The 144,179-nt window shown below is 39.6% G+C and overlaps 1 protein-coding gene across 1 annotated transcript; it reads left to right on the top strand.

The window, feature by feature from the left end:
- The first annotated feature begins 32,073 nt into the window (after positions 1-32,073).
- On the top strand, positions 32,074-124,011 carry LOC146004077 (cell adhesion molecule 2-like). The gene is made up of 6 exons (XM_083142703.1): positions 32,074-32,264; positions 88,380-88,585; positions 94,162-94,297; positions 114,069-114,202; positions 122,382-122,619; positions 123,628-124,011. Exons 1-6 carry the CDS (start codon positions 32,207-32,209, stop codon positions 123,711-123,713), a joined length of 858 nt encoding a protein of 285 aa, XP_082998829.1. The 5' UTR covers positions 32,074-32,206; the 3' UTR covers positions 123,714-124,011.
- The last annotated feature ends 20,168 nt before the right edge of the window (positions 124,012-144,179 follow it).

Below are 144,179 nucleotides of genomic sequence, written 5' to 3'. Positions count from 1 at the left end.
GAACTAATAAAAATCTGGTTTCATCCTAACCTGTTGCATAAGTAAAGAAGTTGTGTCATTATTCTGCAATAATGCTTAGAACAACACTCGATCTTCCTTCAGCGTTCCTGCAATAATAGCCTTGTAGATTAGACCTTGTACGCAATGCCATCTGTTAGCTCGCTCAGTTACTACATTATTCAGGCTCCTGTACAGGTAAAAACCAGCTGTCTTCGGAGCCACTGCGTAGCTATTACGTATTGAAACGAGGGTTATACTCGGCGTTGCATATTGTAGGGAACGTCTACTTGGGGTCGCAGCCGGAAAGATATATGCTGATAGCGTCACTGTAAATATTTCAGCTCCCGCTCGCGTCTGCGTCTCAATACTTAGCATTGCCTGATAAGTATTTCAAGAGGATTAATCGTTCGGGGACACATTATGGTTCCGAAGCACGACCTCTTGCAGTCGGTTGCCACGCATAGCCGTTTCTTACCGACTCCCCGCTCCGGAGGAAGAAGTGCATTCACCGTGCGCGGATGCGACGAACAAAAGAAATTTGATTGAAAAATTTAAGTCCGTCCGATGCGGGAATCGAATCATATTGTGGCTGGATGCGATGCAAGGGCAATCGCCTGCATTATTAAGGATCCAATATCGACGGCCTCCAAGCCCCGGACGATTGGGAAGAAACGGGATAAAGCAAGGGGATGAACGGAAGGCAGGGAACAAAGAGATCAAGATGGGCATGGGGAGACGAAATGGTGAGGCCAAGTGGATCTGCAACGAGGCTGAAGTCTGGTAATTCCTTCTCGAGTGCGCACATCGTAAATGGTGGATGCAGCTCAAGTGTTATGGAAATCTCCCTTTTGGAAGTAGGTAGGGAAGCAGTTTCTCGGTGATGAACAGGTGTCGACTTGTTCAATCTACAATATCTATCCGGCCAGTAGCGAAGCGTAGTCTTACGAAGGAGGCAAGCAATGTTTCAGTACAACAAAACATGTAGTACAACGACATGCAGAGGGGAAAGATTCAAGGTTTATAGCCTCATTTACCCAGTCGCTGGATTTGTCAAAATATCGTAATAAAGTGACTGTACTAAAAATAAACCATATGATCCGCAAACGTCACATTTACTTTTTTTAAAAAATCCAGGTAACGTTATTCATATGATATTAAACGTTTTGCATATGCGAACTTTCCGCATACGACTAAAGGGAGACGGAATTTCTTACTTACTTATTAGTACCTTTATTTGTTCATTATTATTTAATATGGTCAAACGGTGACCAAACCGATTTAGATTTTAAAAAAATGGGAATCATTTGTTTATTTTACGCTGCATGATGTAATTTAGTATTTTTGGGCACCCTAAAAACCGCATTGGACTAACTTAAACACTAAATAAAAAGTTAAACACAAACAATAAAAAATTCATTTCAAAGCAAAGAAACACATGCATAGACGATGTACTCACCACAATAAATTTCAAACTCTTGATGTTGGTCGACCCCCTTCCACGATTTTCATTTTAACACTTATCTCTCTCGAGCTAAACGAAGCAATTTTCAATTGCTCAATAATACACCCGCACTTCACATCAACCGTTCCTAAATACGCGTTCATTCCGATAAAGTCACAACACAAAACACGAAGCAACAAACACTCACACTATCCCACGCGCTTTCCACAACTGCAAATGCAAGCATCCACACAAGATCACTTTGAAAATCTCTGAAACAACAGAAAGTGATACCAACCTATTTCCTTAATTTTATCCGTCACAAAGGAAAGATATATCAGTTTGGAGATAAAAATTACGCGGAGGAATCAGAATAATTTCAGCAGAACGAGTATGTACATTAATATTTAAGTAATAAAGTGTCATTCAATGGCGTGCCCGGGGCGAAGGGGGGGGGGGTGGATGGTAGACATAACCCCCTTTTGGCCCAGTATATCTAAGAAAAAACGTCAAAGGAAGGAAAAGATGACAAAATGGGGACCGTAAAAAGACCCTGGGAACACCACTTGCGTCATAATAATAGAACTTAAAACATATTCGGGCCTCCCCGATGGCGCAGTGGTGGTGTCGTCGCCTTGTAATCAAGGGGTTCCGGGTTCGATACCCGGTGGAGGCACAAGTGTTTCAGATCCCATTTTAAACTGTAGGTCCAGTCCCGATTAGCCTTACTGTGCATAAAGTGGACTTAAAACAACAAATCAATCAATCAATCATTAAAACATATTCTTGTGCTCATAATATGCAGAATGTATACGATTTACTTCTATGCCATGTACAAATATCAGTAGATAGTTCTTTCTCAGATAGCTTTATTTTCACCCCAAGTTTTATTCAAAAGCAGTCAATTTATTGATTGTAAAATTTGTGAAAGAGCTCACTTGAATTACTGCGTAAATAATTTGGCAGTTGCAAACACTGGTAGCGGTCAACACTTCTGGCGTAATTTGAGCTGGTCCGACCAGGAAGCAGGGTGCAGGACCAAGGTCCGTCCAATCTTCCCTCCCTCCCTGAGAAAACTCTTCACGGGGGTGCAGAAATTCCACTGCCCCAACTCCCAATGTCAACTTTTTTTACGCGTTTTACATTTCGCGAAATCTAAAGTAATTTGTAATATAACATGATATATATGGAATTTAGAACAGTGATAATAACTTCTTTTAGTTATTTTATGACTAACAATTATTATTATATTTGCGATCTTGTTTATGTGTTCATGAAGACAAATATTCGTTACTAGTTTTTGCTGGCAACATACCCATAGATGAATCCTTCTGCTTTCGGTCGAACTCGGCTATTTTCGGGAATCACGCAAGCTAGGAAAGCACAGCTTTTTGTAGAAGCTTTGTGGACGGGTTCCACCAGAATTTCACGCTTCGCCATGTGACTCCTTCGGAGGCCTTATTTTCCCGCAGAACGGCTGCAAGCATTGAGGCTGGTGCTTGCTACAGAGCTGCTGGGGGAGTTTGCGGCCGCATTTTTTCGCGAAATCGAGTGCGATGGAAATTAAATACGGTTAGAACATTAAGTACATTAAATGATATTCGAATTATGCAAGCAGTGCTTGCATTGCTTGTACTATATCTTCGCCTCTGTATCCGGCCATTCGTGATTCTATACGCCAGCTGGAATGGAAAAACTTATGTTGAAACGTCTGTTTCAAGATGATGCGAATTACTTAATGAGTACAGTCATTCTGCAACTCCTGTATCTGAATTTGGTTATTAGCGCATTCTCCAAAGAGAAATACAACTGTGGATACATCGTAGTGCCATCTAAGCCGTGGACTACACACACATACACACAGAGAGAGAGAGAGAAAGAGAGAGAGAGAGATGTATGGATAAAGTCGTAATTAGCTAAAAGTGACAGAAAAACAAAGTGAAATTGAAAATTATAAATATGGTGTCATTAAAATGGCGCTCGTGGACCAAAACAAACGTCGAAAAGTAAAACAATTGTGTCTAAACGTACCGCACTACTGCAACAAAATAAGACTTTTGCCGTCTGTGTGTTTGCAACCCAACAAAACACTTGATCGCATTTGTGACGTTTCATCCTGTCGTGAAACGGCGTGTGCCAGTGTTGCATGGAACGCAACACTCTGCGAAATAACAAACAACCAACAACATTATGTGTTACTGTGTTACAAAACGAAGCGAGGAACGAGTCCGGTAACCCAACAGAAAGTAAACCACGTGGGACTTGGAAAATTCGTTAAAATAAGAAGTTTACGGCGAAGCCTGTATCTTGAGTCGTTTGATGACGTTGCTAATAGCATAAGAGTGGATTTCCAGAAAAACATACTGATGCCATTCGTAAGCTTAATTGACTGGAAGATCCTGTGTGTTGGGAGAAGAGGTGGCTGGAGGCTCCAGAGCCGCTCAGCCCGGAGACTCCAGATCAGTCTTCAATCGGCTTTCTTTGGTCCCAACGGAGGGAAAGTTACGGGAAAAAGGAGACCCTTTCTTCTCACGGTTGCCATTTTCATCTTAGCAAACACAGTGAATTATTTTCCAAAACTTTCTGCCGTTTTAGGTGCAGGACAAGCCATTTCAATTACACTGTTATGAACTCAGTTTCCAATAATATTTTCGTGCACTGTAAAACTTGATTGAAACATGACAGTTTCCGCTGCCGTTTTTGAAGGATTAACGTTTATTACAGGCTTTCCCTAATTAATGCACTTTTAGTGATTCAGTTTTACTTACTTATTTACTCCGATTATTTTCTACCGATTGGTGCCGAGGTTTTCCAGAGAGCCCGCCACCTGTCATGCTCTTCTGCCAACTCCACGAGATGTTCCTCCCGTTCAGGATATCAGGATATGAGGGATTCAGGTTTAACAACTGTATTTATGATGCGTGTAACTGTAATTTATAATCATAATTCATTAGGAAACGGATTTTAAGGCTATCAAAACTTATTTCATACCGATCGTTTGAGATATGTATTTCAGGACATGAAATCAAGAAAAATGAACACACTTATCCATTTTTTACCCCCTCTTTGATGCTTCAGCACATTTTCCCTTCCTTTTCTTTCATGTTTTGTTAAAAAACTGGACAGAAAAATAAATGATTTTCACTCTTCTTGAGCAGCTGAATAAAATCCTATAGTCTCACTTTGTAGAGCAGAATAAGAGCTAGAAAATTGAAAATGATTTTATCTTTCTTAATTATTATGCATCTCAAAACTTTCGTAGTGGCCCTCGTAACACATTTTTTTCCAAAGACTTCTGCGCTTTTCTTTGCTCGGTGAAACAACATAATAAATACGACAAGTAGAAACATGAAAATAGGAATGATTTGTCACACATTCATCAAGGGAAACACGACAGACCTTGTCCTTCACACGTGAAGCAAGCCTTACGAAGACTTCCCTAAGGAAATTCTCCTCCAAAAGAAAAAAATTCCAATTTCCCCCTCGAAATCCCATTTTTCCAGAGGTCACGAGTCCCGGTCATTATTTTCGTCCGGATAAAATGTATGGATGTAGCTCTTTCACTGCTTTGACAGGAAGAAATACAGAGGGCCATTCCTGCCCCCTTCCCGCGTCCCAGTTCTTGACGCCGGGCCTGGAAGAAAGGCAGCCTGAAGGGCGACGCGTTGAAAAATCGCCACCTAGTGACTGGAGCGCCACCTGTTCAATCTCACAGGAAGGGCACGTGGAGTGGGACAGATCAATACAAAGTTGCATATATCAACTTCCACTTAGTTACGGAAACTTTTCTCGGCTTCGGTGCAGAATGATAAATAGCTGCCAAAAAAAGTAAAGTAGAGAAAGGAGAAGTAGAAGATCAGCCTTTGTTGACTTTTCGGGCCCTGCCGCTGTGGCGCTCGCATCGCTGTAAATGGAAGGCAATATTTATGCCGTGGAGAAGGGAGTACCTGGTTAGCAAGTTCGTATTCGTTCGTGCAGAAAAGAAAGCTACATGTTTAGAAAGAAACTAAGTATTTATCTTTCTACGAGTCTTGTCTGAGGTATCCGAAAGGCACAAAGTGCAGACTTGACTTGAAGTATGGTCTTCACGGAAGTGACGTCACATAGTACAGTTCGAAAGCGCCAAGTACATAGCTTGCAGCAAGGATCGTTGCTGACTAGGTCACGTGATATCCGCACTCGTTGTTCACTTGTTTAGAATCACGGAGGTAGAAAGCCAGCAACGTAGGTTAAATATACATTATAGGACAGCAACTTGTTGGTTAAAGTTCTTCTAATGTGTAAAAATGTATGTGTACGAACATTTGAAAATGTTTAAAACGTGGGGAAAACAGTTTTATCTACTGATCGTATTTCGCGCTGCAGTCGAAGTGCAATTCGAAAGACTTTCACTTCCAGTCCACGACTTGGAGACCGCACTGCAAGACCACCGTACTCGGAGGATGCTCGCTTGAAGCACAGTCTTGCGCTTTCGGACACGGCCGAGATTAAGAATATGCGAGTCCCTACCCTCACGCCCTCTAAATGTGCCTTCATGGCACGTTGCTATATGAACGGGGAACTTTACCTTTCAACTTTAGATAAAACTGAGGACACGACGTTTTCCCCGCGTTATAGACACTTTTTTACCATAGAAATTATGTGACACTTTGAAAAGCTCTACTTCAATTTCCACGCAATGGAACAAACTACAGCCAACATCTGGCCTACTTTCGACTTCCCTGATTTCAAACAAGCGAGTGACAAGCACACGACTGAAGTAAACAAGCCTGTATTGTCGAGTCCTGCGTGCTCGAATGCTTGTTTAATTGGCACTTTGGAACTGCACGGGGTGACGTCACTTTCGATAAGACCGTACTGTATGGGGCTCGCCGATGGCGCAGTGCTAACATCGTGTCCTTGTAATCAAGGGGTCCAGGGTTTGATACCCGGTGGTGGCACATTGCACAGTGGTTCGGATCCCACTTTAAACTGTAGGCCCAGCCACGATTGGCCTGTATGTGCACAAAGTGGACAATTCGACAAAGCACAAGGCCATACTTCAAGCCTGATTTATGGACACCGCCTAAGTGTGACATGACACGTAGGTAAGTAATTCAATTGTAGTTTTAGTCCACTTGCACAGAAAGACTAATCGGGACTGGACCTACAGTTTAAACTGGGATCTGAACCACTGTGTGTCTGCACCGGGTATCGAACCCGGGAGGCCTTGATTACAAGGAGAAGACGTTAAAACTGCGCCATCTGGGAGGCCTGTGACTTGACACGTGTTCGGCCCTCGAGGCACCAACGTAGTAGTCCGTGGATCATTTCCTCTGATTCTACACAAATGTTCCAACTGCAGTGATTTATGGTATTAGGAACAAACGCGTATTCAATACTTTCCAAGGAAAATGCAGTATCGACAAGAGTATCTGGGTAGTCTTAAGTAATGTGGCCGACCTCCGTGTGGAAGTGGTTTACACAGCGCAATTACGACGGTTAGACGAGAAAAATCATTAAACGTTTGGAGCAGTTACGAAGATAATCTTTCAAAGTTAATGGCTGTACATGAGTAGTTACGTTGGGGTAGTCGTCGTCTTGCAATCAAGGAGTCCCAACATTGCATAATAGTGGCAAATTGGAAAAAATACACGATATACTAGTAAAAGAGGTAAGAAAAATTGTTGGTAAGAATGAAACACCAACGGTTGGAGTAATTGATTGTCAATCTGTGAAAACGACTCAAAAAGGGGGTCTAGAGGATATGATGCTGGCAAGAAAATAAAAGGGAGAAAACGCCAAGTGGTTCGGATCCCACTTCAAACTGTATGTCCAGTCCCGATTAGCCTGTATGTGCATAAAGTTGACATGAAACAACAAATCAATCAAGCTCAATGTGTACTTCCGCATAATGATCATCTGTGGCAGTAACTGTGTTACGATGTTAAAGCTAGTAAACGTGAGGAACATACAAATAAAACAGAGCTTATTAATTTGTTGTTTTTTTTTACTTCGCTCTTCTGCCAACTTTTGCTAATGGGATCGCAGCGCAAGGAGCTCGGGACATAAATAAAACAGCCTGTCCCCTGATGACCAATACAGGGTGACCGCAAAAAATTAAATGGAAGTAAACTGAAACGGAAATAGAGAAACGGCATTCGGACCACACACGCATTTGCTTTACTTTCTACACCATATTCGCAGAGTCCCCTGGTGCTCGTTAGGACACATAACAAGCCGACCACAAAATGGAGAACTTGTGAAAATTTCCAAGCATGTAACGTGATGTTAACTGATCGAAAGGTTCCCCTTTTCCCCCGACGCGACGATTGAGAGTAACAAGCGCAGTTCAACAAGCATGAAATTTGGAGTAATTAGTCGAAGCAGGTGAGTTTTCGTTGCTTCCTTTCCAACCGACACGTCCCTCAATTAAAAATAAACCGGTTGTTTGTGCAATATTGCTCGTTCGCCCACGCACCAAACATATATCCGGTGGAGGGGGAGGGAAGGTAACTGCTGCAACCGCACACATATGTTAATTAGAGCGAGGTTTGTGTTCCGATGCCACAAAACCAGACGCAAGCGGGAAAAAATATCAACTAACCACACCTGGATTTAATAAAGTGGATATGCTCTACAGAGCTGAGTTTTTATTCGAAATATGCCGCACGCTTTGTGGTATTTATCATAAACCTGTCGCATCTGGGTTCATTCTGTGTTCATTGGGTGCAATCACAAAATGAGAAGATCGATATTTCGATGGTTGCATATTCTTCAAAGAGGTGGGCCAATCAGGCTCATTTATATCGTGGTAGATCAACCAACGTTTGGCTGGAACGTTACCGAGTAATCAATTCATTTGATTTGACACTGACGGACAAATAAAATGTTCAAACATAATCTACGAATTTAATAATTTATATGAACAAATTGCGTACTAGGAGCTTTGTTACTTTCGAGGTGTGAACGTTAAATATATATCACTTGTATACTACTACTTAGCTCCTTCTCATTTTGTTTTTTGATATACCAACGTGTCAGTCAGTCCCCACTAAAACTGAACGATATCGCAAATTTGATATCGCGATATATCGTCAAAAAATATCGTCTGGACGATATATCGCCTAACATTAGACCCCAGCAGACGAGCAGAAACGTTCATCTCAGTGATAAAGAACAAACTCACTCTTCTATCTGAAATACGTCATATTTTCAGGATCATTTCTAGTAAGGCAAGAATCACACTCACGAAAGAGGATTAAAGAAAGAGAGAAGGAGAGACAGAGAGGAAGATGTAAGCGACACAAATAAAGAAACAAAACCGAGAAAGAAATAAAGGTTAAGGTAGAGACACGGAGGAAGAAAAAGTGAGGAAGAAAATAGCCGAAGGTTAAAAGGTTGAGATGAAGAAGAAAAAGAAAGAAAGGAAAAAACGAAAGAAGCAAAGACGAAGAGAGAGAAATGGAGATGAGAAAGAGAGAAACAGAATAGGCTAATAAACAGGGAGCCGATTTATGTATGAAGCTAAAATCAGTTATACTTTGTATTATCCTTGCACATCATGGCATGTACACTCGAAAAACTCAGTTTTTATTTTCCATATTTGTACATATATTATGTTTCGGCTCATATTTTACATATTCTAGTTATTTTTACATATTATTTCCATATCTTAGAATATTTCTCAACATAGATTCCATATATATTTTTGCGAATATCTGACAAATTTGAAATACACTCCCATTACTTCTTGCGATATTGAACACAGTTCTAGTCAACAGAAGGAATTTCACGTCCGAACACTTACAACAAAAGTTTGTTGTTTATTGTTTTAAAAACAGAAAATGAAAACACATTTTGTGTTGATTTACAATTAATGTCAATGTAAGCGTAGTACTGTATTTTATGTAGTTCGTGTAGTGTCTTATACAGTGCTCAAAAAAAGTTTTGCATATTATGACTGCATGCGGTTTGAGTCGCGATATCCCCAAAAGGTATACAATGTTCATTACGTGAGCAATGCTCAAGACAGAAACCGACATAATGCCCCAAGTGAGTTCGATATTCAGCAGATAGAGGGCAGTAATTGCCACATGATCCTGAGCAGATTTGAAAACAGCCCGATGGGATGCATTGTCCATGTCTTATCCGCACTTGTGAGTTGGAAACTGCACAGAGAGCGGGTGGAAAACGAAGGGCAACATGCCTCAAGCAACCGTTTCTGCTACGGACCGGATTCGAATTGTAACGGTGCTGCAAGAGGGATATGGCCACGTAGACGTCGCTGCCCGTGTTGGAGTGAGCCAAGGTGATGTCTCTCGAGTGTGGAAGAAGACCAGGTAGACACAATCAATTGCTGATCGACCAAGGACAAGGCGGCCACGCAAAACAAAACGCAGGGAAGCTCGGTACGTGGTGTTTTCGGCACGTCGTAGACCCACTGCAACTGCTAACAGTTTGTCCCAGGATCTGTGGAGCGAATGTTTCCAATCAGACAGTGCGGAATCGACTTCATGAGGAAGGATTAACGTCAGGAAGACCCATACCCAAGGTTCCTCTTAATCCACACCATAAGATAGACCGTGTAAGGTGGGTAACAATGCACAGTGAATGGAGTTAGGAACTGTGGGAGCACACGCTCTTTACAGACGAGGTCACCATCAGTTTGCACCCGTTAAGCAAAAGCATATGGGTTTGGATACGATCAGATGAGAGATTGAAGGAGCCCTTCATCCAGGAACGTCACCAGCAGCAGGGGGGGCTCCATCATGTTTTGGGGTGGAATCATGTTTGCTCGACGTACGCCTCTAATTCCCCTCCAGGGTCACATGATTGGTCTGATGTACAGAAACGCTATTCTCGAACCTGTGGTAGCAGGTTTCTCTACAACTGTGGGGGATGGCTTCACGCTGGTGGATGATAACGCTCGACCACATCGAACCAGAGTGGTTCAAGAGTTCCTTGATATGCATGGCATTCGACGCATGGTGTGGCCGGCGTATTCTCCAGACATGAACTGCGTGGAACATGCATGGGGTCACCTGAAGCGAGCAATTGTCAGCCGCGAAAATCCTCCTGTGAACAAGGTGCAATTGCGGGAGGCTGCCATTCAAGAGTGGGACAGTCTTCGTCAGGAGAAGTTGAATGCTCTTATCCTTAGCATGCCCCGTCGTGTTCAAGCATGCCTTCGGGCTCGAGGTGGATATACACGGTACTGAACTCCCATCTGTTGATCCCAAGCATGCCTGCGAGGCGTAGGTACACAGTATTGCACTGCCTTTCTTTTGTGTTTCGCATCCCACATTTTCAATCTTGTGCTTCTGGTGTGATTTTGTTTCTTCTGCTTGCCTGCACTGTTTTCTTTCTGTTTGTATGTCCAACCTGTACTCTTGAATATGATTCCATGTATCTAGTACAATAAAATGATCACAAACCCTGCATATGCAAAACTTTTTTTGAGCACTGTATTATTAAAAAGGTAATTTTTTACAATTTTAAGTCCATATTTAACTCCTTTTTGGTGACAATAAGTAAATATGTATTTAGCACATTTTTACTACGTTCCCTGATAATAAATAAGCAATATAGTGTACAGGAAGAGGAAGAGAGAGAGAGAGAGAGAGAGGAAGGCAGAAAGAATGAGAGAAACAGTAATATACACAGAGAGGAAGAGTGACAAGAAAATAAAGAAGAAGTAGAATAAGCAAAGAAAGAGTAATATACAGAAAAAAGGAGGGAATGAAAGAAATATAGAAACTGCAGAAGGAAAGAATAATGTAGAGAGAGAAAGGGAGAAGCTGGATGACAAAATTGAATAATATAGTAAAAGGGGCAGAGAATAAAGATAAATAAGAAGGAAACAAATAGTAATATAAAGGTCAGAAGAAAATAGAGGGTAACATAGAGAGAGGAAGAGTGAGACAGATAAAAGGGAAGAGTAGGGAGAGGAAGATTGAGAGAGAAGTTGAATTAGCAAAGATAGAGTAATACATATAGAAAGTGGAATCAACTGTAGAAGGAAAGAGTAACATAGAGGAAGAGAGAGAAAAAGGGAACATGTAAGTAATTGAACCAGAGCCCACCTTCGACCCACCCAAGGCAGCAGTCGGGATGCGACGGGAGCGAAAAGCAACAGAAGCGAGTCTGTTGCAAGGATCTCCCCGCAATTACCCTTTGACGCAATTTCATTCGATTACGCCGAAAGAGAATTTTGCCTCGGAGCGTGGCGAGAGACGGTGCAGCGAAGTCTATGCTGACGTCCCAAACGCTTTGGAAAACTGCGCGAAAACCTTTTTGCACTTTCCGCCATAATTTATGCTCGGGGCTGCGAATGTTCCTTTGGTTTCCTTCGTTCCCGCTCTTCCCGAGGGAACACCCTTAAGTAGCTTCCGGGGCTGTTGACGCGTGCGGTAATGCACTCGGAAGTCTTGTCTAAGACAAAAGACTGCAAAGAGACGCATTGTGACTGCACGGCTGCAGTTTCCCGAAGATTTTCAGGGAAGATAATAACAATAGCAAAGGTGGTGTATCAAATTTCGGTTCCGCAATACATTCCTTCCTGTTACCGCCTACCAACTGCAATCTCACTTATCGCACGCTTCACAAACACCTTTTTGGTCGAACGCCTCCCTTTGCCTTCTGACGTAAGTGCAGATATTTCGGGGGGATCCGAACCAAATGTCTCAATATAATAATAATAATAATAATAATAATAAAAATGTTAAAATAATATAATTATAATTACATTAAATTTATTAAAATAGTACTAATTAAAATATAAAACCACCCGGTGGAGGCATACTGCTTACGATCCCACTTGAAAACTAGGTCCAGTCCCGATTAGCCTTACTGTACATAAATTGGAATAAAAACACCAAAGCAATCAATCATTATCTAGCTTGCGTATAGTTAAGATCGAAAAAAAGCACCTGCCCTGTGAAGAAAATTAAGGTTAAATAGATAAATAATTGAATATTAATTGAATATCAAGAAAGGATATTAGATCCAGTTGACGAAATTTAAGGTTCCTGGTAATATTTAGTGCATATTATTATAAGTAGTTATAGATCTTGCATAAATCTTCTTTGCTACTGTCATTCAAAGCCAGGTGACCCTTGCCTTCCAATAACCCTCTATTAAACAAGCATATTTTCATTATTTAATTTTAGTTATTTCATTACTTTCGTTATTTATTTTTTGTACTCAATAAGTCTTTCGGGGGCCCCTGAACCCCCCTCCCTAAATACTGCCTTGGTTGTTAGGTTAGATTCAGGGCTCTTAGCATAAATAGACTGTAATTCCTCTGGGCTTGAGCAAAAAGGCATTATTTATGCTAAGAGACCTATCTGCACGTAACGAAAGCTATCTGCGCTTACGTCATTAGACGAAGGGCGAGGCTTGATCAAAAAGGTGTTTCACGAGTGTGCTGTAATTTGAACCCGGGACCCCTGGCGTAGTAGCGCGATATGCTAACCACTCCGCCACGGGGCCGGCTAGTGTGCAATCACAAACTGCAGGAAGGACCTCGCCAATGGAGTCGTGGTATAGCCTTGTAATCATGGGGTTCCGAGTTAGATCATCCGTGGAGGCACACAGTGGTTCAGATCCCACTTTAAACTGTAGACCCAGTCCCGATTAGCCTATCAGTGCAAAATATGGACTCAAAATAAATGTGGATCCATTCCCAGAAACAAAAGAAGGCAGTCGACTTTACGTTATACTGGTACCGTACGAAATTATATGTTAAACGCGGTGGTCTAGATATCAGAGTTCGATTATTTCAGGGGGGAATCTTTCCTGTCTGCTCTTGGTTTCACTCAGACCCTCGAAATGGGTACCTGGGAGAGGAGAGGCGACTGGAACGTGGTGATGATCACATCACATGCACAAGGGCCATAACTGTCTGAGGCCCTATACCTTTTCCCACACTGCCATAATGGCATCTTGCAAGGAAGGGTACACCCGATACCGTAGTAATGACGTCGTCGCCTTGTAAACAAGGTGTCCCGGGTTCGATACCGACCTACCTATTGGTTCAGTGCCAGTCAAGTCCCGATTTGCTTATATGCGCATAAAGTCCACTTTAAACAGAAACAAGCACTATTCAAGTACACAAAGTACGTTCATTTATTTTGTACAAACTTTACATTTACTATTATGCATGTTCTTTATCTGGAGGACAATAAAGATGCAATTATGGCGAATCTATGGCTACGCTGAAGTCGAGTACCGCCACAATCTATTTTTGTCTTGTTTCATAACTTCTCTGATAAGCTATCAGTTGCTTGAATTCTGTGAAAACTTAACAATATAAAACATTTAGCATCCAGCGCCATCTCTTATCCTTCAGGTGAATTATTTGCCCTCTGCGTCTGTGTTTCGTAATTCGCTTTATCAGAGTTAGTAGAGGAAACGAACGGAAAAAATGGCCTAATCCGGAAATAATTGCAACACAAATTTTTTTGTGTCCGATTGTGCGGAATGGTATAGTGAAATAATAAACTGCTCACAAAAAGTTTTGCATCACCCAAGAAATTATAGAAAGAACAATCGCAACATGTCCCACTGGGCCAGCTGTGAGAAAGCACACTGTGCTGTGCAAGATACCCATTCAACCCCGCATAACTCGCTCTTCAGACGACAGCCACAACCAGCTGAGCATATTTGTGTGTTCGAACATCTAAGTATTGTGGGTGGTAATGGTCAAGGCTATATCTCCCACTTACGTAGAGAGACTCAAGTAGTGAAGGTGCATTGTAGACATGCCCAGGCGTACAATATCGCAGTTCGATCGGGCAAGGGTTATCGCCTTCGTGCAGAGTGGGATGTCACAACGGGCGGTAGCCGCGACGATGGGAATCGCACAGAGCGATGTCAGCAGAACATGGAGAAGGTACGTAGACAGTGGGACAGTAGCATATCGCCACCGTTGAGGTCGACCACGGGTAACAACACCAGCCCAGGACCGTTTGCTAGGAATCACAGCCCTGCGGCAAAATACCAGGACCGCAAATGAGTTGCGAAATGACCTCCAACAAGCCTCAGGCGTACGTGTTTCGACCCAGACTGTTCGCAATAGACTGCGAGCAAGAGGCTTACGTTGCCGAAGACCCATGCGTCGGCAACCTCTAAGTGCAAACCAACAGCGTGATCGTTTGGTGTGGGCACGCAAACATGTGCATTGGGGACCTGCAGAATGGTCATGTGTACTCTTTACAGATGAATGTAGGCTTTGTCTGAGGCCTGATTCGAGACGTGAGAGTGTGTGGAGAGGCGTAGGACCGCGGGAGAGACTTCGTCGTGTGCAACCTGTTCATCCATTCCAAGGAAGTGGCATTATGGTTTGGGCAGGGATTATGCACGGCCGCCGAACGCCCCTATTTGCAATTCAAGGGACACTGACAGGACCGCGTTACATCAGAGACATCCTACAAACAACTGTGGAACCATACCGTCGGAACATTGGTCCAACTCTTGTGTTCATGGATGATAATCCCCGGCCACATCGTGCAGGGGTGGTGCAAGATTATCTGCAGCAGGCCCAAATTAACAGAATGCCCTGGCTGCCAGGAAGCCCAGACATGAATTGTATCAAGCATGCTTGGGCCATGTTGAGGAATGCAATGGCACACCGTCCTGTGCTCCCAGACTCTCCACGTGAGCTTCTTTTGGCAGCACAGGAGGAATGGGATCGTTTACCACAGGATGACCTTGATCATCTCATTGCGAGCATGCCCCGGCGTGTTGAAGACCTCATTGCAGCTCGAGGGGGACATACCAGGTGGTAAACATCCTGTCTGACATAACAAATAGGCAGATAGCATTGTTGTGCCATTTGTTTCCCTTTGCTACTTCAGCAGTGTGTCATTTTTTGTTTTTTTGGATTAGTGTGAACGGTCTTTTTCATGCCATTCCCATGTTTTCTTCTTTCTTGTACTGATTGAGCAATTGTATGTTTATTTTCTTCCCAGGAATACAGTTTTTGTTGGTGATGCAAAACTTTTTGTGAGCAGTTTATATTAAAAATCCTCCATCATCAATTTAGTCTCTTAATGCTAAGCCTTGTCTACCAGTGGATTCGACCCAATATCATCTGCCCGAATTCCATTTTCAATACGATTCTTTCTAATTGCAGTAAGTAACTGACCTTGCCCCGCTCCCCTCCCCCTCAGGAAAGACACCTACTCGCCGCTACTGTGTGCATACATTTTATACCAACAAAAACAACACGTAACAAACGTAAGTGAACGAAACACTGCAGAAAAAAATATATTACGTTCTCACCAATATTATGGAACACGTAAATTTAGGGGAACACATGACTCTGCATTAAACTATATAGGGCTATCTCCTCAACCCCTGATTCTAAAGGCACAAAGCAAAAACCATTCTATGGAGGAAATAATAAGCTTTGAATTTGGTTCAGTGACTTTAGAACGTAAATTACATAGTTTCTAACATATTTGCTGTTATTTGCGTCGGTAACCAACTTTTACGCTAATTCTAAAATTTTAAGAAAATATTTGAATCTTTCTAATTCAATTAAGACTTATGGTAGCTCTATCAAACGAAAAAACATAATTTAGAAAATTTTCCGCTCTTTCATTTTGGTTATCTTCACTTTTTATATACAATGCACCGTTTTCGAGATATTTTTAATTTTGGTGATTTTTGCCGCCATTTTCCAAGATGGCGGATTTTCCCAAAACATTTTAATGGCAGGTTTTTAATATATTATTCACTATACCATTCCGCACAATCTGGCACTAAACACATTTGTGTTGCAATTATTTCCGGGTTATATCGTTTATTTCCTGTACTAAATTCACAAGCTTAGGCACCGACATTGTGAGTTAAACGCTGCTTGGTTACTAAGTGATTAAGTGATAACTGCTGTGCACTTTACAGTTAAGAGTGGCACTTCGTTCAACATTAAGACGCGATTGTCACCTCTAGTATTTGTTTTTAGAAAATACCACTGGCAATCCTGGATCTGTCATGACAGGCAACACTGAATTTGATCGTTGGGTTGCACACGTCCAGGATAGAAGTATTTCTGGTATTATATTGATAAGCGCAACCCGTTCTTACGGTACAAAGGACGATCCGCTTATATGCAGGCATAGATATTGCCTCGCCGTGACCACGTAGCCGTCCACAATATTGTAAGGTTGGTACGACTGAGGGTTATTTCGTTCCATCAACTTCCGGTATTTCTTTTCCAAAGGATCTCTTTTCCCGTTGACAGTTTTCGAAAATCCTCCTTCAGAAAACGCTGAATCCATAGCTCTCCTTTCCTCCAATCTTCTCGGGCCCCTCTTCTACAGATAAGCCCCCTTTATCTCATGCCAAGTTCCAAAGTGGGTTTTGGAGAAGTTCTGACCCCCCTCCCCCAGAACAAGCGCAAGGTTCTTTTTCTACTTCTTCCGCCCCCCCTATTCCTCCTCGTGACAAATGAAAATCGCGTATCGAATTGTCACCAAGAGAGCGTGCTGTTTCGTATACACCACCTCGGCGCGTTGTTCTTTTGTTTTTCTTCTTCCTCCTCTTCTGTTTCGTTTTCTTTTTTCTTACGACATACTGTGATGAAACGCATTAAGCCCTGATCTGCTGGGTTAAGCTCTTGACAAAGTTTGAAGCTCTCCAAAGAGTTCTTGTACCAAAAAGAAAAGGGGACGAAAATAGCCGAAAAGAAAGCAAGAAAATGAAAGGGGGAGAGTGTGTAGGGTTAAGTAGATATAACGTACAGCGCCACCACCCGCTCTCCTACTAAAGTTTCTGCAACGACGTCCCAATGCAGATATTGGGTGTTTGGAAACGAAAAGGCACCTTTTGTTTACACCTCTACAATCCCAACTTTCATAATACAGAGTTTTCTTCCTTCCCTTAGCAAGGATTAACTCCTTATCATGTCTTTGTAATAGCTAGGCATTAAGGTGGTAGGATGGAGAAAAATGAGGAAGCCTTATTGTAGAAGTTATTAAGAAATGAAAGATGAAAAGAATTATCAACTTTGCTCAGATAAAGTTCATCCTCTGAAGCCTAAATAACAAAGGCAGAAAAGAAAACATTATCACGCCTACGTATAATTGAGGAGTTGAATATTGAAAATGCTACAAGAATATAATAACATAATACTCTTCTTGTGTTATGACGGCAGATGTAATTTCTCAAAGTGGTTATGGACTAACCTGTAGATTTTCGGCTGTTCCTTGCACGTTAGTAAGTTCACATTGGTTACATCAGGAAAATCGCCAGAGTGCTGTTCGAGTTTGCTGTAGAGAATGTATGTAAATGTTAATCTTGGTAGTATTTGTGCATATTTCATTAATAACCAAAAAATGTATTTAGTGATATGTAATATTCTTGTAATTTTAAGCCACAGTTCACTGTTTTACTGTGGCAATTCTTGATTGATGTAAGCATTACCGAAGCTTCTGGAATCCAATCCCTTCATCATTTCTTCACATCATCACTCATCCTCATCACCGCGATTAACCAATTGTGGTACAAAGGCGACGCTAAATAATGGAAATACAAATAGATTGATTTGTCTTAATTTTTTACGTTCGTAAACCAAATCAGTAGCCTTTCTTGTTCGCCACTATAGGTGCTTCACCTACGTCACAAACTGTTGCATTGTGGTAAAGTTTGCCGCAAACATGGCGGCTGTGCGCATCGTGACGTCACATGAAACCCACCTATAGATGTGTTTCACCTACGTCACAAACTGTTGCATTGTGGTAAACATGGCGGCTGTGCGCATCGTGACGTCACTAGAAACCCACAATGTCATCCAAATAATGCAAGACGTATGACGAATTTGGCCGGAAAAATAAAAACACGAAGATTTGGTTTCATTTGATGGTCGGTGTTGTTTGTCACTTTGATCGTTACCATGGAAACCGGGGAAAATCAACCACGCAGACTTCATAGAAATGTCCGAAAAGTCGTCTCAGTGTAGAAATAAATCATCTCATCAAACAGAAATAGCGACAAGAAATAGTACAGAATAGTTGGAGACAATCACAGGTCCCGAAGGATCGAACCCAGAGGCACATGCACCAAAGAGAAGAGCATTAATTATGAATCAATAAAACGCACCGCGTCTTTTTTTAGTGTTAAATGGCTTATGATCATTTTCTGGATGTTCCCTAAATCCCGTTGATCTGAAAATCAGGGTTGCATTTCCCGTGGTCCTTTGCGACTCTGGAATTCTTCCAACTTGTTCCCGTTTTCTATTCCGAAACACGGATTCCCGGAGTCCCGAGGGAGGAAAAAACAGGAATCGATCTTCAGCGCACAATTCCCACAGGCTACGAAACTAGGATATCCAATTCCGCTAGTTTAACCTCCTACAGGATGCAGCGTGTTTTGCAGGAGAAGCAACGATAAGGGGGAGAGCTTTGCCCCGCTTGGAATTTCGGCAGATATTTTGGGTTACAATGCCAAATTATTTCTCTGCTAGTTGTGTATTTATGTGTTTGATTACCTCCGTGGAGGAGTGGTTAGCGCTGCGACGCCAGGGGTCCCGGGTTCGAATCCCGGGTAAGACATGGATATTTGTGTTTGTCCAAATGAGAAAAACTGAAAATTGAAACCGAGAAATGTAAAAAATTGAGAAGGAATTGAAGAACGGGGGGTACTCCCGCTTATGAGTATTTCTTTATATTAAAAAAAAAAGTCGCTAAGGAGTCTGACTGTCACGAGGGAGACCCGAGTTCGATTCCCTGCATGCGTGATTTCATGACGGAATTGTTCCAGCAATGTTTTTGCATAAATCGGCTTTGGGGCTCACCCAGCCTCTAATAAAAATGTACCTGGGAGCAACCCTTGTGGATAAAGACGGTATGACAGTGGTATATACAAATGACAGACAATGAGAATGCATGCCCCACATGTTGCAATACACGGGAGTAGTTTTAATTTTAATAACATGTTTTAGCATATTCTTTAGTGCCATGGGAATTACGACTGTGTTTTGTCTTTAGTTCGGGCTTTGAGTTTTAAAAGAGTGGCCAAGCTGAATTGTAATATGCTGTTACTTCTTTGAAATTCCAATGGAACTTGGATTGATTTGTTGTTTTAAGTCCACTTTATTCACAGTAAGGCTAATCGGGTCTGGACCTACAGTTTAAAGTGGGATCCGAACCACTTGTGCCTCCACCGGGTGTCGAACCCGGGACCCCTTGATAACAAGGCGACGACACTACCACTGCGCCATCGGGGAGGCCTCCAATGGAACTACGCACATAATTATTTTTATTTTGCTAAGAAGTAAAATATACTTATTTTTCTTTGTGAAAACTTGACTTTGATTTTCTTTGACCAACGAACGAACAGAGATATTACCCATGCCCTGAGAGGCATCAAGTGAATGCTGCGAGTCTTCATGTCATTATTTGTGTGTGTCAGTAGCGAAGCGTAGTCTTACGAAGGAGGCAAGCAATGTTTCAGTACAACAAAACATGTAGTACAACGACATGCCGAGGGGAAAGATTCAAGGTTTATAGCCTCATTTACCCAGTCGCTGGATTTGTCAAAATATCGTAATAAAGTGACTGTACTAAAAATAAACCATATGATCCGCAAACGTCGCATTTACTTTTTTAAAAAAAATCCAGGTAACGTTATTCATATGATATTAAACGTTTTGCATATGCGAACTTTCCGCATACGACTAAAGGGAGACGGAATTTCTTACTTACTTATTAGTACCTTTATTTGTTCATTATTATTTAATATGGTCAAACGGTGACCAAACCGATTTAGATAAAAAAAATGGGAATCATTTGTTCATTTTACGCTGCATGATGTAATTTAGTATTTTTGGGCACCCTAAAAACCGCATTGGAGTAACTTAAACACTAAATAAAAAGTTAAACACAAACAATAAAAAAATCATTTCAAAGCAAAGAAACACATGCATAGACGATGTACTCACCACAATAAATTTCAAACTCTTGATGTTGGTCGACCCCCTTCCACGATTTTCATTTTAACACTTATCTCTCTCGAGCTAAACTAAGCAATTTTCAATTGCTCAATAATACACTTCACATCAACCGTTCCTAAATACGCGTTCATTCCGATAAATTCACAGCACAAAACACGAAGCAACAAACACTCACACTATCTCACGCGCTTTCCACAACTGCAAATGCAAGCATCCACACAAGATCACTTTGAAAATCTCTGAAACAACAGAAAGTGATACCAACCTATTTCCTTAATTTTATCCGTCACAAAGGAAAGATATATCAGTTTGGAGATAAAAATTACGCGGAGGAATCAGAATCATTTCAGCAGAACGAGTATGTACATTAATATTTAAGTAATAAAGTGTCATTCAATGGCGTGCCCGGGGTGAAGGGGGGGTGGATGGTAGACATAACCCCCTTTTGGCCCAGTATATCTAAGAAAAAACGTCAAAGGAAGGAAAAGATGACAAAATGGGGACCGTAAAAAGACCCTGGGAACACCACTTGCGTCATAATAGTAGAACTTAAAACATAGTCGGGCCTTCCCGATGGCGCAGTGGTAGTGTCGTCGCCTTGTAATCAAGGGGTTCCGCGTTCGATACCCGGTGGAGGCACAAGTGTTTCAGATCCCATTTTAAACTGTAAGTCCAGTCCCGATTAGCCTTACTGTGCATAAAGTGGACTTAAAACAACAAATCAATCAATCAATCATTAAAACATATTCTTGTGCTCATAATATGCAGAATGTATACGATTTACTTCTATGCCATGTACAAATATCAGTAGATAGTTCTTTCTCAGATAGCTTTATTTTCACCCCAAGTTTTATTCAAAAGCAGTCAATTTATTGATTGTAAAATTTGTGAAAGAGCTCACTTGAATTACTTCGTAAATAATTTGGCAGTTGCAAACACTGGTAGCGGTCAACACTTCTGGCGTAATTTGAGCTGGACCGACCAGGAAGCAGGGTGCAGGACCAAGGTGCGTCCAATCTTCCCTCCCTCCCTGAGCAAACTCTTCACGGGATTGCAGAAATTCCACTGCCCCAACTCCCAATGTCAACTTTTTTTACGCGTTTTACATTTCGCGAAATCTAAAATAATTTGTAATATAATATGATATATATGGAATTTAGAACAGTGATAATAACTTCTTTTAGTTATTTTATGACTAACAATTATTATTATATTTGCGATCTTGTTTACGTGTTCATGAAGACAAATATTCGTTACTAGTTTTTGCTGGCAACGTACCCATAGATGAATCCTTCTGCTTTCGGTTGAACTCGGCTATTTTCGGGAATCACGCAAGCTCGGAAAGCACAGCTTTTTGTAGAAGCTTTGTGGACGGGTTCCACCAGAATTTCACGCTTCGCCATGTGACTCCTTCGGAGATCTTATTTTCCCGCAGAACGGCTGCAAGCATTGAGGCTGGTGCTTTCTACAGAGCTGCTGGGGGAGTTTGCGGCTGCATTTTTTCGCGAAATCGAGTGCGATGGAAACTAAATACGGTTAGAACATTAAGTACATTAAATGATATTCGAATTATGCAAGCAGTGCTTGCATTGCTTGTACTATATCTTCGCCTCTGGTGTGTGTGTGTTTTAGTTAAGCCATGTTCTTTAGACCAAAAGAACGTGTCAACCGTACGTGGCGTAGCGTTTCGTCCGAATTCCAGGAACAGGCAGCTTACGGTTACCTGACCGAGTAGCGTTTCGTCCGATGTCTACCATCCTAATAGTGTTTAATGAAGCTTTGAAACCTATTGTTCATTGCTTAGGTTTACAGTGCGATAAGGTCCATTGTTAGCGCCAACCAGGACTGCGTGCCCTCTTTAATTGGCACCTTTATGAAAATAGAGGGGGCCTGCCGTATAGCCTCGCACTGGATATTTTAAGTTATTTTTAGAATGTTTAAAATGCTTAACAGCTCCATAGAATTACCGCACTCGGCAGCTGTCGCTTTGTCAGTTAGTTGATATAAATATAGATAACATCTTAATAATAAACTATAATCGCATGGTATTTTAATCCATCTGGATAAAGAGAGAGACATTTCTTAAAAAGTCTCCTGACTGCTCCATTGCTTCAGTGGCTCTTAAAATTCTTTTGTCCATCGAGACATATTCTTCTTTCTCCCCCCCCCCTTCTAAATTCAGCTCAATTCTTACAATCTTAGCATCTGAATGTTCTGCTTCTTTCTTCAAATACATCATAATCAAATCTTTCACTCGGGGGGGGGGGGGGGGGGGGGTTACCCACGACTGAGTTCAATCGGTGGTTTCATCCTTGAACCGCGTTGTTTGTCCTGTCTCCTTTGGTGGCAGTTCCACATGCCAATTGCAACCTGTGGATTTTCCAACCACTGGTTCATAAAGTAGTCGAAAAATTCAGTCAATTTTTCATTTTCTTCTGCCTGACTGTTGATATGAATCCATCCTTCCTCCACTTCCGTTGGCTTTAAGAATGCCAAGGCAGCACACATCCTGATGGAGTTCCGAACTTTCTGATTGGATTTGTACATACTCGTAAGCCCAATGTTCTGTACCTTCCTCCACAGACTTTGTGAAAAATGGAAAAAACAACCTTGTATTTTAGCTCTTGGAAATACATGTTTGATTGCTTCAATAGCTCCTGCCTCGAAATCAACGTTCACTGTTTCAGAAGTCCATTCCGGTACTACTTTAAGGATAGCTTCAAATAGGCGAATGTAGGTAACCTTTTTCTTGTCAGGAAGCGACGCAAAAACTGCAGGCGTAACATTTGTCTCTTCTCTAGTGCTTCCTAAATCTACGTGAACTGTGTACAACTGAGCAAACTGCTTGGTAACACTCTTAAATGTTCCATCCAAGAAAAAAAATATTTTTTTGTTTTAATATTTCTTTCCCTCTGGTACTTCCAAATATTAATAACCTCTTACCTTCACAGTCGTCAGCTACTAAGAAAGTGTTGCCATCTGCCATGACTAAAATTTCTGGATCCAAGCTCGGACGAAACGCAACTCATTAAACCGTCGCGGACGAACTGTAGCATTTTTCTACGAATTTCGCTTTGTTATGTTATGGGAGTGGGGGGATCAAAATTACCCCGGGAGAATGAACAATTACTTTTGTTGCAGGAGATACTTGAGGGCGACAACAATCGTTACTTCGCACCTAGTCAATAAATATATTTCAGTTGAACACATACATGATGTACAACATGTGATACTTGTGGCTATAATGTTACAAACTCCAAGCTATTTGTAGGCACGAGGACGTTTGCGCCGTTCTGCCTTTAAGGAAAACTTTAAAACGGAGGAGAAACACGGACAGGCTATCTCCCTGTGCCCTTTCCTTTGCGTGACTTCTGGATAATTGGAAATGTCAAAACTCTCCTAAACAGATTTCCATCCTGATCGGTGGTTAATTGATCGATTGGCTCGCGAAACAGAAGGAAGATTCCTTATTTGTGCTTCTCTCGAAGGAAGCAGCCAATCGCCACAATGCAACATCTTTCCTGTTGGCAGATTCTGTCAGGTGACGCACGAAATCGACAGCGAAAGACTTCTTTTCGCATGGCTCAGTCGAGTGCGAGCGTGAAACGAGTACGTCGTCGATGACGTGGACGCCAGTGGAAAATTTTCCATCAACATTTTGAGTCCGCTGAAAAACGTGTGATGTCATGTTTACTGGTCTTCATAAAATGCACATGTTTTAAGAGAAGCAGAGTGACAGAGAAGTAAATAGATGAAGGAAAAAGAAAGAAACTCGACAAAGAGAGAGATGGAAAGAAAGAGAGAAAGAATTAAACTTGAAAAAGGGAGACGAAAGAAAAAGAGGAAATAAACTCGAGAATGAAGAGGAGAGAAAGAGGGGAAATAAAAGAAAGTCGAGAATGGAAAAAGGAGAAATAGTGAAGAAAAGAAACTCGAGAGAGAGAGATGGGGTGGAAGAATAAAAAGAAACAGAAAATAAACTTGAGAAACAATTGTCAATAGACCCCGATTTTTTATGTAACATCAAAGTACAAAATATGTAACAATAATTGATAAAATATGTAACAATAATTGATAAAATATGTAACAATAATTGATAAAATGTGTACCTAAATATGTATTATCAAAAGGATATGTAGCTAAATAGTTGTATGTAGTGTCAAAGAATATGTAATATTATTGAATTTGAAGAATAACGCTAATTATGTATTTTATTTGAACATATTCAAAGTAATTTTAGACATAAGTTGTTCAAATTAAAATTTGTATAACATTTATAAACTCAAAAAAGCACAGCAACGTGCACATATTTAAGAAACCAATTCTGTCAATTATTAATTACTTTTCACATCGCAAATTATTGTTGACTATGTAAATATGTACGACAGCTCTTCGTAACATTCGAAACAAATTGTAAAAAAAGCATCTACAGAAAAAACAATCGAATGAAAATACATAGCTACTTTCGTACTTTTTTGTACAAGTGAAGGAAACATATTGTGTAACTCGCTACGTACAGGAAAGTAGCTTTCTTGTCCACCGATTCCAATTTTCTAGATGCTTTGCCTAAACCTAAAAGAGAAACGAAAATATGTAACCAGAAAGGGGAGGGGAGAGAAATTCCAGCATCTTTCGATAAATAACGGTTCCAGTGTTTCTTTCTGGTCTTCAGCTTGTCTTTCGACTTGGCAGTCAATTTTAGGTGACCGTAAGCACCATGCATCTCATTGATGAGAAAATATGACATCACATGACCTACACATATTCTTCATCATGTTTTAGAGATGAAAAATATAGGAAAAAGGATCAAGATAGGGAAAAATTACTGAAATATGTTGTTTTATGTAAAGTAAATTATCAATATGTAATATCGTGGCAAATATGTAACATAAAACTTATGCGAAATATCATGTCAGTTATATAATTCGTTAACATTTTCCTGTTCAAGGTATGTATCTAGAATGGAATATGTAATTACTAGGACCCGGGTCTTTATGTTATAACATTTTTTCAATTGGCTTCGGATCTATTATTTGGGTGAGATATTTACATATCTGATGAAAATCACCCGAAATAGACAAACTTGACAAAGCATATTTTGACATATTTCACCAATTTCGCGTTTTTACAACATATTTCTTCAATTTTGTTGTAATAAGACATATTTCTGTATAATTTCGTAATTCTCTCGCACATAATCGGTTATTTCATAATTTTTTCATCGTAGCTTTAGCACAACGGATAGTTCATATTGTCGATGGCAGGATATGGAAATTACGGAGGAAGAAAGGTGCCGTCTTTTCTTAGTACAGAACAATAATACCCCACTTTTTTTATCCCGTCGACAATTGATAGCCATGCAAACATTATTGAGGAAAAATGTTCTCTCTCATTGTTGCACGGGAAGTGAAGAAGTTTCGTTCTCATTTCTTTGCCTTTTTCGCTTTTCACAAACATCAGTCAAAAGTAAAAATAACATTCGGTACATTACAGCCCCTACTCTACTCTATCGGGTATGGGAGAAATTCGAGAGTACTGTTGTGCATATTTTCCGCTTTACTGGGAATATTTCTGCATTTTTCCTACATATTTGTAATTTTTCATGCCATATTTTCCAATTTATATGACATAATTACATACATATTTTACAGTTTTATAGGACATAAAGTCCAGGGCCCTAGTAATGAAATACACATCTGGGCTCTACTCAACAACTGCACTAAAGGATAGGAACAAGTGGCGAGAAAACAAATGAAAAGACATAAGGTAAATGAAAGTAAAGAGAAATGTTGAATAGAAATGGGTTCATTGCTGATCTACCACCTAACCCGAAAAAGTGCACATTAGTAATGATAACGATTCCAAAAAGTTAACGCACAAGGCAATTCAATAAGAATAACATTGTAAGACGATAGAAAAACAATACGAGCAGTAGGGCCTCCGCGATGGTGTAGTGGTAACGTCGTCGCCTTGTGATGAAGGGATCCCGGGTTCCATACAGGGAGTGGTTTGGATCCCACTCCAGGTCCAGTCACGATTAGCCTATCTGTGCATAAAGTGGACTTAAAACATTAATTCATACTCACGACCAGTACATTAGAAAAGAAAAGTACTTAAGCTTAATAAATCTAAAAGATGCGTAATAAATTTTTGACAAGATTTTTAGGTAGATTCTAACTGTTTTGCTTCCGACTCTTGAGGGTGCCGCCTAACGGAATAAGTATATTTATGAATATTAAGCAGAAATTCAACATTGTCAATGAGAAATGAGTGTTTCGTTTACCATTAAGAACAAATTCACCACTTTACGCAAAATAAGTTTTTAATTTACCATTATTGAGCAAAACTTGAGTAAATACTTGGGTTTTTAGGGCAAAGATAATTCGGTCCTTTGTGATCGGTGCCCTAAGACAGAAGAAGCGAAATCCTCCCATCTGACGACGGGTCCAGAGAAAAGCCTTAGGAGTTCGGAGACCTCGTTCGGCCAATGAGAATCTCGGCTTCTTACACCAGTCTTAAATATTCCTTTATCCAAGTTTTGGAAATGAGCCAGCGCCCCCGACGTGAGAAATGGCGCTGAAAAGATCCCGAAGACCAAATCCACGCATTAATCCCCTCAAGATGCGGCATTTGCTGCTTGGAACGAATATCATAAAACTTATGTTATGGCTCTCTCTAGGCTTTTAGTTTATTTCCGAAGCTATTCCCCGCCGTATGATGCGTGTTTCAGCGGACAAACGCAAGGAAAACTCTCTCGCTGGGAGATTTATATGTCGCGAGTGCACTTAGATCAAATGGAGGAAGCGTTTGTTGTTTTCTTGTAAAGATGGTACCGAGGCGATACAAGTGTATGTCTCGGCTAAGAAGGAGAATGTACAACCAACGGCGAAAGAAACAGTAGGCGAATTGTCCACCAACATTTTCATTCGGTCTGTATTACACAATGTGATGGCAATGAATTGAAATAATGACGTCAATAAGAAGAGAACAATTCTTGCTTCGAACCAACCTAGTTTCATTCCTTAAAACAACACAGAATGTACCGGTAGAATAAAAAAGTAATTGAAGTAGAGGTGGACAATTTGCCTACAATTATCTTTGCCGTTGACTGTACAGGGCGGCGCATAGTGTATCTATACTCTGTTCCGGCTAACTCTGGAGTAAGCGAACGAAAACAAGTCTCTGCGCAAGTAGCGACGCGAGACGGCTCCACCAATGAACACGTGAGAGGGAATGGGATTGCGTGGAGGGGGAAGGCGACTGCAATTGCCAGCCTTCGCAGCAGCTTGGACTGTATCGCTCCGCCCACTCGATTGCCTCCCTCCACAGATTTCGGGGATAGACTATACTGTCCGAATGGGGTCTGGTGCCGGATTCATCCAGCTGCTAACAGTCACTAAAACTAATTTCTGAGAGCTCTAAAAATTGCCCTCCTAAGCTCATCACATAGACGTATATGCATTATCAGAACTAAGCGGAATTGTAGGTTCGGAACTGTTAGGTTAGGAGCTCTAGGTTTAGAGCTCGTCCCCGCACCATTCCCGTCCGAACGCATGAGCGCATGCGCAGGAATCTCCCCATGCTTGGGCAGCCGAACCATGAACCTAAGCCTGACTGCCTCCATGGTGGAGAATAACACTGTAAGCGCATTGTACGTGCGTGCATCTCCCATACGTACGTATTCCAAAGTACTACAACTTGCTGGTGTTTATTCCTTGCCACGCTGCTGCATGAGACCTTCCGTCGAAATTCCAAGCAGTGGAACGAAGCATCTTGGCCTCACCTCATCTTACACAAAAGCGTTTATTTCCTGCAGACGTTACCTTTGGCAACTCTCCTTCGTCGCGTCTCAGACCCAGGGAAACAATGGGTGGGCTTTCTTGGCTGCAACAATCCGAAATCCAATAATGCATTGTTCCATTGTTCGTTTCAATTCAGCGCTACCTAATTACAACCGGTTTCGAAACTCAGCGGTTACAACAACCAGAATGTAATCAAGAAACACGCTCGCAGTAAGCGTGTACTTAGAAACAGTTCCCTCTAAGATGAGCTCCGTACTTCATTGAAAGGTTGAATAACTTACAAGTTGTGTTGTAGTCACGTAGAGACCTTTTTAGAACTTCCACCTGCCACAGGAGTTTCTTACACACTGTATAGTTGCTACACTTTCAGCGATATTGTTAGGGAACTTACCAAAGGCTAAGAATGTCTAGGAATCTCAATATGTAAAAGAGCTTGTCCTCACTCGCTGCCTCATCAACGCACACCCCAAATGCATGGACGTAAGCACCCACTGAGAAGGATTCTCGGAAATTCAACCCCTAACAGGAGGTAGAGGGTATTAAACTTTCATATTTCAATACATGTGTTTACATGTTTACAACCCAAACCGCTGGACCTAGAATTCTGACAATTTAGAGGCGTATTTCTCGTATGACATGAACCTAAGCTCCAACTAAGAAGCAGGTTTCCGAAATTCGACCCCTAGGGCAGAAATGAACATATAAACATGATAATGCTTCTATTATAAACAAAAGTCCTGAACAGACGGCACTGTATGTATTGACATGCCGATTTCGTTGTGCTTCACGGAGATCTATATAACCGTACTAATGAACACCAACTGATATTGTCCTCAACTAATGCTTCATAATTATGTGCTATTCATTCATTTTTTCTTGTTAACGTAGTTTCAATTTCACGATTTAATCTTGGCTTGGATTATTGATTTTGACATTTTCTCAGTTGGTAGGTTTATTCTGGTATTTGCCCCACCTACCCCAAACAAAAATTTGTGGTTGCGCCTCTGCCTGCTTGTTGTAAGTCTATGGGACTTGCACTTCCTGAGGATTCAACAGATCACGTCGTGGTGTGAGTACCAGAGGAACGTAAAACAAAAAATCCGGATTTCAGTTATGTTTAAATAAACTCCTCTGAAGAACTGTATTTGGAGTCAGATCGACGTATCTCCACTTGTAATCCTTAGCAGTAAGTAAGTGGAGTCACGTGTCTCTAATTCACGGACTCTTTCTTTAAGAGTCAGACATATTCCTAAGCATACGTTATTTCCTCTCTCCTGCAAATTTGACGGAACGTGCACGACGACATGAAAGAAATTGATGTAAATAAAGTTAAGGCTTATCATAATTTCAAGTCATTTCTAGACCTTTGAGAAGGCTCAGAGTAATCTGGTTGGCTCCTCTTGCTCGTTGGAAGGGCATCTGTAAGTGACGTCAAGAACGTAAAACGTTTTCTTCATGCAATCGCTCCGTTACAGAAAAGACAGAAGAGGTATGACGCTTAAGCCTTCTTTCAGCCCAGCCAAGCCTTAACCTAACATTGCGAACATCTGGTGACCTATCCTTGTTGCGAATTTCAGGAGACAGTTCCATTCCTGCTATATATGGAACTCCTCAAACCTCTCTGCATAGGTTACGTCTCTGGCTCCCGCATATTTAACAGTGTGCAATATAGTGTAAAGAATTAGACTGGCTTTAGTCACTAAAAACTTATCATGCGTACAATTACCTACTTAATGAGTTTAATTATGAAGGTCTTATTAATAGAAGGGAAATAACACAACAAATATTTCTGTACAAAACAATGACTGGCATCATAGATAACCCTACTTTTCTCCAAAATATATGTTTCAAAGCAAGGAAATGTGGCTTAACGCTACGGCAATTCATGTCTTATGATATTAAAAAAAAAAAAATTCAAGAATTCGCCATTATTTAGAATGTCCTTTGCGTACAACAAAATATCTATATTGCAATCTAATCTTGATTTTAGTATCTCAATCAATGAGAACAAAATAATATTAAGACAAGTGTTTACAACATAAATTATCAGATTCAGTGTTAGCTATACTTAGCAATATATCACTGAATATGAATAAAAATGACATCTGGTTTGTTTTTTGGTCTTGTTTTGTATTGTTTTGGGTGAAGCGCTTCTAAATTGCTAATTTGGGTGTTATATTATTCTATAGTATAGTTTAGTAATTTATATTACATTATATTTGTGTATGTGTTCTACCTGTGTTATGTCTCACTGTATTATATTAGTGTTTCTTTTGTTTTTTGTTTTTTTATTGGCAACCTTCTGTAAAAGGAGATAATTTCTCTGTTGAAGGAAATAAATAAATAAATAAAATAAATTCCTCCAAGGCTATTAAGGTTATTTCGGTCACAACATCGGTTCGACATTGGTGTAAGTTAGAGTAGAGAATAGAGTAATGCCTTGTAGAATAGTAGTAGGTTCTATTCCCACCAACAGGATGAAAGGATTTCGCCTTCGTTTCCTTGAAATGGAGAAAAAACAGACAACGTATGACATCCGTAATATACTTTCCGACGAGCGTTGAAGTATTTGAGATATTGGTTGCATATAACGGCAGTGTAATTGATGTCACATTTACTGTTCACTTTCGTAATAAACATAAATTGTCCCCATAAGCAAAATTAACTTTCACAATAAAAACAGTTCTTCAAAAGTGGGGCGTGCGGTAAAAGTATGGTAGCAGGTTGACACCTTTAAAATTTGTTTTAAATCCACTTCATACACTGATAGCCTAATCGGGACTGGACATACAGATTAAGGTTCGATCCGAATCACTGCGTGTATAGAACCCGAGACCCCTTGATTACATGTTGACGACGTTACCACACGCCACCTCTTTGTTAGAATGAAAAAATATTTGGAAGCCTATATTTCCCAGTTTTTGAACAAATAAAACAATAGTTAGATGTTATTAAAATAATTATTCTTGTAGTCTCCGTTTTGAGGGAATACGTTAGCCACGAAAAGGAACGTATAATTCCAGTCCTTCATTAAATAATTTCTATTCTATAATGAATCGATAAATATGGTATCATATTGGTTTACAAGATACACTTTTAATCTCAAGGGTCTTGTCTCATGATCTTAAACATATGCTGTAAGTTTTGATCTGCAATTTTGTTTAGTGGAACTTTGTTTTCGCACGGACTCCTTTCTTTTGTGTCCAATGATTCATCCAACCGGGCGCCTAATGCTCTTTAAGTGCCCCACCACTACATCAACTGTTGCACACTCTGGTCAGAACCACGCTCTGCGCTGCATCAGGAAAACCCCGCGTTTCACTTTTGCGTGAAGCCATCGATCGGGCGGCGGGAGAGCTCGGCGAGAGACGGGGCCCGAGTCAGAATTCGGGGAGAGCGCGGTCAGGGAACATCGCGGAACTTCTCCGCTGAGCCGAGCCGCTACGATCGACTCGACAACATTTTCGACACGTTACAAAATCTTCCCCGCGAGTTTGTTGGATGGACAATTGGGCTACGTTTGACTAGACAACGCCAAAAATCTTACAGGAACGTTCTTAAGAGACCTTACGTGAGATACACGAGCGTGCAAGGGTACAACGAACTCAATACAATCAGTACATAATTTGCACGTTTCCTCAACGGGACTGCACACGCTGAACAGAAAAAAGTAAAAACAAATAGTGAAATTAGGAGCAAATCAACACTGCATTAACTTAAGGAAACTTTGCCTCACGCCACGTCGTGTTGTAAATACAGAATCGAAAGCTCATGTAAGATCTTTCCTGTACTTCTTAGGGAGGACCCTTCGCGCTCCTTCTAGTTTCTGCTGCTCACATTACGTGCACCAGTAGCGCCGAAATGAACACTATAAGGCGTATCGTTTGCCGAAAGCTTGACTATATCGTGTGGCAGATGTGGTCGGTTAATCGCGTCTCATTAAGAGATCTGATTAATGTCTAAGCCTGCTCTTTTGGAGTGTCATTGAGAAGCGTGTTATTGTGGTCTTCAGTGAATACATACAAAATGCAACACGGTGCCAAAGTTTTGCTGTGGTGTGAGGTCTTTTTTCTTATATGTACAGGTAAGTGCTTTTGCTCTGTTTTCCCAGCGTTATGATGTAACTCTTCATCCCGATGAAACAAAAAGTAGGCTTGCTACAGGGTGTTAAATAAGCAAAGTCAAGAAATGGGTTCGGCGGTTCATCGCAATACACAAACATTCAACGGAGTTTGTAGGCAAACGGAAAAGGAGAACGTTACAATAAGAGAAAGAAAATGTTGGATATGTCGGACGACAACAATGGAAAGTAAGTATTGCGAACAGCTGTAGATCCACATTGAGTACGGTAGGGACGACTGCTCCTTCCAACTGCTAGTTTTTTTGATACATTATTATGCCTAATACTTTTGAAGACTCAAATGTCCTTTTATCACGAACTTTAACAGATTCGAGAATATTTTTCTCCAGTTAGATTTAAGCCCGCTTTATTTTCATGATAACTTAAACGGAACTGGACCTACAGTTTAAATTTAGATCCGAACCACCGTGCAATATGCCTCCAAAGGGAATCGAACCAGAGACACTTTGACAGAAGTGTTTTCTGTCTTCGTTCCCTTTATTCCTCACATCTGATCGTTCATTTTACAGTAGCAATGGGAGGAATTATGATACCAACATACAAAAATAACCATCTATTCCAGCCCTAGACCTCTATTTTGGCAAAACAATTACCTCCAGAACATGAAAGTCCACTTTGTTCCTGTTCACAGTACCATATAGTGTGTATACCAGCGGTTCTCAAAGAGTGCGCCGAGGGGCCCTGGAGAGCCGCGAAATGTTCCAATATTTTCACTGAAATGACGCTTATTAGTTAGTCAATTATATGATTGTTCCAAATGTGTGCGTATTTAGTACTTTTTACACATACAATTTTATCCTGAATTTGAAATATGTGTTTATTTTTTAACTTAAGGCAAGCAACCTATCCATATTAACAGAGCGTTGCAAGTGTTAGACAGGCCTAAATTCTGACTTGGGCGCCGCTGAAAGATCTTGAAGCACCAAGGGCGCCGTGAAACGAAAAAGTTTGGGAACATCTGGTTTATACAATGAATGATGACATGTATATATTATATTTTACACATCCAAGAGCATTTTTATATCCATTTTATTCACAGATAGGTTAATCAAGACGGCCTTCAATTTACGATTTGATATAGCGTATCGTGTAGCCATTACTCTAAATAATATGAAAGTGAGCACAAAATACTCCTTTTGGTGTTAATGCAGAATTGGCGTTGTTTAAAATCATTTTTGGTGTCCTGTTAAACCATTCGCTGCCACACCACACCAAGTATGGAGGGCTTTAACACCCGATTAGGTGTTGTACAGTCAGCGGCAAAGATAATGGTAGGCAAATTGACCATCACTATTTTCATTACTTTTTATTCTGCATCCTCAGTTGTTTAAAGGAGTCAAATTATGTTTGTTCAAAGCACGTTTTGCACTCGGCTTATTGACGTCTTTATCTCAAATCATTGTCACCACAATGTGTAATACAGACCGAATGAAAATGGCGATGGACAATTCGCCTACTGTTTCTTTCGCCGTTGGGTGTACTACACCAATTACGGTGTTATGATACACCAATTAGGGTGTTACACCACTTTTGGTGGCAACTGAGTTGTATATTTATTAGATTGCAGGGTTCCTCGCATCCTGGACGTAAATTCCTAACATGCACAAAAATTTAAAACATCAATTATTTGCCACCATTTTGGTTGTTTCTTCGCTACATAAGAACGACAAAAGTTCCACAAATTAACATCTAAAAATGAAGATAATTATTGCCCCATCTACATAACAAATGCGACCACGACGTTTTAATAAGAATCTCAACTTATAATTCAAAGTATTGTTGGGAGGAAGATAGTTCTTCAAGCCTTAATCGGAAGTGTATGTGAAGTAGCAAATCTTGTCATCCAAACAACAGACTCATTCCTAAAGAGGGAACAAAGAGCCCTTACGTGTACGTTTCCATTAGAACAGGCTACTTAAAGCATGTCAACATACTCGAATAATGTATTCTGTTTGTGGTAAAGTGGAAGCTAAGTGTCACATATTCTGTGTCTAGCCGTAAGAGAATGAAATATGATCTGCACCCTCATCTCAACACCCGGGTAAACCCGTTCCCTTGTCATCAAGGAGTCATGGATTCCATTTTTGGTTGAGGTACACAGAACAGTGTATCACGTTCCAACTTGAACTGTAGGTCCAATCCAGATTAGCATCTCTGAGTACAAAGTGGAACTTCACCTTAAGATTTATCGGAGGATTGGTCCACTTATGCACAGATAGAGTAATCGCGACTGGAACTACAGTTTTAAAGTTGGATCCGAACCACTGTGGAATGTGTCTCCACCGGGTATCGAACCCGAGACCCCTTGATTAACAGGCGAAGGATGGGTATGAACCAGTGTAACTTGAAGTAGTTTAAAATTGTAATGAAGCCTTAATTATTGAAAAACAGACATTTCTTTTATAAGGAGATAACGATGACAGTTTTTTCCATAGGCGTAGAATAGATATTCCTTGTAGAAAAATTCAATTTCGCAACAAGGTAAATTAATACTCACCTTGATCAGCACCCTATCTTCACTGGACAGGAGCCATTAGTACAGTAAAATCAGAGTCCTTCGTCCCTCACCACAGGAGTAAAGGGAATTTGTTCACCTGAAGACGAGAGAGGAGATGCTAGAGAGAAACATAGTGATACAGTGTTAAACGTTACCGTACAACATTCCACCTTTTATTTATTTATTTATTTATTTTAATTAAAAACACAACAGGCGCATGCCCAATTACAGTGTTCAATATGGGATGACACCATTACATAAACAAGAACATAACTAAGAAAATTAACAAGAAATATGAATGATGCAATATACATTTTACTTTTAAGAATAATTGTGAGAAATTAACTATTAGATTATAGAAGCAAAGGGAACACAGAGACAAAACAACAATAAATGACGCTAAACTATTGGATATAACCTTACAAGCTGAATGAAAACCAAAATTCCATGAACAAAACAAAACAAAACATACAGAAATTCAGCAAAAAGATCTAATGTTACAATTACATTTAAATAGGTCTACGCTTGGATTATTCTTAGAAACTGAATTAAATAACTTACACATTCTCCTCATGGGTTCAGCTTCGGTCATTTTGGTTCTTCCAAGGGGGATTTGAAAGAGTACAGTTCTGGGCCTTAACATACAGTTTGGCACATAAAAATTTAAATTCGACAACAGATTAAAATAATCTATTTTACCATTGATAAGCTTGGAGAGAAAAGTTATTTGACTTGTTTGCCTCCTTTCGTCGAGTGACGGAATATTAAAGATTTCGCGTAATATGTTGCTAGGAGTGAGTTTTGGATATGTACCATCAAGTTTAAATAGTAGATAGCTGAGAAATTTATTTTGAAGCTTTTCTAAAGTTTTTAAAGTTTAACTGCCTGCTAACTCATAGAAACGGGACACAACAAGTTTTTATTATTATTATTATTTAAATTTGAATTAGAGTCCTGCAGTGATAGAATTTCGCTCGAGCGCCAAATAGTTCGTACGGACAACGCTAGACAGCGTACGCAATCGAGAGCTCCTTCGCTCGAGCGAATAACGCTCGAGCAGGCGAAACAAAGGGTATACGCTCGAAGCCCAGTAGTACACGTGTAACCGTAATTTGCCTGTGGTAGTGGACCCTCAAATATGGATCGTGAAGTGAAAGACCCAGTGAAATTGAAGCTGAAGTGAACATCGTCATCATCTCCATGTTAAAATGTAGCTTACTCTATCTTACCAATACATAACGACATGAAAATTAAAGAGATTATTGTGGGCTGAAACTGCCAGGATGGATATTTTACATACGATTATTGTCACATTAAAATGATATTCCATTCGAACGAGTCCCATACAGGACTCTAATTTGAATAGTTATTATGTACAACGAAAGATAATCTTTATACATTAAAGTTGTTAGCAACTATTAAAAATTGAATGATTAAAGTTATATTAATAAGGTTAACTAGTATATGCTGGCCGTTACTGCTTTAGAAGCGATTATGGGGCCTCCCCCATGGCGCAGTGGTAGCGTCATTGCCTTGTAATCAAGGGGTCCCGGGTTCGATACCCGGTGGAGGCACAAGTGGTTCGGATCCCACTTTAAACTGTAGGTCCAGTCCCGATTAGCCTTACTGTGCACAAAGTGGGCTTAAAACAGCAACTTAAACTTAAACCAAAGAAGCGATTATGGTAATTTTTACGGTCGTTGGATGGCAACGGAAATTGACGGTCTCGGACCGTTATTTCTCAAGTCAGCTTTTAATAGTGTACTCAATGGCGATTGTAGGCTAATGATACAGTGCGAGAAGTAGTACAAATAAAATATAAACATACGTAAGAGAGATGTGTGGACAAATTAGGCACTGCAAAGATGGAGAACAAAATATGAATATGGAATTAGAGGAAGTCGAGAGAAGAGGAAGGAAAGTTGGAAGAAAAAGGAACTGAACAAAAGAACAATTCCAATAAATAAAAAAGGTAGATGAGGCTTTCGATGGGTGGATGTTGATGAGAATTTGATTTGATTGGGTTGTTGTTATTTACCGTCGCTTTTCTTCCTCTTTTGGCTAATCGCGACGATGATGGTGATGTGATGGAATTGATGCAGGGACACACACAAAGAACGCCCATGCCCACGGCGGGATTGAACCCGGTACCACTGGCGTCGTGGAGCGCTGTGCTAACCACTGCGCCACGGAGGGTTGTAAAAAGGTAAGAGTTTGGTCGTACGTTGCACCTTGCCATGAAGGCACATAAGAAGTAAAGAAGTAGGACCCCAGAAGCTGGATGAACTCCAGAGCTGTCTGGGGTAGACCCAAGTCATTCTCTCTTCCAAATACTACAATCTCGAAAACATAACCGCAAGTCACGTCTGGGCCGACAGCCAGCTTTATTCCCTGTAGGCTTGTATGCTGTATTGTCCTGTATGCTTACAGCTTCAGCTTTTAAGAAGGGAATGGATATTTTAGTCCTCGTACGGAAGTGTAGTTACAGTATTTATCTCAGTAATAGTTTTAGAAATTGAGTCAGTATTAAAATGAAGATTTATTTTTCAGTGATTCCCTGTTCTCGGCTTCATTTTCGTGATAGATGCCAATTCAATCAAATAGATTTATGTCCCCAGAGGCTCACTTTCATAAGCTGTACGTTTAGAGCAGTAAAATACGGAAGAAACAATGAGGACAGCCAACCTTCCTTGCGGAGTGGTTAGCATGGCGCGCTACGACGCCAGTGGTCCACGTTAGAATCCCGGGCTGGTCGCGGGTGTTCTTTGAGTGTCTCTTCACAATTTCATCATATCGTCACCCAATCTCATCGCTGCGATTAGCCAAAAGTGGCAGGAAAACGACGCAAATTAACCTAATTCGTTCAATCATTATTTCAACCATCACCACTTTTACCTAATCATCGCTCATCCATATCATCGCGATTAGCCAAGAAGGACAGAAAATCGACGTTAAATCACAAAGATACCGATCCGAAACCAAGAGACTGAGTAATGAAACGGTCACCGCTGAAAATTCATTAATTGCAGTTCTCTGATAGCAATGCATCTGGAAGATAAGAGAATGGCTTGTAGAGTTATTGCCTGTTCGTGCTTGGGAAACAATCGAAAGTGACAAAAAACTGAACAGAAGAGGAAAAAACCTGACTCGTATGACACTGTGGGTTTTTCAATACCAGCATTTTAAAAATTTCGTTCCGATAGTCCGGCATCTGCAAGTGACAGCTCACATTAATATGAAGAATGTGGCACGCATTAATATTCGGGGGCAGCCTCTTATGCAATTAGGCAAATCTCGGCTTTGTTGGCGATGCTTTTTTTTCCCTTTGAGTATGAGAGAACCTCTGCGGACGTGATGGACATAATGAGCGTGTGGACTCTCCTGCATGTAAAGATGTCCGAGTAGAAAATTCAATTAAGGCGGACTGCCGCAAAGGCATGACGAAGGAATCTGCATTTTTTTAGACCCATTTTTTTCTCTTTTTGTTTACATTAAGTTTGCAGAAAGTCTGTGGGAGATTATATTTTCAGAGTGAATTTTGTTTACTTTCTTATTATTGAGTGAATGAGTGAGTTTGTATTTTAGGTCCACCGGGTATTGAACACGGGACCCCTTGATTACAAGGCGACGACGCCATCGGGGAGGCCCTGCTTTCTTATTATTTTTATTCTTCAACGGGCAATGACGCTAACAGAAAAGAAATATTGGGGAGGCAGATGGACGAACATATTTTGCTTGTGTTCCACTCGGTAGGGTGTTTGACTGCTACGAGGGAGACCCGGATTCGGCTCCCAGCGTGGGTGATCTCCATCGGCTCTGGAGATCACCCAGCCTCTAACAAAATGGGTACATGGGGGCCAGACCTGGAGATTCGAATCGGCCGAAGCGTGGTGATGTTCAAAACACTTGCACGAAGTACGACATTGTTGATTTGGTTTATTTTACTTCGCTTTTCTGCCACTTTCGACTAATCGCGAAGGAACTGAACAAATGAACAATTCCACAAAACAAAGAAAGGTACATGAGGCCTTACACTCTATCCCGCCAATCTTTGGAGCGAGTGAACGGAAACAAGTCTGCGCAAGGAGTAACTCGGGAGGCCCTGGGCCATGAACGCGAGAGAGGAGAAGTGAGTGCGGTAACCAGCCATTTGCAGTAGCGTGTACTGCCTCGCTTTCTCCCCTTATCTTCCGCTATGCGCAGCTCCGGAGATGAGTGCATAGCGCAGATGGGTGGATGCTGATGAGAATTTGATTTGATCGGATTTTTGTTATTTACCGACGCTTTTCTTCCACTTTTGGCTAATCGCGACGATGAGGATGATGATTATATGGTGAAACTGATGAAAGGGCACTCACAAGGAACACACCTGCACAGGCTGGATTCGAACCAGAACCCATGACGTCGTGCTAACCACTCCACCACGGAGGCCACTCCGAGATTGTGAATGTGTGGATCACGTACCTCTACATGCTTTTCTCCTCCGAGTATTCATGTCTTATTGCAATGCGTAGGGAAAAGCTTTCAGTCATATTTAGTTTTCACCTACGTATTCACGCTGCAGTACTGGCCCTTGCATTGATTGGTGACACAGTCTGTCCGTAGAGTACTAATTCTATTTCGTTTTTCGACAGGAAACGTATGTGTCGAATGCGAATCCGTCTCTCGTGGTTGCATACACACAGGACAAAACGTATTCTTTTTCTAGGAACGAGACCTTTGAGTCATGTATGCGCGGTGAAAATGTGTCTGTCCTGTACGCATAACGTTTGTAAAATGGACATTCTGAAAAAGTTACTAATTCAAGCAAATGTATTTGTTTACACATTGCTTGCGCGCTCAAAGCAGAAATTAATGCACTTTTTGTCCTCCGCCTATTGCGCAATATGTCCACGTCATAGAGCATGCAAAATGTTTTACGGCAGAGTTCATTCTAGTTTACTTTCTAACAGGGAACAACCGCTAAAATGCGCAGCGAATTTTTCTGCATGACAAAGCACCGCCGCATACGCCGCAAATTGAAAGGGAATAAGGGTGACAACGAGGAGGCAACAGAGGATTAGAATTAAGTTTCCGTACGCAGGGACACGGCGTGGAAAGCGATTCTCAAATAATTTGCACGGTATATCACGATTTTGACACAGAAATTATGGAGCCGCAATATTTTCTCTGTGGTAATACAATGCTTTTGTTCTAGGTAATTAATATTAATTTTCTAAACATGCGGTACAATTTTTCAGCGCACAAGTGAATATTTAAAGCAGTGGCGGCTTGTAGAATTGCGTTCAAATATTCGTGTACAGTAGGGAGCAAAAGTATGCTGAAACGTGATGCTGATATTCAGCACAGCTATTGTACGTATATTGGGATCCGTGAGTATTACCGTGTAAATTGTCCATCACCATGTTCGTGCACTTTATTTGACCCAATAAGAGCTTCAAGGATTAAAATAAATTTCAAAACAAGCTGTTGATAATTTCTGCACCAGCATGAATCCCCTCCAATCGGGATTCCGGCGCAACCATAGCACCTGCACAGCGCTCATCAACGTGACGGACGACATAAGACACGCCATGGACATTAAAGAAGTAACTATTCTTGTACTTCTGGACTTTAGTAAAGCTTTTCAGTCTATTGACCACGACATCCTGCTATCCAAGCTATCCTTCCTGTACAACTTCTCTGACCCAACCGTAGCTTGGTTCCGTTCGTATATTAATGAACGCCAACAATGCGTCTTCAACTCTGGTGAGAAATCGTCGTGGCGATCAATCAGCGCCGGTGTTTCCCCAGGGAACCGTCCTCGGTCCACTCCTCTTCTCTCTGTACATTAACCATATTCCTGACGCACTCGAACACTGTAAATATCACATCTATGCAGATGATGTTCAGCTGTATTTGTCATTTCCTCCAAAGAATATTGAAAATTCAATTCGCGATATAAATTATGATCTGAACAAAATCAGTACTTGGTCAGCTAATCATGGGCTACTAATTAATCCTTCGAAAACCCAAACTATTATTATAGGTTCACAAAAAATGCTTTCAGCATTTGAAATTTCTTCCCTCCCGCCCATAATGGTCTTAGGGAAAGCTATTAAATTAAGTAAAACAGCCAAAAATCTGGGCGTAATGTTTAATCAGCATCTCTCATGGTCAGATCACGTAAATTTAACTAGTAAAAGAGCCTTCGCTGCATTACACGCTCTTGTTCGGCTTAAACATTTTCTACCCGTTAGCATTAAAATCAAACTGGTGCAAGCACTTGTTTTTCCACACTTCGATTACTGCGATTCTGTCTATTCCGAATTACCAGATGATCTCGCTCAACGTCTTCAACGAGTACAAAACACCTGCGTCCGCTTTATTTTCGATCTGAAATATAGGGACCATTTATCCGTTTTCTTTACAAAGCTAAATTGGCTCAAATTAATTAATCGGCGAAAGGTACACAACCTCACCCTTCTCTATAGGGCAATCAGTTCAAAGGAACCGGCTTATCTCTCGAGCAGATTCTCAATGCTTTCCGAATCACACAGCCTTCACACCAGATCGCGAGGGAGAACTCAACTACTCATCCCCCTTCATAACTCAAATTTTTATTCAAAATCCTTCACCGTTTCTACTTCTCGTCTTTGGAACTCACTGCCCCTCGAAATCCGAAACTCATCTTCAGTATATGTCTTTAAGACGCAATTAAAACATTTTTTATTGGGCACAAATAGTTAGCACATTATATTTTAGTGATAAATTGCATACAGTTAAGCGCAGAACAACACTGAAAATCCTTATTCACCTTAATATTTCAAATCCCTGACTACTGTCATGAATATCTGATTGTGTGTGTGTGTGTGTGTATGTGTGTGTTTTGTTGTATGTTCGTGTGTATAGGTTAGGATTTTATTCCCATATGTATTTTTTTCTTATCATTTTTTTCTGTAATTTTTTCTTTGTAATTTTATATTTCTCTTTTTATATTTTAATATTTACCTTTCTATGTAATGGTTTAAATGTTGTTGTAAACATGGTTAAGTGGTAGAAAAGGCTACAAAGCCTTAACTTCGCCATGATAAACAAGACGCAATAAATAAATAAATAAATAAATATAAAAATCCATCGCTTAAAAACACACAGGATGAAAGATAAAGACGGGTGATCAGCCCGACGAACCCCAGCCGTTGTTGTAGGTCTTCTTGACCGGGTTCGCTCACTCACTCGGAGCTTCCCAATTTCCTCACGATGGTGGGTTGCCACCGGCCCTACGGAGGAGGACATAAAGTGGACTTAAAACACTAAATCAACCAACCAAACAGTGGCGGCGATTGGGTTTCAGAACTGGGGGGGGGGGGCACGGACAGTTTATTTCCCCTTGGCACATAAGGTTCAGCATAGTGCGCCGCCACTGCAACCAACCATAAACGTTAAGAAAAATGCTAAAGTCGGCTTAAGTAATCTTCCATTGGCAAAAATCCTAATGATGGCCCAAGTCAATACCACGTTGCGTGAAGATATCGTTCAATATGAGAGAAGCAAATCCAGTAAACACATTTACTCCCTTTTCAGAGCGTCGATGCAATATTTCACGAAAGTTAACCGTTGGGGGACGATGGACGACCATCATCCGGTTAGCACTCGGAGCCTTTCGACGTAAACACTCGCGAAACCAAATTAGATCCTCCGACCGTAGATTTCTCCTCTTGAGATATTTATTAATTAGGGATAGAGAAGGCGGAGCTCCAAATTAGAAATCATTTATTGGGGCCAGGACTCTCGCGTCGAAGTCTCTCCTGATCGCTTCTTAAGACCTCCACATCTTGGAGAGCTTACGGGAACTTCATTACGAGGAAAACACTCGAGTAAGTCAAGAGGGGGGGGGGGGAGGAAATGTAACAACTTGAAAAAAACAAAAAAACAGCAGAGCACCGGCGAAGTTTGTGTTAGGATTTAACGGAGATTTATGTTCGGAGGCTGATCAACGCTTATGAAGAAGTTTGTAATCGCGGAAGTCCTAGATTTAATCCAAATGGGAAAGTTACGTTTAAGAGGACGAGAGTGGAGGGTATTAAACCTTGCCTTGTTACGTAAGAGTCTTAAAGACTGTTAGGAACGAAGGCGGATTCAAAATTTAATAAAATCCTCGAACAGGATAGAGTCTGCACGCATGCTACGGCTGCTTCTGCGCATTGTGCGAGGTGTTCGTGCTACAAGGTCAGAAACTTTTGTCAGTCTTCGTTCCAGAACCACTTTATACTCAGATAAACTAATCAGTACTGGACTTATACAGTCAAGTGATTGATTGATTGATTTCGTACATTTTCCTTCGCTTTTCTGCCACTTTTGGCTAATCGCGAAGATGAGCATGAGTGATGATATGATGAAATTGAAGAAGGGTCACTCGCAAAGAACGGCCATGCCTATGCCGATATTCTAACCCTGGACCACTTTATTACAATGCAACCGCGTTAACACTATCTGGGGGGGGGGGGCATTCCTGTCATATTACTAAATAGTTATCGTATGTATTTTTTTTCTTGGTGCTCAAATATGTTAATATTTTAAGTTTGTTTGACACAAACTTATATATCCAGGACACAATGAAGATTGTTATGTTCATAATCTCACCCTAAATTAGACATTATCTACATTTTTTACCTATTGTTATAAATTCTGCTTCAATTTCAATGTCGTATGTTTATCTCTGTGTCTTTATGCGCAATTTATTACTCTATCTCTATTACGCTGCTATTTACATGTAAAGGGTCATTCATTAAGAGTGATACTTTTTAAAATTTGAAAGAAAAATAAACCACTCAACGTATCAAAGTAAATTGTGCTTTATTTTGAAGCTTAGACATTGCAGTTATGTTCTGAACAAAATACCGTTCAAATGTCCACCACGGCTTTGAACACACCGATGCACACGATGGCTCCACTGATCCTGATTTCAGTGGAAAAATCGTCTTCTCAGACGAGGCGCATTGTTGGCTTAGTGGATTCGTCAATACACAAAATTGTAGTTATTGGATCGAGAAGAACCCACAAGTGGTCCATGAGGTGCCATTGCATTCAGAAAAACTTACTGTGTGGTGCGGTTTATGGCATGGCGGCGTCATTGGACCTTATTTCTCTCGAGATGATGACATAATAACCGTTACCGTCAATGGCAACCGCTACAGATCCATGTTACGCGAATTTCTGTGGCCAGAACTTGACACCATAGATATTGAAAACATGTGGTTCCAGCAGGATGGCGCTAAGTGCCACACAGCTAAATGCTACGCTCGATTTGCTGAGGGAGAAGTTTGGCAACCGGATCATCTCAAGATGTGGATGTGTGAATTGGCCGCCACGGTCGTGTGATTTAACACCCATGGATTTTTTCTTTGGGGCTACATCAAAGACCAGGTCTATGCTGACAAGCCATGAACTTTGGAACATTGGAGGCGAACATTCGTCAGGCTATCGCAGACATAACGCCACTAATGTTGGCCAGAGTGATTAACAATTGGAGCTTCGTGTTCGTCAGTGTGTTCAAAGCCGTGGTGGACATTTGAACGATATTTTGTTCTGAACATAACTGCAATGTCTAAGCTTCAAAATAAAGCACAATTTACTTTGATACGTTGAGTGGTTTACTTTTTAAAAAAAAATTAAAAAGTATCACTCTTAATGAAAGACCCTATATATAAGCTTATTACCTCTGTATAACTTATATTCAAATATAACTTTAAACTCTATTAATTCAAGCAATATATGAAATCAGTCATGTTCATAAGTATGTTGTAGATTGAAATGTCGTATTTCTCACTTCATTTAATTTTGTTTATGTAGTACTTTCCTGTTTACATAATGCTGTGTGAACGCTGTAATTGGGCATGTTCCTGTGTGTTCCAAATAAATAAATAACTTCTACTACCTCGGTTAGTACTTTAGTGAGTTCCTGGGAAGAAAAGGTTATCCCTCAAGATGCCTAAAGCTAAGAGCAAGACGACAATTAAATACTAAATTTCATCACCTCTTCCTTTCACGTGTAAAAAAAGACGATTTATTCTTTCCCTAGATGTCTAAAAATACGCGAGCACGCATTAACGTCAAAATGTATGCAATCAGCTCTTGACGACTGAAAATATCCCATCACGTAGTCACGTCTAAAAATATGCTATGACCTCTTCACGTCTATAAGTATGTGATGGTCCCTTGTCATCTAAAAGTATGCAATTACCTCTTGATATCTACAATGGAGCTTTCGTTCTAAGCCTACCGTATGTTATGAACATATAGGATAGTACTATGTGCCTCTACCGGGTATCACACCGTGGATTGCTTGATTACAAGCCGATGACGTTACCACTACGCCATCGGTGAGGCTCGTGAATAAATATATGACCGCCCCTTGACATGTAACAATGTGGGATCATCCAAATACGTGTGAAACAATGCGATCGCCTATGAAATCACCCCAAGGTGTCTAAAAATAATAAATCGGTAATTAATATTACGTAAAATAAATTGTAAACATCACCGACATGCCTAGAACCAAAGTGGAATGATTTAAATCAGGTAGATATTTTTTTAAATTACTGATTTAAATCACTTTAAATAAATAATTTATAGAATAATGTACGTAAGGATTTTGTAGATGTCAAAATCAATTTTTGCGAAAGTACATTTTGTGCAGAGAAATTTACAAAATACTAATGATGTTAAACGGTAAATAGTTTCATTATCATTAAATTTAATATACATGGCAGCTCATATCTTGCGAACTATCACTAAAAAATGCCAAAATTGAGCTACATAAACTGTAATAAAATATTAATTACAATTATAGAGTACATCCAGAATGTTTTATTTCAACTGGAAGAAAAGTTACTGAAATTATTATAGTTTCATTAACATACTCAACAAATTTTCCATAATAAGTTCATGTACATAGTATCGGAAAAAAGAAAAATGTATATTTACTTTTATTTTTTATTTTCTTAATCAAACTATTATTTTTTTAAAGGGACATTTACTAGAAAAAGCATTTCTATAAAAAATATATATCTGTATGTGTGGTACCAAAAACCATACAAGCAATTTTAAGTATGTTTTTAAAATGATTAAAAAATCGATTTAAATAAAAATGGATTTATATTTAACAATCATCAAAAATGATTTTTTAAAATAAAAATCATGATTTTTATCCACCCTGCCGAGAACGTGCAACTATATATAACTATATATATATAAAGAAGCTTAATTAATACGGAAACATATATTTGGGAAATGTATTTGAAACTTTTCCAAGCAATGTACAAAGAAATAAACTTCCTCTTGTTGGTGTTCAAAACCATTAATTCACTCGAACTTTTATGTGTATTTCATATTAGAATTCAACCGACTGGCACTCTAGCACATTGGAAACTACAGTTAAAGCTACGCATAACAGACAGGCTAATAATTTATAGTTTAAGTAACGATTACAAATTTGCTTGTCGAATTGTTTTGTGAAACTTCAGCGACCAAGTTGAATGCTCTTATGAAATACATATATAAATTTAGATCAGTTAATTTATTTTTGTTTAATTGAACTGGATTAAAAAATAATTACATCATTTTGCAAACAAGGCAGAATTGTTGATCGACTCATGTTTTTTTTTTCATTCTTTATAATAATTTTCATTGAAGTAAACAAAACTTGTTTGTTCGGTGATCACATTTTTCATTCCAATTATGAACAGGTGTGTATAGCTCGACCACAAGGAAAAAAACCTTCCTTCAAAAGCGTTCGCGCATCTTCCCTGCTGTTGTCGGTGCTCGGGGCAGTGTTGCCAGGTCAGACTTGAAAAAATCGGGAGATTGTTCCTTGAGAAAACAGATCTGCCACAAAATCCAATGATCTAATAGTAGCGGATAAACGACGTTTTGGGGGGGCATAGACGTGCGTACTTGGGGGCAAGGGAACGTCCGCAGTTTTTTTTCCAGAGGGGAAAATAATGTTTTTTATTGATTTTTTTTTATCAGGCGGGTAAACTAAGGTCTAAATCACCATCCCTGAGACCTGTAAACAAACGGTCTCACCGATTCGATGTATCACTCCGCGTCAGCTGATCCATGACCGCAATCATCTGCTGTTACACTCATAGTTCGATGCACCTATTCATTTTATATAAGAGCCTCTGAATGTGAGAACCCGCTCTCAAAACATCAGACGAATATGCAGCCGCACACATTGTTACTCTCCCGGTCATTCTCTCTTTCATAACCCTTAAAACTGCAGACACTGACACACCACTGCACTGGGATACCAACTTAACCACTTCATTAACTGGTTTCTCAGGATACTACTGACAGAACGTTACATAAATATTGAGTAGAATCTGTTTCTCACCCCTTTGCAAAGGCTTTCCTTGCTGGTGTTTTGAAAACAAGCTCTGAGAACACGGAGACCTTCCCGCACGCATTGAAATCGGCATGTTATTTTTCTAAGGCTAAGTCAGGCAATATTACTAAGTTGCACTACTTCCTTGCTGTTCACATGATTATTTTTAGAAAATAACCAATGTTATAAAATATCATTATGTACACAAATCTCTAAGCTCATTGAAAGTTATATTACTACAAAATGTTCACACTTATCTTGCCTTGCCATGTCACCAAGTTATTTTACGAAGTGCACTATATTTGGCGGAACAAAAATCGTTATTAGGATGCTTGTCAAAGTTTCCAACCGCAATAAATTTACGAACTTTTTGTCTTGTTTTGATCATCATCAATATATTTATTGGACTTACAGCAATGCATATAGCTGTTTATGCCCATTACATATTTTATTTATATAAGATACAATTTACATAAAATGTACAAATTTCAAATACACTCCTATCTATATCATCCTTAGAAATATACGTTACAATGTTATATCATTTTGTCTAAAAAATGCAAGTAAAATATATTCAAAGAAAGAAGCCAAATTTATGGGAAAATGATTACTGGTGCAAAGAGTTAACCATAAAGGTGAAGCAATAAGTAAAAAAAGAAAGAGCATTGGATTTAAAGTGAGTCGTCATTTGCAGCAGTGTATCCCATACTACAAATTTGCCATTGTTTTACTTTACGTAATGAATCCTGTAACAACGCTGGATTTTCGTGTGGATTATTTTACTTCTATGAGTTTGCAATGCTTTCTGCATGCAGGTGGTTTTGTTTACAGAAGGTGTCAGGGTTTGTGATTTGACATATAGGCATATTAACCCGTAATAGCGTTGCCCTCTCAGAAAACACCACTTGAGTTTGAAATTACCACTTTCCTATTATATGGATGTAAATAACTTTGACTGAAATCGACTCATAGGTGTGAAATAATAGATACTTTTATGTCAACATTCATTTTCCAGAAGGGAAGGGAACGATATAGGTTGTGAATAACCTAGAGTCGCCAAGCAAAGGGTCACAATAAAAGCCCCCTGGTGCAGTGGCGCTTTGTTTACGGTGTAAAAGTCACAAATACTTTTGTAACAATGGGGCTAAACCCAGCACCCTGTGTTTGGCGAAAATAAACCGAACATCTCCATTTCAGGAGTGGATGTGTTTCAAACAAAAGAAAGTAAACGTTCCGAGGGACCCAACCAATGTCTTTCATCTCTTCCGCATCTTCCGGTGGTAAAATCTAAGAGGGTGCACGGAAAACACCCTCAAGTTTGCCCTTTCTCAGCATGCCATGCCTCTATTTTCGGACAGTAGATCGTAGAAAGTTGTGTCCACAAATGAAGATAACGTGCCGCCCTTCGTTGTCGGGGATTTTCCACAATCTTTCAAGTCGAATGCCAACAATAACAAATTAATTTGCCTCCTGCTGGTGTTCGGTGTACAGGTATCGTTAGGGTTTGGCACGCGTCCTGCACCATAATGAGAAAATGAATTACGTATGAGAAATACATTGGTGAATTATACAGCACGTCTTCCTCAATAATTGAAGATATCAACGCTTATGCTAGGGTTCACCTATCCTCCCCATGTGCTAGAAATAAACACACACACACACACATTATATATATATATATATATAGTATTATATACATGTATACAATAATTTGCCCACGCTACGAAGTCAGAGGTTCTACCTAGCAAGGCATGGGCGTTTCACTGTGTTTGTGTCACTTCATCCATGTCATCACTTCTTCATTCATCCATGTTGTCGTACTTACCCGTAGAGGCACAAAAGCGAAGTAAAAAAAAAAAAAAAAAAGGTAAAGTGTTCCCCTGTGCATAGCACCACGCCATGAAGGCGTATAGGGGGTGTGGGGGCCCCACACTTTCTTGATCCGGTCGTGAGTGGGGGTGATGTGATCAGCATCACGCCCCTGACCGCCTTTACCCCCCAGGGTTTCCCCCCAGGTACCCATGTTATTCGACGCTGGGTGTGCGCCGGGGCCGCTTCCACCGTTAGAAAAGTTCCCGGATTTGAACCGGTCGGGGATCGAACCCGGGACCTTGAGCATGGTAGTCAGACACGTTACCGACTGAGCCACCGCGGCCACACAAAAGCGAAGTAAAATAACTAAAATAGAAATAGAGTTTGGGGTGGGATAAAATACAGCCATCTAAAAATAGTAATGTAGTAAAAGTAATAAAATAATGTCCTAGCACAATTGAGTAGCGATTGACATAATTTCACAGTTCAAACAGCACTTTTCACGGCTGAGTGGAGTTCCACTCCACCTCTCCCCTCCATATTCAAGTAAAATGAGCAGGAAACGTGTTTTTGAGCTGGCCGTTGGAGGTTCCATAGTAATAGTTCATTAAGGAATTCTCCCGAGAAATCAATGGGCCTGGCAACGCTGACGTGAGCCGCACTGAATGTTACTTCCCCCTGCCCTTTCCCGCACCCGCCGGCGCGATGTGCTTCTGCGCAGGTTTTTTTGCTTGTGGTTCCACTATAGCTATGTGTAACGTCTGGGTTATGAATGCCGACATTTACTCAAATACATGAGTAGACAAAAAAAATAAGCACCCTGCACATTAAATCACAAACCGAGGTATAATGACACAAATATGGCGTACAAGGGGGCCAAAATTGACTCTATTACAATAATATGCAACAGCCTACTCGACATATTTGCTCTTCACATCATGATTGTATGTCATATTAACGAATCCCAACCATAACAGTACAGCCGGCCCCCGTAGCGGAGTGGTTAGCACATCGCGCTACGATACCAGGAGTCCCAGCCTGGGGATGGATGTTTGTGAGTGTCCATTCATCAATTTCATCATATCATCACTCATCCTCATCTTCGCAAATTAGCCAAAAGTGGCACAAAAAGCGATGTTAAATAAAGCAAATCAATCAATCAAACCATAACAGTATTGTAAGCAATATATTTCATGCCAGAAAATCCTTTCAAAGGCATGGACATATTTTCATTATTACTCTAATGGAGAATTGTTTGTGCAGTTAACACTCACGTAGGGGTCCCGGGTTCGATACCGGTGGAAGCACATAGTGGTTCGGATTCCACTGTAGGTCCAGTCCCGATTAGCCTTACTGTGCATAAAGTGGACTTAAAACACCAAATCAATCAATCAACACTCACGTATTTAAAAAGTATGAAATATAATTTCATAGAGCCTAATAGAAGAATGAAGGATTATGCTTGATGTTCTCATAACTGTTTTTGTTTTTTAGGAACATTTAATAGTGTAAATATGTGAAGAAAATATATTACTGTTGTACAGTGGGATCCACGAGTATTACCGTGCAAATTGTCCACGACTATTTTCATTATTTTCTCTTTTACATCCTGTGTGTTTTAAAGCGATGGATTTTTATGTATGCTGGTGCAGAAGTTGTCTACAGCTTGTTTTGAGTTTTCTTTTAATTCTTGAAGCTGTGCCTCCACCGGATACCGCACAAGCGGCCAGGCCACGATGCCATCAGGAGGCCTGCTTCGTTTTTCTGCCATTTTTGGCTAATCGCAAAGATAGGGATGAGTGGTGATAGAATGGAGTTGACGAGGAGACGCTCAGCCCTTTCATCGTAGCACCACTGCCGCTGACAACGGCAATATTAAGAGTGAAAGGAAGAATGGAGAAATCGCATTGTTTTTCAAATTTCTATGTGAAAAATGGCCGCGGAAACAAATAGGAACATGATAAGGGTTGCAACAGAAGATACCGGTTCTCCAAATAAAACCAAAATAGCTCTTTGGTTGGGAGCGGATGAATTCTACGCGGAAGGAGAACATATTTACTCATTAGATTTTGGGAGAACGTATAGCCTGGGCCCCGCCCATTAATCCATCATATGGTTGTCAGAGCGAAAGAAGCTATATTGCAAATACGGATCAATGCTGTCTCCCCACACTGGAGAAACTCCAACAGAGTTGAGAATGAAAATATACAGGCGAGGTTTGTATGCTTAAAAACAGCTCCCCTTTTAGAATTTTAATAACGTTTACGCGGTGCAGATCTTAATGGAAAACCGATGTCCAACGATTCCACGTGCTTTATAATTGATGTTCTCTTTCAGGGCTGGTAGTCGTAACAAATTTGCACACTCAATAGCTTCGAAGCTATAAAACTAATTTAGGTAAACTGAGTGCCGTCGTTTTATAGAGAATGGGACAGAAAAATTGAGGAAAAAGCTGAAAGAAGCAGACCAGAGTACTACGAATGATGGCAACTGAAAATATTAAATATTAACAGAGTTGTTGCTGTCTCAGATTACACTTAGACAAAAATGACGAGAAATACACCACATTTCCTTTAGTGTTTCTAATATACATTTTCCTTTCAGAATAAAAAAAATATCTTTGTTGCGGCTAATCTATTTATTTCTCTTTCTCGCAATACATACAAACTACCATCTTCCGGCAAAATGTGTAATTATTCTCAAGGTTTTATTGCGTACGGAGTGCAGTTTCAGATTTTTCAAGATTTCCAAAATAAAGTGATTCAACGACTTTCAATTTCCCGATTTGTTGGATCACGAATGCTCTGTTTCATGATAATTGAATCGTCCTAACAGTGTATAAGAAAAGTATAGATGATTATATGGTAAAATAAACAGCAAAAGCAATTTCGTAAATAATATAAGCAACTAAAGGTATTTTCCACTCTTACGGCGGCCGGTCCTAGTTCTGGCAAGGGAAGTGGGGAGCGGGGATTACGCCGCAGACCAACAGACAACAGCAGTGGCGCCGAGAGACACGTCGCGGCTGAAAAAAGTACTACGTGAACCTCGTTCTACTGGCTGCTGCGTTTCTTATCGCACTGGATTGGTCGCTTCCCCGTTCCCCACTTCCCTTGCCAGCATATAAAGCGCCCGCCGTAAGACAGGGAGAAAGCTATAACTACATAGAACATTGAGAAATACTGAAGTTACTGCTTTGAAATCGATTAGACGGGCACTCTCTGGCACTTTTTGTCCCTGCATGAATACTAAGCCTTGTAAACTCCTTGTCTCCAGTTTTGGCACCAAATCTTGGCTACTGTTCATAATAATTAAAAATAAAAATAGTTATATTACGCAGAAGTTAATGGAGGCTGGAATGTATGTAGCCGCCGCAATTGCAGGGGTAAATTACTTCATTCTCAAAATGTACTATAATGATCTTCATTCACATATACTCATTTAAAACGTTTGCCGTTAGTATAGAGCCACTACAAGCAAAAGAACCTTTGGCCATAAGCCTTCGCGCATCTTCCCCTCCATCCGTTCAGCTCGGGCCACGGGAACGCCTGCTCCACTCTGCCCTTCCCCTACAGGCGCGTGTACGATGCACAGGACATCGGTTCTTTTGATGCTGGTCACAGGATACTATTGAGACTAAACTGGGGGTGCGGAAGCTGTGCTGATCCGAGGAAGAGGGGAACACAAGCCCCTTCTCACCACCCCCCCTTTGGTGCCGCTCATATTCTAACCTAGAACTTCGTAGCACGTACCCTGACCACGGTCACGGACGGTGGTATATTATATTTTCTCATCAATTGTTCATTTAACTATCTTCACTGCAGTACCTTAGTAACTTTACCCCTTGCTATCAAAGTTTGCAACACTGCTTTCGAATAAGAGACCGCAGTATATCACAATGCGCTGTTTCGTTCTCGGGAAACGAATAACCTTATTTCCGTTCCTTTGTAGCCGGTTTTCCCACCAACGGAGCTCTTTCGGAACAAAAGAGCATCTGGGGTGGAGGGAACACGAACCAAGGTCTTGAGGTGGGGCGGACATGTAAGCTCTGAAAGTAAACAAAAGATGATCTCGAAAAAGAGATCCCGCAAAAATGCTTGATGCCTGCTGGCAAGTATCTGCGAGTAAACACGGTTTTCTTAACTCAATCTCAAATTACCGCAGATCAGTCACACATACATGAGCAGTTCAGAGCGCAAGTGGAAATGGAGTTACATGTATAAGTTAGAACTGTGAAGTATCAACATTTCAGTGCTAGAAGTAAGTATCTCCTAAGTTTCAAATTCTTGCCCACAGAGGCGCCACTATGTTTGTGCTCCAGCAGCTAAACATAGTACTAAGCAACATGGATTGATTTAAATCAGGTTGATGTCTTATAAATCACGATTTAATTCAAGATTTAAATCAGGTGATTTTTTAAAAAAAAATCACTGATTTAAACCACTTTAAATAAATAATTTATAGATTAATGCACATAAGAATATTGTAGATGTCAGAATCACTCTTGGTGAAAGTACATTACTCTTGTAATCATTTGATGTTGTTTATTAGGCTCTAAGAAAGGAAAATAAAGGAAATAAAATACGAGGTGTGGTAAGAAAAAACCGGACTGTTGCTACAAAATCTTTTATTGGTTATTTTGTACAATACGAACATTATCCCCTTCAAAGTACTCCCCTGAACTATCGATACACCGCTGCATACGAATCTTCCATTGCTGGAGGCAGTGCTGGAAATCATTTCCTGAAACCATGTTCATGACTTCCGTCGCTTTTGTTTTCTCAGATTCTACGGTCGTAAATCTGGTTCCTTTCAGTGTGACTTGACCTTTGGGAATAAAAAGAAGTCGCACGGAGCAAGATCCGGCCAAAAAAGCCTTGACTTACAATGCCGTGTGGACAGGAGCATTGTCCTGATGAAGAATCCATGATTTGCTTTTCCACAAATCAGGTCGTCTTCTTCTAAGTCGCTCACGAAGGCTCGTCAGTTCAGTAATGAAATAATGTTGGTTGACAGTTTGACCTTCGGGTACACAATTCGAATCAATTCACCGACATTTGCATTGGTTGATTCCATTTTTGACGTGCAAGGCCGTCAAGGACGCGAGTCGCCCGCGATTACTTCTCGTCCGCCTTTAAACCTTTGAAACCACTGAAACACTTGAGTGCGTGATAAACACTCATCTCCGTACACTTCCTTCAACAACCATAAGTCTCTGTGGCAGATTTTCCGAGTTTCATAAGAAACTTCACATTGATACGCTGTTCCACTTTCACACTTAACTTTTTTTTTCCGACGGAGCACAGATGTACGGTTTACTTCGTCCACAAGCTACAGCGGAACTGAGCGCCGCGCACCCTGGGCAATCACACAGTCGATAGGCAGGATATTACGTTATGCGCTCATGCACCGCTTGACCTTGACGTGCTTGCCGTTTGTCGACAGCAGCATCAATCCGGTTTCTTTCTAGCCACACCTCGTATATGTTTCTCTTGTTTTAAAATTAAATTTTTTATAGGTAGAAATAGCAAATATTTTGTGTAGAAAAATATAATAAATACTAATCATGTTAAACCATAAATAGTGTCATTATCATTAAACTGTAAATAAACATAGCAGCTGATATTTTGCAAACTAATTATCATAAAAATCACCAAAATTCATCTTCAAAGACTAAAAATATTTAAGTTAATATTTTAAGTTACAATTATGGAGTACATCCAGAATTTTTAATTTCACTGGTACAGTATCGAAACAGAGAATGTATATTTTCATATTTTTTATTTGGTTTAATCAAACTGTTCAAATATTTTACAGGGACTTTTAATAGAAAAATACTTTCCATAAAACATATATCTGTATGTATGGTGCCAAAAACCATGCAAGCAATTTTAAGCGTTTTTTTTTTAAAAAAATCAAGAAAGTCGATTTAAATAAAAAAAATCAACATAAATATTTTTTTAAATAAAAATTCATCATTTTTATCCACTCTGGTACTAAGTTATCTAAATGTGCCTTTTTCTCAAAATAGTCTTGAATGGAGATACGCCACTTGTGCTGTGAACTCCTCAGATATGTAGGCTTTCGACTGACACCATTACGAGACAACCCCCCTCCATGTTTTACCACATTTCAAATAGCTCAGTTTTTCATTTAAAGATTCCTTTTAAAGACATTTTCCACTAGTCAGTGGCGTGCCCAGGATTTTCGAAAGGGAGGGGTTACGTACACTTTTTCTGGTAGTCAGTTCTCATTTTGCCATCTTTTCCTACATTTGATGTTCTTTTTTTTAGGAATACTGGACCAAAAGGGGGGTTATAACTCCCACCAATCCCCCTTGGGCACGCCACTGCCACTAGTACATTTGCCAGTACAGTTAATGGATCGTTTTGATTGTTTCCAAAATACTATACTGTAAAATGTGGGAAGGAAGTGTTTCAAATTTCATGCTTTCACTTGACTCTTCAGTTCATGTCCATTGTACACAGAAGCTAATCGGGACTGAACCTACAGTTTAAAGTAGGATCCGAACCACTATGCAATGTGCCTCCATCGGGTATCGAACCCGGCACCCCTTCATTACAATGCGATGACGTTACCGGGCAGGCCCGGTTTCTCATTATTACTTGAATTGCTCGCTATGATGAACGTACATAATGCATCAATTATTCCAAGCTTGCCATGTTTGTTGTTGACCATGGAAATGAACGTTGCTAGAGAACAAATAAAGGTTATTTTCACCCAGAAAACTACTTGAATTTTCGTATTTCAAACTATGCGTGTCAGAATTCATTACAGAAGCAACGTTGGAATTTGCAAGGATTGAAGGAAAATAATTATTTTTCAATTGTGTTTTGAAATGTAAAAATAACAAAAAGAAGTAGGCTACTCGTTGCTTTTGCAATTTGGTGTCGTAGGTATACGATGAGAAAACAAAAATTATGAATTTATATTGTCCTTAGGTCATATGTTTAATATTTTATGGCATATTAATGGAAAAGGGTATGCCATGTTTGAAATTTTGGCATTTTATGGTTAATTTTGGGATAAAAATAAATCTTAACCCCAATTACTAGTAATTAGTTGGCAACACTTATCCGTTGCTTCTAATCTAGGGATGGACGATATCGGAAATTTTGTTATCGCGATATATCGTCACAGACGATACGATACGATTTTTTTCCGTATCGTAATATCGGCGATATATCGCCTCCACGGTATATATCGCGCCAAATATCGTGACGATATATCGCCAACACGATATATATCGCGAAAACATCGTGACGATATATCGACTAGTTGATATCGCCCAACACTATTCTAATCCTGGAAGTGATATGAACGGATCACGCTGTATGAAGAGACGTGGCCAATCGCTGCGTCCTCCCCACTTAGTAACCGTGTTGTATTAAGAGTTGAAATGAATTGGCCATGTATATATTTGTCCACGAGCGCAGAGCCAAGCTCACAATTGACAGCCCGAAAAACAATATCCAGAAAACCCGGCGATTTGGTCGCGACAAGCTAAACCACGTTAGGCCGCGTACACGCAGCTATCAATTTCCATTGGTTAGTCGCTGACAGAACAGTTTTTGAAGGGCGGCGCTTCGAACATAATCCACCAATTAAGCTCCTTTAATTGAACCTTGTTTGGGATACGTCTGCTAGTGGACGTATTGATTTACACAGAGAGCAACTATTATCCAGTTATGGTCATTTCGCTAATGCGTTCTCGGCCTCATCGACGTGGAGTGGGGTTACACGAAGGCATTTGATCCTGAGGATAAGCGTGCGAAATGATATACGAGGTTTGTTTCGGAGGACATTAAACTATTGTCGTCATAGTGCACTGAATATTGTTATTGAGTAGAGTGTTTGGAACTAATACATCACACTTCAAGCACCTCTATTCGACTAATGCAGTGATTGTCAAGCAAGGATGCGTGTTGGAATATAATTTAGTAACGCATCTAATAGTTTAGTCACTGCGCTCTCAAGCACAATATTAAAGTTTCAGATTGACTATGCTTTGGTAGCCTTCTCCAGGGTGATCCTTTCATTTCCTCTTTCTGTCTTTTTTACCTCAGTGCCCATTTTCCTCTCGTTTTCTTTCCGTACCTCATTATATCTAACTCTCGATCTCCTTCTATCTCTTCTACTCTTTCATTGTGCCTTTTTCTCTTGCCGTCTCTCTCTTTCTTTCTCGCTATCTCTTTCATTTCACTCTCTTTATTTCTTTATCTCCCGGTGTTTTCCTGTCTCTCTTCATCCCTCTCCCATTACCCTCTCTTTCTTAGAGTATTTCCATCCTCTAAGCTCTCTTTCTATTTTCTCCCTGTGCCCACTCTTTTTTATTTTCTCTTTCTCTATGTACCTCTACGCTCCACTACTTCTCCTCTGTCGACATTTCTTTTTTATTTCCCTATCTTTCTTTCTCTCCCGATCCATCTCCCACTATCTACCACTATCTATTTCTTCCTTTCCCTCTCTCTTGCTCGTTTTCATTCTATCTCCGTCCCCCTCTGTACTCTTCGCTCTCACCCTCACCCCTCCTCTATTGTGAATAATTGTTGTGTTATAATTTCAATTGACACTTTTTCAATATTGTATTTAGGTGTTTATTTATTTTCCACATCTCCTAAAATATTTGGACCTAAAAGGGATGAGGAGACAGGTGAGTGGAGAAGGTTACATAATTTAGAACTACATAATTTGTATTCATGTCCAGATATTATTAGAATGATTAAATCAAGAAGACTTAGGTGGGCAGGCCATGTGGCACGAATGGGAGAGGAAAGAGGAGTTTACAGGATTCTTGTTGGGAAACCTGATGGTAAGAGACCTTTAGGAAGGCCAAGACGAAGATGGACGGACAACGTTGAGGTGGACCTAAAGGAAATCGGTAGGGATGGAAAAGAGTACATAGGTCTTGCTCAAGATAGGGACAGATGGAAGGTCTGTGTTCCTGCAGCCATGAACCTTCGGGTTTAGGAAGGCTAGAGAGTTAGTTAATTAGTTAGTATTTAGGTGTCGAGAAATGTTCTTTAACACAATTTCACGGTGGGCTGGAGCCCTCTCTCGCTCATCCAGTGTCAAAAGAGGACATGGACATGTGGATTGTGTGTGATCCACTCAAACATCACGTACGGAAATGAAGCTATCCACTGTGAATGATGAATTCAGATGATGAATAAAGCATTTAGACGGAAGCATTTCCTGTAACATTCCATTTAGCATTTGCTATTTCGATGCAAAGAGTGCAGAGAACGTTAGATAATATATACAGCACGAAAGCCACACGAGATGAGCCAGTGTCCGGTGTTTACAATTGAAACAACTAATTTATTCTTCCATATGTGTGTTGCATGCGCTATAAAGTATGTATTTAAGCAGCGCCATTGATTTTTACTTAACACCTCTTTATAGGGAACGTTATTCCTCTTGGTTGAATAGTTTTTGTCTTTTAAAAGTGCGAAGTGATACATTGTTTACATCTCACGCGGTCGCCATTACATCTGCACTCGTGACCTAGAGGTCGCTTCTGATTGGTTACGCTACGAAAAATGCTACGGAAATATGAACGACTATATCCTTGAGAAATGCCATAAGAGAATTCACTTTCGTCTAAAGCAGGCCTAAGGATTGCAAGGCAAGCAGCTGAATGCATCACGCAGCACGCTTATTGTCAAAAACTCGAAGAGACCGGCAGAGGGGGTTTCTCCTCTTGGTCGACCTGCAGCAAAATGAATTAAATAAACGATTACCCATTGTTCGCGTTTCCTTTAACCGACAGAAATAATGCACCCCTCCTGCCTGATCATTCAGTGGATCCGAAAAGAAAAATTGGCGAAGGAGAAAAAGGACGATCCCTGTTTTATGGCGAATCAATCTCCCGAGCACGAAATTTCTCAGGAGTGCACTTAACCAAATGGAACCGCTGCGAGATAAAAATAGAGGAAAGAAAGTGTTTGTCAATACACGCTCGTGATATGCAAGTGGTGCAATTTATCTCGGCTACAAACTTCAGATGGAACAATTTTTCTTGCCACTTTCTTCATCCAAAGGGATAAGCACGTCCCCTGGTGCTAGAATTAAAAGATGGCCTTCGAAAGCGACCACAATGCACCGGGCTGCGAAGGGAATACGATGGCATCAAAGGTATTGTTTTTGGCAGCAACGTGTGGCCCGCGACGCTCAGTGTTCCCTACCTCTGGAAGAGTCAAAACAGTTTTTGTTTCCTTCACTTTGTGGGTGTGTATTAGTGATTTCAATTCAGGAGGCAGGTTTTTTTGGATACGCAAATTTGTGTATGTTATCAGTAGGGCTAGGAAGTTGAGGAAAAATCTTTTTTTTTTCCTAGTGTCCGAAGACGAGGCCCAACATAATATATATTCATTTTGGGTCATTGTAGGCCAGAAAAAGGTGGGTTTTATTTGTCCTTTTTTGCCTTTTTCGGCGTTTTTTGACTTATTGGTCCTTTTTTTGCCCTTTTTTAGGTCTTAACGGCCTTTTTTGCAACTTCACCTTCTTTCGACTACGTTTTTTTGCCCATTCTCAATTCGAATCATCATCAGTTCATCACCTCTTAAACATCCTTTCTGTAGTAAAGAACTGAAAAGAAAGAAAGAAAGAAATATATTTGAACCATCCCTGAAACGAGAGAAAAACATTTTTGGACGACTGAAGCAGGTACGGTACAAGATCCTTTAACCGTAACTTATCTGGAAGGTCGCGCTGTAAGTGGCAACTTTCTCTTGTTTTGAAGCTTTCAGTTTTTTCGCACTGTGTGTTCCATACCACCAAAATTTTGTATTCTTTTATTCATGAAATATGTAATTAAAATGAAGTTATTAATTTATACGTCCTTTTTTCCATTTTTAGGTCCTTTTTTGATATTTTTAGGTCTTTTTATAGGTCTTTTCTTTGGCAATTTATAGGTCTTCAACTTCCGATTCCGTGTTATCAGTCAGTAAACTACACTACTGCCTCGCGGTTCTAAAGAACAATGGTTCTAATCTAGATCATTAAATCTTGTCATAATATTTAAACGTAGTTTACAAACACTTAGTAAATACATTTACAGTTTAAGGAAACCCAAAGTCATGCAGAGAAAGAACTATCGAACTAATAATACGGGAAACTTGACCAAATGTCTATCGCCAAGTTCAAACTTAACGTCCGTCTAACCCACCTACAAGTTTCTTGTGAAAACTTTAACATCTGTAAAATATCAGCACTATGCGATGGAAACTTAGGTGGAAAACAGCTCACTGTTGTCTCGGCTCGGTGAGGTTGGTCAGTTGCAGAATGGTGTCCTTTAATCCGCAAGGGAAATTTTTGATGACTGGACCATTAATGGAGACAAATGTGTTTGTTGCATAATTAAGAAATGGTATACTATATGCTCTAATTTACATTTTCTTTTAGGGGCATAGGAACATTTCTGGCAGGGATAAAAATAATTCTCCTTTGCCGGGGATATTTTTTTTTTGTGGGGGGATCCCCGCAACCCCCCGTTAATTCGCACACTGCACTATATACGTGTGAGTTTGTTGTGCGCGCACGTCGCTTTTCTACTTCTGTCGATTCCTCTCTTCCTTTTCCTCTCTCTATCTCCCTCATTTCTATATTTTCTTTCGTCCTCTCTCATTTCTCTCTGTTTTCCCTCCTTTCTCTCTCCCGCATCTTTCTCTTTTTCTTTCTCTCATTCTCCATCGCTTCCTACAAACACCTTTCTGGCTCTTCGTTTCCTCAACATCTCTGGCTGTTATGCATTTGCAGCTTGGTAGCGAGTCATTAATTGCCGAATCCTCCAATTAACGAGGGAGCCGCTGACGTCATCTCCGCCATGCACCTATCGCTAACCTTCTTGCTGACGCCCTACGCTGTTGGTAGGCTCGTTAGGTGGAGCCGCGCAGTAAGGTGGGGATGTTACAAAAGCAATCTGGCTCTACATTATTTAATCCGCGGCCAACACTCCACACCCTCGTACAGTGACCGGCTAAACACGTAGAACAAATAATTAGTGAAGCGTTCAAGAACCTTGGGTTTATTCTTAGAATGGGGAGGGATTTCAAGAGTATAGACACACTAAAAGTTTTGTATTATTCAAACGTAAGACCAAAACTCGAATATGCATCTGTTATATGGAATACAGACACAGCAAAGTACAGTGAAGCAATTGAAAGAGTCCAATCAAAATTTCTTAGATTTTTAAAATACAAATGTCAGAAAGTTTACCCCACATTTGAACACTACGACAACCTAATATATGAATGTCGGTTTACAAAGCTGTGTCACAGAAGGAGGTTACATGAAATAGTATTCTTGTGGAAATTGTTAAATCACGAAATAGATGCTGAACATCTACTCTGCCAGATTAATTTTCGAATCCCCTCGCCGAAAACTAGACTAAAGAATGAAGTTTCTCTTATAAAGAAGGCTAGGTCGGAAATTTAAAAGAAATCTCCATTGTGGAGAATGTGCACCAGTTACAATAAATTGCTAATGAAGAATAACACCATTGACATCTTTTCTATGAACCTAAGGGACTTCAGTAAAGCCACTATTAACACAATTACCTAAGCTTCAACACATAATTTCCTAATGAAATGATGTGATAAAGTGTGTGTGTATATATATATATATATATATATATATATAGAAAATAATTTTAGATGTATTTTTCTGTCTGTGTATATATATATATATATATATATATATATATATATATATATATATATAATATCTATCTCTATATTACAGAAATGTATGTAATTGTATTCACTATGTATCCTCCATATGGGTTCTGTAATTAGGTATGTAGCTGTTGAGTTCAATAAATAAATAAATAAATAGAAATGGGACGTCTACATCCTGAAATACTCCGTTCCCTGCGAGGCGTCGTAAGTGTTGCCTAAAGCATATCGCCCACCGAGACGCCGGAAACGCGCCACCCCGAACCTCCCCTCGTACCGCGCCGTCACGCTTGCCGGAGTTAAACGAAGAGATGCGGAATTACACGAGAGGGCATTTGGAGGTGCGGCCAACGGAAATTTTCCACCCTAGCAATCTGCAGACTTTTGGCACGGAAATTCCGCGCGCTTCGCTGTAGTGGGCTTTAGACCATTTGATTTCAATTTCAATAGAAGCAGACAAGAGAAGTTCTGTTGTGGCGTCTCAGTGGGCGATATGCTTTACCTTACGGCGATAAGTCGATTTTAATAGCAAATTTGCAATGGCAATTTCTACCACCGCCTAGTAGGGCCTCTCCGATGGCGCAGTGGTAGCGTCGTCGCCTTGTAATCAAGGGGTCCCGGGTTCGATACTCGGTGTAGGCACATAATAGTTCGGATCCCACCTTAAACTGCAGGTCCAGTCTCGATTAGCCTTAATGTGCATAAAGAGAACTTAAAACCAAACAAAAAAATCTACCACCGCCTAGCAGGGAAGCGCGTATTTCAGGAGCTAAGTGTTCCATTAGTATTGCCGGTGACCGTACATCCTAGTTATCCAGTCCCCGCAGCCCGGAAACAAGCGGGGAGGCAACGACAAGGGGGAAACGAGATCACAACTCGGGAACAGCTGTTCTCCTGTGGAAACGTTTCAAACACAATCTCGCGAATTAGGTTTTGCAGCTCCTGCCGAACTTTTCGTCCGATTCCGGATCGATCCCCCCCGAAGGGGAGGAAGAAGGGAAGGGGCTGTTTGTTTGAAACCAATCCACTTACTCCGGAACGAGGAATCGGTCCTTCACGATGGCGTGCGTACGGCACTCGAGGGAAGAGCAGAAATGGAGATATGAAATCTCTTATGCCTTTTGTCTTCTGGTTTCCCGACAGAGATTTCTTGCTCCGAGTGCTTCATTATTTGCCTCGAGTGTCCGTCCACCGCTTTCTGGTCGCTGGTGATGTTGTGCCCACAATAGAGTGTAGAGTCCTGCACGGAACCACTCGCTCGCTCCTACTCGTTCGAGCCTCCCACCCTCCAGCGTTTACGTTGGAATAACATTTTAATGTGACAATAATCATATGTATAATATCCATGCTGGCAGTTTCAGCCCACAATCATATATTTCATTTTCATACATCACTGTGTATTGGTAAGATAGACTAAACTACATTTTAACATTTAAATGATGACTGTGTTTACTTAAGTTTCAATTCCACTCCATCTTTCACCTCACGATCCATATTTGAGGGTCCACCACCACAAACAAATTACGGTTATTCGTGTACTCTTGGGCTTCGAGCGTATACTGCTCGTTTTGCCTGTTCGAGCGTTATTCGCTCGAGCGAAGAAGCTCTCGATTTCGTACGCTATCTAGCGTCGTCCGTCTACTTGGCGTTCGTGCGAATTATATATTGTACAGAAGGTCAGGCATTTGTCACTAGATGTCACTGACTGTATCTGGCAATTTTAAGAACAACTATAAAAAGAGATGAAGAAGCATCGAAACTATAAAACTGAAATTTATTAGTAATATATAAATGTTTAAATCTGCAAAATTATGTCTTAATTTATTCTTGAAGTCAATTTTCTTGAATTCTTCTTTTTATGTTCACCACTCTAAAGATGTTCGTCATTTTTAAATAAGACATTGATCATTTGCAACTACACTGGCAATTCTAAATACGTTGGCGATCCTCAAATAATTTGGTCATTCTGGTGCGAGTTGAAGATTTTGAGTGCGTTCGTAATTTTGAAATAAATTGACCACACAGAAATAAGTTTACCATTCAGAAATAAGTTGACCATTTTGAAATAAGTTGGCCATTCTGAAATAAGTTGGCCATTTTGAGATAAGTTGACCATTATGAAATAAGATGATGATTTTTGAAATAAGTTGAAGATTCAGAAGTAAGTTGACCATTCAGAAATAAGTTGACCATTTTGAAATAAGTTGACCATTCTGAAATAAGACGATCATTTTGAAATAAGTTTACCATTTAGGAATAAGTTGAACATTCAGAAATAAGTTGACCATTATGAAATAAGTTGATCATTCAGAAATAAGTTGACCATTTGAAATAAGTTGACTATTATGAAATATGTTGACTATTATGAAATAAGTTGACTATTATGAAATATGTTGACTATTATGAAATAAATTGACCATTCAGAAATACTTTGACCATTCTGAAATAAGATGACAATTCTGAAATAAATTGACCATTATGAATAATTTATCCATTCTATACAATTCCAAATAAGTGGCGATTCAGAAATAAGTTGACCATTTTTAATGCGCTGACTGTTCTGAATAAGTTCGTTATTCTGACACAAGCCAATTCCGGAAAACATTGATCATTCTGAAATGGCTTCGTTCCGCTGGTAACATTACATCCAAATGAGAATATCCCACATAATGTTTCAACCTTCTTGAAAGGCGAATTACCGGGTAACGCAACGGATTAGTTTCGACTTTGAAAGTTAACCTGCTGATGTCAATCACAAAGGGACGGGAGCGTTCCCCGTCAATATTTGATATCAGCCTCTTTCGGCTGACAGCAGAGCAAAGTGGCGATGCTTGTATCTCCTCACGTCCCTGTGCACGCATGAGTTGTGGTGGGGATTGGGAATCGCGGATACGAATCATTCAAGATTAGAGGCAGGGATCTTAATGACTACCGACATTATAACTCCAGGAGTTGAATCCATATTCGACGATCGAGCAACCCATCCGGCATTCTGGCTTCTGTAAAGAATTCAGATTCTAGACTCGACTAGACGAGTATAAAGTCCAGCATTTCAAATTCAAGTAACGAATGCAGAATGCTAATTAGAATTCAGTTACAAATGCAGCATTTCAAAGATAGTATTTTATAATAGGAACTTCTGCTATCGTCGTAGAATTGGACAACACGCATAACGCATTGTAGGGATCTAGGTGTCGCATTTCTATTGCCGGTCACTGTACATAGTTTACATTGAGACAACAAATTGCATTGTAACATTACAACACAATGACGTAGGAACGTTAGAACTGAAGCACATGGAGTCACTCAACAGTATTTTCTGATCGAAAGTAGAAACTGTCGTGCTAGACCCACACCCTATTAAGCAAGAGGTCCCAGGTTCGATCACCGATTAAGACACTGCTGTACCATCGTGTTTATGCCTTCACCCATATAATGAAATTCTTCTTCGTGATCGTCGCGATTAATCGAGAGACAAGAAAGCTACGTAACAAGAATAGAAGTAGAAGAAAAACTAGGAACTGAATCTCTTCCTTTGGAGGAATAAACGAAGAAGGAAAGTAACAGAGAAAGATAAAGAAAGTAAGAGGATAAAGAGAAAAGCGATGAAGTAAACAGGAAGAGAAAAGCAGAGAAAGACAGTGAGAGAAGCTCTGATATTTTCAAAATCATTTGTAGTAGCACTAGGCGTTTTCAGCAATTGGTTCATTGCACTTTGTATGTGCGCGCCATCTATGAACAGGCGACAAAAGGTTATTTCGTCAGGTTTTGTCAAAATGTTTAGTTGTAGTTGCGGGACGCAAGCGCCGTGAAATGCGAATTAACAGCCAACGAGGATGGAAGACTGGCTCTCTTTGATTGCGTCGGTCCGAGCCCCCCCCCCCCCCCCCCCAAGGTACGGCTAACTAGCACGACGCCAGCGCCACTGTGGTGGAAAATTTTAATGAAAGCGTCCCACCTGATGAGCATGTTTCGACTAGGAAACGGTTACATGTCAAACATGCTTATGTAATGACGCTGTTTGCAAATGACAGGTCAACGCTGAATATGTTTCCATACGCGAGTCGATCTCGTATGCACGAGGGCTCTATGTTTCGCCCACTGACCTTTCCATAACTCAATGACGTTACGGCAACAGGGGCAATGATGGGCTCTGGCCCACGGTGAATTTCTTCTCCCACACACAGAAAATTAAATGCATCAGTTGAAACAAGAAATGCATAAAGTTTATGTAACTCAGGCCAAATATTACAGTGCATTAAAAGCGCATTGAAGTACAGCTCGACATAGAAATTTTCACTTTCATCACATGATGCACTTTGGCGTTCTTTATAAAAACAAAAAATGCATCAAAGGTCATAAAAGCACACTTTAGTGCATGAATCGATGCATTTCTGGTGCACAGAATAGATTTCATGCTTTTACTTTACTGTATTCATCTAAAAAGCTTGAACGAGAAATTTCTGGAATATACACGCTAAGAGGTAGAAGGTAGATAGAAGTTATGGAAGGAAGATCAGAGATAAACAGAAAAGGAAAGGAAGTGTAAGAGTGGAAGCTAGAAAGAGGAGGCAAGAGAAAAAAGTGAGAAATAGAGAAGCAGAGGAACAAGGAAATTAACATTGTAGGGAAAGAAGGAGAAAGAGGACTGGAAGGAAAGAGGAAGAAGAATTTATCGAGTTAAAGAAAGAAGAGAGAATGAGAAGAATAAAGGAAGGGAAAGAAGGGAATACTGAAAGAGGGGGAAATAGAAGGAAAAGGAGAGGATGAGAGGATTAAAGAATGAGAAAAAGATACAGCGAAAGAGAATAGGAAAGAAAGATACATAATTAACTAGTGGAAGAAGAAGAAGTTATGAGAAAAGAGAAAAAGGAAGAAGAAAGAGAGTAAATGAGAGGAAGAACCTTAACTTCTTTGGCCAACGTAGCAGAGGCTACCTGAAATGAGAGAGAGAGAGAGAGAGAGAGAGAGAGAGAGAGAGAGAGAGAGAGAGAGAGAGAGAGAGAGAGAGAGAGAGAGAGATAGGAATAAAGAGAAGCGAACAAAAGGGCAAGGAGCTAGATAGAAGTTGAAAAAGGAAGGTGAGAGATAAAGAGGAGAAGAAAAAATATTGGAAGAGCGGAAGTTAAAACAAGAAGGAAAGTAAAACGAAAGTGAGAAATAGAGATGTAGAGGAACAAGGAAAGGAAAGAAGTAGTGAAAGGAAAATAAAAAGCAGAAGAAGGAAAGCGAGTGAAAAAATAAGTGAATAACAGGAAAACGAGTAAGAAAGAAAGAATAGTGAAAGATCTGAAGAAATTAGGAGAAGGAAAGATAAGTTGCTTAGAGCACCGTATCTCTAGTAAAATCACTTCTGTCGTAGATTTGCTGGCAAAAAGAAATTTGTTCACTGTAGACGAAACATAGCACTAGACAATGTATAATGACCAATTAACATTGCACGATAATATAGAACCACTGTCACTAATATTCAGAGAATTAATGATGTTATCAATGGTTAATACAGATGCAGTATTTTCGTTACTAATTTTGATGTGTTATTTACATTGCAAAACTTTGACTCGTAGTGACTTTGAGGTATTTGGAAATGTTAATTGTAATGTATTCTTTCGTTATTTTTCTATATTTTTTAATAATGTTTAAATTATTATTATTACTGTTTAATGTTATAGAAGGATAGAGAATGAGAAAGAAAAACCATGCAACGCAAGGATTTGGGAACACTTTTTGCACAGCCATCTGGCAACAGTTTTTCCAAGCCATCTGGCAACACTTTTTGCACAGCCATCTGGCAACACCGACCGACAGGCAAGCTGCGTGGGAAACCTAACCGCCTGTTCAAATAATATGCAAAATGGGTCTGGATTTTGCACGGTGAAGTGATCAGTTCACAATGTTAACATATCAGCTTTTTTGTAATTTTACAAGCATCACCTGGATATGCTCTTTTAGACCCTCATCAGCCGAAAGCTGAAAGTAGCAGATGTTTTACACAGCCACATACACACATGGATGATGCCCAGCGAGGCGCAAGGGGGCGCTTGCCCCCAACCCCGTGGAAAACGAGTTGTGAAAAATTTCATTTGGTTCATTGTGCTTTTTACTTTGGAAGGTAATATGCATTTTATTGGTTTTCAAATAATTCAAAATCTGAAAATATGCCACAATTTGAATTATATGAATTCCTTGTCCTCCCTGGATTTTTTTTTGCCTCCTTGACAAAAAAATGCCTCCTTGTTCGTCTGGCTTCCATTTTTCCGACCCCCCCTTCCCTCATGAAAAAGTCGAGGTACGCCGACGTGGTTCGCTTACTTGAAAAATTTTGAACGAAATGTTGCGTGTGTACAGGCTCTAATATGGTACAAATAATCGGCATATTATTGTTTATTTACTTAATAAACTGGGTAAATAAATAGTTAGATGTTTTATGTAAACGAATTCAATAGCAACACTAAATTGGAAAAGCAATATTTACGTATTTTGTAATTTTCACATTTTTAAACGTAATTGAAAAATAACACTGGGGAACAAAAAAAGATTTTATTTTGTGGCATAAAGTTTAATAACAGTTTCAGCACACAAAAGAGCTGTGATTGCCAATTATATGATTGGTTCAGTTGAATTGACTCCAGTTATAAAAATGAACACACCATGGAAAATGTAGGAGGTAAAATTACTCTACGCTTTTCTCGGTAATATCAAAATTTGATAATGGGCTGAAATTCCCATTAAGAAACTTATTTATTTATTTGTAAATTGTTGCTAGGCAACTTATGAAGCATTGCTAGGCAATATATCGGACACTCAACAAAGCTTAAGGAAGAATACCAAAACATAAAAATGGTTTTAGAAAAAAATTGAATATGCTGAACATAAGTGGCTCGTGTGTGTGGATTTGAAGTTGGTGAATTTTTTACTAGGACAGCAAAGGGTACACAAAGTATCCATGTTTCCTATGTTTGTGGGATAGTCATGCTAGAGAAAAGCATTGGACGATAAAAGTTTGGCCCCCAAGGGAAAATATTAGTGGGAAAAGCTAATATCATTCATGAACCGCTCATAGATAGGAACAAAATCATCCTTCCGCCACTGCATATTAAACTTGGGTTGATAAAACCGTTTGTCAAGGCCTTAGATACAAGTGGTGATGGTTTCAAATATATATGCCACACTTTTCCAGGGCTAAGTATTGAAAAATTGAAGGCAGGAATCTTTGACGGACCACCACAAATTCGTACACTTATAAATGATGCCAATTTTACAACTTACACGTCTTACATCGAATCTGAGGCCTGGCTGAGCTTTGTGTCCGTCGTCAAAAACTTTTTGGGGAATCACAGAGCAGAAAAGTACCCCGATATATTTGGAAATATGTTGAAAAATTTTTGGAAATTGGGAGCTAATATGAGTGTGAAGATACATTTTCTACATAGCCACATTGACAGATTCCCAGAGAACCTTGGTGATTTTAGTGAAGAACAGGGAGAAAGGTTCCATCAGGATATAAGGATAATGGAAGAAAGGTACCAGGGACGATGGGATCGCCACGTGATGACCGACTACTGTTGGAGATTACAGATGGATTGTCCTAAAAAGCAATACAGCAGGAAATCGTATAGAAAACGTTTCACATAATTTGTTACTTCATTGTGTATATATTTTCTTAATTATTATGATCATAGGCCTATATAAATTTATTTTTATAATAATGATTGTAATCACAACAAGAAATATGAAATTGTTGTTGGAAGTTCATTTATATGTATGTCTTATGTTTCCGCCATTTTGGTTTAGTTGCATTTATTTCATAAATTAGAGCCAATTCAGGAAATATATTATTATATCATTATTCAGCAGCATGAAATTGCCCTAAATTAGCTCTCAAACACTGTGCCGCAATTTCACTGTTCCCCAGTGTAATTGTTTTCCGTTATTCCATTCAAATTCCTGCCTTGCCTCTGTAATTCTGACGCTCTTATTTTGAAATATGGAAAGTCTAAGTACAACTCAATTACCGTAGTTTTCGGGGGTGAAAATAAACTTTCTCTAAGTTCCCTTCCGTTTCAATCGACAACAACAAACATGGCAAGCTCTAAAGAATTCTTTGTTATAGCTCTCAATATGTACTTAAAACAAGCACGATGTAGATATTTTGACCCTTAAAAAATGGCTAATTGAGTGATTTTTTAATTTTCTTGGTCTTTAGGGACAATTTCACGGGGGTTTGTGATCGAGCATTTTTTGCCTGGGGCTTCCTTCATGGAGAACATTTATGTCAGTGAGTCAGTGGAATTGGGGCTATATATACAGGGTAATTCAAAATGAATGGTACACAGTTATAATGACGTTACTATTTATGATAGAAAATCAGACAAGGCATCAATATGTGATTGAATCAGTTCTTGATAGCTCCAACACACAATACGCCTTCTACTGGTCATTAGCCATTTTGCGACACTGGCGATCCTTGTGGAGCACCGGCCAAGCAGAATAAGTCCGCTAAGTGGGAATAAAACTTCCAGAGCTTTTCTATCATAAATAGTAACGTCATAATAACTGTGTAAAGTTGCACCATTCATTCTGAATTACCCTGTATAGTGGATAAGGTGTATATGTCTGGCTACCACGAGTGAAGGAGAACCTGTTCCATACCCAGAGTACGAATATTTCCAACTCCAGAGCTGTTCATTGATAAATGGGCACCTGTGGGCGACAGAAGCGCAGTTCTGATCACATCACCTCCGCAAATGACAAAGTTTTTGAATGTGTGGAAGCCTACATTCACAACCTCCCCCCCCCCCCTTTTGCTCTCGATATGCCTTCACTGGGGAGAGTAAGTAGCTTTGTATGAGAAATACATATCTTAAATCAAATTGTATCTACCAAACTTTAAAAATACACATTTTGTAACTCCTAAAATAACCAACTGCAACACAAAAATAAACCTTTTAATATTCACAGCCTAAGATCTATCTTTCCCTCTACCCTCAGTATCCTCTTTCTTTCAATTTTCTCTTGTTTCCCCCCTTTCCTTTTGCATGTTCTCAATTTTCATTCCTTCTCTCTCTCTAGTTTCTATGCCACTTCTGCTCTTCCTATAGTCTCTTCCGCTGTTCTATTTCTTCCATTCCCTCACTTTATTTTGTCTACTCTTTCTCCCTGTCTTTTCTTGGTTCTCTGTCTTCTCTCTCTGCTCTTCTTCCCTTACTTTGACCTGTCCTCTCTCTGTGCTCGTATCTTTGTCCCAGCACTTCTGCCCTTCGTTTCATTTTCTCCACACTTTTTTCTTTCTGTTTCTCCCTCTGTCTGCTCCTTTTTCCTCCGAGCAAAGTCCTTTTAACTCAAAATTTCGCTGCGTGGAGCTTAAAGTAATTTAATTAATGCAACCAGAACCTTTTCACACCGATAACTCCAAAGCCCCGCGACCTCCAAGGCCAATTTCGCGGGAGCCGTTCTCTAATGACTCCAAAATCGATTCCCCGATTTGCGAAAAAAGGGAAGGGGAGGGGGGAGGTTGGCCCGTCAATAGCCTTTTGCTTGAGGTAGCTGCCACGCAGGTATTTGGAACGAATAGTCTGGTCAGGTTGTGACGTAACTTTTGGTGCGAGCCACAGGATTACAACGTCACGGTAGTTGTCCAATCACGGTGCGCGGAAAAGTTATGAGACTCTCCTTTATGTTATTGCTACACTGAGTAGTCTCAGGCCGTGTAGTAGGAGGAAATAACTAACTTCCGAGCGAATTTACAATATATTTTTATTGTCGTGAGAACAAAATAGGATTTTTTTAGTTTGGCAAACTATCGCTCTCTTTGAAATTCTATAAATAAAGAAGCGGTGTTTTTTTATTTATAGATTATATATGATATATAATATTTATTTATTATCCAAACTCTAATATCCATAAATTTTAATCCGATAATACTCCAGTGACGTTCTGTGAGGCCCGTAGTACCAGCCCTGGCCCAAAACCATGGTAACGGTTGAATTTTTTGCTTGCGATGACGTGTGACCGGCCAAGTAAATGCATCACTTCAATGTAAAGTCACGTGAAATGACAAAACGACAGTATTGCAGTATGCAGATATTAAACACCAGAACAAGAACAATGTCTAGATGAGGATGTGTACTACAGGCTGTGGAAAAGGAGATGCGATAGCCACTAACGCCGTCAAACGGTTGGGCGGGAACTTTACGTCACATACCATGAAGAAGTAATAGGATCTGAGCTGATTATGTCATTTGCGATTAGTCACTTCATTAAATGATTTACTAAATCTCATCAATTTACATTGTCGAGTTTATTATTTGTGTTCTTTTTGGTTTAGGTTCAATATCTTCTCCGTAGAGAAAATTATGCTCATTTCTTTGTTTTCCTTGACCCTGTACATCCAGGGTCAAGGAAGTCAGTAATAAGGTGTGTTACATACAGTGTACACCAGGGCCGGCGCTAGTAATTTTGCCGCCCTGGGAGGTGGCGGCAGATGCCGCTCCCTCTCGAAAGCCCCCCCTCCCGTCATTACGTAGCAACGGGAAATTGAAAATTAATATATTCCTAAGTAAAACATCAAACTATAAAATAAATAATTTTATTATACTATTAACCAAAAAAGGATATCTCGCTCGACCACAGTTAAACACTAATTTTATATTAGACTTATTATTATACTTTATGAAAACTCTCTCTTTCTTTTAAATGTATCTTAAATGTAACAAGTATTAGGAAAGAAATGAAGACTTGACTTTATATGTTTAACGTTGTAGGTCTGTGATACATGATTGGATTTTTAAAATGTGGGTGATTTAAGGTCTTAATTCTTTCCATAAAGCGGCTCTGGGGTTCACCCAGCCTCAAATGAATGGGTGTACCATGGGGGCAACCCTGGGAGGTAAAGGCGGCCGGAGAGTGGTGCTGATCATATTATGACAGTTGTATTATTTGATTAATTTTGTACTCGAGTGTATTGAGGTAGGATCGTCGCTGTGACGTGGTAGACTACCTCAGAGCTCCTCATGCCTCGTGGCTCGAGCGAGGTGGAAAGGGGGGCGGTGCTAGTAGTTGAAACGGCAGATCGCTTGACGTCGGACTGGGAATCGAGCAGTGCCTTGACGTTTGTACGGGGTGTAATACCTGCAATTACGTATTCGTATTGAATAAAGAGTAAGTCAAGGAAACTGATTCTTATTACTTCCCGTCGTCATAAGTATGGCGCACGAACAGGAGGACTCGATCGTCTACGTCGTTAGAATCTGGTTGTAGCTGTTAGATGGAAGAATTCAACTTTTTCGTCTGTGATGTTGGAACGTAAGTACTGAACTTTTTCTATGTGGAAAAGAAGAATGACGAATAACTTTATCGCGCTGTGATTGTAGCACCGAAACTATAAAATAGTTGTACTGAATACTGCGACTAAAATTCTTAGCTAGCAGTAACGGAAATTGAAAATGGCTACAAAAAAGGAATTGGAGTTTCTCTTTAAACAATTTGAAGCTAGACTCGCGGAACAAGTTAGTAGTGTGAAAGCTGATATTAATAGTGTTGAAGCTAATGTCAAAGCTGATATTAACAGTGTTGAAAGTAACGTCAAAGCGGATATTAATAGTGTTGAGGCCAGTGTAAGTAATGTAGGCACCAGCATAGGTCTCTTAAGGCAAGACTTCGAATTATTGGAAGCACGAGTCGAAAAGAAAGTGTCTGATAATTTGGTCGAAACAAAGGAATGCGCCCATGAACTAAAGGAACAAGTGGTCAACTTGAGCACGAAATTGGAAGATAAGATAAACGAGGTTTCTGTTACGTGTGTAAATCAACATAAAGAATTGAGAGAGGTTTTCGATTCTCATGTAAAACAGGTAGAAAATGAATGCGTAGAAATTAAGAAAACACTCGAAATAAATCAAAAGAAGTTTGAAAGTTTAGTCAACCTTGTACATGGAAATGAAAGTAGTATGAAGGAGTTGTTTAATAACATTAGTGGACATGAAGTTGCTATTGATGAGTTGAATAGTAAATTTAACGAAATTAGTGTTAAGTCTGGACAAACTATTCAAGATCTAAACTTGACCGTTCAAACCGTTCAACAGAAAATATCTAGTAATGACATTACTGTTAAGGGTTGCTTACAACAACTTACAGAGATTACTAACAAATATGAGGTTCTAGATGATAAGCTGGGGAATATTCGGTATCAAGTTAGAGATTTAACGAATGATTTTTCCATTTTAAGAGTAAGTGCTGAACCGGTAAAATCTTCTTTAGGATTAGAAACTAGAGTACAAGGCTTAGTTAGTCCTGATGTTCCTAGATTGTCTGAACAGCAAAGGGAAGCAAGGAAAGCTTCTTTACCCATTGAAAAAACTGAATATATCACGTTTAGAAAGCAAAGACCATTACGTAAAGGAGAATCTGATTCAGGTGTAAAATCTTCTAGCTCTGAAACTAAAGTTCAGTTAAGGGGGCTTAAACGTAAATCTGTAAGTAGCTATAAGACAGGTAGAGTTACAAAAAGCATGTCAAGAGAGAAATTTCATGATAGTAGTTCGGAAAGTGGAACTGATCACAAAAGTAGTAGTTACAGAAGGAAGTTTGTACCTAGTACACTTAAGTACTCTGATCTAGATAGGTTACCTAAATTTACTGCAATTAGGATGGATTATTTGGCGTCACAATTTCTTCAAGAGGTTGAGGATCGCTTGGATATGTTAAATGTTCCCAAAAAAGATTACATTAAGTATGTACCAATGCTTTTGAAAGGTGTTGCTAAAAATTGGTTCTCTCAGGAGAAACTACACATTGTAGATTATAGTTCTTTTAAGGTTCTTTTCCTTAATGCCTTTGAAAGTGCATCGTGGAAGTCAACATGTCTTGCAAATGTCTTGTGCAAGAGATACAGCAAAGAAAGTAGACAAACTCTGTTAAATTATTTCTGGTCACAGATTAATTTACTTAATTCCATTCAGCCAGACATGCCAGAACAGCAAAAAACTATTTTAGTAGCCCAACAGTTACCAAATAGAGTTAGAGAAGCAATCTTAAATCAAACTAATATTAGTCTTGGTACAGCTGCGGAATTGGTTGCGCGTCATGAAGCTTTGTATGCAAGTGCTGAAGGTGAAAGTAGGAGAGATGGAAGGCCTGTTGGTATTAGACAAGTACAAGTTGTTAATGAAACTAAAAGAAATAATCAATCTAGAGTAAGCAATATGCAAAATTCTAATACAAGCCATGAGACTAATGTAAGGAATTCTGGTAATTTCAGGAGATATGCCACTGATAATAATAGTAGTAATGATAGTAGATCTGGTCAGAGATCTTGGAGAGTAAACCGTTTTCCATATTCTGGTAATAACTATAGAAACAGTAACTTTCGAGGTAGATACAATTATAGTAACCAAAATCGTATAAATGCTGATAATAGTAGACCTAGGTATAGAAATACTAGTACAAACACTGTGTCACACGATGATGTTCAAAACAATCCTCAAAGAAGTGAACCTAGATCTAGTACTAGGGAAGAAATAGAAAATGGTAATGGTGGGTCTTCACTTAGGGTGAATGCGCCCTGGTTTGTGCCTGAACAACCTTTAAACTAGATAGTGAGTCTATTGTTATTGTGACACAGAATAGCATAGACGAAGATGAGAATATTGTGTCAGTAGCCAATCTTAATACTGAAGATTTAAGAAACAAACTTTGTAATGAAAATTCTAGTAAAGCAAACTGTGAATCATGCCTTAAAAATGTATGTAGGGTAGATATTAATTTTTATGAAGACTTGTTAGAAGACGAAGCGAAATATAGTTCTAATAATTTAATGTTACCTGTAAACCTCAGGAACAAAGTCAAGAATACAACGTCTATCTTTGCAAATATTAATGGGATAGAGAGTAAATGCTTAGTAGATAGTGGTAGTGACATTTGTTTGATGTCAGAGAACAAATGGAAAAGTATTACTAGCGAAGTCACCAGACCTAAATTAGAGCCAATAGAAGATATTATTTTGGTTGACTATTCTGGAAAAAGAAAACAGAAAGTACTTGGAAAATTTTGTGTGGATATAGAAATTGAAGATATTATGTTTTTTGTTCAGTTTGTTGTCGTCAAAGATTTGACAGTAGACATTCTTTTAGGTTTAGATTTTTTGTATAATGTAGAGGCTCTTGTAAACTTCAAGGAAAATTCTTTATTGTTACACACCAAACAAGGTGAAAGGTTAGTTAAATTATTACCTATATCTTGTCCAACTTTTGATGTGAGTGAAGAGGCAGAGAGTAGTTGTCTTAATGTAAAACAAAAGTCAAAAGAGGAAATAACTGTTGCTAGTGTAGAAGATCTTAAATTAAAAGCTATGCAAGCTGAAATACTCGGTGAAGATGAAAAGAAGCAACTGTTTGATTTGTTACTTGAATTTAGGATGTTGTTTGATGAAAAACCTGGTTTATGTACTAAATATGAACATCATATTGAATTAGATACAACAGAACCTTTAGTTTCTAAGCCATATCGAATACCTTATCATTACAGACAAAATGTTAGAGATCATATTCAAAAATTACTTGAGTGGGACATTATAGAACTTTCTGATTCACCTTATTTAAATCCACTAGTAATAGTTCCTAAGTCTGATAGAAGTGTAAGGGTATGTACTGACTTCAGGAATATTAATCAACACCAAAAAGTTAGTCAAATTAGACCAATTAATATTGAAGAGGCATTACAAGGATTTGTTGGTAGACCATATGTATCACTGGTCGATATGTCCTCTGGATTTCACCAGATTTTGTTGTCAGAGTCATCTAAAAAGTATACTGCATTTTTGTTTGAAGGTAGACAATACCAATACAAACGTTTAGTATTTGGTACATGTAATGGAGTACAAGCATTTACGATGGCAATGACCAAGGTATTAGGCGACATTCTGTCAGAGAATGTTATCATTTATGTTGATGATTTATGCATTAGAAGTGAATCTTTAGAAAGTCACATAGAACATTTAAGAAGTGTATTTTCTAAATTAAGAGAGAGTGGTATGACTGTACGTCTCAAGAAGACATTCCTCTGTAAAGAAAAGTTATTGTACTTGGGTCACATTATTGACAAAACAGGTATAAGAGTAGTAGAGGCTATTCTCAACCTTCCTACTCCGAAGGATGTAAAGACACTCCAAAAAATAATAGGTTGTTTCTCTTGGATGAGAAGATTCATTCCAAACTTTGCTACCATATGTGCACCTTTATATGAATTGTTAAGGAAAGGTAAGAAATGGATATGGACTAAGAAGGAACAAGAGAGTTTTGATTTGCTCAAACAAGAAATTTCTAATGATGCTAAACTATTTCATCCTGATCTTAATCAAAGGTTTTATGTCCAGGGAGATGCTTCCTTACTTGGCATCGGAGGATATTTGTATCAAATAATTGATGATGAGAAAAGAATAATAAGTTATGTAAGTCGTACACTGAAAGGTTATGAGAAACAATACACCATAACCGAGCTAGAATGTTTAAGTCTTTTATTTTGTATTGAGAAATGTAATCAATATCTTTTGGGTAAAGAATTTACTTTAGTTTGTGATCATAAGTGTCTCACTTGGCTGAACCATTCGAAGAATTGGAACCCTCGCTTATTGCGTTGGTCCCTTCAACTTCAAAAATACCAGTTCATTGTAGAATACTGCAAAGGATCTGACAATGGCCTAGCGGACTTATTGTCCAGATAATTTTCAGAGTCAGAGCCGATCTTGATGCACATAAACAATAATGTAATGTTTAAAAATGAAGTATTAGATATACCTGTAGAGTTGTTAGTCCAAGAACAGTACAATGATAAGCTATTTCAACATATTATTGATTATTTGAACAATTGTGAAAGTGTAAGTGTAAGTTTACCTCAAAGGTGTAGAAATTGGAAAAAGTTTTATAAAGTATGCAATGGAATTTTGATGATAAGAGATTTTCACTTTGAGAACATCTGGAAAATATGTATACCTCAATCTTTAGTTTCTGTAATACTGAGGAATTATCATGACAATATGGGCCACTTTGGTTGTGAAAAAGTACTCAAAAGAGTTAGGAAACTGTACTTTTGGCCTGGTATGAGAAAAGGTATTCTGAGTTATATCAAAGATTGTGAACTATGTATGAGAACGAAGCCGAGTAGACATCCGCCCAAGGGCATATTCCAACAACATTGTAACCAAGGTGAAACTATTTTGTTTTTGGATATACAAGGACCATTAATTAAAGGTTCGCAAGGAGAAAGGTTTCTTCTAACCTTACAAGATGCTAACACTAAATATCTGTTCGCTTATCCAATGAGGTCAAGTACAGCCAACAGTATTGTAAAAGCCTTGCTAGAAGGATATGTCAGGCATTTTGGCATTCCACACAGGTTGGTTAGTGATAACGCCACGGTGTTTCATTCTAACAAATATGTGGACACTTTAACAAGCTTAGGTATAAAATTGGCGTATACCCCAATATATCACCCTAGTTCTAATTTAGTTGAGAGAATTCATTCCGAACTCAACCGGCTTATGCGTGTTTTTTGTAAAAACAAACACAAAGAGTGGCCGAAATATATAGATGTAGTGGTAAGCTTATTAAATGATAGTGTACACACACAGCTAGGATTTGCTCCCTCAGAGTTACAACTAAACAGAGATCTTAACTCATGTATTTTGAATCATTTTAATTTACCGCCTAATGAAATTTCTCTGTGGAAAGACAAACTATACATGGCTTTTGTAAAAGGTTTCCAAGCAAGGAAGAAAAAAAATGACAAGTACAACTTACAACAATAAAATAGACATGAAGTTAAAATAAAAGACCTGGTATTTGTAAAAACACATTATCTTAGCAGCCTCCTAGAAAATCGCACTAAAAAGTACTGTGAGGTCTATGAAGGCCCGTATATGGTAATTGACAAACAAGCAACTAATGTATACATTGTAATAGATTTGAAAACTGGCAATATCAGTGGTAACCATCACAGTGATAATCTAAAAATCTGGAATTGTACCATTGAAAAGAGAAGTTGTTATTTAAGCCAATTGGAAAAACTAAATCCAAAATTGTACAAACATTTGTTTTGGGTAGATCAAAGAAAGATTTAGATTTTGCTTCAAATTATTTATATTTATTTGCTATTTTTATATTTTCTTTAACATAAATGTTGTTGTATTGATTATATCCAGTATATTTGATCATGATGTATACCAGTTTAACTGTAAGTACACAAAGTATGAGTGTAGATAACATAACGATGTGTAAATTATAAATGGGTATTTTATTTTGTAAAAATTTCACTTGAAGGAAATTTTTCTCCCAAGAGAGGGGAGTTATGACAGTTGTATTATTTGATTAATTTTGTACTCGAGTGTATTGAGGTAGGATCGTCGCTGTGACGTGGTAGACTACCTCAGAGCTCCTCATGCCTCGTGGCTCGAGCGAGGTGGAAAGGGGGGCGGTGCTAGTAGTTGAAACGGCAGATCGCTTGACGTCGGACTGGGAATCGAGCAGTGCCTTGACGTTTGTACGGGGTGTAATACCTGCAATTACGTATTCGTATTGAATAAAGAGTAAGTCAAGGAAACTGATTCTTATTACTTCCCGTCGTCATAATATCACCTCTAAAATGGCTGAGATCGAGAATGTGTGCGGGCCTACCCCCACATCCCCTAAACGTGCCTTCATGACATGGTGCTATGTGCACAGGGAACTTTACCTTTGCATTTAATATTCTTCTTCGTATAAAGCTATCTTGCATAAAATAGAAACAAGGGTGTTTCAGACATGATTGATAGGAGATAGTATTTTTATTAGCCTTAATTTCCAAGAAGAACTTTGTTCGCCACTTGCCACGTTTACCCACAAAGTTAATAAATCCGAAGTTCTACACTCACATTAGGTGCAAAATCATGACTATTTATCAGTTTAAGGTCTCCTTTCGTGTAATTGTTTTCTTATAGCCAAAAACGCTTTTCGTTCATCTTTTAATTCAGTAGCTTTCATGTGTTAACATTCCGGGAGTTTTCTACAATTTTCAAACAAAGATAAGATTGCATGTCTTTAAGCTTACTAATATCATAAAAGAAATGGAAAATTCACTATGATGTTTAAGCTGCTAAAACCTTTCTCTTAGAGCTAAAATAATCGTCTACGGCCTGGTAATAAAAATCAACTTTGTACCGCTTTAGTGGATCTTCAACAGTTTCATCATACTGAAACTGCTTCTCCTTTCGATTTCGGTCCTGTACAGTGTTGCCTATCTTTGGATCATCTATATCTAAATTCGATGCCAATTCATCAATCTGGACTCAAAGGTCGCCCCCCCCCCCGACGCCTCCACGAGTGGAGGGAGGGAAGTCCTACCAGGCTGCCAAGTGGCGTCTAAGAAACTTTGAAATTTTCATCACTCCTGCTTTTTTCAAAACGTGGAATAAGAAGTCATACGTTCCATATAACTAGTGAGCAAAGAAATGTGAAGCCATACAACTAGTTTGCAATACACCGAGCCTCATGTGCGACCATTTGGACAGTTTTATTGTCGCCAATTATTTGAAGGAGCGCATCCTAGACCTCTCCCATTTGACATCTCAACAAAGTTAAGGCATCGAATCTGCTTTCCCACCATGTGACACTCAGTGGTTTTAAAGTGACTACTGAATTGCCTTAAAATCACTTCCTGTGATGTAATAGGGTTTTTGATTAGAGACAATTTGTATAATAAATATAGTTGTTGCCAACAATAAGTAGTTTCACGTTCACCACACTCTTCGGTTGTTTAGAAATCGTAAGAAGAAGGATCTCTAAATTTCCGCTTTCACATGTCAATGAAACTTTAACATGAGTTCAGTGTAGGTCACAAAAGAGATTTATATATTGTTATGATAACTTTTAAACCACGAGGGGGGGGGGGGAGAGACGATAACAGGGAGTGTATGATACAGGAAATGGTATCTTGGCTCTGTGTAGTCTGTTAAAAAGGGCGTGTCTGTGTTTGTTCCTTAACGTGCAATGGAAGAATAGATAATTTGGCGTTTGTTTGATTACTCTGCAATCACATGCAGGAGATTCATAACGTGATGTTCTTTTGATTATATGAAAAAAATACTGGTGACATTTTGAAGGATTCTATAGAGCAGAAGTTTAAAATGTATTATACAAATTAGTAATAGTATTTTAAATATTTGTGGCAACGTGTTCAATTCACTGAAGTATTCTTTAAAAAATGTATACTACTATGTAAGACCATTACAGACACATTAACATTTATTTCATAGAACGTATAAGCGATATTAAAAAATACAAGACTTCTGCAACTCAATTCTGCTTTATGGCCAAGTTACAAAGCAAAAATTAAACCATTAAGCTAAACTCCTAGAGCTGATCAAAATCTAATTACGGTTTCGCAGTAACGCAACTTAGCTTTGAACAAAACTTCGTGTATATTTTGTGCTTATAAAATACCGACACGAAAGTTGTATTAATCATTTTACACATCCGTAAGAAGCCACACTTGGTTTCTACTGCAGAAATTAAAGACTACACATCGAAAGGTGGAAAAAATCTGCCCTTGCATGTTGACCTGAGACTGCAGTGGCGTTCCCAGGATTTTCGAAAGGGAGGGGTTACCTACACTATTTTTGGTAGTCATCCCTCATTTTGCCATCTTTTCCTACATTTGACGTTCTTTCTTTTTAGGAATACTGGGCCATCGGGAAGGGTTATAACCCCCAACAACTCCCGCTTGGGCACGCCACTGCCTGTGAGAATGAAATATTACTTTATGACAAGTTTGCGTGAAAGCAAAGTTGTACAATATTACATTTCATGTTAGGTAGACTTTGATATATTCGCGGAAACATGTTGTGCACTGAAGAAAAAAATACAAGTGCATAGCCTAGTGTAAATATAGTGTACATAAATGCTCATTTGAACTTGTCTTTTCTGGTATACACAGTACATTATGTTCAACGTACTTGGAAGATGTATCTTGTAATAAATAATAATAACAAGTGGTGTGCGGTATCTAGAAAAGTCGGGACCGGGATCGGAAAGAAAAATTCTGTCCCGATCCCGACTTCAGCAAATGACTTCCCTACTTTTCTGGATCCCGAGCAGTCGGGAAATTCCGAATGGTCATTTCAAAACGGTATTGATTCTTTTCTTTTCTACATTGCAAGTGCCTGGAACTTATCGGAAATTGTTAGTTTTCATTCCAGAAATGCAAAGACAATCACTTAAGGTGAAAATGACGTGTAGAATTTGAAATTTCCAGAGCGTCGGAAAATTTCCCGACTAGTCCAGAAATTGCGAATATTTCCCGTCCCGAATGACGGGATTTAAAAAAAAAATTCCGTTCCGATAAATAATATTCTGTCCCGCATAACAATAAGTACCTCTCGATATTTATTTTCAATTTGTCTAAAGCCACAAAATGTAAATGGGTGGAAATGCTCATTTGTGTACTCGATTTCGTGTGTTCAGTTTCTGGTATGGTTTTCCTATCTGCATAGTGCAACACTAGCGCATAGATTTGGAATTCATTTCATTGATACATTCACTTCTTACCGTCGTTTCGTCATCACGAGTAAACAACGGATTGGCCCAACCTATACTTCTAATAACCTTGCGTAGTACCTCGGAGGCCTTTGTCGATCTCAGTGGGGGAGTTGTTAGAACAGCGCACTACGACGCCAGGGGTCCCGGGTTCGAATCCAATCGGGTAAGACATTGATTTGTCCTTAATGAGAAAATTGAGAATTTAGTAAATGTGATAGTATATGTTGAAACGAAGATTGATTGATTGATTTGCTTTATTTTACTTCGCTTCTTGTGCCACTTTTGGCTAATTTGCGAAGTTAAATGTGAGTGATGAAATGATGAAATTGATGAATGAACACTCACAAACATCCATGCCCAGGCCAGTATTCGAACCCGGACCTCTGGCGTTGAAGCGCGATGTGCTAACCACTACGCCAAAAAGGCCGGCTTGTCGAAACAAAGAAAGAGAACCACGGGGGGGGGGGGGAGGAACTACCGCTTATGGGTTTTTCTTTCATATTTAAAAAAAAGACAGAAAAGCAAAAATAAGCCAAATCTGTCAATCAATTATTTCTTTGTAACTCTTTCACTATGCTATTCTTCTTTAGCATGCAACGTTTTTTATTAAAATCATAATACGATTTATGAAATGATGAAATCTGAAATGCTAATGAGAACACGGACATCCTTCTTTGTAATATATCGCTCAGGTTTCAGAAACATGAGTTTTTACAATACGTTTGCATGTGCAATCTTCCCTCTTTTAAAAGTAGCATGTTTTAATTATGTTACTAATCATTAAAGGAATACCTCAATACCATCCCGAAGTATGATAATTAATATTTCCCCTCAAAGTAATGAAACACTTTCCCTCTCTGAATCTCGCATAGATATGATAGCGGCTTTTTGCTTCGGCCAAGCCCCGAACGAACATACCCGAAGGGGCACCGAGCATAACCGAAGGGACACCGAGCCTCCCATATGACGTCACGCGCTCGTGCATGATCGGCAATTTTCGGATGGCACTATCTTATATATTAAGCTATCTTGATAGAGAGTATCTTCAATTTCGTTAATTGTTGGTATACTAACTAATTTTGGCCTTCTAATCACGAATCTGTTGTTAAAATGCGGGGGTCACGTGTGCAAATCGGGAAAAAAGCCAATGTAAGTGGAATATTTTTTTTAGAGCTGTATCGCTTTGTTTTACGAACAAAATTTTAACTAAGCTTGCCTAACCTAACCTAACCTTACCGGAAATGGTTCGTGGGGCTATCCGTGAATGGTTTGTGGGGCTATCCGTGAATGGTTTGTGGGGCTATCCGTGAATGGTTTGTGAGGTTACCCGTGCATGGTTCGTGGGACTACCCGTGCATGCAAAATGTACAATTTCTACACGTGACCCCCGCATTTTAACAACGGATTCGTGATTGGAAGGTCAAAATTAGTTAGTATACCAAATATTAACGAAATTGGAGATACTCTCTATATTGTAAATTATTACCCTAACTTCTTGCTGTTGTACATACAACGTTTATTAAAATCAATCACTTTAAACATTCGCTGCAATCTAAACACTATATGTACTTACTTGTGCAAGCATAATACAATAAGCTGCGCCTTTTCGTTTTACAGTGTATTTTACAGATTTTGCATCACCTCACGCAACTCCAACAACGTTCAGCCTTTTTTAATTCTGTTGTCCTGACAACGGATTCAGCATAAGATTGGACACTTCTATTTTTCTCTACCGCTTCCAGAATTGCGTTTAATCAACATACAGCCAAAATTACTAATTTAATAAAAACAGTAACTACAATATTAAAGCCAACAAATAAATCAAACATATTACTGCAAAAATAAGAAACAAATGAAACATGTACATGGAAAAATAAACAAGGCGTACCAAAGTTGAGTTGTATGCGGAGAGGAATGGAGTAGTGTACCAAATGTCACGACACGTATAAAGCTAGAAGATTGTACGCTGACAACCAGAAATGTAATGTTTGCTCAAGTGGACTGAAAACACACTACTCCTTTATTTTCAGCTGGCAAAGTTCTGGAAACATGTCTAGGATAAACATCCGCGTGATGTGTTGTTTCCTGCAGAGGAAGGCCAAGACGAAGATGGAGGGATAACGTTGAGATGGACCTAAAGGAAATCGATAAGGATGGAAAAGATTTGATTGATGGAAGGCTTGTGTTGCTGCAGCCATAAACCTTCGGGTTTAAGAATGCTAGAGAGTTAATTAATTAGAGATGTGTTGCTTCCTGTTCCATCCTTTCTTGTCATTTATTAATGCTTCGATCGAGATTCGATCTCGTGCCAAGTCCAAATCGAGTGGGAAACCGCAGAATTTTCCATCTGGGCAGGCGCGTAGTCAGGTGATGGTCTCTGGGGGATGATGCCCCCTCGAAAATCCCACAAATGTTTTGTTGGAACTAGTGTATAGTGGTAATTAATTTTATTTCCTCAGCAGGATTAAACATCTTGCATAATAAGAAATTTACCTTCAGGGCTTCTACCCCCCCCCCCACTCTTTTTTCGCCCTTAGCTGACGGCTGCTGATAAGGGATGAGCCACCCGGAAATAATATTCAGGCTTCGGGCCTGATCTGGGGGTGTTAGTTCGTATTTCGGGATGTGTAAGGATAAATTTAGAGACAAAATGACAATGAATTGGGACTTTACGAAAATAAAGGGGACGTTGAAGAAATTTTGGAGGGAGTGTCAGGGGGGTGAGTGGATAAATTACTGCTCCCCACTCACCTTTCGTCTCCGAGTCGTTACTTCCCGGCCACTCCTCGTACATAACAGGATCACAATTCAGCGCTCAACATACTGTCGCCCCAATCTTAGCTCGAGAGAGAAATGGGACGAGAAAGCGCTGACACTTCTTAAAGGGTGCGTAATTCAAGAACCCTGGTGCGGAGAGCTCTGGGTCAAGAATGGACTCGTATTTCAATTGGTCTCCGCAAGGGGTGTCCACTGGCAGACGGCCAGGACCGCCCGACACTTGGTATTCCTGTGGAGAACCCATTCCGTGGGTTTGGAAAGAGAGAAAAATGATGAGCTGGCCTCTGTTTTCATCTCGGAAGGCGACGTCGGTTACTTTTTTAGTTTCGAATTGTCTCCTTCTTCTTCCGGTGTCGTTTGGTTGCGGTTCTGGCTGTTTTCAACATGACAACGGCGGATTCATACGCCCTGCAGACATTTATTGCAACATGAGATGTATAATATCATGGGTATATTGCATGTTACCAGTAGAGAGTGGATTTTTTAGGTGCTAAAAAGACAGCGGAGAATATGTGGCTAAAAGTAAAAAAAATATTTTCATTCAAAAACTGTCAAACAAATAACTGGATACTCACAAGTGAAGGCAGGGCCTTAGACCTTCCTTTCTCACCCTATGAGGCGTTTGGTGGGCTCGAAATTTTCTGTGCCTTAAAAACCTATTACATTTAATGTGGAACGATTCAAGGGAGACTCTGTAAAAAAGGCAAAATCTCTCGCCAGACATTAGTGCTCGGTCAAGCGACAATTTACAAACACAAGGTAACATTCCACAAATAGCGGAAACACATGACGTCAGGAGACACGGCATTCTTCGACACTACCGGGTTCAAGCCCGTCATCTGCTGGCAAATACGGAAGTGCTGTCCAAGCAGCTAGGAAGTATTTGCCAGCAGCTTAACAGAGCTAAGCACCAGAATTCGAGGCTCGGTCAAGGCTCATAATTCAAGGACCACCAGAAGGATACCAGCTACCAGGCGAAGACCTCGACACCTTTCAGGTCTCAGGCCGACTCGGGAAACCGAGACGAAGCTTTCGCCTAAGGCAACCCCAGTACGTTCGCGAGTTGACTAACCTCAGTACCACGGCCTGCAACCACGTCGCGGTCGGTCAGACCATCGTCCCGGCGCCTTTTCTAGGGCCGATTCTTGAAGACCAGCGTGTGCTTCGTCGCCAAGCCACGGGCAAGAAGGCCGTGGGCCGTCGAACTGAGGACTCCGTGCTCTGTCGCCTGACGTCCACACTCAACCGCTTGGCCGAGAGATAAGATGTACGTCGTCTACATCCCTTGACATCATTCCTCTTCCTGCCAGAAGCCTGTCAGAGAGATTGTATGGGGACCATAAACGTAACCTAGCTCTACCATCTGACCCCAAAGCGTTCACAGTAACGATCCCCGTACTTTAAGTATTTGAAACCAGTGAACGCATCATTAAATTTCTAAGATATAACAATTGAAATTCAACCCTTGTTGTACGTAGTCTAAAGTCCACACTTCTGTTATTCGCGCTCTACCATTGCACTGTCTGTAGTCACATAATTTCGGCATGTGTGCTTAATTATATGTTAGACTAGAGTAAATTAGTCTTTTAAATTACATATTTACTTTTCTAGAATCAAGTATGTGTAATTTGTTTAAGCAAGCGTAAAAGAGGGCTTCTTAAATGTTAGCAAAAATATGATTATAAACTGGGGGAACGCCCCTACAAGTAATTCTGCCGGCGCCAATGCTTATGGGTCCCATGAAGTGTAATATCCTTCAAGGTGGATCCCGGACTGTAAAAGGTTGGGAACCACTGCATTATGCAACCAACAACAAAGCGCATTTCCAAATTGTCCATTGACAATGCACGTCGTCGATTACCTGCGAACAACGTCTTGCATTGCGAAAACGACCTTTTCCGCATCACATGTATTCAGACGTGCATATTTGAAGAGAGGACTGTCACGCATTCTTACACCTTCAATAGAGGCCTCCACGATGGCGTAGTGGTAACGACGTCGCCTTGTAATCGACGGGCACCGAGTTCGCTTACCGGCGGGGGCATATTGCACGGTGGTTCGGATCCCACTTTAAACAGTAGGTCCAGTCCCGATTAGCCTTACTGCGCATAAAGTGGACTTCAAACAACAATCCAAACAAACGCAATCAATATCACGTACACGTTCACTCTCCAGAACCTTAGTTCAATTTTCTCTCAACTGCACTAACGTCCTTCGTTGCTTTGTAAAGCAGTTGCACGGAAGTTCTCTTTTCTATCCCGTCACCCAAAAACATTGGATATCTATAAACATCCATCTTTCAATGAAACAAACTATCGCAATGGACGTTACTTTTGTCAAACTCATTCACAACACAGGCATATTTGCTTGAAAATTATTTGTTTTGGAGTTCCAAATAGGATAGTAATTTTCTAATTTATCGTGTGTTTGACTAGCACGCGAGACACCCGGGTTCGATTCCCAGCGGAGAGAACCGGAATTGTTCCACCTGTTCGAGCGGCTCCGGTGTCCAACCAGCGTCGTATAAAGTGGGTATCTACCGGGAAGAAACTCTTGGGGTAAAGGCGCAGTGGTGCTGATCACATCACCCCCACCTTCGGCCGTGTGGGGCCCTAACCAAACACCCACTACTTGCCTTCATGGCGTGGTGCAAAGCACAGGGGAGCACCTTTTTTTTACTGTGTGTTTTCGTCTATTGTATGCATTAACTATAAAATATGCGTTCACACAGAGAATTTCGATACTTTATTTTGTCTGGAATGTCTAAAATATGTACAGTTTATATTCTTTCCTTAAAAATAGGTGTTTTATGTTCTAAAGGAAAATTATGAATTTTTATTTTTATGTGAAATATCATTTCGGACATTACATTGCAACCATATCTTCGGCACTCCTAACGAATATGGCCGATTTTCGAAGCAACAGAAAAACAATGTTTTTATTTAAAAATCTGTCCCTATACTCTGTCCCAGTTATCTCTGGAGCAAAGCTGCGCATAGCGGCAGAGAAAGGGGGCAATCGAGTGGGCAGAGCGAAGCAGTACACGCTGCCGAGAAGACTGGTAACTGCAGTCGCTTTTCCCCCTCCACGCAATCCCATTCCATCTCACGTGTTCATTGTGGAGACTTGTTTTCGTTCGCTTGCTCCAGAGACAGTTGGGACAGAGTATAGGTATCAGTTTCTGTGAGAAGAAAGCCTTACAATAGGGCTTTACCATTCACATTCTTATTCAAATATTTCGAGTCTTGTCACCAAAATTCTTACACTTCTTTATATAGAACATGAAATTCAATGACCTAATAATGCAAGCACTGATTCCTCGTATGCACGTCTATTTCCTAGGGACCAGCAGCCTGAGGATGGTGGAGGTGGTGATACCCAACCAGGTTCCAACCGGGCAGGACGTGGCTCTGAAGTGTCGCTTCGACCTGGACCAGGACAAGCTGTACGCCGTCAAGTGGTATAAGGACAACGAGGAATTCTACAGGTACATCGCTCGCTACAATCCGCCCTACAAGACATTCAACATCGAAGGAGTCACGGTTAAGGTAAGCACGAGCATTTCTGAGTGAGGTACACACATCACATGCATATTTGAACAGAGGGCTGCCATGCAATCTTACACCTCCACGATGGCGCACGGTCTGTGGGGCTTTTCTTGCGTCGTCCGTGTGTTTGTGAATGTCCCTTCGTCCGCTCCACCTTATCACCATTCATCTCCCTCGTCGCGATTAGCCGAAAGTGGCAGAAATGCTACGTTAAATCAACTAATCGATCGAAGGCCCTATAACCACCGAAATCACTCGTCGATCACGTAGCCTGTCGCAGATAGATTACTGTGACTTAGTGGATATCGATCTTAATGCACGTGCATGATATATCCACAATACCATTAAACTCCCTCTTTGAAGCACCTCTCTAGATGACGTCACTGCCACGCCCTTGTGACACTGTATAAAGTAATCAAGTTGCTAGAACCCCCCGCACTTCATCTCAAGCATTCTTTTGCAAATACTTTGCGATGTTAAAAGTTAATATTTTGTGGAGGTGCGAACCCGTTCTTGGGTGTTTGCCTGTACGCGCGCGTGTCTTTGCGTGGGGGGAGGGGAGTGCCAAGTGGAAGGTGAAGTGGACGTAATTGCAGAGCTTCAAAGGAAATCATTCTCGATATGCCTCAATTGTGGCACAAGGAAAAAGGCATGTGCAAAGTTCGAGTGGTTCTGGAGAAACACAGAGTTTCAAAAACCTTTCTATTTTCTAAGGAAACAACTGCTGCTGCCAGGATGGATTTGCAAACATTGGCTATTTTTGGAAATCGGTGTCAAAACTTGAAACTTCCCTTGATCACCTGCGTTCGTCGGTTGCGTTAAAGATGTTTGATGTTCCAATAAATGAGCAACTGCGCCAGCACACTCAAGTAGCCAATGATTGCAGACGGGATATAAAAGTTAAGGAAATAGTGTTCAGGTAAAGTTATCTCTCTTTCAGGATTTTCTTCAACAGCTCCCTAAAAGTTTTCACGAAAGCTCACTTTATAATCATTTTCACTATGAATTTACTTTTACATTCCCTACGCAGTCTCAAATGGAAAACTCTACATAAATCACTGAGTAAATCTTAGCTCGTAGATACAATGATTTTTTTATTTTCTTAACTTTTCTGCATCTCCACCCAACCAAATATGTCACCGCGCGCCGCTAAGTGGGATGCGCAAGTATTACTCGGCAAATTGCCAATGAGCAGCGGTAGACAAAACTAAGAATAATTCAGGCCCCTTTTTCTCAGCATGAAGATAAGCTACGAAATGTGATCTTAGAACATATCATTTATTAATACAGTATTAACAATAACATAACCCATGTGCAACAGCCCTGTAAGGGCCTAGGCCGATCTCCCGACTGCCAGTCTCCCTCCCACAATCCTCCCTAGGTGCGGACATCTTCAATCGGTAATGGGGTGACGTAGCGCTTTAGACCGCGCGGCCACGGAGGAGTACACATTATTGGATTAAAAGTAATTAATTCTTGCGCCGGATCGGCCTTCGTAAGGACGCCTCAACTGGTAACAGCATGAATAACTAAATCTATGGTCGTCTCTTCCATATCGCTGCAGATTTGAAAATTCGGTTAGCAACAGCGCAAAAATTTATAATGGCAGAATATTATTCTGATTTAATGATAGATCCTACATTCATACAGAAAACACACACACATTAAAAAATAAATTAGAACTGAATTTAAAAATTCAGTAGTCAGGTGAAATTTTTCAGGCGTCATGGCGACCGGGAACCCTGTATTTTGCTGCCCATATCCACCAATTCTTGTTTCTATGGACTGGATTTTTAAATATGCAGAGGGCGTTACTAGCTTTTTTGGCGTTTCTCTCAACCCATGAAGCTCTCATTGCGTCAAAAATAAAGATAGTAAACATGGTGATGGTAATGTTGCTAGTATTTATAAGCGTATGTGTGTTCGTCTGCCTTATTTTTTGTCTGTAATGCGTGTGCTTGTTTATGTAGAACTTATATTTCTCTTTATTGGAATGTTTTATTAAATGTGAAATATTCATGTTAGAAACAACTAAAGAAGAAAAATGCTCTTGAGTGGAGGGATAGTTGATTGATAGATTTAGTTTCGTTTACTTCGTTTTTCTACCACTTTTGGCTAATCGCGAAGATGAGGATGAGTGATGATATGATGAAATCGACGAAGGGACGCGAGTGGAAGCAAAAATATGCCTTAACTTCGCCATTAAAAAGAACGGATAAATATTTAATAAGGAGTAGGTGAATATAGGTGAGGGTTAAAATCAAAAGCAGTTTATACGCACTGAAATGACAGTAGACCATAAATACAATTATTTTCCGTCTCGCATTCTCCACACTGTATAAGCACCTAAGGCTTTAGACGAAAGAATTTTCCTTAGCATTTTTCTTAACATTTATGCCATGACCAAAAAGCTACCGTGTAAAGCGAGAAATGTTATGGCATTTCAGATGCCATGGCATATTTCATGGCATTTCTCAAGGATACGATCCGTCCTGTTTCCGTAACATTTTTTGTAGCATAACCAATCGGAAGCGACCTCTAGGTCACGAATGCAGATGTAATGGCGGCCGCGTGATAGGTAAACAATGTATCACTTCACATTTTTAAAAGCCGATAACTATTCGACCGATAGAATAAGGTCTCCTATTGAATGGTTTAGGTACAAATCAATGGCGCTGCTTAAATACATGCTTTGTAGCGTTTCCTGTACACGTATGGAAGAATAAATCAGTTGTTTCAATCGTAAACACCGCGCACTAACCACAGATGGTGTAACTCGGACGTGTCTTTCGTGCTGTATTGTATATATTATAACAGGTGCGGCAGTGAAACGGGCGATTTGGCAACCCTGGAAATAGCAAGTTACGTAAGGAATCAGAAAACGGGAGTCGTGCCATCTGGACAACAAAACTTTGCCATTGACACTGATATCGGTGTTCAGTCGAAATGGCGTCGTGGACCCGTGAACAACGCGGTTTTGCCGTAAAGGCGTTTTACAAAAACGCTGCGCGGCGACGTAGCTGTCGTTGTTTTTGTAAAACGCCTTTACGGCAAAACCGCGTTGTTCACGGGTCCACGACGCCATTTCGACTGAACACCGATATCAGTGTCAATGGCAAAGTTTTGTTGTCCAGATGGCACGACTCCCGTTTTCTGATTCCTTACGTAACTTGCTATTTCCAGGGTTGCCAAATCGCCCGTTTCACTGCCGCACCTGTTACTTGTATGTACATTGAAATAGCAAAAGCTAACGGAAATGCTACCGTGTAAGGTACAATCTGTTGCTATAAGATTTTTGGAAGTATTTACATAGCATTTATGCCAGCAAGAATGTTATAGGAAATACTTCCGTCTAAAACGGGCCTTAAAACTGTGCTACGAAAACGCATTATGAGCTGGTCAGTGTTGGAAATTTGTAGCAATTGTTGTGGTATAGTGCATTGTATATTCTTTATCACCTGAACGATATTCTCGTCTGAACAAAACTTGTCCATCGCTTGCTTTGAATATGATCGCCGAGAGCTTTAACTGAGGCAGAGGAAAAGTCTGCCACCGAAACGGGGAAAAGAGAAGAGAAAACAAACAGGGAAAAAAACGTGTTTCACAGAACCGAGAGAAACGCAGGCGGATTGTCGAAATTAGGATTCGTACGGCCTGCATACGTGACCAGACTATAAACTGCCCCATCTGACTGTGGAACACGAAAATGACACCGACCTTAACTGCATTCGGCCCGAATGAAACATAAATAAATGCTAATGCAAAAGAAGGGAGCATTGTTGGGACATTGTAAAGGCAGGAAGCATTATTGTGATTTCCCGAGGGAGAATTCATGGGCGCCTGTGGCGTGAGGCGAAGGGAGCAATAGGGGGAGGGGGTGGTCCCTAACCAGGCATTTCATTGACCTGCGACTGGCAAATTGAAGGAACGGGCAAATTTCAGCAATTCCTTTAATCATTTTAACGTTGCCGGCGAAAGCTCCCGTCGCCGCATCAAATGGCAGCATGGCGTTTCGACTCCGCAACATTAATTCTGCGACGGGTAGTTGCGGGATGTTTTAATTTTCGAGCTGGCGTTCCTCTTCTGTCGCCATCGAATCTGTGGCTGACCCCTGTAGTGCAGTTTTAGCCAATGGCTGCTGGATCTTAACTGTGCTTCGGTTTGTGCCACAAGATGTCTCTCCTTGATATTAAAAATGAAGTTTATGGTTTCAATTTAGTTTAAATTTTCCTCAGGGAAAAGTTTATTCAGATATTTTCTGACGTAATACACCACATAACATATTTGTCTTTCTTCATCCTTTGGCCCTTATTATAGAAATACGTTGACTTTTATCAGCTATCGCTTCTATTGTGTTATTACACAGGCCTGCATGGGTTTTGACTCGCAGATGACTTGTCTGAATAATTTCAGCAAGATGATTCCAAAAATTAAATTGATTTTTACCAATCACGTCTAGTCACGTCACAGCAATATATTAACTACCTTAATTTCACAATAAAATGTGTAGTTTCGTCACTTCCTCAATAGATGGTTCTGTTTAGATGATGGTAAATTATTGGTTCTCTACAATACAAATCCTCCAATTTTTAACTATAAATGCACATAGAATAGTGAGCATTTAATGTAACTTTTATCTTCACAAGAGACACTGACATGAAAATTGTAAACTTTGATTAAGAAAGTTACATTTTAAAAATCCCTCATAAAAATTTCCTTCACAAAATGTCCAAAAGTCAATGTTACAATGTAGTGGGTTGATTGAATTTAAATGACATGGAGAAATATCCTGATTGATCTAGGGGAAAATCTTGACGTGATGGGAAACAATTTATGTCATATCTGTCATCAGCATTCAAACTACTTTCAGAATCACTTATTGATTTAAAATCATCCGATCTTTTTTTTTTTTAAATGCAGGGTGGTGTTGTCTTCCTTGTTTTGTATTATATTTCTGCAGCCTGTCCCAGGAAGTCTTGTACTGACCATATCCAGAAACGAGGGCATAAGTGAATCGTTCTTCTGTTACATTTTCCTCAGATCAACTTCTCGACATTATTTTCCCGAACATATGAAACAAAAAGTATTTCACCATAATAAGCTCACTTTCCATGCGAGGCGTTATGTGTGTTGCCTATCTCTAAGGCAATGGCGGTGACTGAACACCGCCGCATACTCTCGACTACACCCTTGGCCACTACGTCATTGAGAAGGCCCTAATTAATAACAATGAATTTTCTTGGTGAGCTTCGGAATGGTGGATCCCCATACTAAGGGGATCGAAGGAAGTTCAGAAAAAAAATGTTCCGTACATAAAATTCAAGTTAAGATTTTTACAGATTTTTTTACTTAAATTTCACACACACTTTGAAATTTCAGTTCTGACGTTACAGAAATAAGAACTGTGCCGTACTAAATGTCATACCTTGAAATAAAGACAAAATTTTTAGGTCATGAAAATCTGGGCCCTGCAAGTGAAGTGATAATTTTTTTTTGCGACTACCGCGAGCTTCAAAAGCTCCGGTTTTTCTTTCGACGTGGTTAGATTCGCTTGCATTGAACTTTCCATATTGCAGGTGACCAACTCAAACGACCAACAGGTGGAGCTGAGCGCCGTCACCGTTCAGACGGAGGGAAACTACAAGTGCGAAGTGTCGGCAGAGGCGCCCTCCTTCAGCTCAGTGGCGGGCGAGGGAAGGATGGAGGTTCTCCGTAAGTAGTTTGTTCCTTCACATTCTCTACCAGTGTCATCGCTTGGTGCGACAACACACTTAAATGCTGTATTTCAACGCATAACCGTCCTAAATTTTATGCTAATTTTTTTCTGAAAAAAGTAGGTTACGACCATGTATGTAAAAATTTATGCCGGTATTAAAGGTACTTAAAAAAATTATTGCAGAACTGTCTTTGGTGCAAGATTAGGATGCACAGAATATTCGTGAGTACGTTAGAATTGAATAGTCAAAATCGATGCACATCATTTCGTCGTGACAGTTTAGCGAAAAACCTGGGTGCTACGGTATTCTCTCTAACGCTGCAAGTACCGAAAGAGACAATTGAATTTTGTTTGTTTGCATTTTTAATTTAAGTCCGCTTTATGCACAGATAGCAGTGACGTAAATAACACCCCCGCGGTGCGGCGGGGCCGAACGAGCTTCGGGGGCGCAGTAAGAATGAGAAATTGAGAAACGCCATAGTTCACAAAAGTTTTTCTTCCGTCATTAAAAAATATTTTCCAACCAAACATATTGTATTTTATGCCCCTAGCTGCAAACGAAACAGCAGAGACTTTTGTTTTCGTTCGCTTCCTCCAGAGATAACCGGGGCAGAAACGAGACGTCTAGTGGCGAAATGCCATTCAAGCATTCAGAACATTCCCCGACGCAAATTGCTGGAACGCAAAAACCTCCAAAACACAGCGACAGGTTATTTTCGCTCGTTGCTACGTACAGAACCGAACATGGAGATCATTTTTCCCTCTCTTCCATTACCATGGCAACTGCCGCCTGCAGCAAAAATCTGACTGACTTTTAATTCATTTCTCGTCGCTGGCAAAATTCCCGAGGACGGAGACAAAATGAGTTGCGGAGAAGAAGCTGCGAGTTATGAAAAATAACGAATGCTTTGGTTTTAATGAGGAATACGGTATGGGAAGAAATGAACTTAAAATCGTCGTAGGACTAGACATAGAGCAAGATCCTCGCTTGTAAGTAATGAGAATGGGGTTGAACAAGTAAGAAGGACATGCTTTCACTGCAGTAAATGGTGGCTCAGAATCAATATATTCTCCTCCACAAAGTACAGCTATTGTTTATTTGGGATAAGCAACCGTGCTATACATGGCCGTATATGCAGGGTGCAGAGCCGGATCTACAAATCTTGGCGCCCCTGCAAAATATTACCAAAGGTCCCCTACCTACCTACCTTTACACACAAACACCCCCCCCCCACACACATATATATATATATATATATATATATATTAATATATAATATATATACATACGTACATACATACATTCATACACATATATAATGTATATGTGTGTGTTTAATTCTTGATCTCATGTTGACAAAGTCACATATAAGGGGCGTAGGGGGTGATTCAAAAGTTTCTTAATACCGTATCAATCCCTAAGATTATATGTTTATTTTATAAAGTCTCTCTGAATGCTTCACGTTGACCAGGGCATTCACTTGTTTTTCTCAGTTGTCTCAGCCTCTGAGGCATGTTATCAATGCTCAGTGTTGTGCCATGCAAACCTCCTGAGCATTCAGGAAACAGGTAATTTCTTCTGGTTATAGAGTCAGCGGTTTGCATGGTGGCAATTAAAAAACACGATTCGGCATGGAGGAAGAGCTCGATGGCCTAGTGATATAGAGGTGAGACAAGCTGAGAGGGGACTGACTTTTGGATTGAAGTTAAGAAGGGAGAAGTGGTCAGGAGAGGAGTAGGGCAGAAGTGAGACGACGTTCTGGTCGACAAATTGAGAAGCCAACAGAGGACTTCGTATATTCTATTCAGCCTAATTCATCAGATAGACAGGTAATTATACTAACACCCAGCCATGATTCAGGTTCAAAGGTTCACAAAACCCAACGAGTGACCACTGTATTTTCTGCAGTTTAGTTCCTTAGTTTTATTTTGTACCTTTCGCATTGCCAAGCGTTAACTCGTCATGCCAATTGACGAGTGGTCTCATCAGAGGATGAATGATGAGTAACTTACCTCACCCAGCAATTAATTGCACAATGACAAGTTCAGATCCCATCATTCTTTAGAATGACACGATACTCCCCTGTAAAAAGTAAAGGAGTTAGGCTGGGTGTAAAATTGTTCATGATAGAAACAGATTAGGCTTAGCCTGGACCATATTGGTGTGTTCCAAGCGGAATTCCCCCACATTGAATTCAACTCAAAATTTTTAAATTACATATATACATTTATATACAAACACACATATATGACACTGTTTTCTTACATTTGTTACAATCATGCAGTCATAACTTTTTTCCTGATTAAAGATAGGTTGAAGAAACTTTCACCAAAGCTTCCTCAGCCTCTTAGCCGAAGGGGAAGACAGGCTTTGGGCAGCAGATTGACTCTTTGACAGTTGAGTAGCGAACCTACATTGCACTCATAATGTTATAATACTCATTAAACTCTTAAAAAGTAGAGAACTGGAAATAAGTGTAAATGAATTGTACGAAGTTCCTTACTTCCTACATGAAGGAATCGCCCCTGATCTCACCCTCTGCGCCCCCTGTAGCCCAATCGCCCAAATGGAAATTATTGACAAACGTCGAGCAGTGGTCAAGGGCCGGGCAGACGCCGCTCGTTGGCTGTCGATTGATTCTGATTTGTTAAGCGTTAGAAAAAAAACGAGGAGGAGGTACTTGTTATCGCTTCCCATTTGACAAATTTTCGGCACCATTTGACAGAAGAACAGAATAACGAGGCATGACAAATCGTCGAAATCCCCATTAATTCTCTCCCTAATCGTTTATTCCACGCGTCCACCTCTGAGTTTCTTTTCTATCCATATTTTTTATGGGTTTTGTCAAGTGTACACGTACTCGTATATTTCAAACATCAAAATTTATTTCGGTGATAGTAAAAATCACCGTTCGGCACTCGAGCCACCTCGGTGGCCACTATTATATGGAGCACGGGTATGACGTATCTTTTGTTATGCGGATCGCACAGAACGTTTAATTTCTCTTCTGACCCTTCATCTCGATTGCTTCATTTCTGGCTTCCAAATTCTATTTAGTGGCGGATTTGGTTCAGTGGTGGATTAATTTGTTAATATTATTTTACTTCGCCTTTGTGCCACTTTTATCTAATCAGGAAGATGAGAGAACACACATGGCCAGAATCTTTGGCGTCGTAGCGCGTTCTGCCACGGAGGCTGGCTGTATCCCAGATGCCCCGTTCGTCCCACAATAAAGTGTTTCAAACCGCACATTCTCAATCTCGGTCTCGTCTCGTTTACCCCTCAGATTTGCTCCCAGGATCACCCAACGACAGGCGAACTTGCGACGTTCCTTTTGGTGTGAGCCAAAGGATTACAACGTCACGATAGTTGCCCAATCGTCTGCGCGGCAGAGTTATGAGACCCTCTTTATGTTGCGACCACTGAGCGGTCTCAGGACGTGATGTTCAAGAAATTAAAACGTAATTCCTTATCTTTGTAACTTTTCTTGTCGTTTCATCTTAATTAAGATCAATCGTGGCGTTGTAATATCACTATAACCACAAACACAATCAAAATCCAACGAACCTTTCTCTGGAAAATTATGCTGTAACTCACATACACATCTTTTTACATTTCACAATTAACATTCTGTCTTTTTATCGTTCTTCGTTGTCATGGCAACTCAATCAACTGTGCCAGACTGGACAGTTTTACAAATGTCTAGAAACCGGAAATGATTTCCGTTTCCGGTATCACTTTTAATAACACATACAACCAGAACTTATAAAGTTGATATCACTTACAACAATACAGTATTAACACACACAACTAAATCAAACTCATTACTGCGAAAATTACAAATAATATATATACACATGGTAAAAATAAAGAAGGCGTACAAACTGTCCACTACCACTTTCATTCGTCCGTTTTCATTCACAATGTGGCGATCATAAGTTGAAATCAAAATCCAATGAGCACAGAAGAAGACAGGCTTCGAATCAACACAATTTCATTTCCCTAAATGAACACGGGTTGCAGAATTAATAAAAACAATGAATATAGCGATGGGCAATTTGCCCTTACTTGTATATCAATTCACAGGGGGTTGGCTAAACCTTAGAGCGGCTCAATGTGGAAAAATAATCCCCTCAGGCAGAGTGGATAAAAATCATGATTTTTATTTGAAAAGAAAAATCGATTATTGTTTTTTTATTTAAATCAATTTTTAAATTTAAAAAAAAAATACGCTTAAAATTACTTGTATAGTTTCTGGCACCATGCATATAAGATAAATGCTTTTTATATTAAAGTTTTTTTTTCTGGTAAACGGTTCTGTGAAATATTTGAACAGTTTGATTAAAGCAAATAATAGAATATATGTAAACATACATTTTTCTGTTTCTGATATTCTATATATGAACTGACTATGGAAATGTTTGTTTAGTGTGTTAATGAAACTGTAATAATTTCAGTAACTTTTCTTCTCGTGAAAATATAACATTCTGTATGTTACGTATAATTGTAACTTATTTTTTACAGTCTTTGTAGCTGAATTTTGACAATTTCTTTACTGATAGTTTGCAAAATATCAGCTGCCTTGTTTATTTAAAGTTTAATGATATTGACACTATTTACTTTTTAACATGATTAGCATTTTGTATATTATTCTACACAAAATGTTTGCTAATTTTGCCCATAAAAATTACTGAATTTTAAATCAAGATAATTTTAAGGTGTCTCTACAGTTTACATATCGTGCCCGGCGCCTCCTCCGCGTTGGGATCGAACCAGAGACCCAGAGTAGTCTCTTGGGTGGCGGAGCTATTCATCAGTCATCTCCTGAAAGTTATTACTCGCTTGGCCGAAAAGTGAGATGTGGGAGAGATCACGTTCAAAGGAATGGCAAAAGAATTGACTTGTACCAGAAATGGGTTTTATACTCTCCACGACTGAATCGATACGGACATTGTTAGGAAAAGGAACTTACTTGCCTCCCGTCTGGATGACGTTTATTCCCACGGATTGTCCTTTCAATAATGGCAATTGACACACATCCGACCTCCCTGTCAGATTTCACTCCACTCCTTCCTCACTGTCCAAAAACTGTCCCTCAGCTCCCACGTCCTCCTCACCATCCACACTCCTTGACTCCGTCATTCACCATCAACACTCATCGACTGCCCCCTAACGTTTGCGTAATTTCTTATTAAGCATTCCTTGGTTAAGGATAACAGCAGACTTGTCACTTTTACCCAACGCCTTGGGTACGATACGATATTACTTGTACATTTCCTATCGTGTGACCTTCACCCCATCAGTACATATATTTTGTTTCCTTTCTTTTCCTTTCTTAGAACCTAATAAACACCATTAAATGATTACAAGATTAATGTACTTTCACTGAAAGTGATTCTGATATCTACAAAATCCTTATGTACGTTTTTCTGTAAATTATTTTTTAAAGTGATTTAAATCAATGCACCTTGCCCTCAGGTCATTCACACCGAGAATCGAACCCGGCAGTCCCGTTCCCACACAACCACTTCTGAAATGGAAATATTGCATTTGAATTCGACGGCTTTTATCGATACGTTTGGAGTCCAACACATGTTTTTTGTTGTCCTGAAGACTTTATGGAATTAATGACGAGCAAGCAAATGTGAATTTTCCTCTTTGTTCAGGATTCCAATAATTCATCAACATCATAAACCGCAATTTAATTGGTTAGAAGTCAATGGCCTTTGTCTCTTTTACAATTGTTTTTTTTGGGGGGGAGGTACTTTCTCAATGGAAGTGGCTAAATGCTTTGTGGCCGGTGTCTGTAGAGTTCCGGGGGTGGTAATTGAAAAAGGCCAACGGGAAGCTCGATTTTAAATTCCACCCTGGAAGCATGAATTCGTTCTAACTAGATTTACAACTGCTTTGTTCACTGACTAAGAGGTAATTTGCAAAACAGCGTGATAACCTTTGTTCAATTTAGAAAATCTGTGTAAACTAATGTAGGAGCGTTTATTATTTCGATGAGTTGATCTGAATGCAGTTCCTTTAATTTTCAGATTATTGCTTGAGCAGCCATGATGATACGTAAACAATATTTCCTATCTTTAAGTCTGATGCGAGTCCACTTTGTGGACAAATGGCATAAACAGGACGGGTTGCTAATGTGGGATGCGAACCGCCGAAATTTTCATCCCCGGAAATCTACTCTTGCTATAGTCGGTCTGGCCCAATGTAACACTTTTGAACCTTTTTTCCATGTTTAATAAAACACTAAAAACGCTAACCAAATCAGCTTGTACTTTTTAACTAGCTGATATTTAGTTGGTATTTATTTATCCCAATCTTCTATTAGACAGGAAAATAATGAATTCTAACTATAGTGTAAAATGTAAGCAATTTTATTTACAGGTATTTAAAAGTATAAGTACAGTATACAAATTATATAGTAAAATCTTTTACAAATTCACTATAATACAGTAATTGAACTCAGAACTTGATTATAAACAACATTTTTAGTTTCACCTCCAGGAGCAAGAATAAATCAATTGAACGGCATTGGGAGTGTCACTATTTATCTTAGCGACCCCGAAAGCTAGTGATTCCACACTGATATCGGTCGTTTTCGATTATTTTTATATGTCACCCCTTCCTACCCCCATCCCTTTCCAGATTGTAAGTCATATGTGTACCAAGTTTGGTTGAAATTGCACCAGGCGTTCGAGAGTTAGCTCATTTTTGAAATTTGACTTTTCACCCCCACTCACCTCCACGCCGATAGGTGATAAACTTGGAGTTGAACGGCATTGGGAGTGTCACTATTCATCTTAGCGACCCTGAAAACTATGGATTCCACACTATTATCGGTCGTTTTCGATTACTTTTACATGTCACCCCTTCCCACCCCCACCTTAGGGGTGCCAGGGGTGTCTTATCCCCACAGTATTTCGTTCCAGATTGTAAGTGATATGTGTACCAAGTTTTAGTTGAACTCTTCCACCGTCTGTAAGGAGGTTTTTGGTTTATTTCTTCTGACTTTGTAATGTGTTGTGTTTGTCTCGTGCAGGTCTTTTTACAACCTTGCACTTTTAGTTTTTCCCAAGGGGCTATTTACACCCCTTTTTAAAGTTTTCAGTCAGAATTTTAGATAAGGGGATATTTCCCCGTATACATAGAAAGGTGCGAAATGGCCTTAAGTGCCGACGCACCCAGAAATTTAAAATCAATCCAATCCAATCGTAGGTAATGCCGTTTAGGTTTTGTGGCAGATAGAATGGCCCGATCACATGATTGTGGATGATTCCCATTTAGCGAGAATTTTCTCTGGTGAGCCTTTTATTTAGATTTTCTGGAGTTATAACCCTTAGGGGACCAAAAATGCGCATTATGAAAATTCGTAATACCATCGCGGTCGAATTTGGATTCGTCTCTGCTCCATATGTCACCACTGGCTTTACGACTAGCTGATATACTTTGATTTTCAAATTTCTACTCAGGCTGCGAGATTTGAAAACTCTTAACAGTGAGAAATAACTTCGATTGCCAGCTGCAATTCTTGCTTTTATTTCCTCCTTAACATTATTATCCATGATAACTAATGTTCCAAGATATTTAAAACTTTTGCATTTTTCATAAGTGCCTCCATTAAGTTGTATATGTTGGCCTTCCCTGAATTCCATATTTCGAGCTGAGAACATGTATTTAGTCTTGGTTTGATTTATTTGGAGTCCCATCTCACTAGCTGTGTTCTCCAATCTTTCCAGTCCTTCCTTCACTTCTTTCAATCTTCGTGCCATCATATCAATGCCATCAGCGTATGCTAGATTTTGGTTCACTCTGTTGAAGAGAGTCCCTCCTGGGTTACACCCTTGACCTTGAACAATATCGTAGATAGCACATCTCCTTGTATCAAACCTTGGTTCACTGCAAATTCCCTTGTGAGCTCTCCTTCAATCTTCACCTTGCATTTAGTACCCCTAAGCGTCATTCTGGTTAATCTTATTAGCTTGCTTGGGATACCTAGCTCCTTCATTACCTCATACAATTTTCCTCGTATGATACTGTCATATGCCTGCTTAAAGTCTATAAATAACTGATGAATATTAATGTTATATTCATAACATTTCTCCAATATCTGCCTGACCATAAAGATTTGATCCGTAGTCAATCTGTTTGGTCTAAAACCACACTGATAATCTCCTATTATTCCCTCAGTCAGTGGTGACAATCTTCCTGCTAGAATCTCTGCAAGCACTTTGTATATTACGCTCAGTAGGGCTATACCTCTATAGTTCTCACAGCAAGTTTTATCGTTCTTTTTATGTATAGGGCAGATTTTTGCCATACTCCATTGATCGAGCATCTATTCATGTTCCCATATATCAGATAACAATTTGTGTATATAATTTATTAGTTGATTTCCTCCGTTCTTAACCATTTCAGCAGTGATATTATCAATCCCTGGGGCTTTGTTATTCTTAAGAGACTTAATAGCTGTTCTCACTTCTTCTAGCGTTGGGGGTGTTCCGGTTTCGTCATCATGGTCCTCCTCTGGGTACTCCTCTTCATCACTCAATTTTAGAAAATTGGAAATTGTATGATATGGCAATTTCACTAGAAAATTGAAGGATGGCACATTTTACTTTGTAACTCAAAAATAACCAAAATGTCACTTACCATGTTTTACACCCGAGCCCTTCAATTGTATTAGGCAGACATTGAGTTCAGGCAGCAAACCTCTTGCGGTTTCTGCAAGAAGTTCAGAGGATCCACCGCTTGGAGGCGCCCGCTTTCACTTCTGGTCAAACTCGCAAACAACAGATGGCGCTGGTAAATTTCAAGCAAATGGGGAACGTGACGCCACGGGAGGCAGGTGCGCGAGTCGTGTGTTTGCAAAGAAGCTGTCACACGGGCCGTGGCATTGAAGAAAGAAACTCATCGGTACGGGTGACTATGATTACAGCGTCAGCAGTGGGGAAACAAAGGGATGACGCGTATCGTACATCAATGTAAAGACTAGATTCTGGAGAATACCTCCTTTTTTACTCATTCCTCACAAATACGAAGTTAGTGAACTTATAACCTTAAAGAAAGTCGTGTACTTTTTCAAGAAACACATCAACAATTCCCTACAGGAACATCGATTTTTGAGCTTTCTGCTATTTTTCTAATATTTTCGTAACTTGCGTGTGAAACGTGCTTTTGTATTTTATGCACATACTGTATGCTTTCTATTCAAAACTGGAGATTGTCATTTCCATTACATTCGGCTATTTTATTTTTCATACCAAAGGTAAGATGGAAAATTTACCACCACCGATATGCTTATGGAAGTTGCGCTCTCACTGTCATGTACTTGCAGCTTGTCAGTTTGGTGTCGTGCGTGATGCATGAAGGAGCGTAGCGATATCCTCATGTGCATCAAGGTTAGTTTTTAGTTCTTTTTGGTTTTGTTTCTTGTTAAGTTCACTTTATGCACAAAAAGGCTACTCGGGACTTAACCTACAGTTTGAAGTGGGATGCGAATCACTTTGTACGTACCTCCATCGGGCATAACGGTAGAATATAAAGCACTTGATAGGCACCGTCGACTAATTAATCGTTAGTCGTAACAAAATATCGACTAATTAGTCGAAAAAAATAGTCGGCTACTTTTCCCACATATTCGTCGCAGATTTGATGCCAAATTTTTAGATGGGGTGTGCCCATTACGTAAAGCTTTTTTTTTTTTAAAGGTCCTTCAGGCTACTTAAAACTTTCATATTACGTTGTAAGCTGCCTTTGATGTAGATTAAGATGCACGGAATACTCGTAAATACGATAAAATTGATTTGTTTAAAATGGACGCACATAATTTCTTTGTGGCAGCAAACAATTTACCGATCTGAAATACTAAACTAAAGCATTAGTTGTTATTTATTTGTGTATTATAGTCCAAATGTTGTCCTATTACCTTCGTCTGTGTTACTTCTTCTCTGCCGAGACAACCACTCGAGGACTCAATGAGACCACGCCCTTCGAGATATGTCGAGACGAGACCGAGAATGTAAGAAAAGATTCCCCCATTTATCTCAACGTTCGTTGCACCAACAATTGGTAGAATAAAATGTTAGAACAGTTAAAGGACATTTCCCAGGTGCAATAAGGATTAATGCAAAAATATTGATTGAATTGTTGTTTTAAGTCCACTTTGTGCACAGAAAGGCTAATTGGGACTGGACCTACAGTTTATAGTGGGGTCCGAACCACTATGTGCCTCCACCGGGTATCGAACCCGAGACCCCTTGATTACAAGGCGAAAACGCTACCACTACACCATCGGGAAGGACTAATGCAAAAACAAAACAGTTGGCTTTCTCGAAGCACATCTTCGAGCATGAATAAATGACAAGTGAATATGTTGACTTAGTTACTTTTGACTGGCGTTTTTAACAGTGCGTGTGTCATTCATTGCATTCTGTTTTATTTTTTATTATTTATCGTTTAATTTTGTTCAATCCGTTCATGTTCAATCAATTACATTACCGAGATGTCTACACCCACGACTTGATTTTAGGCGAGCAACCTAACCAGGCTAACTGAGTGTTGCAAGTGTTAGATAGGCTTACATTATGACTTGGGGCAGAAGAACCCCTGCTCTATACGAATTGTCTAGCTCATAATATCACCATTCATCCCCATCGTTGCGGTTAGGCAAAAGTGGCAGAGAGCGACGTAAAGTAATATAATTCAATCAATCAATATTAGTAGCATAAATAAAAGTGCTGTTTCTTTAAACTGTCCAGAGCTGTCAATAAAACGACTTTTTGATTATTATGTAAACGAATATAGCAAACGCTGATTTCCGTAGAGCATAGCAGAGGTACCAAGTTCGAATCATCGTCCATCCTAATTGTCGCGATTAACACCAATCTGTAGAAACGTGACGTGAAATAACTAAATCAGAAACAGATTAGAAATTGAAGTATACCACGAGAGCGTTCCTTTTAAGAGTACTCTGCGACAGCGCAAAGAGGCAATTCTCATCCGAGGCTGTTCCCATTCTCGGGAAGATTCCTCCCATCCTCGTTCTGCGGATGCGGCATTAGTCTCTCGAGAGGGCAGCAGCGTCGCGTCATTAGCCGAATGGCTTCGCGGGGAGAAGGAGCAGCGATTCTCTTAAGACCCGCGGCGACTCGTGCTTGGGTTATGCTTCTGCGGCGGATTAAGGAGGCCGGGTCCTGATAAACAAAGGACGGGGAAATGACTTCGGGATGCGTTGACGTCGCCTGACGAGAAGTGGAAAGTTGAAAAGGAACTAGTACAGGATGATCCAAAAGACTCAGATTGTGCATTGGCTTAGTAGGATAATATGTCAGGCTCTTGCGTCGGAGGCTTGGCACGCGGAGGTAGTGGCGCTGCAATCGCGAAAACCAAAATGGCGTCTGCGCAAGCCGTGTGGTGTTTATTCTGATATCTGAGAAGGACACTCCTTTACATAAACCCTATAATCACTTTCCTAATTAGTAGTTTCATTGCTCAGTTCTAAAATATCTCGAATGTTTGCAAAGGATAAACATTCAATTCAGCTAAAAATAATCGAAATACTGTGTGCATTGCAATTACTAAATTGATGTTTCTTTTGTAAGCAGTAAAATTATCTGTACGCTGAGTAATTGCTGGGCGAAGTGCAGAGAACAATTGCACTTCCGAGAAATGTCTAAAATCTCCACCGAACCAAGAGTTTTTGATAAAGTGTTCTAGATTTAATAAAATCCGCCATGTTGAAACGATGTGATGTATTTCACTCAAATGCAATAACAAATCGGCCACTGGCACTGGCGTACGCAGAGTGCGGGGGGGGGGGGGAGGCTGATGGTTACCCCCGATTTCATTCTTGAGAGCGGAAAGTTCTAAATGTACAAAATATCTTGTTGTAGATATCGTCTTCCTAGAGAGCACTATCCACCTTAACAATTCCAGCCCCTCTCGACAAAAATCCTGGCCACTGGACATATCTAACTCCTGCCTGGTGCTTAGATTAACACCTCGAGTGATTTCGTACAAGTGTTTCGTTTTTCCTTCTCCGAAAAATGTGGTCTACACCTCAAACCTTTATATGCATTAACGTTGTTTAAAGAAAATCCTGTATGGCTAAATAGTAACCTTATGAAGATAATAAATGATACATTTGAAAATATCAGCAGAATTTGGACCGACCGCAACAATGAAAGATCGATTGTTTGTTATCGTTCAACCTCAACCGAAGACCTGCGAGGGGGAAAGAGGTTGAACGAGAATGACCGACCACCTCTCCCCTCAACGGCATTTTTATGTGTCGAACTGCATTAAGAATTTCAGCTAAATCGCTTGATTTTACGAAAATTTACGACTTGCGATCCCTTTTCCCTGAAATCACTGGATATGCTTGAAATAATTTGCCGCCAAGTTGTGAACAACTCAGCACTGTGAGTTTCACAAAGGCACAAAACATTTAGCCTACACAGAAAATGACAAACTCGGCTAAACTGTGTGCGTAAAACGAGGCTCGGGATTCAGATTCCGCAATTGGATTCTCAGTAATAACACCTCCCCCTTCTATCTCTTCGCTGTCTGTCCCTTTCTCTGCTCTTTCCTTCCTGTATTTCTCTCTTTGCTTCATTCCCATTCTTTTCTACTGCCTGTCACTCCTTTTCTCTGTCTACTCTCTCTCTCTTTCTCGGTCTGTGCTCATTCTCCCTCTCTCTTTCTCTTTGTTCATTCTTCTCACTGTTTTTTTACTATCAATTCTCTGTTTCTCTTTTCCTTGTTCTGTGTCCGTAACTCTCTCTCTCTCTTTCTGCCGTACAAATCAAACTGAGTGGGTTTAAATTAAATAGATGTAACTCGTTGCTTTTTGCAGTACGCTGTAATTATATTTGTTGATTGACAAAATTGCAGATTCAGAACAGATGACCATTTTACACTGAAATTGTCAACAATGAGAAAAGGAAAAAAAATAACAAATTAACAAACAATAACTAAAAGATGGCACTATTTGGTATTATGTACGAGGGCATTTTTAAATGTTTTGGTCCTATGCAAAAACTCTCGTAACACTGCTCAACACACGCGAAATTGGTGTGAGAATAATTGCTGATTCACTGACTGTTGCGACATCTATCGGTGTTCGCCTGCAATATCACATGCGCACAATAGTGAGTAAAATGTCGACGTACATGAACGTGCGTTTGAAACAACGTGATGTTATTGAGGGTTGTGTCCCCGTTGACATTCATCGATGTGAGTACTGTCAGGAAGTAGGCAAGAAATTTGAAAGGCGACAATACGGCCACGACGAGCCTGCATGATCAGGTCCGCAATGGACGACCCATAACAGCAACGGATGCACAGGGAAAGCGCTGATGAACATCTTTGGAGCACGGAACCACCGTAAACTCCGATCGGTACGTGAAGACTTTGGAGAAACTCCGCGCACGATTACCACAAGTTAGGCCTGGCAAGGATGCAATTCTTCAACATGACAATGCTCGCCCACACACGAGTCGCCAAATTCCACGAAATTTTAACCCACCCGCCGTACAGCACAGATCTCGCACCTTGTGACATTTTACCTTTCTCCGAGGTTGAAAAAGTACCTGAAGGGACACCGTTGCACCAGTGATGCGGAGGTGCAAGCAGATGTGCGTCGCTGGTGCCGGAAGAAGACGCCAGATTTCTTCGCCTACGGGATGCAACAACTTGTCCGACGTTGGCATTTGTATGTGAACAATGACGGTGACTACGTGTGAAAGTAGTGACACCCTGGTAGAGGACATTACAATCTTTAATAAGTCATATAGTTCATGTAAGTATCTTGCATATTATTGACGTTATTGCGTAGGAGGCAAAAATTTTGAAAACGCCCTCGTACAAGCATTTCTTCTGATGGAAGACCGAAAGGCATCCTCCGAGGAAGTCTGTAGAAGAGAGATCTTTTCTGAATTTCTAGTCTAGGTTTTCTCATGTAAAATAAGTTGTGCGCATAGGAACCCGAAACTGGAATTATATAATTAAAACATAAAACTATGTGAAAACGTGGATGTGGAAGTCACTGGATGACTGCACCGCCCTCCTCGTAACTCTGCACTCTCCTCCCGAAGCCCGTTTCGCAGCCCGTTGGCTTTCAGAAATCCCCAAACAGTCCCCTTTCCTTGGGTCAAGTCAATTAACAAGGCAAAGTTTTAAGAGCCGAAGCATGCCACGCGAAAGGGGAGGGAAAGAAGGCGAAATGCGGTCGCGCATTATCGTGCCGAAACTTCCGGGCTGAATAATGAACATAGCTAATTATTACAGCGGAAGATATGGCTCGGCTGAAATCTGGGGACCCTCTCGGCTCACAATGTCAGCCGGCTACGGGGAAAGTTGGCGAGACGAAACAGGTTGTTCCGGGGGAACGGGGGGAAGGGAAGAGGGGGAGAGAAATCCCTCTTCTGGGACAATCTAACTCTCCCTTTCTCATCAACAAGGAAAGCACGGGAAACCGCTGACTTGATTAACAAGAACATTGTGGCGATGCTCCGAGCGCTGTTCTTTTGGTGGTGTGCCTTTTTGTCCACGACTTGCTGTGGGGAGAAGAAAAAGCCCAATGTGACGCCAGCGAGCTGCGAAACCTCATTGTTAAGTGCTGTAAATGCCAATTCTCTGGTCGCGCTTTCGATTGTTAATTCGGGAGGATTGTGGGTATTTTCGGGTTTCCGATTACGGCTATTGGAGCGTGAAACGACCAATGAATGCTCAGGAAATTTTGCTCTTGTGAGGGTAAGCTACAGGGCATAAATATTGGTTTTAATCTTCTACTTTATTCACTAATTCCACTGATTACACTTTTTGAAACTGGGGAGTTGATTAGGAAAGCAACTGAATATTACATACTGTGAAACGAAATTGACAAGTTTCTAATTTATACTTAAGATACAGTAAAGTTAGTTGGTTGATTTGGTGTTTTAAGTTCACTTTATGCCCAGTAAGGTTAATCGGGACTGGACCTACAGTTTAAAGTGGGATCCGAACCACTATATGACTCCACTGGGTATCGAAGCCGGGAACCTGGGTTCAGTCACTGGGTTGATTACTGCGCCATCGGGGAAGACACAGTAAGGGTGCAAGGGAAGCCACTCAAAGGACAACTCCTCTTCCATGCAATACAACCCAGAAACCACACTTGCAGGCCAACGATGCTCTGGCGCCTGGACAATCCTCTACTGGGTCACTTTCATCTAATCATCCTAACAGACGCGATAAAAGTGGCAGAGAAAGGAAACGAATTAACACAAATACAAAGTTACAACTCAAGTTGCAGGCTACTTTACAACTGAAGCGCTCTTTTTCTTCTCATACGATACATAGTTACCCCTTAAGCAATCTGCAACTTAATATTCATGTGTTTTTGAAAGGAGAGAGAAATCCTATCCATTCTAATATAATTATGTGCAGAAGTAGAAACCGTGTTGTATGGGTTTTTAATGTTACACGCTCGCTTCTTTGAATGGCAGGAAGAATGTGGTGAAATAATAATAAAAAATTACATCGACACTTTACTGTAATATAAATACTACAGAAACTACACTGTAAAAAGCTGACCGGAGAAGTGACTAACACTAAAGAGGACCCTCTGAGGATCAGGTCCTGTCAAGCAAGTCCCATCGCCGCAGTTTTCTGGCTTTCAAGACCGGAGCCTACTACATCTTTTCAAGTAGCTCCCCAATTGTCATCACGATGCTGACTGAACATCGAAATTTTGGTGACTCAAACTGGGAATCGAACCCGAGACCGCATGCACCAAAGGCGAAGCATTTTCCTACATGGAAGGGTTTTAAAAAAATACCATGACGTTTTCAAAGTACTAACTGCCATTAATGTAATTTTAATGGCCCAGTTTTAAAAATATATTTATGGTGCAGACAACTACAATTTATGCATGATAATATATTCAATTTTTTTCCCGCACCGTGGCGCTTTGGGCTCCGGCTACGGAACTCGCACAGGTTCCAGTCTCCTGGGGGAAGCGTCTTCTCAGATTTCGGCCTTTGTATGGGACCGGTGGCAGTAAGGAAATTCGGGAGCTGCGAACGAGTAGCGCAACCTGTTCATGGAAATCTACAATAACGACTGGGGGTTCGTCGTGCTGACCATACGTCACCACGTAACTCGTTGGTTGATCTCCTCCCTCGGCAGGTGGGAGTGAGGCCCGGGCTCTGAATGGGCCGTTGCGCCACGGGGGTGTGCGGGACAGAATTTTTTGGGTCGGGACGGGAAATTTTTTAAATCCCGACATTCGGGACGGAAAAAAATCGCAATTTGCCGATAAAGTCTTGAAATTTTCTGGACGGGAAATGTTCGAAATTTCCCGAAGCTCTGGAAATATCGAATTTCACACGTCGTTGTTTTCACTTTAAGCGATTGTTTTTGCATTTCTGGTACAAAAACTAACAATTTTCGATAAGCCCCAGACATTTACAATGCAGAAAACATCGAGAATTAATGACTTTTTAATGCTCGGGATCCCTAAAAGTCGGGATCGGGACGGGAATTTTTTTTTCCCGATCCCGGTCCCGACTTTTCGGGATGCCGCACACCCCCCTAGTTATTGTGCTAAAATATTCAAATTTACGGGTAGACTGTTGAATTTTTACGGTAGAGTGTACACTTCTACCTGTAATGCAATTTACGAAAGGTGTATCACTCTATATGCTTCCGTTTCTTGTTTCCAATATTCGTTTCTCTTCCCTTTACGGAAGTAAACCAAGTCCATGAGCCACCGCGGGTTGATCTAAGATGGAAAAGGATCGTCGTAAATGTAACAGATGTGGAAATTTTGTCCATTAAATCAGTAGAATCTTTTAGGGACATCTGCAGATATTAGGGAGCTGGAGCGACCAGCGAGTAGCCTTGGAGAGCCAAGATGAGATTTCGCAGCAGCTGCGGCTAAAAGGGTTGAGGGAGTTTTCGCCCATGAGCACGATGGGGAGATGAGAGTCGGGCGCCCACGTGTGGTGTATTTTTCGGACGAGAGGATAACGTTCTCCAAAGGTTCTTGGGAATCTTTTGACGCCGGCAGTGTGTGGAAAAGGATGTAAGCCTTAAATTTCCAGGAAACCAGTTTCAGTGAATCGCATTTGCTTTTTTTTAGTGATGGCGTGAGTGGAAGTGGGGAAAGCCTACGTACCGCGAGTCACATTCCGAAGATTATTCATAATAATTGTAAGTGTAGTCTGAATTAATTAATTAAAGATAATGGGTGTTTCAAAACGTATGACTATTTTGCACCCCTTTTAACTATAAGGGGGAGAGAACCCTTATCAAATCTTTACCTAATTTCTAAAAAAGGGGGCGTAAAAGCTCATTGGAAAAGTTTTAAAGGGGGCTTATAAAACTTAGGAGACACTAAAGCACTACCTCAAAGACATTGCAAAATGCCACTAAGAAATGACCCGTGGAAGGCCAGTCTCACTCCCACAATCCTACCTAGAGGTGTGGAGATCTTCAACCGGTAATGAGGTGACCCTCAGCAGTTATAGGAGATATCCGTGACCGGGTTACGCTACTCACTCGTAGCTCCCCAATTTCCTCACGATGGTGGGTTGCCATAGGTCGTATACACAGGCCGAGAACCCAGTGACTGAACCCAAGTGGACTCAAACCCACGCCGTCCCGCAGTCGGAGCCCAAAGCACGGTGCCTTGGACAGCACAGCCACGGAGGAGGACGTAAGAGCCCTCTGCTTCTCATAAAGTCTAAGGTATACGGTTAACCTTATTCGATAACGTATGCATCCTGCTACAGTGCGTATACTTTCAACTTTCGATCCATTTGTATTTATTCGTGTAATTTTACCGTGTCACGAAATCTTGGGTATGCCCTGTGATAATTGTGGGACTACGGCACTGGTTAAAACACCGTGGTTAGTATGAATACGAATCGAAGTGGTAAGGTTACCCAAATCTGTTAAATTTGACATGATGGCATTTCCCCTATATAAAACAAATAAACCTTAATTTAGTTTATTAAATATTACATAACTTCACTACCACAATTTAGCTCGAATACAAAGTTGTATAAATTATCCAATATTAATTCGTTTAGCTGAAGAATGATGTTTATAAAACAAATTTGAGCAACTGCTAATTGACATCTGTAGTAGGATTCATCTAATTAAGTGATACAATTCAATATCTGAAAGCAATAACGAATGAAATGAAATTAACTGTTTCTTCCTCGAGAAAAAATAACGTAATTACATTCTCTAGTAATCTGATTGTAAAATGTTTTATGCACCCAATATTCAATTTTGATCCGATGACAAGAACATAATTAACCAATCAGTGTGATTAATGTCCTTCCATCTCAGCCTTCAAGAATGGGTAATTTGCAGTTACTTCCTATGTGTATCTTTACATATGGAGTGTGTGTGGGGGGGGGAGGATCCATAAATCTTGGTAATACTTCATATTTTCTAATCGGTAGTCTATTGCTAATGTTTGGTCTAGTGATGTAGGGGAGAGCTGGACGCTTGCTTCACTGCAAGATTTCCTCAGTTCTTAATGTAAATATAAATTATATTTATCTATGAGAGAACCAGCGACTGTTCAGATAAAGCAACTACACTTGTCCCAATCTGCATTTCCATGCTTCAGTATTCAGAAAAATTCAAACAAGATGAAGGAATAAATATAATATTCAGGATACAGCTCAACATAAAACGAAGTGCACAAAAAACCACAGATATTCAAAAGTAATAAAATTATCATTAAAAAATTCAAAATTATTTGCTTTCAAATAAAGGGGGGGGGGTATCTCTATTCAGTGACATCCACTTTTCATTCGCGTTCTTCTTCTTTTTTTTATGCAAATATACTAAGTTTTTAGCGGTCTGAACAACAAGGCTTTTGAGTTTCCAATCGCCTCCTTTGATCCAACTTTCCCTGAAAAGCTGGAAACCCCATTCGATGTACTACATTGAGATAAGCTATGATAAGTAAAGTAATACGAAGACAGTGCGCTCATACTCGCTTCTAGAGTTTGGACATATTTTAGACTACACAGAACTTCATAGGTTGAAATTATTACTAACTGTGGTATTTGAAATATTTCCACTGGGACTACCCTTTGAGATATTATTAAAATTTTACATTTTTTATATTAAAGTAACTGTTGTACTGATAGTTAAGCAACATTTTTCTTCCAGTCTCTGTTCAATTAAACATAACTACCATTAAAATACTTTCCCAGATTTGTAGCTGTAACTGACAGATAAAACAATGTCTCTTCACTTAAAAAGAAATTGATATTAATTTCTGTTAATTTTGAAATTATGAAAAATAAATTATTTATGACAAAGAGGGAAGGTAATTGACCTTTGAATATTCTAGTGGAGTTGAGAGAGAAATGTAACAGTTACAGGAGAAATTAATTGTTTTTTGTGTCACGGGTGGGACACAATAGAAAACAAAAGCTTATCCAAAAGATAAAATAAACGAAGAAAGTGTAAAATACCCTCTAACTTAATTATGTACAATACTTTCTACGCAAATGACAATTTTAGATTGTTCTCTCACAAGATAGGATAAAGTTACATCATTGCATTTAAATTTAAAAATGGAGGTTGAGGGGCACTTTCTCATGAAATGCCCCATAAATATGTTCGTATAATCCCCTCAGTGACAAATTTAGCAACCAACGGCAGTGCAGAAACCAGAGGGAAATTTTCCCTCATTCCTCCTTTGAAATACACCTTGGTTACTAATAAGAAACAGTTCTTTCTTGCAGACATTCCTTCAACCGGACCCAATATATCTGGAAGCGAGGCCAGTTACGGAATTGGTGACATGGTGGACGTCAACTGCACCTCCGCAAAATCCCACCCGGCGGCTAACATAACATGGTACATCAACGACAAAGAGGTAGGTGGAAACCTTTTGCATAAGTTTGGAGTTGGGGGAAAAACTTATACCTTCAGTAAAAGAAAGTACCCGGAATTTGGCTGTTAGAAGCCTAACATTGGAGGTATCGAGGATTCATTTTCTGCACTGTACTGAATGACCACGCAGAGGGGTAGAGTAATCTATTCACCAGTTAGTGCACAGCAGCTGTTTACGTTAGTTGTGTTGCTGGGTGTCCTGCGATTTGCAGAATGGATACAAATATCGAGCAAAGAATTTGTATGAAATTTTGTATTGCCAACGGACTGTTGTGTGCTGAATCCTTGAAAATGCTACAAAAGGCCTTTGGTGATTCGTGTCTGTCGAAAACACAAGCGTACGCATGGTACAAGGCTTTCAAAGAAGGCAGAGAAGTTGTTGCTGATTTGCCCCGTTCTGGTCGACCTTCCACGTCGACGACCGAAGAAAACGTCTGAAAAATCAGGACAATGGTGTTTGAAAACTGGCGTGTGAGTGTGAGAGAGGTGGCTCGTGAGCTTGGCATATCACACATGACCGTTTACAACATTTTGACTGATGTGTTAGGCATGAAACGCGTCGCGGCACGACTTGTTCCGAAGGAGCTGAATTTCCTGCAAACACACATCGCAGGGATGTTGCTGAAGACATGATTTCGCGAGCCTCTAGTGACTCAACCTTCATGAAATGCATCATAACTAGTGATGAGACATGGGTGTATGACTATGACATGCAAACAGGCAACAATCTTCGAAAATGAACGAAGGCCCAAAAATTTACGCCAAAATTGCTAAAAAATTAAGGTCATGCTCATTGTTTTCTTTGATTATCGTGGTGTTGTACACTCAACATTCCTTCCAGTTGGAAAAACTGTTAATAAAGAGTTTTATGTGACCGTTATGAGGCGTCTGCGTGAGAATGTTCGCCGGAAAAGACCAGAGTTATGGAAAAAGAATTGTTGGATTTTGCACCACGATAATGCGTCGTCGCACACGTCGACTCTTATTCGCGAGTTTTTGGCCCAAAACTCAACACATGTCCTCGCCTACATTCTCCAGATATGGCTCCGTGTGATTTTTTGTATCTTTCCACGGCTCAAGTTACCACTTCAGGGAAGGCGTTTTGAATCAATTGAATCCATTAAAGGAAATTCGCAGAAGGAACTCAGGGCGATACCGTCTTCTGAGTTTGAAAAGTGTTTTGAAGACTGGGTTAAGCGTTGGCATATGTATGTTGCATCTCATGGGGCCTATTTTGAAGGCGACAAAATAAATGTTGATGATTAACGACGTATTTTGTGTTTTATTCACAAATTCCGGGTACTTTTTGTACGTAGTATGATGCTCGAATCCGTGTGTCCACATCAACTATCAATTTATAAAAAAAACTGTTTGAGTTACAGTATGAACACGATAAATTCACGTTGAACAGAAGACAGACGTGACAGAAACGTACTAACTATAAAGCTTTATTATCAGAAGTTTGTTTTAGAATACCAATCATGACCCACGGCAGGCAACACAGTCAACCAAAGACATTGCTGTATCACAGGGATAAGCCATGTAGTCTAGTTAGTAATTACAATGTTGGATGATCAAACATATATTTAAAACTTTTATTGAAATTACTTTTACAATATACTACAGTATTATAGCTGTTACTATTAATCCCTCTTCATTTGTTATTTATAATGTAGTATTTGTAATAGTGCATTCTTTACATATGTGTGAAACTAGTTTAATGTTCGTTCCATATGCTCGGGTGCATGATTTGTCTTATGTGATCTGTAATAGGATTGTAGATATTATAATGTGATCAAATATTTTGTTATGTACGGACAGTGATGCATATTGAAAGTTAATCTGTTTCAATGTCTGAAAAGAAGGTTTTTGATAAGAGTAATACAATTACCACGTTTATCCCAATCGATGATGTCATAGCCCCAAGTTTAATAACGTTAGGGAAGGCAGTAACATTTTACGTCATTGAAAACTAAAACAAATGCAATGACTCTAGAAATGAAGGAGGTACTAAGAGTGTGCCAAAGTCATTCGGAAAGAGAAAATATTAGTGAACGTGATGCTCTTCCGAGGTTTCCTGACCCGATGTCTCGCAGCGACATGCGCCGATGCTAATGCAATGATACACCAGAAGCCGGGAGATCTTGTGTCTTAGCTTTGCATGACGTCTCTTTCCTCCAACCTGGATTCTCTCTGGAGTCTTTAACGGTTGCCTAGGAAACGGAGACGCAGATTCATCATCCTTCGGGAAGATCAAACGCGACCCGGATAAACCAGATTATTCCTGCTTCTTGTGAATTCGCCGCCCTTCCCCTTTTTCTTTTTCTTTTTTGCATAAATTCCAAGGATGAAAGTTTAGGGCACTGGTGGGAGCATGTCTACACAACTTCCTCGTGTCTCTTTCTAAATTGTATTTTCGTCCAACTGTTCATGTCATACGAGAGACCGATGTATGCATACTCAAATGCATTACTCTAGAGCGACCACAAGGTAAAAAACCTTGGACGAAAAGTCCCCGCGCAGCTTTCCCTTCTTCCTTTCAGCACAGGAGTCGTGGGTCTGCGCAGGTTTCTTTTGTTTGTAAGTTTCGTACATTGCCGTTCTGTCCTGTTCTAGATCACTGTTCATCAGTGGCGTGCCAAACGGTCATGACGCCCCCTTTGCCCCAGAAATTCTAAAAAAAAACCCGTCAAAGTCATGAAAAAATGGGAAAATGAGGACTGACTATTTAAAAAAAAAGTATACGTAATCCCACCCTTTCGAAAATCCTAGGCCCGCCACCGTTCTTCATCCATCTGCAACATGGCTGTCCATTCTCATACTTCCAATGTTCCGTGCCCACGTAAGTCTATGAAACCGTTGCGAATATCTATTGATTGATTGATTTTGCATATTTCACTTCGCTTTTCGGCCACTTTTGACATGAGTGACGATGGATGAAACTGATGAAAGGGAGCTCACAAAGAACGCCGGGATTCGAACTCCGGAGGTAAACCACACGAAGATACAAGTAAATACGCTGGAACAAATTCGACGCAGATGTAATTTTATAGATGAAATGTTCTAGACCATCAACTTTGGCGGGATGAGACCGCTAAACCATCAACTTGGGGCGGGGGGAAGGGTTCGGGTTACAAATGGCTCTCACAGGACATTCAGAACGAGATCATTGATATACCGGGTGTCCGAGAAGTCTTTGTATGAAAACAAAAATTAACTGTATCCGCTATATGCAACATAGACATGAAAAAATGGTACCAAAATCTTCGGAAACTATTCAAGTTTTATTGGCAATAGGAAAGAAATCACTAAATCTCCACGTGAGCACCCTTGGTAGCACGGAGTACATCTAGTCGAAATTCAACTTTTCGCCATGCATTAGCCAACATCAAAGGAGGGATTGATGTGATGACTTGGGTTATCCGTTGTTGCAGAGTTGCAAGATCGGATGCAGGAGTTCTGTAGACATTGTCTTTCACATAACTCCATAGAAAAAATCTAAAGGGGTTATGTCTGGAGATCGTTCAGGCCACGCCGTCCCTCCATCTCGACCAATCCATTTTCCAGGAAATGTCTGTTCAAGGTAGGAACGAACCTCCAGACTCCAATGTGGCGGTGCACCGTCTTGTTGAAAGATAACATCTGGGTGGTATTCTAGCAATTGAGGAACAGCAAACGATTGCAACATGTCGAGATACACTCCAGATGTTACGGTGTCCTCACAGAAAAAGAATGGTTCGATTATTCTGTCATGCAGCAGCGCGCACCAAACGTTCACCTTCGGGTTGCCCATGGTCGACTTCCTCACCTCATGAGGGGGCTCTTTACCCCAGATACGCACGATGTTTGAAACTGTCTCTGCACTGTTTTTTGTGACCTGCTCTCGTGAAACCACAGGACACACTCAGCCTTTTTCTGATTTGTGTACATTTCCGGTTTGCTGGACTCTGGCACTGCTACACTACTGCAACGGTACAGAAATCTGAAACAAAAAAAAAACTTGAATAGTTTCCGAACATTTTGGTACTATTTTTTCATGTCTATGTTGCATATAGCGGATACAGTTAATTTTTGTTTTCATACAAAGACTTCTCGGACACCCGGTATATGGGAGATCTGTTTTGCGCTCAAAAGTCGGTAATATTTTGCTATTATGGTTGACGAAACTTGTGACATATCCATCCGCGAACAATTGACATTTTGGATTCGAACTGTAAATGAAAATTTTAATATTTTTGAGGAATTCATGGGCTTTTACGATATTCCGAACACTGAGGCCAAAACTTAAAAAAGGGAGGGAGGGAGTCATTCATTAATGTATTTCAGTGATCAGAGCCCCCAAATAATTTTGACAAGTCGGCGCCCCAGGCACTAGTGTCGGTGTCAGGGTTTTGTTTACAGAAGTTTTGCACATGGCGTCCAGAGGAAGACGTTATTTCTCGTTGTCATCACATTCTAAGAGCAGTTAAGGCACATTCATCTTGTGCATGCGGCTTCAAGTCGCTCTCTGTTCAAATTATAATGTACTTTCCGAACTAGTGCAATTTGAAGCCATCATGCACGCGCATTGTTTCCAATGTTATTCGTTGAATAAACAAAGCTCCCGGTCTGTGCGTTTCGTGCGAGAAAGAACTTCACGTATCGCACGACAATCGAGTGGAGGAAAGCCACGACAAACTTCACAATCTTCACGCGAGGACTAAATGAACGGACATTGGCCTCAACTAGTTGAACGCGTTAAAGTCATGAGACTTTTGGAACGCGCTAAAAAAACTAACTAACTAACTCTCTTGCCTTCTTAAACCCGAAGGTTCATGGCTGCAGCAACACAGGCCTTCCATCTGCCCCTATCTTGAGCAAGATCCATATACTCTTTTCCATCCCTACAGATTTCCTTTAGATCTATCTCAACGTTGTCCCTCCATCTTCGTCTTGGCCTTCCTATAGGTCTCCTACCATCAGGTTTCCCAACAAGAATCCTGTAAACTCGTCTTTCGTCTCCCATTCGTGCCACATGGCCTGCCCACCTAAGTCTTCTTGATTTAATTATTCTAATAATATCTGGACATGAATACAAATTCTTCTCCACTCACCTGTCTCCTCATCCCTTTTAGGTCCAAATATTTTGGAACGCGCCCATAGTGTAAATTACAAGTTGTTATCCCAGCACAATTTTTCGCAATAATTTTCAACACGTGTTTTTATTGGGACTGACCGCCAAAAAAAGGTTGATATTTGGTGATTTTCTATCATTAAGAGAAAACAGAGTTAAAAGTGTCAATATTCATTTATGAATATTATGAACTCAAGCTGAGTACTTGAAACTGTCAGAAATAGTCACCTCAACTTAATGGAAAGTAAATGAAAATTTGAGGCTGGGCCAGGAATCATGGCTTTTGCTTCTAGGTTATAATAATGCTCCAACTGGCACAAAATTAAAAAGTAAAGTGACTTCACAGCAGGAAAAAAGGTTCTCATAGGGTGGAACCCGGGGGAGTTGATAAACTGGTCCATATTTTTCAGTACCAGCCATCCAAGATTTGTGTGTGTGCATATGTGCATGCATAACAAGATATCACCAGAATAAAGGCAACTTTAAGAATACTAATTGTATTATTTTGTAATATACAAGAGTGGACATGCAAACTGTTATCAAGATGGCAACAATATACCCAACACCATGGTGAACAATCAGAGCTGAACTCAAGGAAAGAATATGATGTGCTTAAAGAAAACAAGAGAAGGTATCTAAAAAGATCAAGAGAAGAATGGAAAAGTACGCTGAGTCCCAAGTACATCATGGAACTAGGGCTGAGCCGATGTATCAGTATCGGAAAGTATCGGTTGGAATATATTTACCGATACCCGCCGATATTTTCCCGGCGTTTTGGTCTTTCACGAACTCCGCGACACTTTGGCGGAGTTTAATTATCCTAGATATTACGCAATCTTCGAAGTTAAAATTATTTTTCACTATTGTGTGAAAACACTGAATTTTGTGATAACATAACATGTAATTTAATATTCTGATGTAGTTATTGAAGATTTTAAAGGAAGAGTCTTGGTATATTGATGCACATACCAGTAATTTGCGTCTAACTTTAGATTATCTTTATTCAATATTTTGAACAACTTGTAATTGTTAAAATTTTTAAGCATCAGTATCGGCATCAGCTCAAAAGTGGTATCGGCTCGGCTATAAAGCCCGACCGGCCAAGGAACAAACTTCAGAAAACCCAGACTTTCTGCCTCCAGTTGTGGGAGTTTCAAGGGGGTGGGGAAGCGATGTTGCTACACGCCTGATCTTTGTCCAGTCGTACGCAAGACCTTTTGCTGTCGATCAACATGCCCCTTCGCTCGCGTTTCAGGGAGACTCATTCGCGGCAACCATCACGCTTCTCCTTGCTTGACTTTGTCGAGAGCGCCACCTGTTTAGAAAACGACTCGGAACGAAAAACGCAGAATACCACGAGAATTTCCAGTGGTTCATGTCAGTGGCGGCTGGCAGCTAGTATGATGGGTAGTGCCAACGTGATCAAGAAATGGAATAAATTTTCGCTAGCATAAGTCATAGAAATCTAATGAAAGAGGTAATTTTAATGGAACTTTGTTTACTAAAATTGCAGACAAAAATTCAGAGTTCCTAAGATTCGTTTATTTTACTTCGCATTTGTACTACTTTTGGCTGATCGCGAAGATAAGGATGAGTGAACACTCACAAAGAACACCGATGTCCAGGCCGAGACTCGAACCCGCGATCCCTGGCGTCGTAGCATGCTGTGCACGGGAGTCGGCCAGAGTTTCTAGGAAATAAATGCGACTATTAAAATTTCGACGCCTGTCACCTTTACCAATTTTATTTCTTAAAAAAAAAATAGAATTGATGTCTAAATCTGGTGTGGGACGGCCAAGTTGTTTAACTTTTAATTTAATATCATATACTACCTTGGAAAACGGTGTATGTAATAATGCTTTAATCTGACTCATCTTCACTGACTACCCTTTCTTTCACACACCATCGGACACTTTCCCTTCACTAAAAAGAAAAACACTGGACAATTAGACACACCGAGTCGATCACGGTATTCTCGCCTTGCTTTGTTTATAATTTGCAACCCCAGCACGGCAGACAGTACATCAACAATCGGTGTTACTAACAACTGAAATATGATTGTCTGCTAAATGAACTGTGGATCTACAATTATTAAAATTCAATGCAAGAAATTAAATTATATCTCCAAATGAAATTCTTATACTGATAGATTTTCCGCGTGATTTTTTACAAATATTAACGTAAAAAATCCCCTGATGATGCGAATTCCCTTTGATATTTAGACAATTCTTTTTTACAGAAAATGTCTTCCATATTGTCAACGTCAGTTGCAACACGTGAGTGTCTGTGTGCCCGAGAGCAAGGGATATATTTTTCTTAAGGAAGAAATCGATAACAAAAAAGTCTGGATGGCTGTTTAGACGCATCTAACTAAATGGTTATATAAATTTCGGGAAGATATTACGTTCGTTCTTGCCAAGTAGGCAGGAAAGTATCTTTCTCGCGAATTACTTATCCAACGAGTATAACAAATCGTTCAGGATTAGTCACTTCTCTGTGAAGTTTGCAAATATGTCAACACAATGCGAAAGCTCTCGCTTCGTGCCAGAAGAAAATGGGCACGGCTGGTTGTCTTATGGCAGTGCTTACGGCTACCACCTCCTTCACCGTTTCCTGCGGAGACTTTTTTCATGCCTCTGCGCACAGGCCAGACTATGCTGGGCCAGAGCAAGTGAGAGAACAGCTGGGGATGCGACGCAGGAATTGAGACGGCCGTAAGCTGGAACGATTACGAGATTCGAATCTCCTTGTTCGTAAATGTATTAATTTGACTATATTTTGGCTAAACAAGTGCTTTTTCTTTTTCTGGGGGTAGAGCCATGGCACGGCGGCTCTCCCCTTACAGCCGCCGCTGGTTCATGTGATCCTCCCTGGCTTTCAACAGAAAAGACAAAAAAATAGGATTTTGATGTTCGTTCTTCCGCCGAACAGGCTTTAGTTTTTATGCTTTATCGAAGGTTCTTTCCCACCCACGCCTCTTCCTAGCAGAGAAACCAGTCGGCCAGCGAGTGGAGAACCGAGCATAACATGCAGTTTCCCTTTTTTCCAGGCGAACCCGGCGGACGTCATCCACTACGACGACGAAATGTACGAGGACGGTCTCAAGAGTTCGTGGGCCAGCCTCCGCTTCCGCCTGCAGCCGGATCACTTCAGAGGCGGAAAGGTGAAGCTGCGGTGCGTCGCTCGGATGTCCTCCGGGCCGCAGTTCGAGCAGCTGGAGCCGGTGGCATACCACCAGGGGGACAGCCCCATGAACGGCCCCCCCAGCATGGAGGCCCTGCTCTTTGGTAACTTGTTTTTTTAGAAGTACGACTTTTGGGGGACAAGATTGACAAGGTTTATACTTTGCTTACTCAATTCTCTAGTTGACATGGTCTACCTCTTGGTCTATTGTGTTCTAATGAATCAAACCTACAAAGTTTGAAATTTAAAAGGGGAGTGAAAGGGGAAAAACAAAAAACATGAGAATTTGTAGTAAAAATCTAGTAGTGGAAATCCACTTTATGCACAGTAGGCTAATCGGGTCTGATCCTACATTTTACATAGGGGTGCGAGACACTATGTAGCTCAACCGGGACGCCTTGATTACAAAACGACAGGGTTACAACTATGTCACCAAAAGAAGAGTAAGAAAGAAAGACATATTTCAGTATTGAGAAGGGAAGGCGAAAGTTTTGAAAATTAAAACAAAATGCGACGAAGGCGATTCAAATAAAATAAAGAACGAAGAAAAAGAAAACATTTTTTCTTAATTCTAGTGGTCCGAGCTCTTTCAAAGCTTTAAAGTTCGTTTTCACAATGCTAGATTAATGGTGTCTGAACCTACAGTTTAAAGTGGGATTCGAACCACTATGTGCCTCCATCGGGTATGAGACTCGGGGCTCATTAATTACAAGACGTTGACGTTACCATTATTCCATCGCAGAGGTCCCCTTACTTAAGCAAACACGAAACAGCTTTAACGGTGGGTGTGGTTGCGAAAATAATGTTTTTGTTTAATCCAGGAGGTCAAGGAAACCCTGTTCAGTAAGCGCTCTGAAGATAGATATCTGTGCATAAGTTAAATTTTTAATTCACCGAGACTAAGCAAATTTCTCAAATGTAATTTGTATAATATTGTTCCAGTGTTGGAATATTTTTTTCTTTCTTCTAAAGTTCACTAATATAACAGCACAGAAACATAGAAATTCTAATAAAATATCGTGTAGCATTGACGTGTCAATAAGTCAGATGGTAAAAGTGAGTCTAATGTCAAGAAAGAATGATTTCACTTACCTTTGTTAAATCCTTTTCAGTTACAAAATCCGGTGACGTGGCCATCTCAGTTTCCCCATGGACCACTCTGATGTTAGCTGCGAGCTTCTATCTTCTGATATCCTGAAGACAATGATAAAACGGACACGATAAAAAAAAAGCAACAATCTCGGAGAGGAACTAACCGCTACTGGTGCTACACCTGGTGACAATTCCTTAGAAGATCAATTCCTTTTTTTATGTGCCTGTTATCTATTTAAATTAATAAATCTTTACGAAAAAAATACTGTTGGACTTCCTATCCACAGTGCGTGCGTATGCATGTTACATCAAGAGTGTAAGAAGTGAACACAAGTGATGTTGGCCCTGTTATTGCATTGTTATGGACAGGGATTTTTCTTATGTTGTGACAACAGTCTGGAACGACCTAACGTTGGAATCAAGTGTTAAGTGTAAATATTCAAATTCCCCCCGACCCTCTCGAATTTCTTGTGAATTTCAATCAGAATTGTTATGATGAGCACTTTAATTTGCTTCACTAATTTTGGACAAGCAACAGTTGCTTCAAAGCTAGAACCTGAGTGAAACACATTTTTATAGCTTGTTACACCGGTATCTTTTTACAGCACAGATAACCTTATTTTGAACTTCATTTCTCTGCTTTGTACTTGATAAATGCACTAGCTCTTAGGGATGGACCGATAAGATCAATACGAAACAAAAACAAGAATTATGATCAATGATAGAGTTACGATTTGATGTAAAGTTAATATCGTTTACTGGAGAACTTGGATGATGTAAAGACTGCACACAATTTGCAGAAACGTCACTAACAAATTTCTACATGCATTTACAAATATATTGTTTCTTATACATCGGTCATGTATTCTGAATTTTACCCCGATCGTTACTCTGATTATGATCATGCATTTTTTTAAAAAAGAATTGAAGGAAAGAATGAGCTTTTAATCGTGGAAATTTTCACAGTAACTCAAACCAGCAGGTAGTGATGTAAAAATAGAGATGCAAACATTATTGAAATATACAGTGCATCTCTGTAACATAAAGAACTTACTTTCACACGGTCCGCCTACAAGTCTTGTACTCGCTGCTCTTCTTCACGAGATGCGCGCGCACCTTGCGGATTATGTCCAAACTATACACTTGCACTGTCTGTACAGCGCAACATCTCCCTGTGAGGTAAAATCAAGAGGCAGTACCAGTTTTGCAAGCTACACTACAATTTGTCGCTTCCAGAAGTTGAAATGTGTAGTGTTAGACAGTTAAGAAAGCAGTATTTTTGTGTATGCGTTTAATTATTTATTATCGACACAGTTACTTCATTTGAAACTTCAGTGTTCCATGAGCTGCAGAATATTTTCACACGATCTGCTTGCAGCCGTCGCCCCTATGTGGCCACTGGACTCGTCCGGTTAGCGCATGCGCACTTGCGTCGATGGTCACGACTAAGCCAGGTGGGCGGTTGTTGACTAGACAAACAATGGAACTGTTTGAACAAGAATTTTTGTTTTTATACTTATTATAAGCACTAATACAAAATTGTGACGTTACTAGAGTCTGTCAACAATGTCATTTTTACCGATAAATCGATACCCACTGCAAGTCGATTAATCGGTCCCATCCCTAATTATAAAATTTTCATATTCCAAAGTCGACAAGCTCCATTGTACAGTACAATTTATCCAAATCCATAATTTAGTACACGAAAGAAACTATGCTTCAACTTGATCTAGAGGATCGTATCCTCTGTGTTTAGTGATAGGCGATTAATTATATTTATATATGACTGACACAATAAAAAAGAAATAATGCACTAACCTAGCCTACTGTGACGTTCTGTAACACAATGAAGCTTGTAAAGAGGAGTTGTGAAACGTTTATATTGTCTGTAAAAACAACGATAATTTTGGTTACTGATATATTTTCATGTCACGATCAACTTTTATAAAATAAATTCATGAAAAGATTGTCAGGTATGGAAATAGCTTGAATTGCAAGTCTACAAAATTAAGTGGTTTCTTACTTACGCAATTCTTAACAAATTGTATGACTTTGACTATCTTGCTTGAAGCACTTTTAACACATTGCTGCGATTTTTCCGCATGTATCACTCACTCTAAATGGTCACCATTTCAGGACTCAACATTGTGTACTGATTTCATTGCAACGTGATTTCAATAAACTGCTAGTTGAAGTTTTATCTGTTGTGTGTTATTTCTTTCCTTTAATCACGAGACAACTTTGGTTTCAGGATTCATTTACATGTAGTATTGAATATAACGGATGGTTTACTTTTCAGAAAATAACGGTTTACCGTTACCAGTAGAGCGCAGCGTAATTTTTGTAAGGGGATATGACTTCCCTTTGCTCACACAAATTCAGAACTGAGAACATCAAGGAACTCTCGTCATCTACACACATGGCCGTTTGCAAGGAAAGTTAAATAAACATTTTGCACTAATTGTGTCATCAAATAAACAACATATCAAAACACTACATTGGTTGAAAGTTTCTAAAAGTTACATACACAGGCACTCACACAAAAGCCTAACTCTTTTATAGTCAAATATAAAAACAATATTGTTGTGGTAAAAATACTTAATGTATTTTAACTTTATACAAAACAGTAATCTTGCCTGTAGCATTATATAGATGTGAAGCTTGGTCCCTTATTAAAAGAGGAACACAAATTAAGAGTATTTGAAAATAAAATCCTTAGGAAAATATTTGGACCTAAAAGAGATCAGGTGACAGGCCACGTGGTACGAATGGGATAGAATTGAAGAGATTACAGGGTTTTTGTTGGGAAACCTGATGGTAAGAGACCTGTAGGAAGGCCAAGACGAAGCTGGAAGGATAACGCCGAGATGGACCTAAAGGAAATCGGTAAGGATGGAAAAGATTGGATTGATGTTGCCCAGGATAGGGACAGATGGAAGACTTGTGTTGCTGCAACCATAAACCTTCGGGTTTAAGAAGGCTAGAGAGTTAGTTAGTTAGGCCTATATCAAGCTAATATTTATATCTAAATTACTTAACGAGAAAATTTGAAATAGTAATAATTTAATTATAACTATTAAATCCCTACCATCCTTAAGTTGCAGTAAATTGAATTCACTGCCTTGACGACTGTACGTAGCGTCCGTATTTGCCCAGCGCCGAAAAGAGGGAAACAAACAGATAGTCACTTAAACTCTATGTTAGTTCCTGGCGCAGGTAGGAAAGGATTAAAAGTTGCGAATAATAGCCGTGGCTAATTGCGCATGGACGCTGCATTATCCATGTAATTGTTTCGGCGTCGTTTCTAAATCCTGGCTCTCCGAAGCGTCTAATCCCACAGGAAATCATTCTGCGAAACTCTCACTCGACGAGGCTGTTACGAATAGTTAACGGGAACGTTCGCTGTCAAGTGAGGTTTCGTTCACAATCCTCGGTGGCGAATTTGTAAAGGGTGGCGTACGTGAGCAGAAAAGGGGGTCGTTATTCAAGTATCTGATTGTTTCATCGTCTTTTGATTCATAAATTATGCAATAGATTCAACATTCATTGTAACTTTCTTAACTTGCTCACAGATTACCTTAGCGATCGTCAACAACGTGTAGTCCTTCCAGGAACTCTATCTAACTTTCTTCCCGTCCTTTCTGGAGTACCACAGGGCAGTGTTCTAGGACCCCTCTTGTTCATATTATTCGTCGATGACCTTACCGACCATCTCACAGCCGCCTCTAGTAATTACCTTCTTTTCGCAGATGACTGCAAGATTTTCAGAGAAATCTCCACTTCCAACGATGCTCATCTTCTCCAGAATGACATAACAACGTTTTTTTCATAGTGCCTGACATGGGAACTTACTTTAAATCCTGAAAAATGTACTACTCTCACCATCTCTCAAAAAGAACTTGTTAAAGTCATCTTACTCCATCTTTGGCAATAACATCAAAGCAGTATCCTCTCATAAAGACCTAGGCATTGTTTTCGACCAAAAACTCACATTTGAAGAACATATTACAGGCACGACAAAAAAGGCTATGCGTCTCTTAGGTTTACTGTATCGTTTCACCGAAATTAGTGACATCTCAGCCCTCACCTTGTACTTCAAATCATTCATCTCCCCAATAATAGAATACTGCTCTCCCGTCTGGTCCATGGAATGTCCCACTCAGCTCTCCAGAATTGATTCTGTTCTTAACTTTTTCCTGGCTATAGTTCGTTACAGGGTTCCCTCATTACGCAACTTTCCAACACCACATCTCCTGGCCTTTCTAAACCTACAGACTCCCTATCAGCGCCGTTTACTGAACTATTTTAGGTATCTTTACAAAATTGTCAATGGCAAAATCCGTTGCAACACGCTCCTCCAGGAATTCCACTTTCGAGTGCCTATGCGCTCAACACGCAACACAAATCTATTTTACACAAAAAAGCCTAGACTGGAAATTAAAAAAAAGATCGCTCTTCCACAGACTTCCCACTCAATATAACGACCTCCCATCAAGTGCTGATGTATTTTCCACAGAATATGCCTTTCGGTCAACCATCAGAACATATGTTGCTAAATAATATTTAATTGTGCTATCTTGACTTATATTAATATTTTGTCTTATTTTGCTATTTTTATTTTTGTTCTTTTTTGTTATTTTTATTGTTACTGATTTCAGTGTAAAATGGCTACGTGCTGTATCTGAAATTTTCTCAATAAATAAAGAAACAAGGACAAAATAAGGGTTATAACTAGGTATGGAGGATATCGGAAATTTGATATCGCGACATATCGTCGCAGGCGATACCATACGATATTTTTTCCTTATCGTGATACGATTGTATATCGCCAAATATCATGACGAGATATCGCTGACACGATATATATAGCTAAATATCGTGACGATATATTTCCATCACGATATATATCGCCATCACGATACATCGCTAAATATCGTCACGATATATATCGCCGACACGATATATAACACCTAAATATCGTGACGATATATCGTCTAGTTGATATCGACTGGACGATATTTTTTCAATATCGCGATATATCGTCTGAACGATATATCGACTAACGCTAGTCATAACCTCCACCATGTCACTAACAATCGTAATTAATCCAGTAGGTAGAGCATCAGACTGCCACACGAGTGGTTCGACGTCAGTGAGAACGACTCTGATGTTCAACATCCTATTAGTGATATCTGCGGAGTAAAGTCAGCAGGGGGCTGGCGCTGCTCCACTACGGCAGAAATCGAGAATGTGTTGGGTCTCCTTGCCTCCACTCCCTTATGTGCCATTATGGAACGACGCAGGGCAGAAAGATCTGTCTTTTTTTCATCCGAGTCTCACATTATTTCCTGGATTTATCAAAACTTGAATATATTTAATTGAGAGTGAGAGTTCTTGTAGCAGAGCTCGATCAATAACGTCATGAACATGGCCTCCAGACATTTGAGTTAAAAAATGAACGTAACTTATTTATTACCTATTAAAAATAGAATGGATGTCTCCTTCTTTTGGTCACAAAAGAAAAACATGGAATTCTTTTTTTATTCAAATATTTTCTTTCTTTCGCCAAATGTTGTCTTAAAATTAGATGTTTTCCATTTCGAATTATTAACTATTGAATGTACAACTTTACTAAAAATTTGTAACCGGATAAAACAAATCATCATGAAAATGATATGGCACGTAAAGCATTCTGTTTCTAATCTTTCAGCGCCGGAACTTCTGTAATCTTACAAGAACAAGTACTGGAATTTTTCCTCGCATATTCAGAGGGAGGCTGCTTTTCCTAACAGCTAGTCAAAGGTAAGAAGGAACCAATCAAAAATGAAACTTGTGTCTGGAAAATACAGGTAAAGTTTGAAGATTTTGGTCCTGCAATTACAAGAGAAGTAGAGCAATTTCTGCAAAGGTTCTACGTTTGTTGGCTTCAAAGGGTTGTTGAATCTTGGTCGAATACAGCGTTAGTAAATTACGTGCAATTCTCCGTGAAACTTATGCCATCTAGTAGAGAGTGCTGAATTAAGTCATCCGTGCGAGCAACACGAACACGGTCGTTTTCTTCTTTAATGTTTTCTCGTTCTCTAATTTCCGTACATTTTACGCACAAAACGTTGATAATCTGCGACCTGTAGGAGAATTTCACCGCTTACTGTTTCTCCAAATGCATTGCAAGGCTCGAAACGATCCGTCAGGCATCCTAACCGGTCTGACGGTTGAATGCAGCATTTGAAAACCATTCAATCCTGCCTGTTTGTGTTGGGATATCCGGAAAGGTTTACAGAGACCTCCACGAAATTCTCGGCTCCGTTTCTGTACCGACAGAGCTCTCGAATGTCCCCCTCCCCGTCTCCTGCCCCCACACCCTTTCCTCGCCGGCAGAAGTTAGCAAACAGCCGACGGCTCATCTGGTCCGAGGACGAGGCAGGAACTGCGCCGCTCTAAAAAGCAACGGGCCCTCGGTTTGTTTGCGGGATTCCCCTGTGGGAGTCCCTTACTATGTCAATATAATCACCTCATTCTCCGACCACGCCTGTGCAAATTAAGCGTCGCCGACGAGACCGGGACTTGCAGATTAGTGGAAAGACCTCGGGAAGGACAGAATGCGGAAATTTCCAACGGCCGTGGTGGCACGAAGCAGCGCCATCTTTTGCAGCCGAGAGAAGCGGTCAGTTTCTTCGCTTCGTCTCAAGTTTGGGGAACAGCCGAGCGACGCTTGGAAGTTGAAAGTGTCGTATCAACTTCGTTGTGGTAGCATGTACAGTCACGGACACTTGTGGGTTGGAACGATTCCATTGGAAGTTGATGGGATCGTTACAATCCCGAAGTGTCCGTGACTGTACGTTGTTAAGGCGAAGAATGATAGTCTCGCACCAGATGCATTTATTTCAATATCGTCGGAATGCGCACTACTACAGAAAAAGACGAAGCATAAGCTAAGAGAGTATGAATTTCCCCCCATGTTGCAAGTGGAAGCGGTTTTTTAAGTTGATTTAACTAGATACGATCCGTAAAAAATTTGGTGAATAATTATTTATAGACTCCCATGTATTCCTTGTGCAACCTTCAAGTTACGGCTAATGAAATTAAAGTTTCGACTTTTCCTAACACAAACAAAATCTCCAACCTGTCCTGTCCCCGTTCATGTCTTTTTCTACACCACCAGAAGTTCGATATTCCCAAGAGAACAAGTAAAATAATATTCCCATAAGCGTAATGCTAAGTTTTCTCCCCCTCCTACGACCATCCAGCGCACAGACGTCTCTCTCTCCAGCTCGGCGCTGGGAAAGATCGGTGGGGGAGGAGCAGTTTAGAGTCCTCGCGTCTGGCTGGACGTGGAAACTGTTCCTCGTACCCTTAAGCACTTCACAAGTTTAGAGGCTAATAATTGTTGAAGAAAATTGGAAAATAATGTGTTCTCGAACAAAGAATAAAAGAATATCACCTTCATTCACTGCAGAAAATGCAGCATATGTAGCCCATAGCAGTGAATGTTAGTATAAAACAATATTCATATTTCAAGTTGATATAGTTTAACGTTGCATTATTCGTATATGACGACTCGGGTTGCATTTCCTAATGATCCATTCTCCGTACGGCTTCCCATACAGCACACCAAGTTTCAGACATATTTCAGAAATATTACAATCTTTCATTTATGTTTCTAACATTCTGGTTTTGCGTTGACGTTACAGAAAGCATCACATGAAGTCCCAGTTTTGTTTCTGAAACATTGCAATGTTATAGTTTCATTGTCTAGTTTCTGCAACGTCTCATTTTTCTTACATCTCTGAGAAATGTTTCAGAGACATTTCCGCAACGTTGGATTCAGTCATCATGCATGCGTGGCGGCTATCCGGGACATTTTCTGCGGCGGCCATGTTGTTACCTTCAACGCGGGAGACGTGCACATCTTATGAAGAATAATGTTGTTTATTGAGCGGTAAGTTGAATATTATTAATGCAAAAGCGTGTTTAATTGTGTTATACTTATGCACGCTATATATTTAAGCTGTGTTGTGTAACGTGTGTGAAAAAGTGAGTGGAAACAAGGCAGTTCAAGCCAGTGTTTAAAGAAGTATTTTGTTTTGTTTGCTTAATTAAAATATGTGGACGTAAAGAAGCACTGATCTTCTCCACCTCATGAAACGATAATCGCGAGAAATAAGTTGCCTGCGTTGTGTGTAGTGAAAAAGTGAATGGTCGAGACGCAAAGTATTTCCCTGCATGTTTTTACTGTTAAAAATAGATATATAGTAAAAGCTAGCTTTTCCAATATTTCCAGCCATCAATCACCACATGGGTAATTTTTTGTGTTACAAAACTTAATTCCTAATTATATTTCTCTCTTAATCACGTGTTAGGTTACTCACTTATGTTAATCATCTCTCTCTTTCTCTCTCATGTAGTCTTGCCTCCATATACTATATTCATAATTTTTTCGTAATTAGGTAGGTAGAATTATAGATTATTGACAAAAATAAAATAAAAGGTTAAAATGTAATTATGATGCTGCACAATTGCACAAGTTGCAGATGTTGTATTTAACGTGACATGCTAAAAGAAAGATGAAACATTAATTTTTTTCTGCGGAATGCCGAGGAATTTTCTAAAAAAAAGTAGATAGAAACACTAATTTTTACTAATATTAACGATTTGGATGTTACATAACATATTGAGCATTCAATAAAAATCTTTATGCTAGTTCTGAGCAACTAATATGAAGTAAAAGCAATTTTTCTTGCCAAAATTGCATCTGTTTTACGGAATTCTCCGAGCTTACCTTTATAAAAAAACTGAATGGTGCTGACATGAATAATGTAAATTCTTGATGTTGCTTTGCAATTCTCTTCAAGGCTAAGATGTTTATTTTACTTGTGCAAAATATTGTTTTTTTAAATGAAAACTCTGACCAGAATTTATATTATGACATTATTTCCTTTCAGGAAAAAATGAATGTTACTGCACTCCAACAAGAGGTTATAGCGGAGAACCTGCAATGAAATACTTCTTAACAGAACAGAAGCAATTGTATTTTGACAAATTTAGACAAATAAAGAATATATTTTATGAAAAAATATTATTTTTATAATAATTTTTCTTTGAAGTGATGCATGTCCAATTTTTAGAGTTCAATGGTGTCATGGATAGTGTCTGATCACTCGCTGGTGTAAAAAAAGAATTATCAAAGTATGCTTATTTATATTTATTTGGTTCTTTGAATTGATGTTGTAAGTCCACTTAATGCACAAATAGGCTAATCGGGACTGGACCTACAATTCAAAATGGGACCCGTATCACTGCAATGTGCCTCTACCAGAGTTTCGAACCAGAAATCCCTTCATTACAAGGAGCTTAATTCAATTTCTCAGTGTATTTTGAAACTGACCGACCCATCCTAATCACCATAACAACGTTGAAAGTCAAACATGGGTGAAATATAAATGATTAAAAAATAATAGAAATAAGAACATATAATTATAATATATCTTTGAAGTAATAATTCAATGTAAATTGCTCACAAGTAACATTAAGAGAATTAATTTTTCTAACTAGTAACCACAACCTCTGATACACACTGCACATTTAATATTATAGAGAATGTCAAAACTTTTCATTGATTTATAAATTTTTAGTTATTATTCAATTATATTATTCGTATTGTTACTGCCTAAAAATTGCTAAAGTTTAGCTTGTCTCCACTTTGCACTTGTGACTTGATATTTATTACCCAGTTCTGGTTACTGGTTCATTTACTGAATTTATTTTGTGGTCAAAGTGTATCTACATTTCTCCAATTATGTAAGTATATAGGATATTATTACATTCATTTTGAATTTTTATTTGAGATACGTAAAAGGTGAGAATGTCACATAGTAGATTTTTAGTATCCGAAAGTTATATTTGAAGACATGTGCTCAATTTGTGATGTTTGAAATTAATTTGGAATATTACTGTGTAATTCTGAAAGTTCGAACACCATATACGTTGAAAACCATACATGTGGAACATGTATTCTGTCCAGGAAAAATGTTTTTATTCATACAGATACGACATTAGAGTAGAATTTTCAGATGACCGTGCCTCATAGAATCATGAATGAATTTCATACAACATTAAATGCTTCCAGCCTCTCATCTATTAGTAGAGGGGACGGGAGCATTATGCTGATCACATCACTCAAATCCCACCTTCTTTGTGACAGGGTGCAACAAACCACGGAGAGCTTATTATTGCATGTAAAACTTTACACAGATTTGAAGGTAGTTTAGGATTTGGTGGCGAATACGAGTATTTTTGTTTTTTTAGTTGTAACTGTTGTATGGTGTGAATGAATGTGTATTTCGTAGTTTTATGCACTTTTTCCTCCCTCGAGAATAATTGTAGCAATTGAGATACGTGTTCATTTTAGGAGAGGTAAAATAAATATAATTAAATATCATTCCTAATTAGGTATCAAACATTGCGAATTTTATTTTCAGGAAATGATTTACAAATAAATATTGAAATAAAGGGGCTTAACCCCAATAGGCCCCCTTAAATATTTCATTCGTGAATACAGTACTGATTCATTTCAATATAACCGTAACGTAAAATTATATCACTGCAATGTAACTGAAATATCACAAAACCGTACGGAAATGTATCTGTAATGTTACACTGACATGTATCTGTAATGTTACACTGACATGTTTCTGCAATGTTACACTGACATGTTTCTGCAATGTTGCATTGACACGTTTCTGTAATGTTGCACTGACATGTTTCTGTAACATTACGAATGTTATGTTAGATTCGCGGATATTTTTACATTGCTGAAACATACCTGAAACATCACAGTAATGTTTCGCAATGTTGCTGCAATGTTACAATGTTTCACTAGTTACGTATCCGTAACATATCTGAAACCATGTTGTGCTGTATGGGTTTGAAACTTATTTCCCAATATGAACTTCAAATAAACCAGATAAACTTCACAACAATAATCAAAATACGAAAACTGCACTGCTTACTATAAGCCTATCGTAATTACATTATATTGGCATCTATTTAGTCACAAAATACTTATTATGATATTTATTTCGAAAGTCATGAAGCAATGTTCACAATTCGTAATTTAAAAACAATCGCCATTCATCATTACAACACTATAGGTTTTTATCCTGAAGTGCTATAAACAGAACAGTTTATATATTACAGTCAAAATTACTGTTCAGTTCAAAATATTCGTGTGGTTCGGTAAATAAAAAAAAAACAGTATCACAGCCGGAAATTTAGACATGTGCACTATTTATGTCAAACAATAATAATTACAGACATTTTATTCAATAAATAAAATGTCCACCCAGTCATTTTTTTAAAGTTGGATTGTTCGACTTAAAATAAAAAGTGGAACATCTATTGCTCTTCTTTTTCCTACGTCAGTTATCCCCAATTCTGATTGGTAGTTCTATGGACTTAAGGGTGAATTTAAAGAAGGTTTCTAATTCTGTCGGGAACCGAAGACAAGAGAGCTCTCACACGATCTTGAAGTAAGGAAGCTTGAGGTCGTGAGATCAGGAAGTGAAGACGGACCTAAGTGCAGTGTAAGACCTAATTATAACACCATTAAGCCTTGTTTCCATAATTATGAAAAAAATATAAATATGCTGACCAAGGCAGTAATTTATTTTATTAAAAACATAAACTAAACGTAACGTTTCAACCTTCTAGCAAGGTCTTCATCAGACTCTGTATCAAGTACAAAAGTAACAAGATACACAAAAAGGGCATTATATATACACAAACTGACTGACTGGGGGACTGAAGTTAAACAAAGAATGGAAGAAAGTGTTAGAAAGAGTGGAAAGGTCAAGAGAGAAAGAGGAGAGGAGAAGGGACAAAAATGAAGGAAAAAGAGCGTGAGATATTCAATATGAATATCTCTTCACATTCTATATGAAAGTATTTATATTTAGCCTTTTAGGTGAAAGTACAGTTGGAAAGTGAAAGCCACCTGCTAGAAAGTTCCTAACAACTTTCTAATAGTCTGGAGGGAGTAATGTTTGTGTGTATCTTGTTACTTTCGTACTTGATACAGAGTCTGATGAAGACCTTGCTAGAAGGTTGAAACGTTACGTTTAGTTTATGTTTTTAATAAAATAAATTACTGCCTTGGTCAGCATATTTATATGTTTTGTAAGACCTAAGATTGCGGAGCCCCTAAGATTACGCAGTGGTATTTTTCAATAGTTGGCAGCACTGCTGACCCCGCCCATCTGTCGATGAAAGAAGCTCTGAAGGTATCCGTGGGAAGAGCGTTGCTAGCAGGTGTTTAACAAATATTTATAAGGTAAAAATTTACCATCAACAATCTTTGTAATAACTCTGAATATCTAGAAGGCAAGCTTTGTTGCGCCAAGGGGCCATGACCCATCCTAAATTAGGCCGACTCTATCAGAATGCAATAGATAAATTTCGAAATAAAAATAAAATGGAAGTGTCGAGATAATGATGAATATGATGGGAAGCCTTAGAAGAATCGAACCCGGGACCTCAAGTTGCAGAGAACGCTCGCTCTACTAACCTCTGCACCATGCAGATCTGCTGGAAGAAGATATGGAGATTAGATGTTTGGTTTTTGTTATTTAGCGTCGTTTTTCTTCCAGTTTTGGCTAATCGCAACGAGAATGAAATGATGAAATTGATGAAGAAACACTCATGATTAGGGTGACCAGACACACACATTCAAAAAAGAGGACAGAACAGGCGAAAAAGGAGGACAAAGTCATAAAAAAGAGGACGCCGCAAAGAATGGCAACTCATTTGCCATTACTCATAATTTAATCAATATATAAAAATCTTAATGACACTTTGCTTACAGAGAACTTTTAGGTGATCTGTTTCAATAACTTCCTCTTACCTTTAAGCAGAGAAAGCAATCTCCTAAACTGTTATTTAACAAATGACAAAGAATATCTACAATTTGAAGCACATATTTTTTCTCCTTTCTAATTCTTGGGTATTAGAATGAATATCCCCACAAGTGAATACAAATGTAACAAGTAAGATTAGCTTTAACTTATTTCCAAACACCAAATTACAATTTTTAAGTTGTTTACATTGGGTAGAGAAATATGATTTTAATGCCATGAACATTTCTATCACTCTTTCAACAGTAGGTGAAAGTGACAGCCACCTTACACGTTACCTCATATTCCTTTCTTCCTCCATCCTTTAAAAGCTGGATATTTTCTTGCAAGATAATTGTTGAATTTACACTTTCGCTTCTTTATTTCATGAAAATAAATATTACTTAATAATCAAAATTCTCACTACGCGTTTCTGTATCGTGTATATATAACTCGAAAAGGAACTGGCCGATCCCCGTGGCAGAGTGGTTGGCACACCGCGTCACAACGCCAGCGGTCACCGATTCGAGTCCCAGCCTGGGCATGGGTGTTCATCATAGCATCGCTCATATCCATCTTCGCAATTAGCCAAAAGTGACAGAGCGAAGTAAAATAAACCAAATCAATCAAGCAGTCTCAGAGGGTGAAACATCGAGTTAGAACTTAGAATAATTTTAATGACTAGGGAGCCGAATTTTGCCTATTTGCCATTTATATTCCTTTGTACTAAAACATAGGCTTCAATGTTTAAAGTTCGTTTTATGGCGTTTCTAGTACTAAAACGCATTCTTGTAGTGCCTATAAATGCCTATTTCGATTAATCGTGCTCAAAAATCGCTATTCTGCACTTTTTGCATACTTCAGCTTTTTTACGTGCCTTTGGCTTTCCCTAGATTCAAGAATGTAAGGCTTTGTTGATGTTGTACTGACTGAAATCTGGTATTTACCAGATTTGAGGGTCTCAATTGATTGGAACATTATTTCAAAATATTCTTTTTGTTTCAATGGTGCAAATTGTTTTTTCATCATTTGTTCAAATTCGCACAGTAGTTACCACAAGCTGTTTTTGTTAGAATTACTTTTCCCCACAAATGTGAATTTCGATCAAAAGAGTGTTAATTAATATTAATAGTTTGTTATCGTACTTTTATGGATAAACTGAAGTGTTAATACTAGGGGTGTGCGGGACAGATTGTTTTTTGGGTCGGGACGGGAAATTTTTTAAATCCCGACATTCGCGACAGGAAAAATTTACAATTTCTCGAAGCTCTGGAAATTTCGAATTCTACACGTCATTTTCACTTTAAGTGATTATTTTTGCATTGCTGGAATAAAAACTAACAATTTCCGATAAGTTCCAGACACTTACAATGCAGAAAACGTCGAAAATTAACGACTTTTTAAAGTGAACATTCGGTATTTTATTCCCTGACTACTCGGGATCCCGCACACCCCTAAATGATACAGTCTGTGCATTGTAAGAAGAAAATTGAAATAAGTTCACATTCATTGCCTATTTTAATGTCTTTTCTTAGTTTATAGTGCCTTTTTAAGTGCCTATTTCAGAGGTTTTTAGTGCCAATAAATCCGCACCCTATTAATGACTCAGTCGGGAAAGTGATCGTCTTGAGCTCCCAGATGCTAGGTGAGCATTGCTCGAATACTTAACGCACCCCAAGTGATATGCCTTAAACGATGATCGTTATATGTAGAAGCATTCTCTATGCAGAACATTTGCTACGGTCGATGCTATACTCTTTCTAAAAAAGGAGGACATTTACCAATTTCTAAAAAATCCGCCCGGACGCCGGACAGACACCTAAAAAGGAGGACATGTCCGGACAAAAGAGGACGTCTGGTCACCCTACTCATGATGAACATCCAGGTTGGGATTCGAAACTGGGATCCCTGCCGTTGTATTGCGCTGTGCTAACCCCTTCGGCACGGAGAGCTGCATCGTTATTGTAGCTTCACGTCCCAACAATGGAAAAGAGGTTGAATGGAAAATATCTCTCATTTGAGAGGAACAACAAAAACCACGACAAACAACTTTTCAGAGCAGTCAATTCACTGAAAACCTACGTCGTGCCTTGAAACATTGATATATTAATACTTTGTAAAAATATCAGTTCATATTTTCGTCGTTTCATGTTCCCTTTTACCCGTTTAAAACTACCACCAACAATGAGTACTGTTGTGCTATTGTTGACTTGCTTTCCGAGGCCATTAAATACAATAACAAACAAAAAACCCTACTCAAATATATTGAAAATTAACGTCACAGATAATCTGCTTATGCAACAATCAATGATTAATAATGTTTGTTTGTTAGTCGACCAAGCTTAAAGGGAGAGGGAGAAAAAGAAACATGTTGAAATGTAATAAAGCAAGTAGCAGAATTTCCCGCTAGATTGAGCCACTGTTTGTATTGGGGAACTCGCTGGTCGTGCACGTTGTTGTATACAGTGTTAAATGTTAATATGGGCATTAAGCTGGGAAATCCAACAGAGCGTTGTACGTCTCTGTTGCGTGAGCACCGACTTCTGCATTATTGCGTAATCGCATTCGAAATGATTGCTTAGGAATTTATGCGAGGGACAGTGAAAAAGTAACGTTCCCGATTAGCTTCCGACCCCATATACCCTAGTGAGATTTTTCTTTGAATGTAGTTCAGATGTGCATCACTGGGTGGCAGCAGCTACCTGACGAATGGCTCACACATCGTGCGGAGTGCGCCATATGCTCCATTAAGTTTCCGAGTCGGTTTTCCTGTTAGGTGTGAAATTTAATGTCACGTGGAACAACATGGACGTTGAGAGTCAAAGAGGGTCATTGCAATAAGGTCAAATTTCTTACTTTTTCTTCTCATTATTTTATAGTATCCCTTTTCTTTCTTTAAGTTATTTTTCTTTATTATTACTATTATTTCTTTTACTGCCTTTCGTTCACCCAATTTTCTATCTCATTTCCTCCTTTACCCTCTGTGACTCTCTATTCTTGTGTTTTCTTAGTTTTATTTTCTCTGTTTCCAATCTTTTAATATGTTTTCTTTCATTTTTCACTTGCTCTCTCTCTCTCTCTCTCTCTCTCTCTCTCTCTCTCTCTCTCACCATCACTGTTTTTATCCCTCTCCCCTCTCTCTCTTTCTCGCTTTCTTATTTTATTTCTGCTCTTTCTCTTCCTCCTATTATTTCCATCTCTGTCTCAATGTTTTTCAATTTATGTCTCTTTCTTTCTGTTTTCCTCCTCTTCCACCCATCGATGCCTTTATTTCTCCTCTCCTTTCTTGCAACCTCTCTCTCTTTTCTTGTACCGTATTCCTCTTCCTTTCTCTCTCTCCCTCCTATAATTTCCCCATCTGTCTCAGTCTTCCGCCATTTCTCTTTATTTCTTCCACCCGCCCACTTTTGTCTCTTCAGGACGCATTTGATTTTGACTTCTTGGAAACTTTCTGCATGGAGGCCTTGGGGGTGGGGATACTCTCCCCAGCGACGTCACAAGTAACGTGGAAAAGTGGCTTCAAGATCAACATGGGCTTCTTGATTCACGGATCTCTGAAACTCTTATACAAGCTCTCTAAAAACCTCTTGAGTGTGTCTCTAGCATGTCTTATGTTTACTGCAATTATTTACAAAAAAGCAAACGTTATGAGTTAATTAACGTCACTTTCGTGGCGAGATGAACAAGAAACGTTCTGAAGGAAGCAAAAGCAAGAGAGGAGATAAAACAAGAAGAAGATAATGAGAACGATATTACAACAAGAAGGAACATGGCGTATGGGATAAAGGAGAAAGTAGCACAGAAAATGAAAAATAACTAAATGTGGAAAGATTCAAATCAAGAGTGAAGTGAACATCAGTGAGCAAGGAAGGAAGAATTGTGACAGTGCAATAAAAGTAAGGGAAGGAGGAAGTGAGAAAATAGCAGTAACCTTACTGCTTTTACAATTGACTCGTTTCTTCCAAAGGTTAGTAAAAAGTTATAATAATTAAATCAACAAGGCGTTAAGAGTTACACAGATGCAATATTACATGGAGTCGAAACGAAAAAGCTGGGGAAACAAGAGATAGGGAAAAACAATAATAAAAACTTTAATAAAATTAAAGATGATAGCTTAATTTACGACATGAGTTCAGAGCGGCCATTAAAAAAGAAAAAAACGAAACAAGTAAATGTCAGCCTCGACGCCAGAACACGAGGTTTACAACCCTACATGCCCGCCGACTGTCGGATTGACTAATGGTAAATAATAGCTGTAAATCAGGAAGTGGATGCAAAAAGCATTAGCAAGGGGAGGGCTCGCTGGCCATAAATCTTCATTTTCAGTCAAATGAGATTCGCTATAATGCAGTCATTAGCTCAGGTGCTAACACAATGTACAAGGTTCTATTTTTATCTCCGGGCGTAAAAATCGTCCTGCCTTTCGCGGGGAACGTTGCATTATTCTCCCCTCAAAATCATCTAGCGGCGATCCATAAGCAGCACAAATTATGCGGGGAGTTTTTTTTTTTAAGCACGACGATTTTCAGCTGTCAAACCTGGAGTTTTTCCTCGTCCGTTCTTTCGTTTTAGGAGCGAGTTCGAGAAATACTGTGTGGAATATGATTTGTCTTCTTGCCAGGATTCATTTATAAATAAAGAATGATATCTCAAGAGGAGTGATTTGTCGCTGTTCCATAAACGTGGCGTTTTTGTCGATTCTAAACTTGCATCTCAAAAGAACTTAACAATTGTTGATTCTTCACTTGAGTTATCTTCACAGTGTATGTAAGGAAAGACCATGTCTAAAAAGTATAAATGTACACATATCTGAGTTCTATGAATGTATCCTCATTTCTTAAATTCCTTTTCGTAATACAACATAAGTTGCGTACTCCCGAGTTAACGGCTGTTCACTTCTTAGCGTTGAGAACTAAATTACAATATTTAGAATTAACGGTAGGTATATCTGATTATAAATGAATATAAGCAACTTTCATTTGTCATAAGAGCAATATTGTTATTAGCAGGGAAAGAATTTATGTGTATGAAAAAAGTGTTAGATATGTAAATATACATTTAGTTATTTTAATCAATACATGGAATTAAATATAGACTTACGATTGCGAAAATGGCAATTTTCATTACTCAAACTGCTCACTTAGCTAAATAAAATGCATTAGCCTTCACGACGTTCATTGTAATGCAACATTCAAAATGTGTTTCACGTTGAGAAACGTGAATCTCCTACTTTTGTTCCTGAATAGGACTAAAACTGTGTTCAATATCGCATTAAGGAATGGGAGTGTATTTAAAATATACAATGGATTTCACTGCGAAAGCTTCAGCTTGCATTCTCTATGGTAAAATAACAAATGCTTTGTCAATTGTCAAGATTAAAAATAAACAGAGAGTACAAATTAGCAGAATACAGATGAATGGAAAACTTCTTGTGTTAAATACAGGAAGGGAAATGTAGTGATATCAATATGGAATACTGTATATGTCGGAAAATGTTAAAAGATATAGAAATTATATGTAAAAATAACGAAAATATGCGCTGAAGCTAATGTAAAACAGAAAATAAAAATGACATTTTTCGAGCTTAACAATCGCAAAGATAATACAAATAACATTGATTTTAGCACCATGTGAAGATATGCATATAAATGCGTTCCCTGTTTATTAGATTATTGTGCGATGGCACGTGTTGAGCACGTCTAACGGCGGCCCTGCCAACACGCGGTGACTTTTCAGCCTGTTGAGTTGGCAACCCTGATTAATTTTCCTTATTCTTTGGTTATTCTGTTGGGTTTGCTCCTCCGCCGAGTGCAAACAGAGGCATGTCACGGTGTTTGGCCGCCTCCGTCACTCGGCCAACCTGCTTCATAATTGAGAGGTTCTTAGTAGAGTTCCCAGGCTGCAGATATTCCACGCTGTGTGTGTTCTTCGCTGATTATACAACCGCGACACTGCGAAAGGGCGAAGCGCCACGAGGCAACAGACAGGGAAAAGTGTTGCCAACTGACAATATTTGGGTTTATAATGACTACTTATGGGTAGTTGTTTAAAGACTTGTTCTAGTTTGAAAAAATAAGTAATTTCGAGAACGGTTCTTAGCGTATCTCAGCAATGACTTTATTCATTTTTTCTTCTTCTAGAGAACTTTTCTTTTTCTAACTTGTTTAGAACCGAATGCCCGTGCATATCTTATTCGTTGTTGTATAGATCAGTGTTTCTCAAACTGTGGTACGCGTACCCCCAGGGTACATGAACGACTTGAAGGGGGTACCCGATCAGCTCGGAGCCCGACCCCGTGGCCAAGTGGGTAGCACATCGCGCTGCGACGCTAGGGGTTCGAATCCCGTTCAAGCATGGTTGTTTGTAAATGTCCATTCATCAATTTCATCATTTCATCCCTCATCCCCATCTTCGCAAATTAGCCAAGAGGCACAAAACGTGAAGTAAAATAAAAACAAATCAATCAACCGATCAGCTCGGAAGAGAAACTTCGAGAATACCCACACGACAACATTTTTTTGCTGCAGGTGTGTAGAGCAGACTTCGTTGTTTCAGACTTCACAGCTTTAACTTTATTCATGTGTATTGAAATGAAATACTCGTTCGAAATCTATAATAGACTAAATTTGGAGCCGTGTACAACCGACTTCAAGAAACCGTGTCAGGTCATGCAGGCACATCCTTCGCACTAGAAACTCTTAGGATTTACAATAAATACTCCAAATTTTTGCAGGACACTTTGTTTACAAACTTATTTTTGTTCTTTACTTTTTTCAATAACTCTCGAAACATATATGAAAATTAAAGTTTTTTTATATACAGCGTGTATATAACACTTTAAAAAATTTATTGTAGCCAAAAGAGTAGCATTACAAAGTAACAAAGTACATCATTTCAAAGAGTAAACTTGTAAGTTTTTTCTCATTGCAGGTGTTACGTGTAGTTCCATATATCGTCGCTAGGTGGTGTCATAATCAAGATGGCGCTTTCTGGAGCTCTTTGTCTTTAGGATATAACTTTTGCACTAACTGTAGTCTGTACGGTTTCATGTTTAATTTTTTACGCAAAACCCGCCACACAGTCATTGTTGACATTTCCAACTCACGTGAAGCTCTGCGTATAGATTTTCTCGGACTCCTTGTGAAAGCTTCCCTCACTCGCTCAATGTCATTTTCACTCGCACCTGGCCGACCACTTCCCTTCATCACACACAAACACCCAGATTCAACAAACTTTTCATGCTAATTGTAGATTGCCTTCCTGGTTGGTGCTGCTTTCGCCTACTTCGTACTAAATTTTCGTTGGACATCCGTTGCACTCTTTGTTTTGTCAAATTCTGGCACGCAGAAAGCCTTCTCAGCTCCAGAAAGCGCCATCTTGATTATGACACCACCTAGTGACGATATATGGAACTACACGTAACACCTGGATTGAGAAAAAAACTTACAACTTTACTCTTCGAAATGATGTACTTTGTCACTTTGTAATGCTACTCTTTTGGCTACAATATTTTTTTAAAGTGTTCCCGGACTTTTGTTACACGCTGTACTTCTTAGCATACACGTGTTTCATATTTTAATTTTTGTAACTAATCATAAAGATTGTAAATGTAGGAACACCCAATGAAATAATAAACGTAGGATTATAATGTTTATTTGTTTACCATCTTTAAACATACAGCCCGA

Source organism: Lepisma saccharinum, chromosome 21 (genome assembly GCF_977018435.1).
Source record: "Lepisma saccharinum chromosome 21, izLepSacc3.1, whole genome shotgun sequence".
In the NCBI taxonomy this organism is placed as follows: domain Eukaryota; kingdom Metazoa; phylum Arthropoda; class Insecta; order Zygentoma; family Lepismatidae; genus Lepisma; species Lepisma saccharinum.
This window is presented reverse-complemented; position numbering and strand designations above follow the sequence as displayed.

Excerpts from the sequence above, each read along its gene's own strand:
- LOC146004077 (XM_083142703.1), top strand. The coding sequence starts at position 32,207 with ATGCAACACGGTGCCAAAGTTTTGCTGTGGTGTGAGGTCTTTTTTCTT. Across the intron at positions 88,586-94,161 it reads TCGAAGGAGTCACGGTTAAG|GTGACCAACTCAAACGACCA; the intron begins GTAAGCACGAGC and ends TCCATATTGCAG. Across the intron at positions 122,620-123,627 it reads CATGGAGGCCCTGCTCTTTG|TTACAAAATCCGGTGACGTG; the intron begins GTAACTTGTTTT and ends AATCCTTTTCAG.